This window comes from Salmo salar, chromosome 15, assembly GCF_965601325.2.
Source record: "Salmo salar chromosome 15, fSalSal1, whole genome shotgun sequence".
NCBI classification, from domain to species: domain Eukaryota; kingdom Metazoa; phylum Chordata; class Actinopteri; order Salmoniformes; family Salmonidae; genus Salmo; species Salmo salar.
The window spans coordinates 11892275-12005436 of record NC_138305.1 but is presented as its reverse complement, the minus strand read 5'-3'; the positions used below and the strand labels follow the sequence as shown (position 1 = coordinate 12005436).

General features: G+C 44.3%; 4 protein-coding genes and 1 non-coding gene across 8 annotated transcripts; 1 reads left to right on the top strand and 4 right to left on the bottom strand.

Moving 5' to 3' along the window:
• Positions 1 to 4588: 4588 nt before the first annotated feature.
• psat1 (phosphoserine aminotransferase 1) lies at positions 4589 to 23154 on the bottom strand. Its single transcript, XM_014143568.3, has 9 exons — positions 22945 to 23154; positions 22059 to 22119; positions 21558 to 21627; positions 17524 to 17729; positions 10058 to 10230; positions 9497 to 9666; positions 6937 to 7065; positions 6312 to 6449; positions 4589 to 4971 (listed from the first exon to the last, which is right to left on the bottom strand). Exons 1-9 carry the CDS (start codon positions 22999 to 23001, stop codon positions 4869 to 4871), a joined length of 1107 nt encoding a protein of 368 aa, XP_013999043.1. The 5' UTR covers positions 23002 to 23154; the 3' UTR covers positions 4589 to 4868.
• Positions 23155 to 38614: 15460 nt separating this feature from the next.
• On the bottom strand, positions 38615 to 48230 carry LOC106570961 (uncharacterized). 2 transcript variants are annotated; one of them, XM_082961584.1, is made up of 4 exons: positions 48092 to 48230; positions 47046 to 47477; positions 42364 to 42466; positions 38615 to 38833 (listed from the first exon to the last, which is right to left on the bottom strand). In XM_082961584.1, the coding sequence occupies exons 1-4, from the start codon at positions 48149 to 48151 to the stop codon at positions 38736 to 38738; spliced, it is 693 nt and encodes a 230-aa protein (XP_082817710.1). In that variant the 5' UTR covers positions 48152 to 48230; the 3' UTR covers positions 38615 to 38735. The 2 variants fall into 2 exon arrangements, with proteins under 2 accessions (XP_082817710.1, XP_045551407.2); XM_045695451.2 differs by lacking the exon at positions 38615 to 38833 and having other exon boundaries at positions 41654 to 42466.
• Positions 48231 to 48646: 416 nt separating this feature from the next.
• Positions 48647 to 57665, bottom strand: isca1 (iron-sulfur cluster assembly 1). The gene is made up of 4 exons (XM_014143571.2): positions 57528 to 57665; positions 54133 to 54186; positions 53769 to 53874; positions 48647 to 50741 (listed from the first exon to the last, which is right to left on the bottom strand). Exons 1-4 carry the CDS (start codon positions 57624 to 57626, stop codon positions 50593 to 50595), a joined length of 408 nt encoding a protein of 135 aa, XP_013999046.1. The 5' UTR covers positions 57627 to 57665; the 3' UTR covers positions 48647 to 50592.
• A 3546-nt stretch (positions 57666 to 61211) lies between these two features.
• Positions 61212 to 109152, bottom strand: tut7 (terminal uridylyl transferase 7). 3 transcript variants are annotated; one of them, XM_082961583.1, is made up of 29 exons: positions 108971 to 109152; positions 107585 to 107866; positions 107369 to 107502; positions 106077 to 106234; positions 102058 to 102174; positions 101762 to 101939; positions 99540 to 99628; positions 99244 to 99295; positions 99024 to 99093; positions 98686 to 98812; positions 97957 to 98076; positions 95733 to 95870; positions 95034 to 95211; positions 86726 to 87366; positions 86071 to 86221; positions 85651 to 85737; positions 85390 to 85490; positions 83868 to 83925; positions 81908 to 82011; positions 81708 to 81797; positions 81300 to 81413; positions 79728 to 79805; positions 79409 to 79580; positions 78940 to 78987; positions 78497 to 78588; positions 69667 to 69782; positions 63949 to 64181; positions 62548 to 62609; positions 61212 to 62382 (listed from the first exon to the last, which is right to left on the bottom strand). In XM_082961583.1, exons 2-28 carry the CDS (start codon positions 107848 to 107850, stop codon positions 62560 to 62562), a joined length of 3762 nt encoding a protein of 1253 aa, XP_082817709.1. In that variant the 5' UTR covers positions 107851 to 107866; positions 108971 to 109152; the 3' UTR covers positions 61212 to 62382; positions 62548 to 62559. The 3 variants fall into 3 exon arrangements, with proteins under 3 accessions (XP_082817709.1, XP_082817708.1, XP_082817707.1); XM_082961582.1 differs by lacking the exon at positions 62548 to 62609; XM_082961581.1 differs by lacking the exons at positions 61212 to 62382; positions 62548 to 62609 and adding an exon at positions 63293 to 63828.
• trnaa-ugc (transfer RNA alanine (anticodon UGC)) lies at positions 92405 to 92480 on the top strand. The gene has a single exon. It is a non-coding gene; the product is annotated as a tRNA-Ala (tRNA).
• Positions 109153 to 113162: the final 4010 nt, after the last annotated feature.

The following is a 113162-nucleotide window of genomic DNA, read 5'->3' as shown; positions in this document are numbered from 1 at the left end:
GGAAAGAGATGTAGGACTCTATTGCCCAAATGCAGGAAGGAAAAGGCGAAGAGAGAGATATTTTTACACGGCCCAAGATCTTTCCAATAATTTTTGTATGGAGGTCAATGAGAGATTGAGTTGCTAATTTGCTACATGAGGTTTATTTGATAGAATATAATTTTCGTAATGGCTAGGTTGATAAGAATGCACTGGTATAGAGCCCCACAGTGGAGGTGTCATAATATCCATAAAACCTAGCAGTCAAACAGGGAAATGGTTCCAATAGTTTTTCCACCATACATTTTCCCCATAGAGGATTTTAAAAAACACTTAAAATTAGGTCTGTGTTTCGTGTATACATACCCTGGCGTGACATTTTGATAAGCAATGCTCCTTATAAGACACGTCGCTGCACTCTATACTCCTCTGTAAACTGGTCAGATAGATACGTTAGCTTACTAGGTACATTAATACTGTAGCTAGCTACCTGACAGAAGTGCTAGCTAGATACATTAGCTTGCTAGGTACATTAATACTGTAGCTAGCTACCTGACAGGAGTGCTAGCTAGATACGTTAGCTTACTAGGTACATTCATAGCTTTAGGTTGGTAGTTTTTAAGCTCAACTTCCAGATTTCCCACCAAGGACGTTGCCTCTCTGATCATCACTCTCCCTCGCTTGGGCAAGGGACATTTAATGTACACTCGGATGTGACGATATAAAATGTCATTCAAGGACAGTGTTTAGGGCCGAGGTTTGAAACGCAGCCCCTCTCTCCTCAGCAGCAGGCGCACGTGAGGGGAACAGCCGGAACCAGTTTCCGCTGGACAGAAGCTATAAGTTTTATTGAGTTGTAATTGGCTGAAAAAAATTAACAAGCTTGTGCAGTTCTCATCACCTCACACATATTAAAATAACAGAGGACGGGTCCAATCGGGTCCAGTTGTTAAATACATTTTAATTATACATACCCGAGACCCGTGGCAATTATATCAGACCCGACCCAGATCCGAGACAAAAGCCAAAATTTAGGACCCGGACCCGCTCGGAACTCGGTTCTTTAGGACACATGAAGACTCAGAACAGAGTTGTGTAAATATACTGTATTATGTTAGTCCTCAGAACAGAGTTGACTTCATGTGACCCCTACCACCACATTAACGTAGCGCTACCTAGTGACCTCTTCAGCAACGTGGATTCATCCCTGTGTCAGTGTCTCCACCTAGTAGTGACCTCTTCAGTAACGTGGATTCATCCCTGTGTCTCTACCTAGTGAACTCTTCAGTAACGTGGATTCATCCCTGTGTCTCTACCTAGTGACCTCTTCAGTAACGTGGATTCATCCCTGTGTCTCTACCTAGTGACCTCTTCAGTAACGTGGATTCATCCCTGTGTCTCTACCTAGTGACCTCTTCAGTAACGTGGATTCATCCCTGTGTCTCTACCTAGTGACCTCTTCAGTAACGTGGATTCATCCCTGTGTCTCTACCTAGTGACCTCTTCAGTAACGTGGATTCATCCCTGTGTCAGTGTCTCCACCTAGTGACCTCTTCAGCAACATGGATTCATCCCTGTGTCTCTACCTAGTGACCTCTTCAGTAACATGGATTCATCCCTGTGTCTCTACCTAGTGACCTCTTCAGTAACGTGGATTCATCCCTGTGTCTCTACCTAGTGACCTCTTCAGTAACGTGGATTCATCCCTGTGTCTCCACCTAGTGACCTCTTCAGCAACATGGATTCATCGCTGTGTCTCCACCTAGTGACCTCTTCAGTAACGTGGATTCATCCCTGTGTCTCCACCTAGTGACCTCTTCAGCAACATGGATTCATCCCTGTGTCTCTACCTAGTGACCTCTTCAGTAACGTGGATTCATCCCTGTGTCTCTACCTAGTGACCTCTTCAGTGTCGTGAGGTTGTATTAGTTAATGTGACGACTGTTGCTCATCGAATGATTAACGGTTTATAATTGCGTGATTAAATGAATTAAGCGATGAATCAAGCAATTATTAACTCATCAACCTGGGGCACCATGGGAACAGTATTTTGATTGAGTTTCTATTTCCCAAATTAACTCAAAGGATATCAGAATATCGATTTTACAACAGTCGCTAAATTAATCAATTTCCTCTACAGTCTCATTCTGAACGTCGCATAATCCGGGAATCTGCACGGACCCGGGCTTCACCAATGAGTTTACCACACCAATCTTAGTTGATTATTTATTTACTAGCAAGCTAAAATGATGATAAAATACACATACACAAAACACAGTCTAGATATTGATTAGGACTTAGTATAACGGGCCAACACACTATGGCGCGTGTTACCCAAAATGGGGATTTAAAAGAGAGAGAAATCAAGAAAGTACACGAGAGAAATATACATTTGGGTTCATTTGTCAGCCATGCTTATTTAAACCGAGCCTTGCCCCGAACTGCCGCTCTTATGGGTCAGAATATAATGATGTAATTACGTGTTGGAGGTCTCAGGTGGGAAGCTCCGCGTGTGTCGTTTAGGCTTCTCAATGACGCACTTCTCCGGCGCAACTCTCTGGTTGTCCTCACGATGTCAGTGTCCTTCTTGGCTAAGTGGTCTGATCCCTCGCCCTTGATCTGAAAGGGGTCTTCTGAGGACAGACAGCTCTGTAGCTCAGAGCTCACAGCTTTGGACTCGAATGGTGTATATACCACGATTCAATGGAGAGTGTGGTTCGGCTTGAATTCACCCGCTTAGACACAGCTACTCGTCCGTAGCTCGTGTAGAAAAAGATTTCTTTGTCCTCAACCTTGTGTTTCGTTTTGGGGTTCGTTGACTTTGTTGGACCTTAGCTGCAGCTTGGGGTCACTTAGTCTCCTATGTTAATTCTTCACTCTCCTGTCTTATAGTCTCGGGTCAGATGTGGGCGTAACCGCCTTTAGGGCAATTCTCTGGGCGGACCAAGTAAAGGGGCAAGGCCTAGATTTTGACTAAAATCCTATTTTAGACACTACCTTCACATCTCATCTTTACCAAAACATTCTCTTTGATTTGGATATTTTCCACACAACGTACAATGTATAAACATCAGGCATATACTGGGAAAACTCTTAAAGGTACAATGTTTTCATAATAACGTAATCTCTTAACCTTTAATAACAATTCAAAAGTTACATACATTTTCATATTCCACCTCTCGTCATGACCACCATTGTGGCTGACGGAAACCATTGTTCCAAAGTCCCTTTATTGCATGTTTAAGGTTCTGAGGCCAGAATTCCATTGTGAGGACAAAGGAATTTCTCTGTGGCCTAAGGTTTATTATGGCGTGAGGGGTCATAAAACCCCCACATCTTCAGACCCCTAGATCTCTCCTCCTCTGTTGGGGTTTTGGGAGATAATCTGTAGGGTGGTGGTCTCCTGTACCCTGACCTGATCAGGACAGTCATGACATCAGTAACGTGGATTCATCCCTGTGTCTCTACCTAGTGACCTCTTCAGCAACGTGGATTCATCCCTGTGTCTCCACCTAGTGACCTCTTCAGCAACATGGATTCATCCCTGTGTCTCTACCTAGTGACCTCTTCAGCAACGTGGATTCATCCCTGTGTCTCTACCTAGTGACCTCTTCAGCAACGTGGATTCATCCCTGTGTCTCTACCTAGTGACCTCTTCAGTAACGTGGATTCATCCGTGTCTCTACCTAGTGACCTCTTCAGTAACGTGGATTCATCCCTGTGTCTCTACCTAGTGACCTCTTCAGTAACGTGGATTCATCCCTGTGTCAGCGTCTCTACCTAGTGACCTCTTCAGTAACGTGGATTCATCCCTGTGTCAGTGACTATTTACTGTGCATACAGTACAACATTTAAAGACAGGAATAACGTACAAGTTACAGAGTTAGTTTTTAATGGAATGTCAACACTTTAGACAGAAAAACAGATATAACATTTATCCATGTAAATAAATGCCCTTGGATCGTCTACAGTAAATCCACTAACTTGATACAGCTAGAGTTAACAAGCGACAGGAGAGACAATATCAAAAAGGTTAAGGCGTTGTAACATTACCTTTCTAACACTCTGGTAAAAAGTGCACCTCACCACAGCTATATCCACTATGGTGTCTGACCCAAATGGCACCCTGAACCCATGGACTCTACTACTAGTAACACCACAGTCTGGGGTCAGTGTGTTGAACTGGTCTGGGGTCAGTGTGCGGAACTGGTCTGGGGTCAGTGTGCGGAACTGGTCTGGGGTCAGTGTGCGGAACTGGTCTGGGGTCAGTGTGTTGAACTGGTCTGGGGTCAGTGTGTTGAACTGGTCTGGGGTCAGTGTGTTGAGCTGGTCTGGGGTCAGTGTGTTGAGCTGGTCTGGGGTCAGTGTGTTGAGCTGGTCTGGGGTCAGTGTGTTGAGCTGGTCTGGGGTCAGTGTGTTGAACTGGTCTGGGGTCAGTGAGCTGAACTGGTCTGGGGTCAGTGAGCTGAACTGGTCTGGGGTCAGTGAGCTGAACAGGTCTGGGGTCAGTTTGGGGTCATGTTCAGGAAAGTTCCATGTTACAAAACAGTCAGACAGAAATGTATCCCATACATCATATACACTGCTGCCCTTAAATTACTTGTTAGTATTATTTCTTATTATTACCCATATTTTTTTTTAACTGCATTGTTGGTTAAGGGCTTGTAAGTAAGCATTTCACAATAAGGTCTACACCTGTTGTATTCGGCACATGTAACTAATATAATTTGATTTGATTGGCTGTCATGTAATAATATGATTGGCTGTCAGGTCTATTCAGTGCATCTCCATCTGTAACGTTGTGAACGTTTCACCTTACTGAACCCTGGTCCCACAGATCCAACAGCATAGCCTGCTCTGATTGGTCCAGCATGCTTTATGGCCTTCTCCTATTGATGCTCCTTAAGGAACTCCTTCATGTAATTGGCCAGAGCCTGAACGTCTTCCACTGACACAGCGTTGTAGAGAGACGCGCGTATTCCTCCCACTGACCTGTAGGGGGAGACACAAACACCATAAGCAAAGACAGACAGACAGACGGACAGACGGACAGACGGACAGACGGACAGACGGACAGACAGGACAGACGGACAGACAGACAGACAGACAGACAGACAGGACAGACAGACTGATACAGACGAGACAGACCGAGACAGACCGAGACAGACCGAGACAGACAGTTCGAGACAGACAGGCATGTTCAGGGTCTAAAAGGGGAGGTCACCATTCTGTTAGTACTTGTTGACATGGATCTGCTTCTTAATAAAACTATTTGAAACCAGCCATCACATTTCATTATTATTATTAAATATGAATCAACAAATGGAGAAATGCCAGGTTGGAGAGGATCTGTTACACGTTCGTATTGACACAACATTAACAGAGTCAACATAAAGATCTGTCTTCCTTGTCTGTTGGCTTTTATGCATACAAAACCCTTATTACAGATCCTATTTCTCAACGCCGCTGGGTTTTCTAACACGTTTCCCGAAATAGTCACATAACATGCGACAAACCCTGCTGCGGTCATTCGACCATTCTTTAAAAAAGAGACGACGCCGTAATGAGATAAGTAAAGCAGCCGAAGCTCGTGAAAACAGGTCCTTTACAAGATGACATCATGTCAAGAGCATTGGATTATTACTAAAGAGAGTCCAGACAGTCTACTTTAGGAAACTTTGTGAACGGACAGTTAGAGAGAGAATTTTATTTATTTTTTTAAATCAGAGAACTCCCCTTTAAAAAGGACCCTCCAATCAAAGCCAACAGCAGCCTCCCGTGTGGCGCAGCGGTCTAAGGCACTGCATCGCAGTGTTGAGGCGTCACTACAGGCCCGGGTTCGATCCCAGGCTGTGTCACAACCAGCCGTGACCGGGAGTTCCATAGGGCGGCACGCAACCGTTGTTGGAGCGTGCCCCTGGCTATCCGTCCTTTTTTTTAATGGTGCCGTCTGGTTCTCTTCATATAAGGAATTTGAAATGGTTTACACTTTTACTTTTGAGTATATGTTAACAATTACATTTACTTTTGATACTTAAGTATATTTAAAAACCCAAATACTTCTAGACTTTTACACAAGTAGTATTTTACCGGGTGACTTTCACTTGAGTCATTTTCTATTAAAAGGTATCTTTACTTTTACTCAAGTATGAGAATTGGGTACTTTTTTCCACCATTAGTTACATGGTTATTAAATTACACAAACACACCTTGAGCAGAGACACTCAGATGGAAGACCCCTCTTACCCACCAGTGACACATATACACCGTGTGTGTGTGTGTGTGTGTGTGTGTGTGTGTGTGTGTGTGTGTGTGTGTGTGTGTGTGTGTACCTGTGTCCTTTCAGCGAGATCATCCCCAGTTTGGAGGCTCCATCCAGGAACTCCTTCTCCAGAGTTTCGTCACCCTGTTTCTTCCCCACGCGGAACGGAACGTTCATACGACTACGACACGCCACGTCCACCGGACACCTGACCGCGTAACACACACACACACACACACACACACACACACGCCAGTTACCATGGAGACAGGCATGCTCACAACATGTTACACAGGTATACACTTTACAAACTCCATCTTGTAAACCGAACACCTTGTAACATTTCCCAATACACGGCAGTTACCATGGAGACAGGTTTGAGCCAATTCCTACTGAATGTTATTTTCTGTTCAGAATTCCTCCCTCCCTCTCCCCCCCCAATCTTCCCCCCTCCCGTTCTCATCTTCTCCCCCTCCATCTTTCCCCCCCTCCCCATCTCTCTCTCTCCCCTTCATCTCTCCACCCTCCCTCCCTTCATCTCTCCACCCTCCCTCCCTTCATCTCTCCACCCTCCCTCCCTTCATCTCTCCACCCTCCCTCCCTTCATCTCTCCACCCTCCCTCCCTTCATCTCTCCACCCTCCCTCCCTTCATCTCTCCACCCTCCACCCTCCCTCCCTCTGAAAGGATACTAACGTGTAGAAGTGGTTGGAGGAGTTGATGATGTCATAGATCATACTGGATTTCTTCTTGTTAAGCGTTTCCATGCCGTCAACACCTCCGTTGTTCTTGATCCACTCCAGAACCAGACTCATGATGTAGATACTAGAGAGAGAGATATATCTATATACATTCTCTGAGTGTACAAAACATTAGGAACACCTTCCTAATATTGCGTTGCACCCCCACCTCCCTTTTCCCCCCCAGAACAGCCTCAATTCGTCGGGGACATGGACTGTACAAGGTGTTCGAAAACGTTTCACAGGGATGCTGGCCCATGTTGACTCCAATGCTTCCCACAGTTGTGTGAAGTTGGCTGGATGTCCTCTGGGTGGTGGACCATTCTTGATTCACACAGGAAACTGTTGAGTGTGAAAAACCCAGCAGCGTTGCAGTTCTTGACACAAACCGGTGCGCCTGGCTCCTACTACCATACCCCGTTCAAAGGCACTTAAATATGTTGTTGCCCATTCACCCTCAATGGCACACATACACAATCCATGTCTCAATGCTTAAAAATCCTTCTTTAACCTGTCTCCTCCCCTTCATCTACACTGATTGAAGTGGATTTAACAAGTGACATCAATAAGAGATCATAGCTTTCACCTGGATTCACCTGGTCAGTCTATCATGGAAAGAGCAGGTGTTCCTAATATTTTGTATTATAAGGCCTATACTCTTTGTATTTTGGTTCTAAAACAACAAATCCAGAATTTGTTAAAAACATCAAGGGACAGGACATCATAATCCTACTGGAAACATGGTGTCGTGGAGACATAGATACTCAGTGTCCCTCAGGCTATAGAGAAAGTTTACTACCATCAATCAAACATAAAAAATGTTAAAACGGGGCCGAGACTCAGGTGGAATCATCATTTAGCATAAGAAGCCAAGGTAAGTTGCTAGCTAGCATTAAACTTATCTTATAAAAAACAATCAATCAATCATAATCACTAGTTAACTACACATGGTTGATGATATTACTAGTTTAACTAGCCTGTCCTGCGTTGCATATAATCGCTTAGGTACACGTTGCTCCAACCATAAACATCAATGCCTTTCTTAAAATCAATACACAAGTATATATTTTTAAACCTGCATATTTAGTTAATATTGCCTGCTAACATGAATAACTAGGAAAATTGTGTCACTTCTCTTGCAACAGAGTCAGGGTATATGCAGCAGTTTGGGTCGCCTGGCTCGTTGCGAATTAATTTGCCAGAATTTTACGTAATTATGACATAACATTGAAGGTTGTGCAATGTAACAGGAATATTTAGACTTAGGGATGCCACCCGTTAGATAAAATACGGAACGGTTCCGTATTTCACTGAAAGAATAAACGTGATAGTTTCCGGATTCGACCATATTAATGACCAAAGGCTCGTGTTTGTGTGTTATTATATTATAATTAAGTCTATGATTTGATACAGCAGTCTGACTAGCGGTGGAAGGCACCAGCAGGCTCGTAAGCATTCATTCAAACAGCACTTTCGTGCGTTTTGCCAGCAGCTCTTCGCAATGCTTCAAGCATTGCGCTGTTTATGACCTCAAGCCTATCAACTCCCGAAATTAGGCTGGTGTAAATTATGTGAAATGGCTAGCTAGTTAGCGGGGTGCACGCTAATAGCGTTTCAAACGTCACTTGCTCTGCATGGGTAACGCTGCTTCGAGGGTGGCTGTTGTCGATGTGTTCCTGGTTCGAGCCCAGGTAGGAGCGAGGAGAGGGACGGAAGCTATACTGTTACACTGGCAATACTAAAGTGCCTATAAGAACATCCAATAGTCAAAGGTATATGAAATACAAATCGTATAGAGAGAAATAGTCCTATAATTCCTATAATAACTACAACCTAAAACTTCTTACCTGGGAATATTGAAGACTCATGTTAAAAGGAACCACCAGCTTTCATATGTTCTCATGTTCTGAGCAAGGAACTTAAACGTTAGCTTTTTTACATGGCACATATTGCACTTTTACTTTCTTCTCCAACAATGTGTTTTTGCATTATTTAAACCAAATTGAACATGTTTCATTATTTATTTGAGGCTAAATTGATTTTATTGATGTATTATATTAAGTTAAAATAAGTGTTAATTCAGTATTGTTGTAATTGTCATTATTACAATTATTTTTTTTTAAATTAAATAAAAAACAAATAGGCCGATTAATCGGTATCGGCTTTTTTTTTGGGTCGCCCAATAATCGGTATCGGCGTTGAAAAATCAGAATCGGTCAACCTCTAGTAACCACCACATATTTGGACACCCCTCCTTGTACAGTAGCTCTATTATAAATAATAGAAACAGTCCTGACCAAATACTGAACAAAAACAGGAAGGAGTTAGTGCTTCACTTCTGGTGTGCAAAAGAGCAGCAAAGTAAATAAAAACAATATGGGGATGAGGTAGGTAGATTGGGTGGGCTTGTAATGCTTGGTTGGAACAAAAGCCTGCACACCCATACCTGCTGTAATCCTGCAGTAATTGAAGCAAGGCACTGTGTGTGTGTGTGTGTGTGTGTGTGTGTGTTTTACCTGAAGCAGGCTGGTGTGTTGTACAGGGAGTTGTTCTGAGCCTGCACTTGGTAGTTAAGGACAATGGGACACTCCGTCAGGGCGTGGCCAATGAGATCCTCTCTCACGATCACCACAGCAACACCAGCACAGCCCACGTTCTTCTGAGCCCCAGCGAAGATCAGCCCAAACTATTAATAACACATTGAATAAACACCAACACACAGGAAGTTATTACTGGGTTATTAACCTTTAATGTTTTTGGTCATTTCTGGGTAAAATAAAATGAAAAAAATTATAATAAATAAATAAAATACACACCATACATTATGCTGCATAACCATAACCTCAAATCAGCACCTCAAATCTCATTTCCATGCTCATGTATTTTAATGAAGTAAATCTGTCGTTCTGCCCCTGAACAAGGCAGTTAACCCACTGTTCCTAAGCCGTCATTGTAAATAAGAATTTGTTCTTAACGGACTTGCCTATTTAAATAAAGGTTAAATAAATCAAACATTTAATGATGTAGCCGATTTTGACTTTGCAGCGTGGGAACAAAAGTGAAATGTTCAACCTTACCTTGGAAACGTCGACGGGTCGGGACAGGAAGTTAGATGACATGTCAGAGACCAGGACGGCTCCGTGGGTTTCGGGGGTGAAGTTGTACTCCACGCCGTGCACTGTCTCGTTGCAGCAGTAATACACGTAGGACGATCCAGGGGTCAACGACCAACTGCTAGGGTCAGGGATCTCTGGAGGACCACACGGTCAGAATCATTAGACCACACGGTCAGAATAATTAGACCACACGGTCAGAATCATTAGACCACACGGTCAGAATCATTAGACCACACGGTCAGAATCATTTGTCAATGACTGACCACGAGAATCTAAATAGGTCAGATTTGCAATGAATAACTTCAATCAGACCCCCGCAGGGTGGGGGGGGGGACGACTAGTGGTGATTAACAACTCACGTCCTGTCGTAAATCAAGCGGGGGGGGGGGGGGGGGGGGGTTCAGGTCTCCCTCTCCAATATTCACCTAAGGAATGTACTTTGTTTCCAAGATACTTTTTCCCGCCGAAACTCTAACACGTTCAAAAGCAACTACTGGAATCAATATTTTTAACATAGACCGTGGGGAATGGTCCGAGGTGATCTATAGAACACTAATGTCATTCTGTTTGTTATTTTGTGATGTCATTAAAAATGTAAGAAAGGAAATACTGTAACTTGGAAAGTATACATGTACCAAGTTTCCATACTCTCCATTGTGCATGTAATATGAAAAATGATTAAAGTGTTTTGTTAAGAGAGGGATGTGATTTGAGAAACAATAAGAGATATTTGTTTTACAAGTGACAAGTCAAGCCTCCAAGTGAGGTCAGAGAGCGTGTCAGCTTGACGGAACAGCTCCTTTCAAACAAACTGTATAAATGATTAATTAAGAAATGAACATAGCAGACCAGAAAAGCATGAAGCTGCAGCTGCACGTTTAAAGTGGATTTGAACTTTGAATCTCAACACGAGGTAGAGAGGATAAACTCACCTCCCGGACAATCACTGGTACGGCTGATTAGCTGTCCTAAGTATCTAGAAAGCGAATTTAAGTGGGACCATTATGTTACTCTGCTCAAACCATCGTATCACACTACTCTCATCACCCCCCACTGGGGAACCATCAACACGGCTAGCTAGCTTATCTTCAAACCATCGTATTACACTACTCTCATCACCCCACTGGGGACCCATCAACACAGCTGGCTAGCCTATCTTCAAATAAGCATCTTCCAGAGCAAATGGTAGGAAAAAGCAACTCTGTAGTTCTGTTCAGGACTACACGACAAGTCATCTGATACCGGACAACTACAGAGAAAAACAGTAGAAAACTTGTTGGAACCCTTTTGGACAATCAGAGTCTTACAAGCGTGCCACAAAAAGGCCTAAACTGTCATGAACAAATACTATATTACAAGCATCAGACACCGAAAGCTCCCTGTTAATCACATTATCCCACCCCTGGTTATTTACCACCGGCTTAACAAGACATGAGCAGCAGCAGTACAATTGCTAGGCCGGCACATATATTCTGATGTGATTTTAAACATTGACATGGACTCAGAACATCCAATTTTTATATATGAACAATTGTAATTGAGTACAAAACTAAGTACAAAACTGACAATTTGGTAAAATATAAATATAGCTTTCGACATGTTACATTTTTCATGCTAGAAAAGGTTGGAGAGACCCCTGCTATATGCCTATAGGTTTTTGTTATATTTTTAGTATATTTACAATGTCACTTATTTGATTCCTTTACTATGTTACTTTGATGGCCAAAAGTAGTGAATTTGGCTAATTCAGCCACACCCGTTGCTGACAGGTGTATAAAATTGAGCAGAGGGATGCAATCTCCATAGACAAACATTGGCAGTAGAATGGCCTTACTGAAGAGCTCAGTGACTTTCAATGTGGCACCGTCATAGGATGCCACCTTTCCAACAAGTCTGTTAGTCAAATTTCTGCCCTGCTAGAGCTGCCCCGGTCAACTGTAAGTGATGTTATTGTGAAGTGTCTTGGAGCAACAACGGTTCAGCCGCGAAGTGGTAGGCCACACAAACTAACAGAACGGGAGCGCCGAGAGCTGAAGCACGTAAGAAATGTCTGTCCTCGGTTGCAACACTCACTACAGAGTTCTAAACTTCCTCTGGAAGCAACGTCAGCACAAGAACTGTTCGTTGGGAGCTTCAGTAAATGGGTTTCTATGGCCGAACAGCCGCACACAAGCCTAAGATCACCATGCGCAATGCCAAGTGTCGGCTGGAGTGGTGTAGAGCTCGCCGCCATTGAACTCTGGAGCAGTGGAAACTCGTTCTCTGGAGTGATGAATCACGCTTCACCATCTGACAGTCCAACGGACGAATCTGGGTTTGGTGGATGCCAGGAGAACACTATCTGCCCCAATGCATAGTGCCAACTGTAAAGTTTGGTGGAGTATGAATAATGGTCTGGGGCTGTTTTTCATGGTTCGGGTTAGGCGTCTTAGTTCCAGTGAAGGGAAATCTTAACGCTACAGCATACAATTAAATTCTAGACGATTCTGTGCTTTCAATTTGGTGGCAAAAGTTTGGAGAAGGCCCTTTCCTGTTTCAGCATGAGAATGCCCCCGTGCACAAAGTGAGGTCCATACAGAAATGGTTTGTCAAAATCGGTGTGGAAAAATTTGAAATGGGCAGGCGCTTGACCACTGGAGGGATGGCGGCCTCCTGTGTTATGATTGCTAACTGGGCTAGACTGAGACTGATCAGAATCAAGTTTTGTATGAGGACACAGGGTCTACCTAGTCTGAGACTGACCGGGATAAAGTCCAGTTATAGATGAGGACATTGTCAAAACCTGCTCAATCTACACTGATGAGTGTGACGATAACAAATGCAGACAACTATGCAGTCCAAAACACAGAGCCTGCCCTGAACTGATGCCCAACCACGTGGAAGCATAGCCTGTCCTGAACTGATGCCCAACCACGTGGAAACATAGCCTGCCCTGAACTGATGCCCAACCACGTGGAAGCATAGCCTGCATGCCAGACGGTCTCTCAGAGAATGACGAGCTCTATTGTATTTGGTGTAACGCTTTAGAACGGCCAGGTGAGTATTGGCTCAGATTGAGTTTTATAGCTGATTTGAACACCATTCATTGTGTTAGTGTAATTATCCACTGCACGAGAGAACTTTCTAAAATACTGTAACTGTTGTTACAGTTACTCTTGAACACTAATGCTGCTTGTCGACTAATACCCATGTTCCACTAGTGTATACACCCTTATGTGGCGCAGCCCATCTTGGCCAGGACGCTCTTGAAAGAGATTTTAAATCTCAATGAGCCTTTCCTGGTTAAATAAAGGTTAAATAATAAATAAATAAAATAATGTTATATGTATAAAATGTCTATAAGTCTTTGCTAGGTAAAGCTCCGCCTTATCTCAGCTCACTGGTCACGATAACAACACCCCACCTGTAGCACACGCTCCAGCAGGTATATCCCACTGGTCATCCCCAAAGCCAACACCTCTTTTGGCCGCCTTCCCAGTTCTCTGCTGCCAAAGACTGGAACGAATTGCAAAAAAAATAAATAATAAAAAACAAACAAAAAAATACAAATAAATAAATTTTTAAAAAAAATAATAAAAAAAAAATAAAAAATAAAAAATATTAAAAAAAATAACAAAAAAATAAAAAATAAAATATAAAAAAAAAATCGCTGAAGTAGGAGAATTATATTTCCCTCTAACTTTAAGCATCAGCTATCTGAGCAGCTTACCGATCGCTGCTGCTATACACAGCCCATCTGTAAATAGCCCATCCAACTACCTCATCCCCATATTGTTTTTATTTGCTTTTTTTCTCTTTTGCACACTGGTATTTCTACTTGCACATCATCATCTGCACATTTATCACTCCAGTGTTAACTTACATCTAGACGTTCCGCTAGCGGAACACCTGCTCCAATATCCAATGATGGGCGTGGCGCGAAATACAAAGTCCTCAAAAATCCCAAAACTTCCATTTTTCAAACATATGACTATTTTACACCATTTTAAAGACAAGACTCTCCTTTATCTAACCACACTGTCCGATTTCAAAAAGGCTTTACAGCGAAAGCAAAACATTAGATTATGTCAGCATCTGATCACACTACTAGGACATTATGTTATACAATACATGCATGTTTTGTTCAATCAAGTTCATATTTATATCAAAAAACTGCTTTTTACATTAGCATGTGACGTTCAGAACTAGCATACCCACCGAAACTTCCGGTGAATTTACTAAATTACTCACGATAAACGTTCACAAAAAACAAAATTATTTTAAGAATTATAGATACAGAACTCCTTTATCCAATCGCGGTGTCTGATTTTTTCATATAGCTTTTCGGTGAAAGCACATTTTGCAATATTCTGAGTAGATAGCTCGCCATCACGGGCTAGCTATTTTGACACCCACCAAGTTTGGTACTCACCAAACTCAGATTTACTATAAGAAAAATTGGATTACCTTTGCTGTTCTTCGTCAGAATGCACTCCCAGGACTTCTACTTCAATAACAAATGTTGGTTTGGTTCCAAATAATCCATAGTTATATCCAAATAGCGGCGTTTTGTTGTGCGTTCAAGACACTATCCGAAGGGTAAAGAAGGGTGACGCGCCCGGCGCGTTTCGTGACAAAATAATTCAAAATATTCCATTACCGTACTTCGAAGCATGTCAAACGCTGTTTAAAATCAATTTTTATGCTATTTTTCTCGTAAAAAAGCGATAATATTCCGACCGGGAGTCGTTGTTTTCATTCAAAGACGAAAGAATAAAAACATGGGGTCGCCTCGTGCACGCGCCCCCAGACTCATTGTTCTCAGATCGACCACTATCCAAATGCGCTACTGTTTTTCAGCCATGGCCTGCAAAGTCACCATTCAACGTTCTGGCGCCTTCTGAGAGCGTTAGAAAATGTCACGTTACAGCAGAGATCCCCTGTTTTGGATAGAGATGATCAAGAAGGCCAAGAAATGGTCAGACAGGGTACTTCCTGTACAGAATCTTCTCAGGTTTTGGCCTGCCAAATGAGTTCTGTTATACTCACAGACACCATTCAAACAGTTTTAGAAACTTTGGAGTGTTTTCTATCCAAAGCTAATAATTATATGCATATTCTAGTTTCTGGGCAGGAGTAATAATCAGATTAAAATCGGGTACGTTTTTTATCCAGCCGTGTCAATACTGCCCCCTAGCCCTAACAGGTATTAAGACAAGAAAATAAAAGTTATTTTCCTGACTGGCTTTTCAAAGATGTCTAGAAATGTACACGTTTTGTGCTGTTGTAGGAAGCAATCACTCCCCAGTTGCTGACTACATATTATCTATAACTGGGCTGATAACTCACTAACTAGCAAAGGATATGAACAAATGATCTATAACTGGGATTATAACTCACTAACTACCAAGGGATGTGAACAGTAAACTAGTAAAGGATATGAACAGATGTACACACATCGCTACATGTAACTTTCGCTCTGATCTCAAAACAAGCTCATTTACTCACGACAGCTCATGCTGTAAACACAGTCCAGTTCAAAGTGAATGGGTCAGATCCATATATGGCAATGGTCTATTTGCATATAGGCCTACAGCAGCTATGATTGGTTATGGCGCACCGGTCTGTATAGAGTACGTGCCTGTCAATGCAATAGAATCCTACTCCGATGCATTCTGCCTACAACAACATCTCCTGCATAGTTAGTTAGTTAGTTTTGCATACTAAGTCTCGCATAGGTCGTCATGTTTCGGTATGTTGCATTAAAAAAAAGTGTCTAATATTGCGTTGATTCGATCACAGTTGCCACAGTAAAGGGACACGTTGATAGTGTTAACTAACGGTGGAAAACTCTAGAAAGTTGAGTAAAGTTCATTCTCGTGCTTCTCTGAGTGCGGCAGTCCCTATGGAGCTGCGTGAGGGAACACTGGTCCTCGGCCTGAGTAGATGGTAACAGAAAAGTGTAAGCCTTTCTGGTAAAAAAAACCAAAAAAAAACTGGGATAAATCCTTTATGTGAATGTGCCATAAAACACGTATTAACCTGCAGAGAGAAGAGCTAGTGTTTACAGGGCACTCGCCCCCCCCCCAACAGTCACACCTCTGCTTATGGAACACTCTGTTGCTAGGGGCAACTCTCTCCTAATCGGCATCATGTGACCTGGTCAGCAAATCAGAGGTCTAATCTGGGCTCATAGAACCCTCACACTAGCTCTGAAACTCTTCAGTCATTTCAATTCAAGAGGCTTTATTGGCGCGGGAATCAGCCACGTGTAGTCAGCCAGCGTGGGGGAATCAGCCACGTGTAGTCAGCCAGCGTGGGGGAATCAGCCACGTGTAGTCAGCCAGCGTGGGGGAATCAGCCAGCGTGGGGGAATCAGCCAGCGTGGGGGAATCAGCCAGCGTGGGAATCAGCCAGCGTGGGAATCAGCCAGCGTGGGAATCAGCCAGCGTGGGAATCAGCCAGCGTGGGAATCAGCCAGCGTGGGAATCAGCCAGCGTGGGAATCAGCCAGCGTGGGAATCAGCCAGCGTGGGAATCAGCCAGCGTGTAGTCAGCCAGCGTGTAGTCAGCCAGCGTGTAGTCAGCCAGCGTGTAGTCAGCCAGCGTGTAGTCAGCCAGCGTGTAGTCAGCCAGCGTGGGAATCAGCCACGTGTAGTCAGCCAGCGTGGGAATCAGCCACGTGTAGTCAGCCAGCGTGGGAATCAGCCACGTGTAGTCAGCCAGCCTGGGAATCAGCCACGTGTAGTCAGCCAGCGTGGGAATCAGCCACGTGTAGTCAGCCAGCGTGGGAATCAGCCACGTGTAGTCAGCCAGCGTGGGAATCAGCCACGTGTAGTCAGCCAGCGTGGGAATCAGCCACGTGTAGTCAGCCAGCCTGGGAATCAGCCACGTGTAGTCAGCCAGCCTGGGAATCAGCCACGTGTAGTCAGCCAGCCTGGGAATCAGCCACGTGTAGTCAGCCAGCCTGGGAATCAGCCACGTGTAGTCAGCCAGCCTGGGAATCAGCCACGTGTAGTCAGCCAGCCTGGGAATCAGCCACGTGTAGTCAGCCAGCCTGGGAATCAGCCACGTGTAGTCAGCGTGGGAATCAGCCACGTGTAGTCAGCGTGGGAATCAGCCACGTGTAGTCAGCGTGGGAATCAGCCACGTGTAGTCAGCGTGGGAATCAGCCACGTGTAGTCAGCGTGGGAATCAGCCACGTGTAGTCAGCGTGGGAATCAGCCACGTGTAGTCAGCGTGGGAATCAGCCACGTGTCGTCAGCGTGGGAATAAGCCACGTGTAGTTAGTGTGGGTTAATGGTGTGAGGCGGATAGATAGCGTCAACAGGAGACATGAGGAGTCATTCTGCTACATTAAACTGTTAACACAGAACACTGTGTCTCCTGTTATCACTCGGAGCAACCACTGGCTACACACACACACACACACACACACACCCCCCTTACTGGTGTAGGTGTCCAGTTTGGGGTGAACCACGTTGACCTTGCCGTATTTCTCAGCTTCCTTGGCAGCATTGGACGACCAGGTGCCCGTCACTAGGTAATCAGCACACCTGTCCTCCTTTATACCAATCAGATTGAGGGGGACGGCACTAAACTGGCCCGTCCCGCCCCCCTGGAGGAACAGGACTTTGTAGTTGTCTGGGATACTCCTGGAGAGAGAGAGGGAGGGAGCGAGCGAGGGAACGAGAGAGAGAGGGAGGGAGCGAGCGAACAAGAGAGAGAGGGAGGGAGCGAGGGAATGAGAGAGGGAGGGAGCGAGGGAATGAGAGAGGGAGGGAGCGAGGGAATGAGAGAGGGAGGGAGCGAGGGAACGAGAGAGGGAGGGAGAGAGAGAGAGGGAGGGAGGGGAGAGAGAGGGAGAGAGAGGGAGGGGAGAGAGAGGGAGAGAGAGGGAGGGAGGGGAGAGAGAGGGAGGGAGGGGAGAGAGAGGGAGGGAGGGGAGAGAGAGAGAGGGAGGGGAGAGAGAGAGAGGGAGGGGAGAGAGAGAGAGGGAGGGGAGAGGGAGGGAGAGAGAGAGAGGGAGGGGAGAGAGGGAGTGAGAATCAATTTTTTTTTTAAATCAACTAGACAGCCTAAGAATTCAAATCCCTAAAAAAGGAATTGAGGAATCTGTCCAACAAAAAACACAGAGACCCAGAAAATCTGAGCCTACACCTTCACTATGGTGAATCACTAAACCAATACAAAAATACACTACGGAAAAAGAAGGAACAGCACGTCAGAAATCAGCTCAATGTAATTGAAGAATCCAGAGAATGTAACCACTTTTGAAAAAATTGGAACACACTAACCAAACACAAAGATTTATCTATCCAAAAACAGAGATGTGTGGATAAATCTCCAATCTTTTCGGCCCTAGAATGATACCACTGTTGGCTAGGCAACAGCGTGGAGTGTTCTAGAACAGGTATTCTCAAACTGGGGGACCCCCAGGGGTACGCCAAATCAAAATGTGATTCACTTTTTGTTTTCTTCACATTTTCAAACAGTCCATTTATATTGTCCCAAGGGGCTATACATTTGGGTGAGGTTCCACTGCCAAAAATAAAATTAAACCATTGAGTGTTCAGTGAAATAACAACACAATGTCAAATACAGGTTGCCTAGTCAAACAATTAACATCCAATCACATTAATGGCCCAGGAGTGAAAAGGTGAACGGAAAGGCACTGGAGCAACAAACCGCCCTTGTTGTCTCTGCCTGGCCGGTTCCCCTATCTCCACTGGGATTCTCTGCTTCTACCCCTATTACAGGGGTTGAGTCACTGACGTGGTCTCCCTGTCTGGGTTGGCGCCCCCCCCCCCTTGGGTTGTGCCGTGGCGGAGATCTTTGTGGGCTATACTCGGCATTGTCTCAGGATGGTAAGTTGGTGGTTGAAGATACCACTCTAGTGGTGTGGGGGCTGTGCTTTGGCAAAGTGGGTGGGGTTATATCCTGCCTATTTGGCCCTGTCCGGGGGTATCATCGGATGGGGCCACAGTGTCTCCTGACCCCTCCTGTCTCAGCCTCCAGTATTTATGCTGCAGTAGTTTGTGTCGGGGGGCTAGGGTCAGTCTGTTATATCTGGAGTATTTCTCCTGTCTTATCCGGTGTCCTGTGTGAATTCAAGTATGCTCTCTCTAGGAGGACCTGAGCCCTAGGACCATGCCTCAGGACTACCTGGCATGATGACTCCTTGTTGTCCCCAGTCCACCTGGCCGTGCTGCTGCTCCAGTTTCAACTGTTCTGCCTGCGGCTATGGAACCCTGACCTGTTCACTGTGATTACTATTATTTGACCATGCTGGTCATTTATGAACATTTGAACATTTTGGCCATGTTCTGTTATAATCTCCACCCGGCACAGCCAGGAGAGGACTGGCCACCCCTCATAGCCTGGTTCCTCTCTAGGTTTCTTCCTAGGTTTTGGCCTTTCTAGGGAGTTTTTCCCGAGCCACCGTGCTTCTACACCTGCATTGCTTGCTGTTTGTGGTTTTAGGCTGGGTTTCTGTAAAGCACTTTGATATATCAGCTGATGTAAGAAGGGCTATATAAATAAATTTGATTAACCGTTACTCTCTCGCGGGAATTCTACTAACGGTCCATATGTAGCCAAACGTAGGGAGACAGACATAGCGGAGTGGTAATGCGCGTGCAAGCAGTTGCTCCCGACGCCACTTGGGTACACTGCAGCATCCACCGAGAGGCTCTTGCTGCCAAAGGAATGCCTGACAGCTTGAAAGACGTTTTAGACACTACAGTGAAAATGGGTAACTTTGTTAAAGCAAGGCCCCTAAACTCTGCACTACGCAATGATATGGGCAGCGACCATGTAACGCTTTTACAACATACAGAAGTGCGCTGGTTATCAAGGGGAAAAGTATTGACAGGTTTTTTTAATTGAGAGACGAGCTTCAAGTTTTCTTTACTGACCATAATTTTCACTTCTCTGACCGCTTGCATGATGACGAGTTTCTCACACGACTGGCCTGTCTGGGTGATGTTTTTTCTCGTCTGAATGATCTGAATCTAGGATTACACTCTCTGCAACTATATTCAATGTGCGGGACAAAATTGAGGCTATGATTAAGAAGTTGGAGCTCTTCTCTGTCTGCAATAACAAGGACAACACACAGGTCTTTCCATCGTTGTATGATTTTTTTGTGTGCAAATAAACTCAAGCTTACGGACAATGTCAAATGTGATATAGTGAAGCACCTGAGCGAGTTGGGTGCGCAATTACGCAGGTACTTCCCGAAACGGATGACACAAACAACTGGATTCGTTATCCCTTTCATGCCCTGCCTTCAGTCTACTTACTGATATCTGAACAAGAGAGCCTCATCGAATTTACAACAATCGGTTCTGTGAAAATTGAATTTAATCAGAAGCCACTGCCAGATTTCTGAATAGGGCTGCGCTCGGAGTATCCGGCCTTGGCAAATCACGCTGTTAAGACACAGATGCCCTTTGCAACCACGTACCTATGTGAGTGGATTCTCGGCCCTCACTAGCATGAAAACTAAATACAGGCAGACTGTGTGGAAAATGATTTAAGACTGAGACTCTCTCCAATACAACCCAACATTGCAGAGTTATGTGCATCCTTTCAAGCACACCCTTCTCATTAACCTGTGGTGAGTTATTCACAATTTTAAAATAAGGTTTTATATGTAAGATGGTTAAATAAAGATAAAAATGATTGATTATTATTATTTGTGCCCTGGTCCTATAAGAACACTGTCACTTCCCACGAGCCGGGTTGTGACAAAAACTCACACTCATTCTTATGGTTAATAAATGTATAGTGTGTGTGTGTGTGTGGCAGGCTTACAATGACGTCAAAAAACAACATTTGAGAATGCGCTGACCCTGGTGCTAGAGGGGGTACAGCTGGAGGTTGAATGACTGAAGGGGTACGGGACTATAAAAAGTTTGGAAACCACTGTTCTAGAATGATACACTGTCGCCTAGCCAACGATGTGGGGTTGTTCTAAAATGATACACTGTTGCCTAGCCAACGATGTGGGGTGTTCTAGAATGCACAACTAGTCTGAAAGGCAGTCATGGTAAACTGCCACGAGTTCAAGCAAAATAATGAGGAAACTCGTTCTCCCAGACAGTTAAACACACGCAGACACCAACTCGTTCTCACAGACAGTTAAACACACGCAGACACCAACACGTTCTCCCAGACAGTTAAACACACGCAGACACCAACTCGTTCTCACAGACAGTTAAACACACGCAGACACCAACTCGTTCTCCCAGACAGTTAAACACACGCAGACACCAACTCGTTCTCCCAGACAGTTAAACACACGCAGAAACCAACTCGTTCTCCCAGACAGTTGTTTCTTAAACACTAGATTTAAACAGAAATCAGGAGCAGAGCAAGAAAATAATAGATAGAGGGAGAGAAGCTCATGACCAGTCGGATGGTGTGTGTGTGTGTGTGTGTGTGTGTGTGTGTGAGAGAGAGTGTGTGTTTATACTCACAGTAGCTCCCGTAACAGGTTTTCTGTTGTGTTCATGATCTTGGTGAAGTCTGACGACCGATGGCTCATCTCTACACGGACAGAATAAAATACAATAAAATATTAAAGACACCCTGAGAATGCCAAGTGTGCGAAGCTGTCATCAAGGCAAAGGGCGGCTTCTTTTAAGAATCTCAAATATAAAATATATTTTGATTTGTTTAACAGTTTTTTTTGGTTACTTCCATATGTGTTATTTCATAGTTTTGATGTCTTCTCTATTATTCTACAGTGTAGAAAATAGTAAAAATAAAGAAAAACCCTTGAATGAGTCGGAGTGTCTTAACTTTTGACTGGTACTGTGTGTGTGATATATATATATATAAAATAAATATATATATATATATATATATATATATATATATATATATATATATATATATATATATATATATATAAAAATATATATATATATATATATATTTATTAAATAGGTGGAAACAACGTTGATTCAGACACTCACCCAGGACACTGATTCCGCTGCCATTGTAGTCCAGCAGTTCTTTCTGGGCCTGGAACAGCACCTGAAAAATACAGCTCATTCACTTCAATGTAAACCCTTACAAGTCTTCAATACAGCTCATTCACTTCAATGAAAACCCTTACAAGTCTTCAATACAGCTCATTCACTTCAATGTAAACCCTTACAAGTCTTCAATACAGCTCATTCACTTCAATGTAAACCCTTACAAGTCTTCAATACAATTACTTTAGTTTGAATACAGCTCATTCACTTCAATGTAAACCCTTACAAGTCTTCAATACAATTACTTTAGTTTGAATACAGGTCATTCTAAAAACCAATGTAGAGGAACTGAATGAATATGTCTATAAAATAATAATAATAATAAAAACAGACCGGTGCCACCCGGATAAACCAACAGCCCTACCCGACATGACAGTGGTTTTAGCGCCGTCTAGAGACGTATAGCGCCGCTTGGCACCGGAGCGTTTTTCCACATTAACGTTTACGCGCGGCTGATGCAACTCAACTATCTAGTTTCACCCAAGGCCTACCAGCCTACCTCTTACATGATTAACGAGATTTCCTCGTGTTTTAACACGTTGTTTTCTGTTCACAGTCATCAAATGGTCCGTTTACAAAAGATAAATCTATCGTGGCGTTTCAACGACGAAGAGATACAACAGCGCAATCTCTGGTCTGCTCTCATCAAATACAACGCTTGATTTTTCTATCAAATATCTTTTATTCAACTTTGCATTTTTTTGCAAATTGCATTAGGGAAAAAGGTTGCATCCATACAATTAATTTCGGTTTCTCTTCATGTTACAGGCTACATAAATCATTACTTTTTCGGTTTTCAATGCACAGTAAAAAGTCGACTTACAGACTGTGGTAGTTTTGCAGGTCCAGCACCGAAATTAATGGTCTGTTTTGTGTCCATGTTTAAAGTGATTGTGTTGTTTGTTTCTGTAAAGTGTCTGTTGCTTCCTGCTCGGTGTAAATCAGATAGTCAGTGATGCGGATTGCTCCTCTAGCAGCTCCTGTCTCTGTTCATCATGTAGCAGCACCGTGGACCGCATCCAAAAAAAAAAAAAAAACACAGCCAGCGGTTCCTATTGGACAAGCTCACATGCCAAGGCAGGACTGATCAGGCAGTCATTGGTTGATATCGTTTTATCTATCACGCCACTAAAAACGTGTCCAGGACACACGCACGCAAGTCCCCCAGCCAGCACGTCACAGTACATCACTTAACCTTCTGAGAACCATGTGGCTACAGGCCTGGTAAGAGTGTGGTTGTCCTGTATAAAACCTGCAGGATATAGTTGCTTGGCTTTGGTATATTCTCAGCACATTTAAAGAACTTAACAAATATTTATTTTGTTGCCATTTATGTCATTACTTTAACAGAATTTTCCTAAAAGATCAAACATGGCTACATTTAATTTCATTTTCGGTAACGTTCTAGGAATGTTCTCCCAACTGGTTTGATATTGGGAATGTTCTCCCAACTGGTTTGATATTGGGAATGTTCTCCCAACTGGTTTGATATTGGGAATGTTCTCCCAACTGGTTTGATATTGGGAATGTTCTCCCAACTGGTTTGATATTGGGAGTGTTCTCTCAACTGGTTTGATATTGGGAGTGTTCTCTCAACTGGTTTGATATTGGGAATGTTCTCCCAACTGGTTTGATATTGGGAATGTTCTCCCAACTGGTTTGATATTGGGAGTGTTCTCCCAACTGGTTTGATATTGGGAATGTTCTCAAACAGTTAAGAGAACGTTAAGCCTGTTCATCTGTGAGAATTTCAGTACTTGCACAGAACATTGTGCACAAGTTCCGATGTGGTTGTATTTAATGTAATATTTTACTACATTCTGTTGTCAGAACGTTCATATAATGTATGGTTCTCTTTTATATCAGTTCTTGGCAATATTCTGGGAATGTAAAATATATATATATATCTATTTCTATAAATTAACATAAATTAGCTTTCAATTCTGTTCTGAGAACATGAAAACTTTCCATAAAAATCACAAGAAAACGTAAGTAACATTCAGAAAACCTTCTAAGAATGTTATATAAAAACATTAACAGTATATTCCATTATTCTCAGGGTCAACAAAACTCTGTCGTCTCTTGTTAAGTGTCTTCAGGTGTGTTGGTCGCGCACACTAATTGGTCACAGCTGATCTTAATGTGGTCCTATGTGTCTCAGTCCGTAGAGCTTACCACTTACAACGCCAAGGGGCCACACATGTTAAACGTATACACGCGTCTGCTAAATGGAGAATACTGTTAGTGAGCGATTGTTTTCTTTGAAATGGGGGTCTGTTTGAATAGACTAAAATTAACAGTTTTGTATGTGTAAAATCCATGGCATGGTAACGCCATCCTGGTGGCACAGTGGATTAATTCCAGGGCTAGAGAAATCTCAATGATGCCATCTCACAATAAAACATTTTCGGTGACAAATGTACGCATTTTCCCACCAGAGATGTTTCAATCCAATGGACTGGTGGCAGACAAAACATTTACATTTAAGTCATTTAGCAGACGCTCTTATCCAGAGCGACTTACAAATTGGTGCATTCACCTTATGATATCCAGTGGAACAACCACTTTACAATAGAAAAGACTGTTCCCCGACGACATAACGCACATAAAAATGACATTTTGCGGTTGCATTCCTAGGTACCGACAAAAACAATACAAGTTAAATGGGTTTCAATGCATTTAACTCAACTGATTTTCTTCACACACAAAAAAAGTTGCGTTATATATAGCGAGTGTGCCCACTCTGGTATGCCATCTGCACACGGTTGGCTAGAGCAAATGTATTGCCTACATGAAATTATTTTTATTTTTCAAAAGCAGCCAAGCATCGATCATCAAATTACCGGAATAAAACCCTAGAGATTTATTGGAAAGGAGCATCGAGTTCGTCACCTTGTTCTTTCACCACCCTGTGACGTTCATCATTTATCTGTAGCTGTAACGGCTGTCGTAGAGAGGGGACCAAAGCGCAGCGTGTTGATTGCTCATGATGAATATTTATTTTCACTCAGAACACTAAAGAAAAAAATAACAAAGCGAAAAGGAAAGCGCACAGTTCTGTCAGGTACAGCAACACCACACCGGTGGGGGGAAGAAAAAAAAACATACTGAAGTATGATCTTAAATTAGAAACAACGAGGAACAGCTGCCTCTAATTGGAGATCATCCCCAAAAAACTACAACATAGAAATAGAAAAACTAGAACCTAAACATAGATATACAAAACACCCCCTGTCACGCCCTGACCTACTCTACCATAGAAAATAACATCTTACTATGGTCAGGACGTGACTGTAGCCTAATAAACTGCACGCTTTCCCTACATGTGACTTATTTAGAGATGATGGTTATTAGATCAAACATTTTAACAGACACAAAAAGTTATCCCCTTGTCGAGCATATTTTGTTTTGTCGACATTTGGAAAGTTTACCAAAAATTATTCTGTTTCCATCTGTCATGAAAATGTGTTTTATCTGACATGTACTTTACTCAAATAAAAAGGTTTAACATAAACCTGGTTATTGTATTATACAGTGAAAGTATTCAGACCCCTGGACTTTATCCACATTTTTGTTACATTACAGCCTTATTCTAAAATTGATGAAATTGTTTTTTCCCCCCTCAATCTACACACAATACCCCATAATGACAAGAAAAAACAGGCTTAGAATTTTTTGCCAATTTATTAACAATAAAAAAAAATGAAATATCACATTTACATAAGTATTCAGACCCTTTACTAAGTACTTTGTTGAATCACCTTTAACAGCAATTACAGCCTCAAGTCTTCTTGGGTATGACACTACAAGCTTGGCACACCTGTATTTGGGGAGTTTCTCCCATTCTTCTCTGCAGATCCTCTCAAGCTCTGTCAGGTTGGATGGGGAGCGTCGCTGCACAGCTATTTTCAGGTCTCTCCAGAGATGTTAGATTGGGTTCAAGTCCGGGCTCTGGCTGGGCCACTCAAGGACATCGAGAGACTTGTCCCGAAGCCACTCCTGCGTTGTCTTGGCTGTGTGCCTAGGGTTGTTGTCCTGTTGGAAGGTGAACCTTCGCCCCAGTCTAAGGTCCTGAGCACTCTGGAGCAAGTTTTCATCAAGGATCTCTGTACTTTTCTCCATTCAGCTTTTTCTTGATCCTGACTAGTCTCCCAGTCCCTGCCACTGAAAAGCATCCCCACAGCATGATGCTGCCACCACCATGCTTCACCCTATGGATTGTGCCAGGTTTCCTCCAGATGTGACGCTTGGCATTCAAGCCAAAGAGTTCAATCTTGGTTTCATCAGACCAGAGAATCTTGTTTCTCATCGTCTGAGAGTCCTCCAAGGAGGCTGTCATGTGCCTTTTACTGAGGAGTGGCTTCTGTTTGGCCACTTTACCATAAAGGCCTGATTTGTGCGGTACTGCAGAGATGGTTGTCCTTCTGGAAGGTTCTCCCATCTCCACAGAGGAACTCTGGAGCTCTGTCAGAGTGACCATCGGGTTCTTGGCACCTCCCTGACCAAGGCCCTTCTCCCGATTGCTCAGTTTGGCCGGGCGGCCTGCTCTAGTAAGACTCTTGGTGGTTCCAAACTTCCTTCATTTAAGAATTATGGAGGCCACTGTGTTCTTGGGGACCTTCAATGCTGCAGAATGTTTTGATACTCTTCCCCCAGATTTGTGCCTCAACACAATCCTATTTTGTAGCTCCACGGACAATTCTTTCGACCTCATGGCTTGGTTTTTGCTCTGACATGCACTGTCAACTGTGGGACCTAATAAAGACAGGTGTGTGTCTTTCCAAATCATTTCCAATCAATTGAATTGACCACAGGTGGACTGCAACTAAGTTGTAGAAACATCTGAAGGATGATCAATGGAAACAGGATGCACCTGAGCTCAATTTCGAGTCTCATAGCAAAGGGTCTGAGTACTTATGTAAATAAGGTATTTCTGTTTTAAATTGTTAATAAATGTGCAAAATTGTCTAAAAACGTGTTTTCGGTTTGTCATTATGGGGTATTGTGATGTCATTATCAAATCAAATGTATTTATATAGCCCTTCTTACATCACCTGATATCTCAAAGTGCTGTACAGAAACCCAGCCTAAAACCTCAAACAGCAAGCAATGCAGGTGTAGAAGCATGGTGGCTAGGAAAAACTCCCTAGAAAGGCCAACACCTAGGAAGAAACCTAGAGAGGAACCAGGCTATGAAGGGTGGCCAGTCCTCTTCTGGCTGTGCCGGGTGGAGATTATAACAGAACATGGCCAAGATGTTCAAATGTTCATAAATGACCAGCATGGTCAAATAATAATAATCATAGTGGCTGTAGAGGGTGCAAAAGGTCAGCACCTCAGGAGTAAATGTCAGTTGGCTTTTCATAGTCGATCATTGAGAGTATCTCTACCGCTCCTGCTGTCTCTAGAGAGTTGAAAACAGCAGGTCTGGGACAGGTACCACGTCCGGTGAACAAGTCAGGGTTCCATAGCCGCAGGCAGAACAGTTGAAACTGGAGCAGCAGCACGGCCAGGTGGACTGGGAACAGCAAGGAGTCATCATGCCAGGTAGTCCTGAGGCATGGTCCTAGGGCTCAGGTCCTCCGAGAGAGAGAAAGAGAGAGAGAAAGAGAATTAGAGAGAGCATACTTAAATTCACACAGGACACTGGAGAAATACTCCAGATATAACAGACTGACCCTAGCCCCCTGACACAAACTACTGCAGCATAAATACTGGAGGCTGAGACAGGAGGGGTCAGGAGACACTGTCGCCCCATCCGATGAAACCCCCGGACAGGGCCAAACAGGCAGGATATAACCCCACCCACTTTGCCAAAGCACAGCCCCGACACCACTAGAGGGATATCTTCAACCACCAACTTACCATCTTGAGACAAGGCCGAGTATAGCCCACAAAGATCTCTGCCACGGCACAACCCAAGGGGGGGCGCCAACCCAGACAGGGAGACCACGTCAGTGACTCAACCCACTCAAGTGACGCACCCCTCCTAGGGACGGCATGGAAGAGCACCAGTAAGCCAGTGACTCAGCCCCTGTAATAGGGTTAGAGGCAGAGAATCCCAGTGGAGAGAGGGGAACCGGCCAGGCAGAGACAGCAAGGGTGGTTCGTTGCTCCAGTGCATTTCCGTTCACCTTCACACTCCTCGGCCAGACTACACTCAATCATAGGACCTACTGAAGAGATGAGTCTTCAATAAAGACTTAAAGGTTGAGACAGAGTCTGCGTCTCTCACATGGATAGGCAGACCATTCCATAAAAATGTTGCTCTATAGGAGAAAGCCCTGCCTCCAGCTGTCTGCTTAAAAATTCTAGGGACAATTAGGAGGCCTGCATCTTGTGACCGTAGCGTACGTGCAGGACCAAATCGGAGAGATAGGTAGGAGCAAGGCCATGTAATGCTTTGTAGGTTAGCAGTAAACCTTGAAATCTGCTCAGCTCGCGGATCCACCAGCTTTGGTGGCCGGTCTGGTGCGGGCCGCAGAACCCGCTCATCCCACAGATCCAGCCATGGACCCGGGCTGAACACTGTGCCTGGACTGGACCTCGGTGTCAAGGAAGGCTCCTGCCATGGAGCGGGACTGGACACCAGACCTGGCCTGGACATCGGTGCCGATGAAGGCTCCTGCCTGGACACCGTATCTGGACTGAGCACCGGCGCAGAAGAACACTCCGGCCATGGAGGAGGACTGGACGCCGTGCTTGGACATCGGTGCAGGGGAAGGCTCCGGCCTTGGAGCTGAACTGGGCACCGTGCCTGGACTGGGCACCGGCGCAGAGGGAGGCTCCTGCCCTGGAGCAGGACTGGACGCCTTACCTGGAAGCTCCGGACCGTTGACCCCCGCTGAAGGTTCCGGACCATTGACCGTCGCCGGAAGCTCTGGACTGGAAACCGTCGCCGGAAGCTCTGGACTGGGGAGGCGCACTGGAGGCCTGGTGCGTGGAGCTGGCACAGGACGTACTGGAGACCTAGTGCGTATAGCCGCTAGCCGCTACAGGGTAGCGGGTAAAAGTTACAGGGTAAAGGTTACAGGGTAGCGGGTAAAAGTTACAGGGTAAAGGTTACAGGGTAGTGGGTATCGGATAGAGGGTAGCAGTTAAAGCATAGAGGGTAGCATGTAGCGGGTAAAGGCTAGAGGGTAGTGGGTAAAGGTTAGAGGGTAAAGGGTAGTGGTAAAGAGTAGCAGGTAAAGGGCAGCAGGTATAGGGTAGAAGGTAGAGAGTAGCATGTAAAGGGTAGAGTGAAGCAGGTAAAGGGTAGCGGGTGGAGGGTAGCGTATAGAGGGTAGAGTGTAAAGGGTAGCAGGTAAGGGGTAGCAGGTAAGGGTAAAGTGTAGTGTGTAAAGGGTAGTTGGGTAGAGGGTACAGTGCCTTGCGAAAGTTTTCACCCCCTTGGCATTTTTCCTATTTTGTTGTCTTACAACCTGGAATTAAAATTGATTTTTGGGAGGTTTATATCATTTGATTTACACAACATGCCTACCACTGTGAAGATGCAAAATATTTTTTCTTGTGAAACAAACAACAAATAAGACAAAAAAACTGAAAACTTGAGCATGCTATTCACTTGAGAAAACTATTCACCCCCCCAAAGTCAATACTTTGTAGAGCCACATTTTGCAGCAATTACAGCTGCAAGTCTCTTGGGATATGTCTCTTTAAACTTGGCACATCTAGCCACTGGGATTTATGCCCATTCTTCAAGGCAAAACTGCTCCAGATCCTTCAAGTCGGATGGGTTCCTGCTGGTGTACAGCAATCTTTAAGTCATACCACAGATTCTCAATTGGATTGAGGTCTGGGCTTTGACTAGGCATTCCAAGACATTTAAATGTTTCCCCTTAAACCACTCGAGTGTTGCTTTAGCAGTATGCTTAGGGTCATTGTCCTGCTGGAAGGTGAACCTCCGTCCCAGTCTCAAATCTCTGTAAGACTGAAACAGGTTTCCCTCAAGAATTTCCCTGTATTTAGGGTCATCCATCATTCCTTCAATTCTGAGCAGTTTCCCTGTCCCTGCCGATGAAAAACAGCATGATGCTGCCAACCACCATGCTTCACTGTGGGGATGGTATTCTCAGGGTGATGAGAGGTGGTGGGTTTGCACCAGACATGGCATTTTCCTTGATTGCCAAAAAGCTACATTTTAGTCTCATCTGACCAGAGTACCTTCTTCCATATGTTTGGGGAGTCTCCCACATGCCTTTTGGTGAACACCAAACGTATTTGCTTATTTTTTTCTTTAAGCAATGGCTTTTTTCTGGCAACACTTCTGTAAAGCCCAGCTCTGTGGAGTGTGCGGCTTAAAGTGGTCCTATGGACAGATACTCCAATCTCCGCTGTGGAGCTTTGCAGCTCCATCAGGGTTATCTTTGGTCTCTTTGTTGCCTCTCTGATTAATGCCCTCCTTGCCTGGTCCGTGAGTTTTGGTGGGCGGCCCTCACTTGGCAAGTTTGTTGTGGTGCCATATTCTTTCATTTTTTAATAATGGATTTAATGGTGCTCCGTGGGATGTTCAAAGTTTCAGATATTTTTTTATAACCCAACCCTGATCTGTTCTTCTCCACAACTTTGTCCCTGACCTGTTTGGAGAGCTCCTTGGTCTTCATGGTGCCGTTTGCTTGGCAGTGTTGCAGACTCTGGGGCCTTTCAAAACAGGTGACAGATCATGTGATACTTACATTGCACACAGGTGGACATTATTTAATTAATTATGTGACTTCTGAAGGTAATTGGTTGCACCAGATCTTATTTAGGGGCTTCATAGCAAAGGGGGTGAATACATATGCACACACCACTTTAAAGTTCTTTATTTTTTCGATTTAAAAAAAATAATTTTTATTAATTTCACTTAACCAATTTGGACTATTTTGTGCATGTCCATTACATGAAATCCAAATAAAAATCAATTTAAATTACAGGTTGTAATGCAACAAAATAGGAAAAACACCAAGGGGGATGAATACTTTTGCAAGGCACTGTAAAGAATAGCTGGTAAACGGTTGCGGTAGCAGGTAGATGGTAGTAGTTAAAGGGTAGCGTGTAAAGGGTAAATGGCAGCGGGTATCGGATAGAGGGTAGCAGTTAAAGGGTAGAGGGTAAAGCGCAGTGGGTAAAGGGTCACTGTAGCGGGTAGCAGGTATAGGGTAGAGGGAAGCGGGTAATAGGAGGCAGGTAAACAATAACGGGTAAAGGGAAGAGGGTACAGGGTAAAAGGTAGAGGGTAGCTGGTAATGTGTAGAGGGTAAAGAGTAGCGGGTAGAGTTTAAAGCATAGCGGTAAAGGGTAGGAGTTAGAGGGTAGCGGGTAAAGGGCTAGCGAGTAAAAGGAAGTGGGTAAAGCGTAGCGGGTAGCGGTTAGAGGTAAAGGGCAGAGGGAAGTGGGTAAAGGCTAGATATAGCAGGTAGCGGGTAAATGGTAGAGGGATTGGGGTAAAGGGAGGTGGGTAAATGGTAGCGGGTAAAGGGTATAGGGTAGAGGGTAGCGGATATAAGGTAGACGTAGCGGGTAGAAGGTAAATGGTAGAGGGTAATGTGTAGTGGGTACCGGGTAAAGGGTAGAAGGTAGAGTGTAAAGGGTAGTGGGTAGAGGGTAAAGGTTACTGGGTAAAGGGTAGAGTGTAACGGGTAAAGGTTACCGGGTAAAGGGCAGAGTGTAGCGTGTAATGCGGGTAAAGGGTAGAGTGTAACGGGTAAAGGTTACCGGGTAAAGGGTAGAGTGTAGCGGGTAAAGTGTAAAGGGTAGCGGTTAAAGGGTAGCGGCTAAAGGTTACCGGGTAGAGTGTAAAGGGTAGTGGGTGAAGGTTACAGGGTAGTGGGTAAAGGGTAGCGGGTAAAGGTTACAGGGTAGTGGGTAAAGGGTAGCGAGTAAAGGGTAGCAGGTAAAGGTTACCGGGTAGAGTGTAAAGGTTACTAGGTAAAGGGTAGAGTGTACCGGGTAAAGTGTAAAGTATAAAGGGTAGCGGTTAAAGGGTAGCGGTAAAGGGAAGTGGGTAGAGTGTAAAGGGTAGTGGGTGAAGGTTACAGGGTAGTGGGTAAAGGGTAGCGGGTAAAGGTTACAGGGTAGCGGGTAAAGGGTAGCGGGTAAAGGGTAGAGGGTTGTGGGTAAAGGGAAGTGGGTAAAGGTAATCGGGTAGAGTGTTAAGTTTAAATGGTAGCGGTTAAACGGTAGTGGGTAAAGGGTAGTGGTTTGAGGGCAGCGGGCTGTGGGTAAAGAGAAGCGGGTGAAGGGAAGCTGGTAGTGGGTAAAGGGTAGAGGGTAAAGGGTGAGAGGGTCGAGTGTAGCGAGCAGAGAGTAAATGGTACACTCACTAAACACAAATGCATCTTTTGATACTTAAGTATATATTTAGCAATTACATTTACTTTTGATACTTAAGTACAGTTGAAGTCGGAAATTTACATACACCTTAGCCAAATACAATTAAACTCAGTTTTTAACAATTCCTGAAATTTAATCCTAGTAAAAAATCCCTGTCTTCAGTCATTTAGGATCACCACTTTATTTTAAGAATGTGAAATGCGAGAATAAAAGTAGAGAATTATTTATTTCAGCTTTTATTTCTTTCATCACATTCCCAGTGGGTCAGAAGTTTACATACTCAAATAATATTTGGTAGCATTGCCTTTAAATTGTTTAACTTGGGTCAAATGTTTCGGTTAGCCTTCCACAAGCTTCCCACAATAAGTTGGGTGAATTTTGGCCCATTCCTCCTGACAGAGCTGGTGTAACTGAGTCAGGTTTGTGGCCTCCTTGCTCGCACACGCTTTTTCAGTTCTGCCCACACATGTTCTATAGGATTGAGGTCAGGGCTTTGTAATGGCCATTCCAATACCTTGACTTTGTTGTCCTTAAACCATTTGGAAGTATGCTAGGGGTCATTGTCCATTTGGAAGATCCATTTGCAACCAAGCCTTAACTTCCTGACTGATGTCTTGAGATGATGCTTCAATATATTGTATATGTATTTATTTATTTTATTTATTTTGCTCCTTTGTACCATATTATTTATATTTTAACTTTGAACTTTCTTCAAATAACAAATCTACCATTCCAGTGTTTTACTTGCTATACTTTATTTACTTCGCCACCATGGCCTTTTTTGCCTTTACCTCCCTTATCTCACATCATTTGCTCACATTGTATATAGTCTTAATTTTTTCTACTGTATCACTGATTGTATGTTGTTTTACTCCATGTGTAACTCTGTGTTTTTGTATGTTGTCGAACTGCTTTGCTTTATCTTGGCCAGGTCGCAATTGTAAATGAGAACTTGTTCTCAACTTGCCTACCTGGTTAAATAAAGGTGAAATAAAATAAAATAAAAATAAAATAAAATATCCACATAATTTTCCTTTCCTCATGATGCCATCTATTTTGTGAAGTGCACCAGACCCTCCCGCAGCAAAACACCCCCACAACATGATGCTGCCACCTCCGTGCTTCACGGTTGGGATGGTGTTCTTCGGCTTGCAAGCCTCCCCCTTTTTCCTCCAAACATAACGATGGTCATTAGTTCTATTTTTGTTTCATCAGACCAGAGGACATTTCTCCAAAAAGTACGATCTTTGTCCCCATGTGCAGTTGCAAACCGTAGTCTGGCTTTTTTTAATGGAGGTTTTGGAGCAGTGGCTTCTTCCTTGCTGAGCGGCCTTTCAGGTTATGTTGATATAGGACTCGTTTTACTGTGGATATAGATACTTTTGTACCCGTTTCCTCAGCATCTTCACAAGGTCCTTTGCTGTTGTTCTGGGATTGATTTCCACTTTTCACACCAAAGTACATTGATCTCTAGGAGACAGAACGCGTCTCCTTCCTGAGCGGTATGACGGCTGCGTGGTCCCATGGTGTTTATACTTGCGTACTATTGTTTGTACAGATGAACGTGGTACCTTCAGGCATTTGGAAATTGCTCCCAAGGATGAAACAGACTTACATTTAAGTAATTTAGCAGACGCTCTTATCCAGAGCGACTTACAAATTGGTGCATTCACCTTATGATATCCAGTGGAACAACCACTTTACAATAGTACATCTATATTTTTTTTTTTTTTTGGGGGGGGGGGGGTAGAAGGATTACTTTATCCTATCCCAGGTATTCCTTAAAGAGGTGGGGTTTCAGGTGTCTCCGGAAGGTGGTGATTGACTCCGCTGTCCTGACGTCGTAAGGGAGGTTGTTCCACCATTGGGGTGCCAGAGCAGCGAACAGTTTTGACTGGGCTGAGCGGGAACTGTGCTTCCGCAGAGGTAGGGAGGCGAGCAGGCCAGAGGTGGATGAACGCAGTGCCCTTCTTTGGGTGTAGGGACTGATCAGAGCCTGAAGGTACGGAGGTGCCGTTCCCCTCACAGTTCCGTAGGCAAGCACCATGGTCTTGTAACAGATGCGAGCTTCAACTGGAAGCCAGTGGAGTGTGTGGAGGAGCGGGGTGAAGTGCGAGAACTTGGGGAGGTTGAACACCAGACGGGCTGCGGCGTTCTGGATGAGTTGTAAGGGTTTAATGGCACAGGCAGGGAGCCCCGCCAGCAGCGAGTTGCAGTAATCCAGACAGGAGATGACAAGTGCCTGGATTAGGACCTGCACCGCTTCCTGTGTAAGGCAGGGTCGTACTCTGTGAATGTTGTAGAGCATGAACCTACAGGATCGGGTCACCGCCTTGATGTTAGCGGAGAACGACAGGGTGTTGTCCAGGGTCACGCCAAGGCTCTTAGCACTCTGGGAGGAGGACACAATGGAGTTGTCAACCGTGATGGCGAGATCATGGAACGGGCAGTCCTTCCCCGGGAGGAAGAGCAGCTCCGTCTTGCCGAGGTTCAGCTTGAGGTGGTGATCCGTCATCCACACTGATATGTCTGCCAGACATGCAGAGATGCGATTCGCCACCTGGTTATCAGAAGGGGGAAAGGAGAAGATTAATTGTGTGTCATCTGCGTAGGAATGATAGGAGAGACCATGTGAGGATATGACAGAGCCAAGTGACTTGGTGTATAGCGAGAATAGGAGAGGGCCTAGAACTGAGCCCTGGGGGACACCAGTGGTGAGAGCACGTGCTGCGGAGACGGATTCTCGCCACGCCACCTGGTAGGAGCGACCTGTCAGGTAGGACGCAATCCAAGAGTGAGCCACGCCGGAGATGTGGTCTACGATTCTTTTCTGAGGTCTTGGCTGATTTCTTTGGATTTTCCCATGATGTCAAGCAAAGAGGCACTGAGTTTATAGGTAGGCCTTGAAATACATCCACAGGTACACCTCCAATTGACTCAAATGATGTCAATAAGCCTATCAGAAGCTTCTAAAGCCATGACATCATTTTCTGGAATTTTCCAAGCAGTTTAAAGGCACAGTCAACTTAGTGTATGTAAACATCTGACCCACTGGAATTGTGATACAGTGAATTATAAGTGAAATAATCTGTCTGTAAACAATTGTTGGAAAAATTACTTGTGTCATGCAGAAAGTAGATGTCCTAACCGACTTGCCAAAACTATAGTTTGTTAACAAGAAATTTGTAGTGATTGAAAAAATAAGTTTTAATGACTCCAACCTAAGTGTATGTAAACTTCCGACTTCAACTGTATATTTAAAGTCGAATTCTTTTAGACTTTTACTCAAGTCGTATTTTACTGGGTGACTTTCACTTTTACTTGAATAACTTTTTATTAAGAAATCCATACTTTACTCAAGTATGACAATTGGGTACTTTTTCCACTTACTTTACATCCTTAATCTAAAATGGATTAAATGTATGTTTTTAACATTAAAAATCAAGGGGTCTGAATACTTTCCGATTGCACTGTCTATCCTGGCAGAGACCAGGTGACATGAAACTTGTATTAAAAGAAAGAAAAGCTGTCATTAAGGCAAAAGGGTGGCTACTTTGAAGAATCTCAAATATAAAATATATTTTTATTTGTTTAACACTTTTTTGGTTACTACATGATTCTGTGTGTTATTTCATAGTTTTGATGTCTTCACTATTATCCTACAATGTAGAAAATAGTAAAAATAAAGAAAAACCCTTGAATTAGTAGGTGTTCTAAAACGTTTGACCGGTAGTGTACATCCTGTTTGCAACAAGGCACTAAAGTAATACTGCAACAAATGTGGCTAAGCAACTCACCTTTTGTCCCTAAAGGGCACGTATTGGTATATAGGTAAAAGAAAGAAGCAGACTGAATATCCCTTTGAGCATGGTGAAGTTATTAATTACACTTTGGATGGTGTATCAATACACCCAGTCACTACAAAGATAAAGGCGTCCTTCCTTAGGAAACTGCTCAGCGATTTCACCATTAGGCCAACGGTAACTTTAAAACAGTTACAGAGTTTATTGGCTGTGATAGGAGAAAACTGTGGATGGATCAATGATATTGTAGTTACTCCACAATACTAACCTAAAACGACAGTGAAAATAATACTTATATTTGAGACATGACTCTGCCGTTGTGCTGTAGAAGTTGTGAATTTTGTCTCTTGTAAATATAAATTCTATACATGAGTTTATACTGGATTAAGCATCCATTTTCATTAACTGTAATTTTGTTCGTTATGTTCCAACACTCCCTTAATCATGTTAACCAATACTGATACCTGTTACGTCTGTGTCCTGTCTAATTCTTTCTGCAAGCGGTTCAATTGCCAGTACAAACATTTACATTTAAGTCATTTAGCAGACGCTCTTATCCAGAGCGACTTACAAATTGGTGCATTCACCTTATGATATCCAGTGGAACAACCACTTTACAATAGTGCATCTAAATATTTTAAGGGGGGGGGGGGGGGGGGTTAGAAGGATTACTTGATCCTATCCTAGGTATTCCTTAAAGAGGTGGGGTTTCAGGTGTCTCCGGAAGGTGGTGATTGACTCCGCTGTCCTGGCGTCGTGAGGGAGCTTATTCCACCATTGGGGTGCCAGAGCAGCGAACAGTTTTGACTGGGCTGAGCAGGAACTGTGCTTCCTCAGAGGTAGGGGGGCCAGCAGGCCAGAGGTGGATGAACGCAGTGCCCTTGTTTGGGTGTAGGGCCTGATCAGAGCCTGAAGGTATGGAGGTGCCGTTCCCTTCACAGCTCCGTAGGCAATCACCATGGTCTTGTAGCGGATGCGAGCTTCAACTGGAAGCCAGTGGAGAGAGCGGAGGAGCGGGGTGATGTGAGAGAACTTGGGAAGGTTGAACACCAGACGGGCTGCGGCGTTCTGGATGAGTTGTAGGGGTTTAATGGCTAAGGCAGGGAGCCCAGCCAACAGCGAGTTGCAGTAATCCAGACGGGAGATGACAAGTGCCTGGATTAGGACCTGCGCCGCTTCCTGTGTGAGGCATGGTCGTACTCTGCGAATGTTGTAGAGCATGAACCTACAGGATCGGGTCACCGCCTTGATGTTGGTGGAGAACGACAGGGTGTTGTCCAGGGTCACGCCAAGGCTCTTAGCACTCTGGGAGGAGGACACAAGGGAGTTGTCAACCGTGATGGCGAGATCATGGAACGGGCAGTCCTTCCCCGGGAGGAAGAGCAGCTCCGTCTTGCCGAGGTTCAGCTTGAGGTGGTGATCCATCATCCACACTGATATGTCTGACAGACATGCAGAGATGCGATTCGCCGCCTGGTTATCAGAAGGGGGAAAGGAGAAGATTAATTGTGTGTCGTCTGCATAGCAATGATAGGAGAGACCATGTGAGGATATGACAGAGCCAAGTGACTTGGTATATAGCGAGAATAGGAGAGGGCCTAGAACAGAGCCTGGGGGACACCAGTGGTGAGAGCGCATGGTGCGGAGCCTTGGAAAATAATACATCATCATGCTACTTCCCTAGCAACACGGCAAACAAAATAAATAATACATCATCATGCCACTTCCCTAGCGACACAGCAAAACAAAATAAATAATACATCATCATGCTACTTCCCTAGCAACACGGCAAAACAAAATAAATAATACATCATCATGCCACTTCCCTAGCAACACGGCAAAATAAAATAAATAATACATCATCATGCCACTTCCCTAGCAACACGGCAAAATAAAATAAAGAGTTAAAGACAAACAGAAGAGGGGAGAGAGGACATCCCTGTCTTGTGGCTCTTTCTAAAGCAATGTCATCAGATAATGTTATATTTAATCAGATAATGTTATATTTAAATCAGATAATGTATATTTGCGCTTTAGGATATTTACATAATATTTTTATTATTTCAGGTAGGGTTGTGGGGGGGAGCAGAGGAGGGAGGCGTGGTGGTGGGGGGAGCAGAGGAAGGAGGAGGGAGGCGTGGTGGGGGAGCAGAGGAGGGAGGCGTGGTGGGGGGAGCAGAGGAGGGAGGAGGGAAGCGTGCTGGTGGGGGGAGAAGAGGAGGGAGGCGTGGTGGTGGTGGGGGGGGAGCATAGGAGGGAGGCGTGGTGGTGGTGGGGGGGAGCAGAGGAGGGAGGCGTGGTGGTGGGGGGAGCAGAGGAGGGAGGCGTGGTGGTGGGGGGAGTAGAGGAGGGAGGCGTGGTGGTGGGGGGGGAGAAGAGGAGGGAGGCGGTGGGTGGTGGGGGGGAGCAGAGGAGGGAGGCGTGGTGATGGGGGGAGGTGCGTTTGAGGCCGATGGTGCATGAAGTCTTGGAGAGGTTGTCATGGTCACCCCGCTCAAAGGTCGCGACCCCTGCTGGACGTCCACAGGATCCCCTTGAACAACTTCCTCTGCAGGTCCCTCAGGTCCTCAAAGTAATGCACGCTAGTCACACCTGGAACACAGTACATTGATTGGTTGGTTGGTTGATTGGTTGGTTGGTTGATTGGTTGACATTCATACAGTTGTCTTCAGACAGTATTTCACACCCCTTGACTTATTCCACATTTTGCTGTGTTACAGCCTGATTTTAAAATGGATGAAATAGCTCATTGTATCTTGTTATTGATACCTTGTCTTGTTTTGAGTGGCGCAATGGTCTAGAGCACTGCATCTCAGTGCAAGAGGCATCACGACAGTACATGGTTCGAATCCAGGCTGTATCACATCTGGTCATGATTGGGGGTCCCATAGGGTGGCGCACAATCGGCCCAGCGTCGTCATTGTTAGTTAGAATCTGTTTTTAACTGACTTGCCGAGTTCCTGAGGGGGAATAGGTTTTGTCGTGCCCTCTTCACGACTGTCTTGGTGTGCTTGGACCATGTTAGTTTGTTGGTGATGTGGACGCCAAGGAACTTGAAGCTCTCAACCTGCTCCACTGCAGCCCTGTCGATGAGAATGGGGGAGTGCTTGGTCCTCCTTTTCCTGTAGTCCATGATCATCTCCTTAGTCTTGATCACGTTGAGGGAGAGGTTGTTGTCCTTCCACCACACGGTCAGGTCTCTAACCTCCTCCCTATAGGCTGTCTCACCGGTGATCAGGCCTACCACTGTTGTGTCATCAGCAAACTTGATGGTGTTGGAGTTGTGCCCGGCCGTGCAGTCATGAGTGAACAGGGAGTACAGGAGGGGACTGAGCACACACCCGTGAGGGGCACCGTGTTGAGGATCAGCGTGGTAGATATGTTGTTACCTACCCTCACCACCTGGGGACGGGCCATCAGGAAGTCCAGTTGCAGAGGGAGGTCTTTAGTCCCAGGGTCCTTAGCTTAGGGATGAGCTTTGAGGCCACTATGGTGTTGAACGCTGAGCTGTAGTCAATGAATAGCATTCTCACGTAGGTGTTCCTTTGTCCAGGTGGGGAAGGGCAGTGTGGAGTGCAATAGAGATTGCATCATCTGTGGATCTGTTGGTGCGGTATGTAAATTGGAGTGGGTCTAGGGTTTCTAGGATAATGGTGTTGATGTGAGCCATGACCAGCCTTCCAAAGCACTTCATGGCTACAGACTTGAGTGCTACGGGTCGGTAGTCATTTAGGCAGGTTACCTTAGTGTTCTTGGGCACAGGGACTATGGTAGTCTGCTTGAAACATGTTGGTATTACAGACTCAGTCAGGGAGAGGTTGAAAATGTCAGTGAAGACACTTGCCAGTTGGTCAGCGCATGCTCGCAGTACACGTCCTGGTAATCAGTCTGGCCCTGCGGCCTTATGAATTTTGACCTGCTTAAAGGTCCTACTCACATCGGTTGCGGAGAGCGTGATCACACAGTCATCCGGAACAGCTAAGGCTCTCATGCATGTTTCAGTGTTACTTGTCTCGAAAGTAGCATAGAAGTTGTTTAGCTCGTCCGGTAGGCTTGTGTCGCTGGGCAGCTCGCGGCTGTGTTTCCCTTTGTAGTCTGTAATAGTTTGCAAGCCCTGCCACAACTGACGAGCGTTAGAGCCGGTGTAGTATGATTCGATCTTAGTCCTGTATTGACGATTTGCCTGTTTGATGGTTCATCGGAGGGCATAGCGGGATTTCTTATAATCTTCCGGGTTAGAGTCCCGCTCCTTGAAAGCGGAAGCTCTACCCTTTAGCTCAGTGTGAATGTTGCCTGTAATCCACGGCTTCTGGTTGGGGTATGTACGTACAGTCACTGTGGGGACGACGTCCTCGATGCACTTATTGATAAAGCCAGTGACTGATGTGGTGTACTCTTCAATGCCATCAGAAGAACATATTCCAGTCTGTGCTAGCAAAACAGTCCTGTAGTTTAGCATCTGCTTCATCTGACTACTTCTTTTATAGACCGAGTCACTGGTGCTTCCTGCTTTAATTTTTGCTTATAAGCAGGAATCAGGAGGATAGAATTATGGTTGGATTTACCAAATGGAGGGCGAGGGAGAGCTTTGTAAGCGTCTCTGTGTGTGGAGTAAAGGTGGAACCTTGGCGTGACCCTGGACAACACCCTGTCGTTCTCCACTAACATCAAGGCGGTGACCCGATCCTGTAGGTTCATGCTCTACAACATTCGCAGAGTACGACCCTGCCTCACACAGGAAGCGGCGCAGGTCCTAATCCAGGCACTTGTCATCTCCCGTCTGGATTACTGCAACTCACTTTTGGCTGGGCTCCCTGCCTGTGCCATTAAACCCCTACAACTCATCCAGAACGCCGCAGCTCGTCTGGTGTTCAACCTTCTCAAGTTCTCTCACGTCACCCCGCATCTCCGCTCTCTCCACTGGCTTCCAGTTGAAGCTCGCATCCGCTACAAGACCATGGTGCTTGCCTACGGAGCTGTGAGGGGAACGGCACCTCCGTACCTTCAGGCTCTGATCAGGCCCTACACCCAAACAAGGGCCCTGCGTTCATCCACCTCTGGCCTGCTCGCCTCCCTACCTCTGAGGAAGCACAGTTCCCGCTCAGCCCAGTCAAAACTGTTCGCTGCTCTGGCACCCCAATGGTGGAACAAGCTCCCTCACGACGCCAGGACAGCGGAGTCAATCACCACCTTCCGGAGACACCTGAAACCCCACCTCTTTAAGGAATACCTAGGATAGGATAAAGTAATCCTTCTAACCCCCCCCCCCCCCCCCCCCCTTAAAAGATTTAGATGCACTATTGTAAAGTGGTTGTTCCACTGGATATCATAAGGTGAATGCACCAATTTGTAAGTCGCTCTGGATAAGAGCATCTGCTAAATGACTTAAATGTAAATGTAAATGGTCTAGAATTTTTTTCCCTCTGGTTGCACATGTGACATGCTGATAGAAATGAGGTAAAACTGATTTAAGTTTCCCTGCATTAAAGTCCCCAGCCACTAGGAGCGCCGCCTCTGTATGAGCGTTTCACCGTTTGCTTATGGAATACAGCTCATTTAGTGCGGTTTTAGTGTCAACCTCGCTCTGTGGTGGTATGCAGACAGCTACGAAAAATACAGATGAAAACTTTCTAGGAAGATAGTGTGGTCTACAGCTTATCATGAGATACTCTACCTGTTTACATAAATGCATAGGCCCCCGCCCCATGTCTTAGAGGTATTGAGATGTTGAATGCACCGAGGTGTCTGTTCAAACGACTAGTACACAGCTCAGACACCCATACATACCCCACAAGACATGCCACAGGAGGTCTCTTCACAGTCCCCAAGTCCAGAACAGACTATGGGAGGTGCACAGTACTACATAGAGCCATGACTACATGAAACTCTATTGCACATCAATTAACTCATGCAAGTATTTTAAACAAAATTATTTTAAAAACTAAAACTGCACCTTATGGAACAGTGAGGAGACAACACACGTATGTATGGTGGTATTATACATGTTGTCATTTAGATACAGTATACGGTGGTGTAATGTGTGTACAATTGCAGGAAGTACACTTTCAAAAACAGCAACATTTTCACCCCAGGGAAAACACTGAGTACCATGTTGGGCTTACCAGGTTCTATCGACATGCGTTGTTGTGCTACTGCTGTATCCTTGGTCCAGGCAGCAGGTCTCTGGCTCGACCACTCCTTCACCCCCAGGATGTCTGGACACACCTGAATTGATTGATTGCATTTATTTGAGAATTTAAAAAAAGTATTAGGTCGGTCCTACTGGAGACATCGAGGAAGTTAAGGTTACCAGGTAACCTTAAATTAAGGTTACCAGATTAAGTCAAGGTATAGCCCATGACTTGATCTGGTAAAAGCGGTGAAGGAGGAGCATAGAACAGTAATCTGTGCCTGCTCGGTCATGTTGTCAACAAGGCAACATGGTGCATCGTCCAGAAACATTTTCTATAAAATATGTTAACATTTTCAAAATAGTTTTCATTGGGAAGTCAGATCAAGCCTTTTTTAAATCAACAGCAATCACATCAAATCCTACTCATTACTCCACGTGATTAACCCACATCACTTTTGTATTGAGTCGACTTCGCCGTCAGCCAAAAACGGGGAACCTGGCTCCACCCGGGAAAGTTCTGGGTTTTAATCAACACTAACCAGGGGAAGGCCCGGGGCATTAATTAACACTAACCAGGGGAAGGCCTGGGGCATTAATTAACACTAACTAGGGGAAGGCCTGGGGCATTAATTAACACTAACCAGGGGAAGGCCTGGGGCATTAATTAACACTAACTAGGGGAAGGCCTGGGGCATTAATTAACACTAACTAGGGGAAGGCCCGGGGCATTAATTAACACTAACTAGGGGAAGGCCTGGGGCATTAATTAACACTAACCAGGGGAAGGCCTGGGGCATTAATTAACACTAACTAGGGGAAGGCCCGGGGCATTAATTAACACTAACTAGGGGAAGGCCTGGGGCCTTAATTAACACTAACTAGGGGAAGGCCCGGGGCATTAATTAACACTAACTAGGGGAAGGCCTGGGGCCTTAATTAACACTAACTAGGGGAAGGCCTGGGGCCTTAATTAACACTAACTAGGGGAAGGCCCGGGGCATTAATTAACACTAACTAGGGGAAGGCCCGGGGCATTAATTAACACTAACTAGGGGAAGGCCCGGGGCATTAATTAACACTAACTAGGGGAAGGCCCGGGGCATTAATTAACACTAACTAGGGGAAGGCCCGGGGCCTTAATTAACACTAACTAGGGGAAGGCCCGGGGCATTAATTAACACTAACTAGGGGAAGGCCCGGGGCATTAATTAACACTAACTAGGGGAAGGCCCGGGGCATTAATTAACACTAACTAGGGGAAGGCCCGGGGCATTAATTAACACTAACTAGGGGAAGGCCTGGGGCATTAATTAACACTAACTAGGGGAAGGCCCGGGGCATTAATTAACACTAACTAGGGGAAGGCCCGGGGCATTAATTAACACTAACTAGGGGAAGGCCCGGGGCATTAATTAACACTAACCAGGGGAAGGCCTGGGGCATTAATTAACACTAACTAGGGGAAGGCCCGGGGCATTAATTAACACTAACTAGGGGAAGGCCTGGGGCATTAATTAACACTAACTAGGGGAAGGCCCGGGGCATTAATTAACACTAACTAGGGGAAGGCCCGGGGCATTAATTAACACTAACTAGGGGAAGGCCCGGGGCATTAATTAACACTAACTAGGGGAAGGCCTGGGGCATTAATTAACACTAACTAGGGGAAGGCCTGGGGCCTTAATTAACACTAACTAGGGGAAGGCCCGGGGCCTTAATTAACACTAACTAGGGGAAGGCCCGGGGCATTAATTAACACTAACTAGGGGAAGGCCTGGGGCATTAATTAACACTAACTAGGGGAAGGCCCGGGGCATTAATTAACACTAACTAGGGGAAGGCCCGGGGCATTAATTAACACTAACTAGGGGAAGGCCTGGGGCCTTAATTAACACTAACTAGGGGAAGGCCCGGGGCATTAATTAACACTAACTAGGGGAAGGCCTGGGGCCTTAATTAACACTAACTAGGGGAAGGCCCGGGGCATTAATTAACACTAACCAGGGGAAGGCCTGGGGCCTTAATCAACGCTAAAGCCTGTCGCATGCTCACTGGCGACCCGTCATTCAGTTCTGAGCCCCACATTGTTTGCTAAATAAAAATAAAATACATTTTTTTGTTGGGGGGGGGGGGTAGCCTATTTTGCATGTCATTTTGGCACTTGTCACATCAGTTTGCAAACAAAGGAAAACATGTATTTAGTTAATAAAGCCTCCATACAAACATGGTCTCTTTTTTGTTTTCTTGAGTAAAGCAGCTCCAAAATGCAGCTGTTTCAGCCCAGCTCAGTGCTTTCTGTGGTGGTGGGGCAGGCAGCGGGAAATACGGAGCGTAGGGGTTGGTAATGTTCTCTAGTTGCGCAGTGATTGGCTCAGTGTTCTGTCACTCATGGGGACACTACGTCACTGCCAAGTCTAAGGGTAGCGCTTCTAAAATTCAAGCCCCTTGGGTGCTGCCATAGACTTACATTTAGAAGTGCCCATCCAAGAAAGCTCAAGGTCATTGGCCACAGATAAAACTACATCTAATCACGTTATATCTACAGTAGCTTTGATTGGACTGATCATGTCAACATCATACTTTCAAAATCTTAGCTAACAGTCATCATCATGAATCAAGTCGACAATCTACTGCCAAATCCTTGTCATATGAAGAGAAATAATAAAGAGAACTTATAGATAAAACGTATTGGTGCTCATCGGCCATTGAACATTACACAAGTTGGTTTGGAAGGAAACAGTGGCTAACTGCAAACATTGCAAAGCAATCACTAGCCTGCTATTCAGTAGAGTGGGTGTGTGGTCCCAATTCTGGGTTTAAGGGTCTCTTTTCCAAGATTAAAATCATAAACATTCAACATTGGCCATGCTGTCAATCCAGCATGATTTCTGCTGCGCTCAAAACAACTGGAAACTCGATTTCTAGTGAGTTCAAGACAACTGGGAACTCTGGGAAAAAAACGAGCTCAGACTGGCAAAATAAGTTTTGAACGGTCATCCAACTCGGAATTGTAAGTTGGGATCTGTGGCCTTTTTCTAGAGCTACGACCTGAAATTCACTGACATCATGATTCGACCTTGTTCCCCCCCCCAGAAATCCAGGAGAATGCCAAACTCTGATGACAAACATTGACCACGAAGGAATGCCACACCACCTTCCTGTTCAAGTGAGCACAGCACAACAAGGTGAGTCCAAAAATGTCTTGCTGCATAAATTATGTAATATGCCAGGGAGATATGTATACTGTACCTAAGAAAGTAATACTAAGTCTATGTTGTGTAGTAAGCTGTTAGTAGCCCATTTGCCTCACCCTAATAATTTGGTCAATTTACCCCTCTTAAATTTCACCTACTGTTCTGACTTGGTGGTGCACATGTAGCCTATAGCCTATTTTAGAAAAATTTAATTATCGAATATTGTATGAGCTTTCATGGTTTGCTTATATGCTCCCTTTATTTATCCTACGGTTCTGACTTGGTGTACAGGGAGAACACTAAGAATTCTGTCGTTGTACATGAACAAATAGTTATATTGACTACGTCCGTCCTAGCTCATCAATGAATGTCTTAATCGAAATTACGGATTGCTTCTTATCCGCTTGTCGTCCCCTTATGCCATAGTTTGTACATCTCAACTGTCAGTAGAAACCACATTTGTTTAAGCAAGTCAGCCAAATCAGCCATGTTTTTTTTTTAAGGTAGTAAATGAGGCTGAATGAACTGTTTGGCTGTCAGACAAGGCTCTGCTGATAACCAGGTGTAGCAGTGGTAAGGTGTTGGAACAGGTGTTGGTACTCTGCTGTGGGGACAGCTATATGTAGGCCCTAACAGTTTGTGGGCACTGTTTGTCACCGATATCGTGCAATTAATGTATTGCTTAGTGTTGTGTTGTGGCTTTGCTGGCATGCACCCCCCCCACCAAGATGTACATGCTCAAACTACCACTGCCTCCCAGTCAAACTACCACTGCCTCCCAGTCAAACTGCCACTATGCCTGCCTCCCAGTCAACAGTTTGCGCATACATGATGATTCCCTGTGGCTCAGTTGGTAGAGCATGGTGTTTGCAACGCCAGCATGGTGTGTGCAACGCCAGGGTTGTGGGTTCGATTCCCACAGGGGGGCCAGTACAAAAAAAATTAAAGAAATTCAAAACTAAAAAAATGCATGAAATGAAATGTATGCATTCACTACTGTAAGTCGCTCTGGATGAGAGCGTCTGCTAAATGACAAAAATGTAAATGTAATGATGAAGTTTGGCAGTTTTTTTTTTTTTCACCTGTTGTCATTCAACAACTAGTTTTTGTGCAAATTTTTTAATTTGAGAAATACTGCACCAAACATCTTAGATGTAAAATTGCGCTACGAAGACCTCCTTGGCAAATGCAAACATTTATTAAAAATGTATCGATTTACCTTAGACTCATCCAAACTATTTTGAGGAAGTGCATACCGGATACGTTGTTACTACGACGTCTCAAGAGGGACAAACATTAATATGGCTGCTGAGGTATTTTCAGTGATGCGAGGCACAGACATTCCCTTCGTCTAGCCGAGTTCTGCTAGGAGCAAACCCAAATTTGCGTCACCTTAACCTGGGGCAGGCTCGGGGCATAAATCAACGCTAACCCGGGTCACCAGGAGCAATAATAGAATCCCCTCAACGTTACATACCTCACCCCTCTGGAACAGATCCCTCACCAATGACAGCGAATCACAGCCCTTCGCAGTCTCCCTTGCCACAAGATAGGGCAGGAAAAACAAATCAGAGGAAACCAGGCTGGGTCTCTCTCTCCCTGGTTGGCTGCTATTGGCGGAGGCGGGAGCAGTGGTGTGTCCCGGGGTGTTGGGGGCAGGCCTAGGGTTAAGGGCTGGGGTGGGGTTAGAGGCGGAGAAGGGCGTGGCTTGTCTCTGGTGGTACCACTTCCGACACTGGGTGTCTGAGAGTCTCGTGATGCATTCTGGGAGCTGGGCCTTGGAGCGGGTGGTGGCGGTCGTTTCTCGGACCGAGGGGAGGGTGAAGGAGGGGAGGAGGCTGACGTTACGGGGGAGGGCCCCATTAGGGGGTGTGGTTCTCACAGCCAGTTGGGTCAGCAGCTCAGAGATCTGAAACATGGGGTGTATTCATTAGATTCCTCTGCAAAACTGTTTTGTAATAGACTGTATACGGTTTACTCCAGGAACCAAACGACGTGAAAACGGAGAGGGACCTACGCGGATGTTTTCATTGAAAAATGTTTTCCATTTGGAGTTAACAGTTTATATTGGAAAAGTTTTGCACCAGACCAAACGTTTTGCAATGAAATGTACTAATGAATACACCCCAGGGGTGTATACATTAGTGGAAACCTCAGTGAAACGTTTTTTTTTTTGCAACAGAAAAACAATGTTTGGTCCCGTTTGGTTGCTGCTGACTACACCCCAGGAGGAGCCATGATGATGGAAACCCTGGACTGTTTTACCGTCTCAATTAATGATCTGCCAACTCCTGTGTAGGTTAACATCGGCTAACCACACGATACGATACAGCAAGCGGATGCCCGACTGCAGTCGATGACGCGGCACACAAATATTGTTTGACGCAACACAAAAGCCTGCTCATCTAGTCAAGCAGGAACTTTTGACTATTGTTTCATGCCGCGTCATGATTTGACCTCGTTTCTTCCTTCCCGAGTTTCCAGTTGAATAAATGACAGACGTAATTCCACGGTTAAACCTACCTTAATAAACCCATAAGAATCTCTGTGTTCGCGCCCTCTCTTCCTCCGTCGGTTTCCCATGATTCATCTCAGTACTGACTCGGCGGGAACATTTTAAAAAATCCCATAATGTATCTCCCTGACTCTGCTAACGGTACTGGAGGTGATGTCATAATAAACAAAAGAACAGGAAGCGTCACTTCTGATGTAACAGTGACCTGAAGTGATGACGTCCTTCGGGGGATAAGGAAAAAAAAAAAAAAAGGGTCAGTTGATTGATTCTAGTTAGTCTGTTCATCTACCTAGACTAGTGGATACGTTACACTGACAGATACTTGGAAAAATTGGCTATAAATCCTTGTTTCATAACATTTCCAGAGGACAAAAAAAAACGAGCTAACTATCACTCACTTCACAACCCTGAAATCATTTCACTGTACGACAGAAATCATCTAACCAAAACTTCAAAATAAGTCACTCACCCACCTCATAACAGAATTTTGTCGCGTCTCAACCCTTAATAATCCATTCAATGTTTTACTGAGACAGAAACAGTAGAAATGACAAGGAGACTAATCACAGATTTAAAATCTATTTATTCTAGTCGACGCATCACCAACTGTACACTAGTTACAAATCTGTAGTATTCACAGCACACAGCCTATATAGCTATACACAGAGTGTACAAAATATTAGGAACACCTGCTCTTTCCATGACAGATTTGACCAGGTGAATCCAAGTGAAAGCTATGATTCTTTATTGATGTCACTTGTTAAACCCACTTCAAATCAGTGTAGATGAAGGGGAGGAGACAGGTTGAAGAAGGATTTTTAAGCATTCAGAGGGTGAATGGGAAAGACAAAATATTTAAGTGTCTTTGAACGGGGTATGGTAGTAGGTGCCAGGCGCACTGGTTTGTGTCAAGAACTGCAATGCTGCTGGGCTTTTTCACACTCAACAGTTTCCTGTGTGTATCAAGAACGGTCCACTACCCAATGGACATCCAGCCAACTTGACACAACTGTGGGAAGCATTGGAGTCAACATGAGCCAGCATCCCTGTGGAACGCTTTCAACACCTTGCAGAGTCCTTGTCCAGACAAATTGAGCCTGTTCTGGGGTGTAGCTCAATATTAGGAAGGTGTTCCTAATGTTTTGTATGCTCAGTTCTTTCTTTATAAGCCTATACACACACATATATACACCACCGGTCAAAAGTATTAGAACACCTACTCATTCCAGGGTTTTTCTTTATTTTTACTAGTTTCCACCTTGTAGAATAATAGTGAAGACATCAAAACTATGAAATAACACATATGGAATCATGTAGTAACCAAAAAAAAAAAAGTGTTAACAAATCAAAATATATTTGAGATTCTTCAAAATAGCCACCCTTTGCCTTGATGACAGCTTTGCACACTCTTGGCACCGCTGCGCCACTTGGGAGGCCCAAGCCAATGAAGAAAATGGACTACTTTAAAATTGAGTTAGCATGGGCAGCACTATTGAGTCGGTCACAGACCTCCATTTTTCTCCATGTCATGCTGCTTCCTCGACTTGTCTACTACAGTCGTTGACTTTAGCATCACCCATCAAACACGCCCAACATGTCCTTGGCTTTACGCGACTATTCAGCCTACAGGTAACTACCAAACATCATGGAAACACTGGAGTAAATTAGGGATACAAAGTATATTGAAAAGCAGGTGCTTCCACACAGTGGTGTGATTTCTGAGTTAATTCAGTAATTTACATCCCATCATGCTTAGGGTCATGTATACAAATTTTGGGTGGACCATTTGTTTTCATGCCTTGTGGATGGCAGTGGTCACTGAACGGTTTGATGAGCATGAAAACAAATGTAAATCATGGCCGTCTCAGTCACCAGATCTCAACCCCAATTGATCACTTACGGGGTGATTCTGGAGTGGCGCCTGAGACGGCGTTTCCCACCACCATCAACAAAACACCAAATTATGGAATTTCTCGTGGAAGAATGGGTGTCTCATCCCTCCAATAGAAATTTGTAGAATTTATGCCAAGATGTACTAAAGTTGTTCTGATTGGTGGAGGCCCAACGCCCTATTAAGATATTTTACGTTGGCGTTCCCTTTACTTTGGCAGCTCTCCAAGTCCCTCAGGTACTGTGTCTATGGTTACTGCCAGAACCACATGCATGTTTATGGAACAAGGTTTCAGGGGGCTCAGCATGTCACAGCCCAGTGTTTAGATAGATATTAGCCCTACAGTACACCGTCACAAGACCCACAGCAACACAACTCATTCTGTAACAGCACAGAAACATCCCATGTCTGTCTCAGAGAACTCCACACCACAATCCTTCTCTCACGTTGTGTCCATCAGGCCTTTATTCACTTCACTCACAGGCCTCCAGGTAGGGAAGGGAAGGGCGGTGTGAGATGTGTGTGAGATGTGTGTGTGTGGGGTTTGTGGGTGGTGAGTATGGGTATGAGGATGACGTTTGGCTGTGTCGTGAGGCCAGGTCCCAGCGGGAAGCCCTCTCACATGTTAAAGCTCTCTCCACAGCCACAGGTGCCCTTGATGTTGGGGTTGTTGAAGACGAACTCACTGGACAGCTTGGACTCCACGAAGTCCATCTCGGTCCCCAGCAGAGTGAGCTGGGCCTTCTTCTCTATAAATACACGGACACCTGTAGGAGACGACTAATTATTATTATTAAGGCTGTCAAAGTTAATGCGTGACATTAAATGCTGTAAATTATTTTAGCACCGTTAAACATATTTCCATTTCTTCACTGGATGGACCCTTTTAAGCGCACGCGTTTCCTCAAAGACCTTTTATAAATGCAACACATTCTGCTGTTCCAAGGTTTCCGTTAGCGAAAATGTGGCGCAGGACATTTTCCCAGCAGCATTTTTAAAATTTTACCCATATGCTTTGGGTGAGTAAACGGATTAGGGCGTCCACCAACGGTGCTCAGAATGACAGATCACCTTTCGAATATGGTAATTTATATTAAAACAGAACATCCAAGTCAAGGAAACAACAAGATCCTTCTTAAACCAATTATGAAGTGCACTTTGAACATGTTAGAATAACTGTCCACATTTACTTTTCTTCAGCCAACAAGATGAGTAACAAACAGCAAAAATCACTAGCCAATGTAAATATACTATCCTCTACAGTAGAAAAGTTAACCTATTGTATTGGTCAGCTTGTTGAGAAAGAAATGGCCTACTCTAAAAAAAAAAAACAGACTCTGGGACAGTGGTGGGACGACAGATCCCAGATTCATACAACCAGCAGGCTACATTTTGTAAAAAGTTTTTTTTTTTTTTTAAAGCAGCGTCTGATGCAACAGATCAGAGCGTTCAGCTTAAAACGTTACTGAACAACTTATTCACATTATAAGCGCTACAAAACGGAAAGTACTCAGAGCCTTGACTTTTTCCACACCTCATTACGTTCTAAAATGGATTAAATTGTACCCCCCCCCCCCCCAAAAAAAAAAAAATATCAATCTACGCACTAAACCCCATAATGACAAAGCAAAAAAACATTCTCTGCAGATCCTCTCAAGCTCTATCAGGTTGGATGCACAGCTATTTTCAGGTCTCTCCAGGGATGTTTGATCAGGCTCTGGCTGGGCCGCTCAAGGACATTCAGAGACTTGTCCCATAGCCACTCCTGCGTTGTCTTGGCTGTGAGCTTAGGGTCGTTGTCCTGTTGGAAGGTGAACCTTCGCCCCAGTCTGACATCCTGAGCGCTCTGGGGCAGGTTTTCATCAAAGATCTCTCTGTACTTTGCGCCGTTCATCTTTCCCTCGATCCTGACTAGTCTCCCAGTCTCTGCCGCTGAAAAACATCCCCACTGAGGAGTGGCTTCCGTCTGGTCACTACCATAAAGGCCTGATTGGTGGAGTCCTGCAGAGATGGTTGTCCTACTGGAAGTTTCTCCCATCTCCACAGAGGAACTCTGGAGCTCTGTCAGGACCAAGGACCTTCTCCCCTATTTGCTCAGTTTGGCCAGGTGTCCAGCTCTAGGAAGAGTCTTGGTGGTTCCAAACTTCTTCCATTTAAGAATGATGGAGGCCACTGTTCTGGGAATCTTCAATGATGCAGGCTTTTTTTGGTACCCTTCCCCAGATTTGTGCCTCAACACAATCCTGTCTTGGAGCTCTACGGACAATTCCTTCCACCTCATGGTTTGGTTTTTGCTCTGACGTGCACTGTCAACTGTGGGACCTTATATAGACAGGTGTGTGTCTTTCCAAATCATGTCCAATCAATTGAATTTACCACAGGTGGACTCCAATCAAGTTGTAGAAACATCTCAAGGATGATCAATGGCAACAGGAAGCACCTGAGCTCAATCTCCAGTCTCATACCAAAGGGTCTGGATGTAAATGTTGTTTCTGTTTTTTATTTAATACATTTGAACTTTTCTAGAAACTTGTTTTCAGTTTGTCATTATGGGGTATTGTGTGTAGATTGATGTAAGATTTTTTTTTATTTAATCCATTTTAGAATAAGGCTGTAATGTAACAAAATGTGGATCAAGTCAAGGTGTCTGAATACTTTCCGAATGCATGGTACAAAATGTTTCAAACGCCAATGAGTCTGATGCAACAGATCAGAATGGTTACCTTAAAATGTTTCTGAACTTATTTCTTCACATTTTAAGCGCAGCATTGTACCATCTAGATCGCTGTGGAATATTTTCAATAGCATTTAAAAAAAAAATTGATGTTAGAAGCTGGTGGAAAAAAATAACCCAGCTTCAAACTGTTTTTTTTTGTTGCTATTTAGAGACGGTGAAATTATTCCCGACATGATTCAGGGCTTGAACAAACAATATAGAATTTTTGCAACCAGGAAATGATTCGAGTGATTTCCACTAGATAACACAGCCAAAGCCAGAACAGCTTTCCCATTTTGACAGATTCCATTCCGGTGGGAGACGTCAATAGGTTACTATCCCAGACGTCAATAGGTTACTATCCCAGACGTCAATAGGTTACTATCCCAGACGTCAATAGGTTACTATCCCAGACGTCAATAGGTTACTATCCCAGACGTCAATAGGTTACTATCCCAGACATCAATAGGTTACTATCCCAGACAATGACAACACTGGCGGCTACGTTAAACTATAATTCCACAATTACTGCAGATATATTACAGATTCTGAAATTACAACGCAAAAACTCTTAACAATCCTATCTGTAGCACCTTAACGTCAAAGAACATTGACCTGAGGCAGTAGGCCTACGGCAACATTGACCCGAGGCAGTAGGCCTACGGCAACATTGACCCATGAACAGCAGGATGTTAGTGACTTGTGTTGTTTATGGTGAAAATGTATTAAAAAAGAGATGATTTTGTTTCCATCCCTTACAATCAAAGCCTAGTTTGCCTGTAACTCAATAAACTGCTTTTTAAAATGGAAAAATATTTTACAGCAACATTAGGAGCGCACGGAGACATTGTAACATTACAGTAAACCACAACTTTGTATTTTACAGCAATAATAATACATCAGTTATGTTAATAAGAACATTTCAACATAATGTTGGGGATTTCATTTAGATTGTAGGTGAAATAACACATCATGACAAGATGAGGATAACTCAACAACATTCATGTTTTCCAAAGTGGTCCAATGAGGATGTAACTCTAAACGTTGGGATAACGTTGGGATAATGTCATTTGCTCACCGTCCTGCAGCACCTCCTCATCAGCCTGATCCTTCTGTTTGGTGAAGTCCAGAGTGTAGGTCATACCGTTACAGCCCCGTGTCCTCACACCCACCTTCAGACCAATCTACAACACAACAACCACCATTATACCACTACCCATAATCCCTCACACCCACCTTCAGACCAATCTAGAACACAACCACCGTTATAACGTTACCCCTCACACCCACCTTCAGACCAATCTGGAACACAACAACCACCATTATACCACTACCCATAACCCCTCACACCCACCTTCAGACCAATCTGGACACAGTACTAGGCCGGAACAAAAGCGTGCTATGAAAGAGTTCTCCAGGAGCAGAGTTGGAGGGATACTCACGTATTCTGGTTTACCCTCCAGTAAAGTCCTGATCCTCTTCACAGCAGAGGGAGTCTGGAAGAGAGACCAGAAGGGTTGACTACACAGACCATTACAGTATCATACGCCCCAATCTTCCTACGGCAACTCTAGGAATCTCTGATACCAGATAGATATGACTAATCTGAGACTTTAACTCCTTGCATCCCATTGTAGTATAGCCACAAGACTGTCACAAACACTGAACAAAAATATTAAAATGTAACATGCAACAATTTCATTGATTTTTACTGAGTTACAGTTCATAAGGAAATCAGTCAATTTAAATTAATTAGGCCCTAATCTATGGATGTCACATGACTGAGAATACAGATATGCAGCTGATGGTCACAGATACTATTAAAAAAAAGGTAGGGGTGTGGATCAGAAAACCAGTCAGTATCTGGTGTGACCACCATTTGTCTCATGCAGCGCGACACATCTCCTTCACACAGAGAGCCTTGCGTTATCATTCCGAAACATAAGGCGATGGCGGTGGATGAATGGCACGTCAATGGGCCTCAGGATCTCATCACGGTATCTCCGTGCATTCAAATTACCATCTATAAAAAGCAGTTGTGTTGGTTGTCTGTAGCTTATGCCTGCCCATACCATAACCCCACCGCGGGGCATTTTGTTCACAACGTTGACATCAGCAAACCACTCGCCCACATGACGCCATACACGTGGTCTGTGGTTGTGAGGCCGGTTGGACATGCTGCCTTCTTCCCAGTACAGTTGAAAACAGGATTAATCTGTGAAGTGCACACTTCTCCAGCGTGCCAGTGGCCATCGAAGGTGAGCATTCGCCCACTGAAGTCGGTTACAACGCCGAACTACAGTCAGGTCAAGACCCTGGTGAGGACGACGAGCACGCAGATGAGTTTCCCTGAGACTGTTTCTGATAGTTTTTGTAGAAATTCTTTGGCTGTTTCATCAGCTGTCCGGGTGGCTGGTCTCAGATGATCCCGCAGGTGAAGAAGCCGGATGTGGAGCTCCTGGGCTGGTGTGGTTAGATGTAGTCTGCGGTTGTGAAGCCAGTTGGACATACTGCCACATTCTCAAAAACGACATTGGAGGTGGCTTATGGTAGAGAAATGAACATGTTCTGGCAACAATTCTGGTGGACATTCCAGCAGGCCAATTGCACACTCCCTCAAAAAACTTGTGACATATGTGGCATTGTGATTGTGAAAATAAAAAGTCCCCAGCACAAGGTGCACCTGTGTAATGATCATGCCGTTCAATCAGCTTCTTGATATGCCACACCTGTGAGGTGGATGGATTATCTTGGCAAAGGGGAAATGCTCACTAACAGGGATGTAGACACACTTGTGCACAAAATTTGAGAGAAATAAGCTTTTTGTTCTTATGGAACATTTCTGGGATCTTCTATTTCAGCTCCATGAAACCAAAACTTTACAAGATTAGTTTATTTTTTTTGTTTACTATAATAGCATAGTAGACCTATAACGTTACTGTTACACCAAACACACCTCATTTCTAATGAGATTTTAAGATGGTTAGCTGAAGCAGAATATCTGCGTTGATTGAAACAAAATACAAAAAAGACTAATAGTTTAACACCATCTACAAAATGTAAGTTATTTAAGAAGACCTAAATGCATATTCACATTAAATGGATTGAGATCAGATGATTGACATGGAGATTCAGTTGGGACGTTGTTAAAAGAATTTTATATCTAGATGATAATAATCAATAATCAATTCGCCTTGACTAATGCCCAAGGTTTGTAAGACAATGGGTTATAATAATTAGGCAAGGACTCAGCTTTCTGCAAAAGGTTCCTGTAGCTTTATTCAGAGAACGTTCTGAGGTCAGGATAACAAAACAGTCATTATATAGTTCTTGCTTACTTACGCACATGCATTTACACACAATCCGTTGGTGACCTGCATCCCCCATAAACTTCTCACGCTGTTTATCACTATCCAGAGCTCAGCCAGTTCTTTTCCCTCAAGGTTCAAGAACTCTTTGAAGCTTTTACTCCCTTGACCATCTGCCCCTCTATCTCTCTATACTAATTGCATACACACATTTCTTTCCCTCTCCAATGGTTCCTGGACTTTCCGGAACTAATCAGACTAATCGATCCCTACATTAATCCTTACATTGATTATTCATTAAACCTGCTGTATGACTAATAATTCATCATGGTTTATTGATTCATTTACATTTATTAGATACGTCTCTTATCAGACGTTTTACCAGTAAAACGTAAAGAATTACTATTCATGATGAGCGATGGCCTATTTTAGAAATTAGGTAGCCTGTGTCTAACTTAGTGTTTGATGGTATTAAAAATATAAAATGTTATTGAGACAATATGTGTAGCATAGGCAGACGTTGCAATTTGAATATGCATTTAATGCATATTCTATAATGATAGTGTATTTAATTGGCTACATCTTTCGGTACAAACTCAGATAATTGTGACATCTACATTACTTGGACACCTAACAGCTCTCTACACCAAGTAGGTAACAAAGATTTGCAGGCCTATGATCTCATATAATTACAAGTCCATTCTAAGTTGTTAATGTAAGAGGTATTTTGTCTCATAACCATGTAATTTATTGTTATGTCAACTCCCCAGTGGGACTGAGTTATCCAGCAGCAGCTACAATGAGCTGAGCTACTTAATCACAAGGTCACAGAGGCCTTTATCTCCAAACCGTGTCTGCAGACAGTTAACAAGCTGGCTAACATTATGTAAGAAAGTGTTTCTGCTGCGGAACCAGCTGGCTGTGTCTTTGGACATGAGACACAAATGTCTTTACGTAGCTACTATAACTAGATTAAAAACTAGTGTATTCCTAATCATTTGCTCGGTAGTTAGCGATATTAGCACACTAGTTATGTTACCTAGTTAATTAAAAAACACACAGTTCTCAAATCACCACCACAAATCATTTTTTGAAAAACCTCAATCCGAAATTTAGTTTGGATTTATCGGATTAAAGAGCAGGTAGTGTGGCGCTCCGAAACTATCAAAAACCACATTTCAACACCAAATAAATAACGGGGCTGAAATCACTAGTTTGTATTTATGTGCATATATATATATAATACAAACTAGTGATATAAAACCGTAATTTTGTGGCGTCGGAGCTCCAGTCGGTCATCAACTCCATTATAAAAACGTTGAGTTTAATCGGCTAACTAGGATTATGAGAATTTAATTTAAACACATGATTAGTGACACCAAAAACAAAAAAAAGCCCAGGACATAGCGATCTACCTTACATGACAGCTCGCTTTCTGTAATTTAGGAGCAAACAATCTTAACAGTATTCACCGACACTTAAGTGTTTGGAGAGGAAAATAATATAATGTAGCAATATTACACACTTACCAGAGTTAAAGCAGCTCTAGTGGCTAATATCTTTCTTTTAGTGACTGCTCGGACGGTCGCCCGGGCCACCATGGAGGCAGACATGTTGGGGAATGACATGTCAAAGATGGAACAATGACACAGATGTTCAACCGGATGTATAAATGTGGAAGTATCCGGTGGGCGTTTCCAACCCACTACCAAATATGGTAGTGAGAGGAAGCCCACTGGCACACAGTTGAAGAAGATGAAACGACATGGATTTTGGTCCGACTTTCTCTCGTCAATTAAACATTTAAATTCAATAAAGTTCTGTTAAAAATAAAAAATGAATAAATATTTTTTTTTTAATCTGTTATTAATAGAGTCGACACATTTTTGTAGACGTCGCCCTTTGTAAAAGTTGTACAAAATCTCGCTGATTTTGGAGTTAAAAGGTAAATTGAGTCACAGAGTAGTCGTTCCCTAACGGAAACATGTAGACATTTACAATAATGTACCAAAAGCCGTGCTTGGCTCTGCCCACTATGACTCATTTGTTCACGTTGGAAATGATAAACTGTGGTCTATCTTGGTTTACTTATAACAAATCTTTATTTAAGCTTCAGCTACAGAACATATTTATGTAACATGAAAACACCGGTGTGCGCATGACCGGGAAACAGCCAACCCAGCGGTTTATGCAAACAATTCCACAATATGGTGACTTAATGATTGACAGGCGCTTGAGCCAATAGAAATCCAGTTGAGGTTACGACACTGTATGACACCTTTAAAAATGTGTGCAACGCAAACAAATAAGTTCATTAGGCAGGCTAGATCACTGAGGTATATCATAAGAACTTGATACTGAGTCCAAGATTACATTGAAAACAACGGAACGGGCAGTTGATCTACTCACGCCTGTCCTATTACCGTCTATATATCCGATTTGGCAGAGTTTCTAAACACAGAGGCGCAACATAGAGAGACTTCCGGGAAAGGTTGCGAAACAGACAGTCAGACCAGCCCAGGGTTTGAGAAGTCAATGAGGGAAGTGGACAATTCTTCATTAGTTTTCTCGAAAATCTAAAGGAACAACTTAGATTTGAGACAATGTTTTAGGTCAGTGTTTTACGTTACTCCGCAACATCGTGAGAATGACAAACTGACAGCCTGCAAAATGTTAGTTTGTCATTTTCACGAGGTTTGAGTAAAATTACTTGTTCAACTATTTAAGACATTGGCTCAAATCTAGGTTGTACATTTTTAGATTTCAAGAAAAGGTAAAACTATGGATTTTTATTTTTTACTTCTCTCATTGACATCTCAAAACCCCGGCCTGGTCTGTTTCGCATCTCAGATATGTTTCTGCTCTGGGTTTAGAAACTCTGTGCTAACCAGGGTTGCCAGGTCAAGCAAATATTTCTAGCACAATGACCACTCAAACCCTTCCCCAAAAGGCCTGAAAACCAGTTCAAAGAGAGGTGCCACATCTATACAATAAACTCCTTTTCCATAACGTTATCGAGCCAATTAAGGACGATCACCTGTACATAGCCCATCTATAATTTAGCCCAAACAACTACCTTTTCCCCTACTTTATTTTGCTCCTTTGCACCCCATTATTTCTACTTTGCACTATCTTCCACTACAAATCTACCATTCCAGTGTTTTACTTGCTATATTGTATATACTTTGCCACCATGGCTTTTTTTGCCTTTACCTCCCTTATCTCACCTCATTTTCTCACTTTGTATATAGACTTATTTTTCTACTATATTATTGACTGTATGTTTGTTTTACTCCATGTCTAACTCTGTGTTGTTGTATGTGTCAAACTGCTTTGCTTTATCTTGGCCAGGTCGCAATTGTAAATGAGAACTTGTTCTCAACTTGCCTACCTGGTTAAATAAAGGTGAAATAAAAATAAATAAATAAAAATCATGGTAACTTGTAACGTCGTTAGAAGCAAAATTCGGGTTTCCTCAAAATAAGAATTGCAAGCTATGACATATGTAGGCCGTCATTGTAAATAAGAATTCGTTTTTAACTGACTTGCCTAGTTAAAAAAAGGTTAAAGGTTAAATAAAAACACAAATTACGTAAAGGAATTTAAATATGTGACAAGATAATCGTCCCTTATTAACAAGCCAGATCCTTTTCCATCAATGGACGTTGATTTAACTCGCTTGACTGCTATGATTAAGCAATAAGGCACAAGGGGGTTTGGTATGTGGCCAATATACCACGGCTAAGGGCGTCGGTATTAAGAACAGCATCGCGGAGTGCCTGGATACAGCCGTTAGCCGTAGTATGTTGGCAATATACCGAAAGCCCCGAGGTGCCTTATTGCTTATTTCTAAACTGGTTACCAGCGTAATTAGTACAGTAAAAACTAACGTTTCGTCATACCTTTCAGCCAATCAGCATTCAGGGCTCGAACCAGGTTTGTAATTGTAAATAAATCCCCTTTGCGCATGTGCATAACGATAGATAAATATGACAAGACTTTGACTGATGAAAATTGGACAGAGGATCTCAAAATCAGAGCAATAAAAACTTGGATGAACATTAAAAAAAAAAAAATGTTAGGCTATTTTCTGGCCATTGTGCTGTTACGACAACCCCTTATAAAAATGGCACATTTGCGAGATTGACTTCACTTTTCAATAGGCATAGGCTACAGACTCAAATCTGGGTTTATTAGAAGTGCTTGTTTCCCCCAATAGCCTGCTGGGATAGACTACTGAGGAATGAAATGTTAATAATATGTATATGGACTGAATGTTTGTCAACCACAGCCAGTGTTTATTTAGTAGAATTTGTTTTACCTGTAGCCTAATCTGACTGTTACATCAATCTAATGCGTTCATAATAATACAAGGCTACCCAACTTCCATTTCAGATTCCCCCGGCGCCCCAAGAACTGAACATGCATAAAGCACTTCCCTTGATACCGTTTTTCTTTAAGCAGTCAACATCAGAATGCAGTTTAAACCACCAACTGAGAGGATTTATGTAATGCTCTGTAGTGGGACCAAAATAGTTTTCCAGTGTTTGGTCTCTCTCTCCCTCTCTCCCTCACTCTCTCTCTCACTCTCTCGCTCTCTCTCTCTCTCACTCACACACGTCACAGTGAAATAATATATATTTTAAGAGAAATGTCATGGCGACCGCGGCGTAACTTAGAAATAGCCAACAACAAGCGACCAATACATTTTAACCCGCGACATCATTTTCAAAGTAGCCCAATATGGCATGAAAACTGCAAACATGGCAACACTGGTAGGAGCACAGGAAGCAGCGATGACATCACCGTGTCGTCCAAAAACATAGCAGGCATTGGATAAATATTTTTAAAGAAACTTCATATCTTTGGATGAGTGAAAAATAAATAAAAAATGTTTAGCTTGTCAGTAAATCAAGTTTAAGATATGTAACTTTCAAAATACAAAAATCATCCCTGTATAATGCGTTTTGCATCTTATGATGTAGCCAAATGGTAAGAAAAATGCATCATACAGGGATGATTTCTGGATTTTGAAAGTTATACATCTTAAAAACTTGATTGTTGAATGGACTAATGAAGCAAATACCAAAATATGTTTTTTTAGGTGGAATTTTCCTTTAACCTCTGATCATTGTGTAATGTTATCTTCTTCTAAACTTCAACGGTAGAAAAATACACTTAACATCTTCAGGACATTAAATGAAAATGGCATGTTTCTTTTTTTGTAAAGAAAGTTTATTTATAAAGCAGGTCTCAGAACACGAGCATCCCAGACCAGAGCGGACAGAATCTGACATTACAGCTACCAGGCCCACCAATCAGAGGCACCGTGGCCACAAAAAGGCAACGTAAAAACAAAAAACATGTTCCCGGTTTTTCCCTGCACCCCAAAATCAACCCAAACCCCTGGTGTAGATCATAAAGGACAAGTGGTTCGGTATATAGGCAATATGGTGTCACACCCTCCCCTCTGATAGACTTAGGTTGTCATTTAATGTTTTACCATATTGCTTATATCTATCCAGTCCTCTCAGATCTACACACATGGGGGTTGGATTCTAGTAACCCAATACAGAGCCATATATTCTGCACCTGTTCAGAGGGAGCAGGCAGAAGCAGAATGGAATTCATCTTTAGCTAGCTACCATGTTTGGAGACTCTGGCATGGAGGAGACAATGTAATATAAAACTGTCCATTATAATCTAAAGAACCCATCTGTTGTTTCAGGGCCGTTCCTCCACCTCTGAATACAGATTCACCCTTTATTTCCACACACGTACAGAGATGAGCAGACAAACGCACAGCCTGGCTCAAACTGGATTTGACTAGACAAAGTGGAAGAGAGAGGGGTGTTTGGGAGGACGTCATTGTCCGAGACAAATCTAACAAATAATCACTTTTAAAATAAGATTTAAAAAATAAAAATCAACTTAGAGCATGCAAAATGGCTTTTCAGTTAAAACACAATACAACACTTTAAAAAGTTCCTCTGAGGCAGGAGGGGTAGTTAAAACATAAAATACCCTCTATGTCCCAAATGGCACCCTATTTCCTATGTAGTGCACTACTTATGACGAGGGCTCTGGTCAAACGTAAAGCCCTGGTGATAAGTAGTCTAATATATAGGGATTAGGGTGCCATTTGGGCTCTCAGGCTCTGCCACCATCCACTGGGGTTCCACGTCAGGGTTCCAACGGGTGGGGTTCTGAGTTCCGGGTGTTCTAGGTTCAGGCTGGTGGACTGGAGGTCAGACCTCAAAGGGAGTGGAGTAGAGTAGAACCCAGAGGTTTGGGGCTAGAGCTGCCTCTCTCGCTCGCCCTCTCCTCAGTTCACTGGGCTCCTTCTGGGACGAGACAGACCCATATGTCTGCTGGCTAGACTGCCTGGAACACATGTGGATGCAATATAGCATTATGGAAGATAGCAGGGATGAGATGGACTAACGCTTAAGGAAGGTAACACAATGCTGTAATGTAAAGCTACTGAAAACATTGACATTGATTTTGAAAAGTTTCTGTGAAATTACAGTAAAATATTTGGACAATGACCTGCTTGTGGACTCAATCATATTTTGTTGTTGCTTCTTTTTTTCCTCCTGTTGAGGGGAGTCCTGGACAAATAAACACACTAGCATTAGACCAGGTTGAGGAGAGTCCTGGACAAATAAACACACTAGCATTAGACCAGGTTGAGGAGAGTCCTGGACAAATAAACACACTAGCATTAGACCAGTTTGAGGAGAGTCCTGGACAAATAAACACACTAGGATTAGACCAGGTTGAGGAGAGTCCTGGACAAATAAACACACTAGCATTAGACCAGTTTGAGGAGAGTCCTGGACAAATAAACACACTAGGATTAGACCAGGTTGAGGAGAGTCCTGGACAAATAAACACACTAGGATTAGACCAGGTTGAGGAGAGTCCTGGACAAATAAACACACTAGGATTAGACCAGGTTGAGGAGAGTCCTGGACAAATAAACACACTAGGATTAGACCAGGTTGAGGAGAGTCCTGGACAAATAAACACACTAGGATTAGACCAGGTTGAGGAGAGTCCTGGACAAATAAACACACTAGCATTAGACCAGGTTGAGGAGAGTCCTGGACAAATAAACACACTAGGGTTAGACCAGGTTGAGGGGAGTCCTGGACAAATAAACACACTAGCATTAGACCAGGTTGAGGAGAGTCCTGGACAAATAAACACACTAGGATTAGACCAGGTTGAGTAGAGTCCTGGACAAATAAACACACTAGGATTAGACCAGGTTGAGGGGAGTCCTGGACAAATAAACACACTAGGATTAGAACAGGTTGAGGGGAGGGAGTCCTGGACAAATAAACACACTAGGGTTAGACCAGGTTGAGGGGAGTCCTGGACAAATAAACACACTAGGGTTAGACCAGGTTGAGGAGAGTCCTGGACAAATAAACACACTAGGATTAGACCAGGTTGAGGAGAGTCCTGGACAAATAAACACACTAGGGTTAGACCAGGTTGAGGGGAGTCCTGGACAAATAAACACACTAGGGTTAGACCAGGTTGAGGAGAGTCCTGGACAAATAAACACACTAGGGTTAGACCAGGTTGAGGGGAGTCCTGGACAAATAAACACACTAGGGTTAGACCAGGTTGAGGAGAGTCCTGGACAAATAAACACACTAGGGTTAGACCAGGTTGAGGAGAGTCCTGGACAAATAAACACACTAGGGTTAGACCAGGTTGAGGAGAGTCCTGGACAAATAAACACACTAGGGTTAGACCAGGTTGAGGAGAGTCCTGGACAAATAAACACACTAGGGTTAGACCAGGTTGAGGGGAGTCCTGGACAAATAAACACACTAGGGTTAGACCAGGTTGAGGAGAGTCCTGGACAAATAAACACACTAGGGTTAGACCAGGCGTGTGAGTGAACGTCAATGTTTCTGCGAGTATTCATCATACCTGTTTTTCTCTCTCTCAAATTCCTCATGTGGCTAGTAGAGGGAGGTGAAGAAAAGGCAGGTCCTCTGTACTGGGGGCAGTCTTTCTTAATGTGGGCATGGCTTCCACACAGGAAGCAGCACCGTTTCTCGTCCTGTCTTCTCCAGTATTCACCCTGACGATGTTCCCTGCCCCCTTCCGCCCAGTCCCTCCTTCCCTCTGCTCGGTCCTCCTGCTCACGACGCTGCCTAGACCTGGAGAGGAGGAGATGATTATGCACACAGACGCTAACAGTTTTGACTTAACTCCTGAGTTTAGTTAGGGGGCGCCAGGAAGATCATGCCTACCAGAGAAATGTTGGATTTCTCCGTAACTGTCATGTCTAGACCCAATACAAAGGACTCGTGGAAAAAAAGTCATTCGTGGAATAGAAACTTTTCATAAACCTTTAACATTGAAATAAATAACTCCAAAACAATGGTGTTCTTTTTGCATTTTTTTTGTATTAAAATAACAAAATATATGATCATACAAACAATATCAGTCACAAAAATAATCATTATTCAAGTGAACATATTTGACCTTATGAGCACGCAACGTTCATCAATAAGCGATGTGAAAAACCAGTCCCACGCAAACCATAAACGTTTGTTCCACACATCAATACAAATGATTAGCATCTGTCAGTCAAGTCCGTGAGTAAATCTGATCCAACAATAGAACTCCAGAGAACGGAGATTTGCCTGTTATTGTAATCTATTTATTATTGTAATCTGTTTACAATAATAAATAATCACTAATAAATAATCTGTTTATTTATTAATTATTGTAATCTGTTTACAATAATAAATTATCTGTTTGTTTATTGTAATCTGTTTATTTATTATTGTAATCTGTTTATTTATTATTGTAATATATTTATTTATTATTGTAATCGTTTATTTATTTATTATTGTAATCTGTTTATTTATTATTGTAATCTGTTTATTTATTATTGTAATCTGTTTATTTATTATTGTAATCTGTTTATTTATTTATTATTGTAATCTGTTTAGGAATGTTGGCGCCATTATCGCTTTCTTGAGGTATGGCTACAGGGCACTTTTAAGAACCAAACAAAAAAAGGGTAAAACAAGAAGCTTCAGAGCTGAGGGTTTGAAAACTTCCTCTCGCGCACCACCGTCACCATTTTTATGCAGTTGATTCTGGCTATTTAATTGGGAATTAAAGGTGAAGCACAGTGAAGAGTGGAGACGCACCGAGGCAGTCAGGACAAATCTGAGGCCGTCGCACACCCCTCCCCTGGAAAAAGCCAACCATTGCCATAAAAGGCAGATCTTGGTCTGGGAAACCGAGAAAAATTCTCCTCACTTGTCTCTCCAAAGATATCCAGGACCTTGCAGCGCTCATCTCCTCCAATTCCTCAGCCGAGGGGAAACACACCATAAGGCTTGAGACATGGACAAGATCAGGCATTATCCAGCGAGTCAGGATCTCTTTCGTGAGGATGTTAGAAACTGTCCTTGCTGTGGCCTGTCAAAGCGCAAAGAGCTCCACCCGCTTGGAAGAGTAATCGACAAAAACAAGCATGTACACATTCCGATTCGAGCTTCTAGGAAATGAACCCATTAAATCCACTCCTAACATTTTCCAGTGATGTGTAATCACGGTTTGCTGCAACTTGCCAGCAGTCTTCCGGCCTTCTGGTTTGTACATTTGACAAACCTGACAGTTTCAGACGTGACTTTACAAACTCAGCAAAAAAAAGAAACGTCCCTTTTTCTGGACCCTGTCTTTTAAAGATAATTCGTAAAAATCCAAATAACTTCACAGATCTTCATTGTAAAGGGTTTAAACACTGTTTACCATGCTCGTTCAATGAAACAAACAATTAAAGAACATGCACCTGTGGAACGGTCATTAAGACACTAACAGCTTACAGACGGTAGGCAATTAAGGTCACAGTTATGAAAACTTAGGACACTAAAGAGGCCTTTCTACTGACTCTGAAAAACACAAAAAGAAAGATGCCCAGGGTCCCTGCTCATCTGCGTGAACGTGCCTTAGGCATGCTGCAATGAGGCATGCATATGTGGCCAGGGCAATAAATTGCAATGTCCGTACTGCGAGACGCCTAAGACAGCGCTACAGGGAGACAGGACGGACAGCTGATCGTCCTCGCAGTGGCAGACCACGTGTAACACCTGCACAGGATCGGTACATACGAACATCACACCTGCGGGACAGGTACAGGATGGCAACAACAACTGCCTGAGTTACACCAGGAACGCACAATCCCTCCATCAGTGCTCAGACTGTCCGCAATAGGCTGAGAGAGGCTGGACTGAGGGCTGTTGTAAGGCAGGTCCTCACCAGACATCACTGGCAACAACGTCACCTATGGGCACAAACCCACCATCGCTGGACCAGAAAGGACTGGCAAAAAGTGCTTTTCACTGACGAGTTGCGGTTTTGTCTCACCAGGGGTGAGACAGTTGGTAGAGCATGGTGTTTGCAACGCCAGGGTTGTGGGTTCGATCCCCACGGGGGACCAGTACGGGAACAAAAAATTTATGAAATGTATGCATTCACTACTGTAAGTCGCTCTGGATAAGAGCGTCTGCTAAATGACTAAAATGTAAATGTAAAAATGGTCAGATTCGCGTTTATCATCGAAGGAATGAGCTTTACACCGAGGCCTGTACTCTGGAGCGGGATCGATTTGGAGGTGGAGGGTCCGTCATGGTCTGGGGAGGTGTGTCACAGCATCATCGGACTGAGCTTGGCGTCATTGCAGGCAATCTCAATGCTGTGCGTTACAGGGAAGACATCCTCCTCCCTCATGTGGTACCCTTCCTGCAGGCTCATCCTGACATGACCCTCCAGCATGACAATGCCACCAGCCATACTGCTCGTTCTGTGCGTGATTTCCTGTAAGACAGGAATGTCAATGTCATGCCATGGCCATCGAAGAGCCCGGATCTCAATCCCATTGAGCACGTCTGGGACCTGTTGGATCGGAGGGTGAGGGCCTGGGCCATTCCCCCCCAGAAATGTCCGGGAACTTGCAGGTGCCTTGGTGGAAGAGTGGGGTAAAATCTCACAGCAAGAACTGGCAAATCTGGTGCAGTCCATGAGGAGGAGATTAATGCAGTACTTAATGCAGCTGGTGGCCACACCAGATACTGACTGTTACTTTTGATTTTGACCCCCCCTTTGTTCAGGGACACATTATTCAATTTCTGTTAGTCACATGTCTGTGGAACTTGTTGAGTTTGTCGCAGTTGCTTTATCTTATTTTCATACAAATATTTACACATGTTAAGTTTGCTGGAAAATAAATGCAGTTGGACAGTTAGAGGACGTTTCTTTTTTTGCCGAGTTTATCTAGGCTGAGATTTGGCCAGTTCAGTAGAGCTTCATCAGCAGGATCTCTGGCACTATGCTGGTCATCAGAACTTCGCTCTTTTCCGCTTCAACGCGTTGAGTGGTTCTGCCACCAGGGAGAAGTTTGACACAAACCCATCCTGCCATCCCAAGGAACAATTGAAGGGCTTTGAGGGTGGTTGGCACAGGGAAGTCTTGTACAGCCTTGGTCTTTTCAGGATCCACATGGATTATATCAACATATCATTAAATTAGTCCCTTTTGGATGATGTGCTTTTCTGGGGACAAATGATATGACTTCTGCTTGATAGGCATTTCCTGTTTAAGGAATATCTTGTGCTTTAGCAGCCCGCTGCATCCCAGCTTCCATGTTCATTAGTGCTGAGCGATTAACCAAAATATCGCTTATTTTAACAACTGATTGACTGATGTCGGCTCAATTATTTGAATTCCATTTCATTCATATTTTTTTTTCTTCTTCCCTTCGGTGAGCTCGATGTGCACATTGCACAGTTTCTCTACAGATAAATCAGATCCAGCCTGAACTGTGTGATGTAGTTTCTCTAGAGAGAAATCAGATCCAGACTGAACTGTGCGATGTAGTAGGGAGTTGTAGTTTCTCTAGAGAGAAATCAGATCCAGCCTGAACTGTGTGATGTAGTAGGGAGTTGTAGTTTCTCTAGAGAGAAATCAGATCCAGCCTGAACTGTGTGATGTTGTAGGGAGTTGTAGTTTCTCTAGAGATAAATCAGATCCAGACAGAACTGTGTGATGTAGTAGGGAGTTGTAGTTTCCAACAGGCCAATATTCTACATAGTTTAGCGCATAAAACATGGTCATTAACTACAATGACCATAATCCATTGCGTGTCTACTTGTCCAGTCTGTGTTTCCTTTATGCCTGCTACAGAAGAGGAAGCTGGGACATAGAGAACAGCTGTACCTTAACCAGGTATCTCTACCTGAAAATACATTATGTAAGTGATTGATAGTTGGTATTCAGCAGTCATAAAAGTATGCTTTTTACTTTGAAGAAATGCTAAAATAGTGATTTTGTCAGACAGCATATACAGCAGCTTGATAGAGATGAGATGGAATGAAAGTCATAAAGTAAATGTAATATACACAACTGAAATATTAAAGTAATGTGAATAACTGCTGGTTAATGAGTGATCAGCAGTAATGGTCAGTCACAACCATCATGGGACTTTTATTCATGGTTTTATTCTGTGTTACAGCATTCAATGCAAATAATCTAAACCGAAATGACTTCAAAAAGCAGGCTTCGTGTTGTATTGTGGACCTTTCACCTCGTTCCACAGCTTCTCATTGAGCAGCGGATTACCCCGGTGTCCAGGATGGAACTTCCTGTCCCAGGGCCAATAGACAACAGTAACACCAGCTGGTGTGGTTTTGAAGGGGATGTTGACGGGTGGGGCTTGGCAGTGAGACTGTTGGGATTTCAGCTCTGGACAGAGCAGCCAGAGCAGGATGGTGGTTCTTATTATGTGTGTTGGCCTGTTGTGGCATGATGGGGTAGGATGGTTCGAGCAGGATGGTCCCAGGGCAGGATGGTCCCAGGATAGGAAGGTCCCAGGGCAGGATGGTCCCAGGGCAGGATGGTCCCAGGGCAGGATGGTCCCAGGGCAGGATGGTCCCAGGGCAGGATGGTCCCAGGGCAGGATGGTCCCAGGGCAGGATGGTCCCAGGGCAGGATGGTCCCAGGGCAGGATGGTGGTTCTTGTGATGGGAGTTAGCCGTGTTGGCCTGTTGTGGTTTACTTGATACTGATTTGGACATGCGACTGGAGAAAGTCCCTCTTTGCTACATCTCAACAGAACACGTGAGGGGTCGAGACTGTGGCTGATGGTCTGGCTGGGTGACTGGCTGTGGTTGATCGTCTGGCTGCTGTCCCATTCTAACCAGTCCATCGCCAGTGGTGACTCTTTCTCTGAGTTGACTGGCTAGTAGAGGGTTGACGTTTCTCAAGATCAACTTAATGACTTCTTCCCTTCTCAATGCAAGGTTTCCACCGTCTGCACGAAGGAGTGGTAACTGTATGCCAAGTCTTAGATACACTCTCCTTGCACTGGATTCCTGACTGTCTGCCAGCTCAAGGTACTAACAACCTTCAGAGCGGAGGGTTTGAAAACTTCCTTTCTCGCACGCCACCATTTTTGATGCAGCTGATACGGACTATTTAACATGGAAATTAAATGGGAATCGCAGTGCTGGGAGGAGACGCACAGAGATGGTTTAGCCATAGAGTTCATGGCTGTCACAACATAAACACATGGGTATACACCCATACATGCTTACGCAACACACACACACACACACACACACTCCTTACTTCCTGCGCATGGGGCAGTCTTTCATGAAGTGTCCGATCTTGCCACATATCCTGCAGCAGCGGTCGTTAGGAGCCAGTTGTCCCTCTGTCAACACCTCAGGGTCAAAGAAGAACTCCTGAGAGGAACAACCACAAATTACTGTTATATATTATTATAATACATCACCATTATATACTACTACTACTACTACTCCTGAGGAACATACATACTACCGTTCAACAGTTTGGGGTCACTTAGAAATGTCCTTGTTTTTTTTAGTTTTTTTTAAAGAAAAGCACATTTTTGTCCATTAAAATTACATCAAATTGATCAGAAATACAGTGTAGACATTGTTAATGTTGTAAATGATTTTTGAAGCTGGAAACTGCAGATTCTTTTATGGAATATCTACAGTTGAAGTCAGAAGTTAACATACATTTAGGTTGGGTTTTTCAACCACTTCACAAATTTCTTGTTAACAAACGATAGTTTTGGCAAGTCGGTTAGGACATCTACTTTGTGCACGACACAAGACATTTTTACAACAACTGTTTACAGACAGATTATTTCACTTATAACTCACTGTATCACAATTCCACAATTCCAGTGGGTCAAAAGTTTACATCCACTAAGTTGACTGCCTTTAAACAGCTTGGAAAATTCCATAAAATTATGTCATGGCTTTAGAAGCTTCTGATAGGCTAATTGACATCATTTGAGTCAATTGGAGGTGTACCTGTGGATGTATTTCAAGGCCTACCTTAAAACTCAGTGTCTCTTTGCTTGACATCATGGGACAATCAAAAGAAATCAGCCAAGACCTCAAAACAAATTGTAGACCTCCACAAGTCTGTTTTATCCTTGGGAGCAATTTCCAAACACCTGAAGGTACCACGTTCATCTGCACAAATACTTCAAAGTTGTGGCAAAATGGCCTTAGGACAACATAGTCAAGGTATTGGAGTGGCCATCACAAAGCCCTGACCTCAATCCTATAGAAAAGTTGTGGGCAGAACTGGAAAAGTGTGTGCGAGCAAGGAGGCCTACAAACCTGACTCAGTTACACCAGCTCTGTCAGGAGGAATGGGCCAAAATTCACCCAACTGATTGTGGGAAGCTTGTGGAAGGCTATCCGAAACGTTTGACCGAAGTTAAACAGTTTAAAGGCAATGCTACCAAATACTAATTGAGTGTATGTAAACTTCTGACCCACTGGGAATGTGATGAAATTAATAAAAGCTGAAATAAATCATTCTCTACTATTATTCTGACATTTCACATTCTTAAAATAAAGTGGTGATCCTAACTGACCTAAGACAGGGAATTTTTACTAGAATTAAATGTCACGAATTGTGAAAAACGGAGTTTAAACGTATTTGGCTAAGGTGTATGTAAACTTCCGACTTCAACTGTACAGAGGCCCATTATCAGCAACCATCACTCCTGTGTTCCAATGGCACGTTGTGTTAGTTAATCCAAGTTTATCATTTTAAAAGGCTAATTGATCATTAGAAAACCCTTTTGCAATTATGTCGGCACAGCTGAAAACTGTTGTTATGATTAAAGAAGGAATAAAACCGGCCTTCTTTAGACTAGTTGAGTATCTGGAGCATCAGCATTTGTAGGTTCGATTACAGGCTCAAAATGGCCAGGAACAAAGAACTTACTTCTGAAACTCGTCAGTCTATTCTTGTTTTGAGAAATGAAGGTTATTCCATGTGCGAAATTGCCAAGAAACTGAAGATCTCGCACAACGCTGTGTACTACTCCCTTCACAGAACAGCGCAAACTGGCTCTAACCAGAATAGAAAGAGGAGTGGGAGGCCCCGGAGCACAACTGAGCAAGAGGACCCTCAAAACACCAGTCTCAACGTCAACAGTGAAGAGGCGACTCCGGGATGCTTGGCCTTCTAGGCAGAGTTGCAAAGAAAAAGCCATATCTCAGACTGGCCAATAAAAAAAGATTAAGATGGGCAAAATAACACACACTGGACAGAGGGACTCTGCCTAGAAGGCCAGCATCCCGGAGTCGCCTCTTCACGGTTGACGTTGAGACTGGTGTTTTACCGGTACTATTTAATAAAGCTGCCAGCTACAATAGTCAGGATATGCATATAATTGGTACCATTGGAAAGAAAACACTTTGAAGTTTGTAGAAATGTTAAAATAATGTAGGAGAATATAACACAATAGATATGGTAGGAGAAAATCCAAAGAAAAACCAACCAGAATTTTTATTTTTTGGAGAGACCATCCTTTTAGAAATTCTAGAGAAATGTCATATTGAAAATTAGCTCCATGGATGCAATCCCTATAGCCTCCACAGGGTGTCAGCAGTCTATGTTCAAGGTTTCAGGCTTGTAACTTCAAAAACTAATTACAACAATCAGTTTTAGCAGGACACAGTCTTGGAAATTCGTGTTTGCGCGCGCTAAGAAGACATTACACACCTGCTAAAATCGGTTACCTACTGAACATACTTCTTTCCGTAAGAAATATTATAGTTCGATTACATTTTAGGGTATCTGAGGAGTAAATAGAAATATATTCTGACTTGTTGAAACAAAGTTGAGGTAGATTTTCGGATTCCTTTCTCTGCATGTTGAACGAGTGGATTATTCAATTCGATGGCGCCAACGAAACTGACTTTTTGGGATATGAAGAAGGATTTTATCTAACAAAACGACACCACATGTTATAGCTGGGACCCTTTGGATGACAAATCAGAGGAAGATTTTCAAAAAGTAAATTAATATTTAATCGTTATTTGTGAATGTGTGAAACTTGTTCCGGTGGAAAAATATTTTGATGTGGGTCGCCGTCCTCAAACAATCACATGGCATGTTTTCTCTGTAATAGCTCCTGTAGATCGGACAGTGCAGTTAGATTAACAAGAATCTAAGCTTTCAGCCGTTATAAGACACATATGTACATACATGTTTAAAATCCACAATATTTAAAATTATTTATTTGAATTGCGCGCCCTCCAGTTTCGCCCTAAGAAGTTAACAATGTCTACACTGTATTTCTGATCAATGTTATTTTAATGGACAAAAAAATATATATAATAAAATAATAACCTTTCTTTCAAAAACAAGGACATTTCTAAGTGACCCCAAACTTTTGAACGGTAGTATAGTCTGTCTGTCTGCCTGTATATGCCGCATCACACTGTGATTGGTTGTGTTTGTTCCTGTGGAATATACTATATACTCATAGTAGTATATAACGATGATATACATATATACAGACAGACATACATAATCGTTATATACTACTATGAGTATAACCGAATGGAAGCCTATAGCCGACAAAAAAAAAAAACCCTATACATTTAAACTCAAAACTGTTTAGATAATCAAATTGATTATTTTATTTAACTTAAAACAACAGAATCAAAAACAGGCTACTCAAACTTTTACCATCTGCGTTTATACTTTATATGGTCTGCACTAGTGATGCGTGGGTTGACTCATAACCCGCGGTTATATCCGCCCAGTCGGACTGGTTTAGGGTAATTAAACGTTGTGCAGCTGAATGGCGAATAAAGAGAAAAGGGCTTAAAAATAAATCCATGAATGGATCATTCTTGTGCAGTTTATATCTTTAGGCTACGTTGAGTTTTTTTTCCCCCTTTCATTATATATGTGAGGCGATCTGGTGTTAACGCGGGCAGAAAAAGTTACTGTCAATCCACACAGGCAAAAAAAAAAAAGCACAACGTCAAAGTTAAATTCAATAAGAGAAAAGCTGCAAAAGGAGAGTTGACAATAAAGAGAAGGGAGGGCCAGAACAGTAATGTTTGGGAAAGATTAGGTGAAGTGGTTAAAGACGACGATAACAGTTCCAGGTATGTTATGTGGGATGACTGAGGAGCTACACAAATTAGACAGTCACAAGACAGGACTTCAAATAGGCCTAAGGCATGTCAATGGAACTGTAGCCTACTAGTTAGACGGGTTAAATGGAAACATTGACTAACCGGAATGAACCTACAGATAATACTAGTCTCGTGCGAATCGACATCCTTGTGTTTTGAGAGAAATGTCTGGAGTTTGACAGGTGTTGCTCACGGTTTTGAGCAAGAAACCAATAAACTGATTGGATAAATTGAACAAAGTGCTCCTCATAGCCTCTATATGAAGGTCCTACATGTATGAACTTTCACAGTGAATGCTTTTGTTTATACGTTTTGTTTCCCGAATGAATTGAACATCGCCAAATACATCCTTAAAATATAAATATTGCGCCTATTTAATGCAACCCATACTGTTAATTGATGGCAAAGCAGCAGCATACAAACTTAGCTAAACGTTTGGTTACCTTTCTCATCCACAGCCAAAAAAAAAAAAACGCATAACAAGTGAAAGGTAGCGGTTTAGCTGACATTGAAGGCTGGGGGGCTTTTAGGACATCTACTGCGGATCCCTAAAATACCCTAACGATTATGATCGCACTTCCTCAATTCAAATATTATGACAACACTATACCAAAGATGGTTTGGTATGGTTTAGAAGAAAAAAAAAATGGTGCACCTCCTGTCAAAAAAAGACAATTTCTGCAGTCTTTGTAGCCTATAGTGTATTTTCTATATTTGCGGGTTAGGATCTAGTGTGGGCCTCGAGTTTGCACTTTATCACATCTAGTCAGGATGAACAAAACAGCTGACCCGCGCACCACTAGCCTGCGTATTGTCTAAATCAGGACTTCGCCTCAATCTAGTGGTCTGTCGGGAGTCTCAAACAAATATGGCTTAGGGCCCTCAAAAAACGCTAGAGGCGTTCTTGCACATACTCAAGTTACTTCGTTGAAGTTTCTATGCTACAACAGTCAAATTAATACTGGTCATCAGAATGTTGTTAGGCGTCACGTTACACGGCTTCCATTTGATTCATGTTTGAAGTGTAATTTTGAAGGACAACAACAGGGGAAATTCACTTTCATTTTTTTGTTGTTGCTGAAAGATGATGCACAGTGTGTTGAAGTTTCACTTAACCTTTACACTCGTGGGAATTGGCCTATATGGATTGGGCTAAATTTAAATGTTTCTTACAGAACAAATATTAAATGCATAACCATGGTAGCAATTGAAAGGGAACCTTTTGCTGATAATGGGTGGGAAATTATTAGACCAAAAAGGTGAGGACACAACAGTTCACCTGACAAGACTGAATCCAGACTGACTTGTATTCACATTTTCTGTACTTTTCACCACATTTGTTAATAATGAAATCTGAAAATACTTGCTTATATAAAGTGGATACATATTCAACTAAAGTGTAAAGTCTAGAGGAGACAACTAATGCGACAGAAGTACCTGGAATGGATAAGCAAACATGAAAGAGAAAACGGAATCACTTAAAATCATTCCCATGAATTCAATGTGCGGGTCACAGAACTTGAACCTGGTGTGGAAGCGGGCAACCCAACTTCCTTCATGAGCAATATATTCTATCAACTGTTCAGGCGAGAGAAGCTGGGTCCCCATGCCGCTGATTAACACAGGTCAGCTCCGTAAAGGGCTCCCGCTGCGTGATTGAACGGATCCACAGCGTCGGAGGGCAAGCTGAAAATTGTTCACCTTTCAACGGACCCCGGGGGGGATCCCTGACCGACGCAGGGACCCCGGGGGGATCCCTGACCGACGCAGGGACCCCGGGGGGTCCCTGACCGACGCAGGGACCCCGGGGGGGGGGACGCAGGGACCCCGGGGGCTCTGACCAACGCAGGGACCCCGGGGGCTCTGACCAACGCAGGGACCCCGGGGGCTCTGACCAACACAAGGAAGAGGATCAGCATCGACTCAGACGTGAGTGTTGAACTGATAAAACAGAGAGAGACCTACAACCAGGTGGAGATCCCAGCGACGCAAGATAAACCTGAGATGAGACTTCATCCACCCGGCAAAACCCATCAAGACCTTCCAGAACACAACACACATTTTCCCCACTACTCAGGAGGCTCTAAACGGCTTGGAGAAGCACATCAAACCCGACACACACGGGGACGAGCCGACCGATAGAACCCCCATGACTGGTTTATTATTATTCAGGTATGCTGTCCATGCACAATCACACAGCCGAGGCAACGGCTATGATACTGCCCTCAGCATAAGACAAATGAGAACACCCCTCACGTTTGGGTACAAGGAACCAATATTACTACTATTGCTGAGCATTGAACTTGTTATAATTATATTGCCTATGGTCCAGAACATTTACACAGTGATGACATCACGCCAATTCATAAACAAAATGGACAATATATGGATCCTACAGCTATCTTATGTTTGACTGTTTAGGCATGTCATATTATTATTATTTATTCCCTTAATGAGTCAGCATGCTTCAGTTCGGCTGGCGGCTAGGCAAACCGAACAAGTGTGAGCATACTCCCTTAAAAAAAAAAAACCTTAGCTTGAAAAATGAGAAAAAAAAGCGACAATAGTACTGTTTGTCCTATTTGAGACACCGTAGCCAGTATACACTTCCTCAAAAGTCAGAATGAATCTAAGATAGTAAAAAAAACTAAAAAAAATATTCTGACATTTTTGCAGAGATTTTAGTTGCGCAATTTTACAGCTAAGATTTTTTGGTTTCTCAATGAAAAAATGTGCATGAAAACGAGTCGTCTCTCCTTGAATGACTTAAGATTTTATTGAAGAATCCCTACAGTTGACCCATCACAGAGGAGAGGAGCCGTCGGCTACCGAACTGCTGAAAGTCCAAAACGTCCCAAAATGTCATAATATATGCACAAATTCTTGCGAACTGTTTTGGATGCCTTTACTCGTCAAGTCTACTAACTTAATTGTAAAGTTCTGAATTGGTTACTTATTTAAATTTTATTTTATACCTTAAGACCAAAAATATGCTGCCGTAAGGCTGCCACTCGCCGTTATGCAACAACCCTGTATTTATAGTGGAGGGCTGGGGACTAGGGAGGAGGGAGGGCTGGGGACTAGGGGGGGCTGGGGACTAGGGGGGGCTGGGGACTAGGGGGGAGGGGGGGCTGGGGCCTAGGGAGGAGGGGGGGCTGGGGCCTAGGGAGGAGGGGGGGCTGGGGCCTAGGGAGGAGGGAGGGCTGGGGCCTAGGGAGGAGGGAGGGCTGGGGCCTAGGGAGGAGGGAGGCCTGGGGCATAGGGAGGAGGGAGGCCTGGGGCCTAGGGAGGAGGGAGGCCTGGGTCTAGGGAGGAGGGAGGCCTGGGGCCTAGGGAGGAGGGAGGGCTGGGGACTAGGGAGGAGGGAGGGCTGGGGAAAGGGTTTATATAGAGGCTCTTATGGGTGGGGAGCGACCAGTGGGTGGGTTTCCCTGTGGGTCCTGCTGTTTATTTTACATTCATGGGCTTATCAACACACTAAAGATAATAATTACATTTTAGAAAAACAATAGCAACACTAGCTATTCTCTCGTGGAATTCAAAAGGCCTTAATATTCCTATCAAACATTCCAGCTGTCTTGATATTTTAGCAAGAAACTATGTTGATATACAGTACCCTCAGAAAGTATTCTGAAAGTACCGAATTTAAAATGTAATACATTTAAATTGGTGTCACACAATACCCCATAATGTCAAAGTGAAATTTTGTTTCTGGAACATTTTAATAAAAAAATGAAAAGCTGAAATGTCTTGATAATGTCAATCGGCATCCAAAAATGCCGATTAATCGGTCGACCTCTTTTACTAACCATCTGACTAGTGTACTCAGGAGGGTAGGTAGTGAATACTAACCATCTGACTAGCGTACTCAGGAGGGTAGGCAGTGAATACTAACCATCTGACTAGCGTACTCAGGAGGGCAGGTAGTGAACACTAACCATCTGACTAGTGTACTCAGGAGGGTAGGTAGTGAATACTAACCATCTGACTAGCGTACTCAGGAGGGTAGGTAGTGAATACTAACCATCTGACTAGCGTACTCAGGAGGGTAGGTAGTGAATACTAACCATCTGACTAGCGTACTCAGGAGGGTAGGTAGTGAACACTAACCATCTGACTAGTGTACTCAGGAGGGTAGGTAGTGAACACTAACCATCTGACTAGTGTACTGAGGAGGGTAGGTAGTGAACACTAACCATCTGACTAGTGTACTGAGGAGGGTAGGTAGTGAACACTAACCATCTGACTAGCGTACTCAGGAGGGCAGGTAGTGAACACTAACCATCTGACTAGCGTACTCAGGAGGGTAGGTAGTGAATACTAACCATCTGACTAGCGTACTCAGGAGGGTAGGTAGTGAATACTAACCATCTGACTAGCGTACTCAGGAGGGTAGGTAGTGAATACTAACCATCTGACTAGCGTACTCAGGAGGGTAGGTAGTGAACACTAACCATCTGACTAGTGTACTCAGGAGGGTAGGTAGTGAACACTAACCATCTGACTAGTGTACTGAGGAGGGTAGGTAGTGAACACTAACCATCTGACTAGTGTACTGAGGAGGGTAGGTAGTGAACACTAACCATCTGACTAGCGTACTCAGGAGGGTAGGTAGTGAACACTAACCATCTGACTAGCGTACTCAGGAGGGTAGGTAGTGAATACTAACCATCTGACTAGCGTACTCAGGAGGGTAGGTAGTGAATACTAACCATCTGACTAGCGTACTCAGGAGGGTAGGTAGTGAATACTAACCATCTGACTAGCGTACTCAGGAGGGTAGGTAGTGAATACTAACCATATGACTAGCGTACTCAGGAGGGTAGGTAGTGAATACTAACCATATGACTAGTGTACTCAGGAGGGTAGGTAGTGAACACTAACCATATGACTAGCGTACTCAGGAGGGTAGGTAGTGAATACTAACCATATGACTAGTGTACTCAGGAGGGTAGGTAGTGAATACTAACCATATGACTAGTGTACTCAGGAGGGTAGGCTTTGACTGCTGTTCCAAACACACTTCTGCCATTGATGAACGCCTTCATGATGAAGTTGGTCACTGTGTGAGAGAGAAAGGGAGAGAGAGAGGAGAGAAAGCGAGGGAGAGAAAGGGAGAGAGAGAGGAGAGAAAGGGAGAGAGAGAGGAGAGAAAGGGAGAGAGAGAGGAGAGAAAGCGAGGGAGAGAAAGGGAGGGAGAGAAAGGGAGAGAGAGAGGAGAGAAAGGGAGAGAGAGAGGAGAGAAAGGGAGAGAGAGAGGAGAGAAAGGGAGAGAGAGGAGAGAAAGGGAGAGAGAGAGGAGAGAAAGGGAGAGAGAGGAGAGAAAGGGAGAGAGAGAGGAGAGAAAGGGAGAGAAGTGAATGAAAAAGAGGATGACGCTATGAGAGAAAGACAGTAAGATAGAGATACCTACTTCTCCTGGACAGGCCAGCTCCCAGGTTATGGTTCAGGTCAAAAGGATCTGGAGAGAAAAAAACATTAGATCAGATCACTGGTTCACAACCCTCCCTGGAGATCTGCAGGGTGTGCAGGCTTTTACTACAACCTAGCAGTAAACCCTCAAACCGTTTATGATAAATGGAAACAACCGCCGGCACCAAAGCTCCCCTCAACGTTTACAACCCTCGACCAATAGCTCTCCTCAAACACCCTCAACGTTTACAACCCTCGACCAATACCTCTCCTCAAACCCCCTCAACGTTTACAACCCTCGACCAATACCTCTCCTCAAACCCCCTCAAAGTTCACGATCCTCAAGGAGAAATTAAAGTCAGGAATCACTTTAAATGAAGTCAAGAGAAGTATCCAGAACAGGGTTTGCAGAAGAGACGGAGACGCTGTTTACGACCCTTTGGTAGGAGTAAATCAGGTCTAGTACTGACCCTCGATGACGATGTACTTGGAGGTCCACTGCTTGTTGAAGGTGGTGAGAGCTGCGCTCTGTCTGATGGAGATCACATGTTCTCTGAAGTCAAAGGTCTCAGTGTAGAACTGCAGTAGGCCCAGCCACAGAGCACCTACAGACTCCATGTTCCTCTGCTGCCAGCGCTCAGGCTAGAGATAGAGAGGGGTAGAAAGATCTCAGTGTAGAACTGCAGTAGGCCCAGCCACAGAGCACCTACACACCATGTTACCCTGGTACCGGGGCCACCGCTCAGGCGAGACACACACACCACAGCTGATGTTCTGAGAGGGACTCACCAGTTTATCCAGATCATCGTAGAAGTAGACATTCCATCCATCTACCAAAACCTCAGGCTTCTCCTCCTGGTCATAAATCTATCGAGACACACACACACACACACACACACACACACACACACACACACACACACACACACACACACACACACACACACACACACACACACACACACACACACACACACACACACACACACACACACACACACACACACACACACACACGTCAATACGTCTGCCAAAATATACAAATACATTGCAGGTCTTAGCGATGAGAGATCCAGATTCAGCCAGCAAATCTCCCAACATATCATCGGACTCACGGCCAGACTGTTCAGAACTGTACTCAGACAGATTTAGTTGAGTTACCTCCTGTAGTACAGGTATAACAGGTGGGTTTCTCTCTGTCTTACCTCCTGTAGTACAGGTATAACAGGTGGATTCCTCTCTGTCTTACCTCCTGTAGTACAGGTATAACAGGTGGATTCCTCTGTCTTACCTCCTGTAGTACAGGTATAACAGGTGGGTTCCTCTCTGTCTTACCTCCTGTAGTACAGGTATAACAGGTGGGTTCCTCTCTGTCTTACCTCCTGTAGTACAGGTATAACAGGTGGGTTCCTCTGTCTTACCTCCTGTAGTACAGGTATAACAGGTGGGTTCCTCTCTGTCTTACCTCCTGTAGTACAGGTATAACAGGTGGGTTCCTCTCTGTCTTACCTCCTGTAGTACAGGTATAACAGGTGGGCTCCTCTCTGTCTTACCTCCTGTAGTACAGGTATAACAGGTGGATTCCTCTGTCTTACCTCCTGTCGTACAGGTATAACAGGTGGGTTCCTCTCTGTCTTACCTCCTGTAGTACAGGTATAACAGGTGGGTTCCTCTCTGTCTTACCTCCTGTAGTACAGGTATAACAGGTGGATTCCTCTCTGTCTTACCTCCTGTAGTACAGGTATAACAGGTGGGTTCCTGTCTTACCTCCTGTAGTACAGGTATAACAGGTGGGTTCCTCTCTGTCTTACCTCCTGTAGTACAGGTATAACAGGTGGGTTCCTCTGTCTTACCTCCTGTAGTACAGGTATAACAGGTGGGTTCCTCTCTGTCTTACCTCCTGTAGTACAGGTATAACAGGTGGGTTCCTCTCTGTCTTACCTCCTGTAGTACAGGTATAACAGGTGGGCTCCTCTCTGTCTTACCTCCTGTAGTACAGGTATAACAGGTGGGTTCCTGTCTTACCTCCTGTAGTACAGGTATAACAGGTGGGTTCCTCTCTGTCTTACCTCCTGTAGTACAGGTATAACAGGTGGGCTCCTCTCTGTCTTACCTCCTGTAGTACAGGTATAACAGGTGGATTCCTCTGTCTTACCTCCTGTAGTACAGGTATAACAGGTGGGTTCCTCTGTCTTACCTCCTGTAGTACAGGTATAACAGGTGGGTTCCTCCGTCTTACCTCCTGTAGTACAGGTATAACAGGTGGGTTCCTGTCTTACCTCCTGTAGTACAGGTATAACAGGTGGATTCCTCCGTCTTACCTCCTGTAGTACAGGTATAATAGATGGGTTCCTGTCTTACCTCCTGTAGTACAGGTATAACAGGTGGGTTCCTCTGTTGCAGGTAGAACAGCACCATCAGGGTGAAGCCATAGGATGACAGACTGCCTCGAGACGCATCACCGATATCACACAACTAGACCAGGGGACAACATAGATATTAAAACATCCCCTTTAACTAGACCAGGGGACAACATAGATATTAAAACATCCCCTTTAACTAGACCAGGGGACAACATAGATATTAAAACATCCCCTTTAACTAGACCAGGGGACAACATAGATATTAAAACATCCCCTTTAACTAGACCAGGGGACAACATAGATATTAAAACATCCCCTTTAACTAGACCAGGGGACAACATAGATATTAAAACACTTTCTCATTTCTGTGACTTTCTCATCTCAGCTGTAAACTAGTGGGACATACCTTGGCAAACACCTTGGTGACATAACACAGCATTTTGACTCGGGGGTCGATGGCAGCATACGACGCCAACAGACGCGTGTTGTGCAAAGCCTGATAGCCAAGAGAGGAAAACAACAACAACAACAACAAAGGGTTCAGTCACTGCTTCCTGCTCCCACGTGACTGCTTCCTGATCAGTCACTGCTTCCTGATCCTCTCACCAGCGTGTTGTAGAGACTGATGTCTCCCTCCAAGCCGGTCCTGGCGTGGTAGAACTTAACGATGGGGACCTTAGCCGTAGTGATGGGAAGGATGTTCCTCAGACCTGGAGACACAGGGACATTTCAGATACAGCCTCTCACATTGACACGGGTTTACAGATACACACCTGGTGCACAGTACAAGGAGAATCCATACTCTACATTATCACAGCGTCCAGACACTGACCCATATTCTACATTATCACAGGGTCGCGTCCAGACACTGACCCATATTCTACATTATCACAGGGTCGCGTCCAGACACTGACCCATATTCTACATTATCACAGGGTCGCGTCCAGACACTGACCGATATTCTACATTATCACAGGGTCGCGTCCAGACACTGACCCATATTCTACATTATCACAGGGTCGCGTCCAGACACTGACCCATATTCTACATTATCACAGGGTCGCGTCCAGACACTGACCCATATTCTACATTATCACAGGGTCGCGTCCAGACACTGACCCATATTCTACATTATCACAGGGTCGCGTCCAGACACTGACCCATATTCTACATTATCACAGGGTCGCGTCCAGACACTGACCCATATTCTACATTATCACAGGGTAGTGTCCAGACACTGACCCATCTTCTACATTATCAGTGTCCAGACACTGACCCGTATTCTACATTATCACAGGGTCGTGTCCAGACACCATATGCTACATTATTACAGGGTCCAGACACTGACCCATATTCTACATTATCACAGGGTCATGTACAGACACTGACCCATATACTACATTATCACAGGGTCCAGACACTGACCCATATTCTACATTATCAGTGTCCAGACACTGACCCGTATTCTACATTATCACAGGGTCGTATCCAGATACCATATGCTACATTATTACAGGGTCCAGACACTGACCCATATTCTACATTATCACAGGGTCGCGTCCAGACACTGACCCATATTCTACATTATCACAGGGTCGTGTCCAGACACTGACCCATCTTCTACATTATCAGTGTCCAGACACTGACCCGTATTCTACATTATCACATGGTCGTGGCCAGACACCATATGCTACATTATTACAGGGTCCAGACACTGACCCATATTCTACATTATCACAGGGTCATGTACAGACACTGACCCATATACTACATTATCACAGGGTCCAGACACTGACCCATATTCTACATTATCAGTGTCCAGACACTGACCCGTATTCTACATTATCACAGGGTCGTATCCAGATACCATATGCTACATTATTACAGGGTCCAGACACTGACCCATATTCTACATTATCACAGGGTCGCGTCCAGACACTGACCCATATTCTACATTATCACAGGGTCGCGTCCAGACACTGACCCATATTCTACATTATCACAGGGTCGCGTCCAGACACTGACCCATATTCTACATTATCACAGGGTCACGTCCAGACACTGACCCATATTCTACATTATCACAGGGTCGTGTCCAGACACTGACCCATATTCTACATTATCACAGGGTCGTGTCCAGACACTGACCCATATTCTACATTAGTGTCCAGACACTGACCCATATTCTACATTAGTGTCCAGACACTGACCCATATTCTACATTATCAGTGTCCAGACACTGACCCATATTCTACATTATCAGTGTCCAGACACTGACCCATATTCTACATTATCACAGGGTCGTGTCCAGACACCATATGCTACATTATTACAGGGTCCAGACACTGACCCATATACTACATTATCACAGGGTCCAGACACTGACCCATATTCTACATGATCACAGGGTCCAGACACCGACCCATATTCTACATGATCACAGGGTCCAGACACCGACCCATATTCTACATGATCACAGGGTCCAGACACCGACCCGTATTCTACATGATCACAGGGTCCAGACACCGACCCGTATTCTACATGATCACAGGGTCCAGACACTGACCTGGGTGTTTCCTCAGCAGTCTGGCCAGAGACTCTATGATGCTGATACAGTCCAGACCCTGCAGGAGAGAAGAAAGGATTTGGTTCAAAACAGGGTTTCAGAAGAGGTGTCTTTACAACACGTGTCAAACTCATCCCACAGAGGTCCACGTGTCTACAGGTTCTCACTCCTCCCTTCTACTTGACTGATGGTCACAGGGGCGGCAGGTAGCCTAGTGGTTAGAGGGTTGGACTAGTAACCAGCAGGTAGCCTAGTGGTTAGAGGGTTGGACTAGTAACCAGCAGGTAGCCTAGTGGTTAGAGGGTTGGACTAGTAACCAGCAGGTAGCCTAGTGGTTAGAGGGTTGGACTAGTAACCAGCAGGTAGCCTAGTGGTTAGAGCGTTGGACTAGTAACCAGCAGGTAGCCTAGTGGTTAGAGGGTTGGACTAGTAACCAGCAGGTAGCCTAGTGGTTAGAGGGTTGGACTAGTAACCAGCAGGTAGCCTAGTGGTTAGAGTGTCGGACTAGTAACCAGCAGGTAGCCTAGTGGTTAGAGGGTTGGACTAGTAACCAGCAGGTAGCCTAGTGGTTAGAGCGTTGGACTAGTAACCAGCAGGTAGCCTAGTGGTTAAAGCGTTGGACTAGTAACCAGCAGGTAGCCTAGTGGTTAGAGCGTTGGACTAGTAACCAGCAGGTAGCCTAGTGGTTAGAGCGTTGGACTAGCAATCGAAAGGTTGCAAGATCGAATCCCCCGAGCTGACAAGGTAAAAATCAGTCGTTCTGCTCCTGAACAAGGCAGTTAACCCACTGTTCCTAGGCCGTCATTGTAAAATAAGAATTTGTTCTTAACTGACTTGTGTAGTTAAATAAAGGAAAAAAAATAAATAAAAAAATGAGTAAGGAACTCCCCAGATATGGTTGTCTAGGTATTAATTGAAAGAAGAAAAAACCTGCAGACACTAGGCCCTCCGTGTGGACACTAGGCCCTCCGTGTGGACACTAGGCCCTCCGTGTGGACACTAGGCCCTCCGTGTGGACACTAGGCCCTCCGTGGAATGAGTTTGACTCCCCTGGTTTATAGAAGTTACAGCGGTTTATCAATAGATGAGAGTGAGTGAGAGAAAAGCAATAATTGGCTTTGGATAAAAGTGTCTGCTAATAAACTATATTATAGAGAGAGGGGAGACAAAAGAGAGAGGGGCAGAAGAGAAGAGAGAGAGGCAGAGAGAAGAGAGAGAAGAGAGAGAGGCAGAGAGAAGAGAGAGAGGCAGAGAAGAGAGAGGCAGAGAGAGAAGAGAGAGAGGCAGAAAGAGAAGAGAGAGAGGCAGAAGAGAGAGAGAGAGAGAGGCAGAAGAGAGAGAGAGAGAGAGGCAGAAGAGAGAGAGAGAGAGGCAGAGAGAAGAGAGAGGGGCAGAGAGAAGAGAGAGGGGCAGAGAGAAGAGAGAGGGGCAGAGAGAAGAGAGAGGGGCAGAGAGAAGAGAGAGGGGCAGAGAGAAGAGAGAGGGGCAGAGAGCGAGAGAGAGAGAAGATACAATAGATTACTTCAGCGGTCTCCTGTCCGTCCAGCACCATACAAATGTCCAGGTCACTCTGCTTGAAGCCAAAGCCGTTCTTAGACGAACCAAACAACCTCAGTCTGGCACCTGCCAACCAATCAATCACCAGTCAGTGTAAGTCTGGAACAAACAGCTATAAAACAGATCTCCTGAACATCGGCTACCACTGAGTGGAAATTTCTTCACTTCTTCTGTGGACAAACCTTTCTGTTAGACGCCTTTTAGAGGGAACAGTGTGGTGTCTCACCTGTGAACTGTCGTTTGACAAAGCTCTCGAGGTCCAGCAGGATGTGTTCTCTCACTCCCAGCTCCACCTCATCTGGAGCAAAGTCTCCTGGGAAATTCAGGAAATTATAACTGGAACGGTACATACGAGACAGAACAAATCATTTGAAGAGAATGTCACACACACACACACACACACACCCCCGTACACACAGTGACTTACGGTAGCACTGCTGACAGACAGCGTGACTTACGGTGGCACTGCTGACAGACGGAGTTGAGTGTTTTGAGGAAGACTTACGGTAGCACTGCTGACAGACGGAGTTGAGTGTTTTGAGGAAGACTTACGGTAGCACTGCTGACAGACGGTGTTGAGTGTTTTGAGGAAGACTTACGGTAGCACTGCTGACAGACGGTGTTGAGTGTTTTGAGGAAGACTTACGGTAGCACTGCTGACAGACGGTGTTGAGTGTTTTGAGGAAGGCAGGTGTCATGGGAGGGAGAGGGGCTAGCTGAACCCTCTGGAAGTCTTCAGGACAGTCCTTCTTTAGATGGCCGTCACGCTTACACACACTACACACCACTGTGTGGGACTGACACACACACACACACACACACACACACACACACAGGGTTAGAGACTGACACTGTGTGGGAAAGACTATAAAAGTCATGGACTGGAGAACACAGATTTTGGGCCCAGTTCTCTCTCACTTCAATTCTCCCTCTCTGATGTAATATTGTATCTAAAAAGGTCAAACTGATCCTAAATCAGTCCTTCAACTGAGACACTTGATACATACGGTACCTGGCGTACACGCCATCTACGGTACCTGGCGTACACGCCATCTACGGCCACCTATAGTACCAGTCAAAAGTTTTCAAACACCGACTCATTCAAGGGTTTTCTTTATTTTTAGTATTTTCTACATTGTAGAATAATAGTGACGACATCAAAACTATGAAATAACACATATGGAATCATATATACTACTACTGTACTGTACTTCAAGCATGTTTGTTGTGTCCTGTGTATTTCATTGGTTATACCTCATTTAGTTCGAGTTTTGATCACATGCTCTCTTATATCTACCTACCTTTCCACGGGTGAAGGCCTGTCTGGTGAAGCCATAGCAGAGACCACTGGCCCCCTCGATCTTGTTGTCAAGCACTTCCTGTTTGGGCAAGGCTACCTCCTCCTCGTCCAATGAACTGGGAGTGTCTAGGTCTGGCCCCTCCTCGTCTGAGAGAAGCTCCTCCGAGACCTCGTCCAATGGGAACAGCTCTTCGTCCTCCGTGTTCACACTGTCTAGGTGATGTCTGGGATATACTTCCTCGTCTAGCTCTTCATCCTCCTCTTCCTCCTCAGACAGGCTATTCTTCCCCAAATCCTCCTCTTCTTCTTTATCAGAGTCTGAAGGGCTCTCCTCCTCTTCCTCCACCATACAGTCAGAGTCCTGCTTAAAGCCCGCCTCTCCTTTCTGCCCATTGGCTGCCTGAGACTCCAGTTTGAGACTGCTCAACCCTGATTGGACACGGCTCACGTCACTCAGAGCCTTCTGACTAGGCCCTTGCTTGTAATTAGCTCCTCGAGGCCCTGCCATCTTGTGGTTGGCTGAGGGAAGGCTGAGGGGCAGGGCGAAGTACTTATAGGTCGATTTGAGGCAGTGGAGGATGTACTCGTACATCTGTTGGCTGTTCAATGAACGAGCCACGTTCCTCTTCACAGCAAACGGATCTAAAACACACAATTAAATCTCGTCTCAAAATCAGAACTTGTGTATTATGGATTTGCAGTGCTAAACAACAGTGTTTCCCTTTACAAAGTCTAACTGGCAACCGCTGACACAGGTTGAACATTAAAGGGCTTTTCAGACAGACAGCTGAATATCACAAGTTCCCTGCTGAGTACGCCGCCGGTCCCCCCGGTCCGAGGGGCCACGCCGCCGGTCCCCCCGGTCAGAGAGGCTAGTCCCTTCACGCACATGAGGAGGACGACAGCCACCAGTGACCATAGCAATGAAATAAACAATGTATTTCCATGCAACACAAATGATTAATCCAAAAAACCCGATTAGAAAACAATGATTTATATTGTTAAATAGCCACTCTGTGAAATGAGAGTATTAGCCAGCTAGCTAGAGTGGGAAAGTTAGCTGGTCCTGTTGTACGTGCTGGAGAGGATTTCCGTGAGGAATATTTGTCACCGGGACACCGTGACCTGAAAGAATTTAAATGTAACGGACATTTGAGAAATTTACCGGACATCTATATTAGGACTTCCACCCACGATGCTCAAAACCACAGTTACATTATTGGAATTCATTTCAACAGAGTAGAAATGAGCGTTGAATTGAAAAGCAAAACATTGCATCTTTACCAGTCTTATAAATCATAAATGAATATCATTTAAAAAAACAGACAAAATAGTTAAGTCTAGATGAACAAGTCGCCTACCCAGTAATAAAACTTAAAAATACAATATTTGTATAATACAATTTGCGAACGACCTGTCCTATAGGCTACTTTAATTAACATTTTAATTATTGAATAACACAGCTGTTTTCAAATGCAATCTACGCCTATCCAAATTAAATTTATCCTAGGCATGAACATTTTAATTAGGCCTAATACACATGGCTGTCTACGAACACCAGGGCCAGCCAGTCATGGCAAGAAGGGACGCACCTTTTGTCAAAATAACATCATATTTGACTTTTTGTAGCAGGTTAGGAGAATTGGGTTAAGGTTAGCTAAAATGCAAAAAAAATAAAATAAAAAAAAACTGTAAGTCAAATTCAAGGACCTAAGTACTTTTTCAAGTGCCAATATTTATTTTGAAGGACCATCAATTTGTAATAGTTCATATTATGCTGTTTTTCTAGTCACCACCAGATGGCAGTATATCGCCACAACCGCATGAAAAAAAAACTATTCATCACTACATGACAAATTCTACTCAGTAACAATAGTTATTTACCACACACACCACATGACCAAATGTTTATGCACACCTGCTCGCTCAACATCTCATTCCAAAACCACGAACATGGAGTTGGTCCACCCCCCCCCTTTTTCCTGAAGCGTGACCATCACTCCAGAGAACACGTTTCCACTGCTCCAGAGTCCAACGGCAGCGAACTTTACACCCCTCCAGCCGACGCTTGGCATTGCACGTGGTGATCTTAGGCTTGTGCCTCGGCTGCTCGGCCATGGAAACAAATTTCATGAAGCTCCAGATGAACAGTTGTTGTGCTGACGTTGCTTCCAGAGGCGGTATGGAACTCGGTAGTGAGTGTTGCAACGAAGAATATATATTTTTTTACTCGCTACGCGGTTCAGCACTCGGCGGTCCCGTTCTGTAAGCTTGTGTGGCCCTACCACTTCACGGCTGAGCAGTTGTTGCTCACAGACGTTTCCACTACACAATAACAGCACTTAAAAAGTTGAACAGGGCCGAAATTTGACGAACTGACTTGTTGGAAAGGAAAGTCACTGAGCTCTTCAGTAAGGCTATTGTACTGCCAATGTTTGTCTATGGAGATTGCATGGCGGTGTGCTCAATTCTATACAGCTGTCAGCAAAGGGTGAGGCTGAAATAGCTGAACCCGCTAATTTGTAGTGGTGTGGACTGGTTTCCTTATATGAACTGTAATGCAGTCAAATCTTTGAAATTGTTGCATGTTGCGTTTATATTATTGTTCAGCGTACATAATAGAAAACATTTCTTTATATTCACAAAATGTTAAGTCCCACAAGGCAGTCCCAACACAGGACATACTGACATGAAAGGGATTTCTGACAGTGTAAAAGGCCTTTAGTTTAACTCTAAAATGTTGTATTCTATTCCCATTTGAAGAGAAACAAGATTAAAGATTCTCTCAGAGGACCCTACATGGGTCCTGGACCCCAAGTTTGGGAACCAGTGTACTTACTACTAATCTCTCTCCCTACTTGCTTCAATGCTTCGTCTTTCTGTGTAGAACCTCTCTCCCTGCTTGCTTCGTCTCTCTGTGTAGAACCTCTCTCCCTGCTTGCTTCGTCTCTGTGTAGAACCTCTCTCCCTGCTTGCTTCGTCTCTCTGTGTAGAACCTCTCTCCCTGCTTGCTTCGTCTCTCTCTGTGTAGAACCTCTCTCCCTGCTTGCTTCAATGCTTCGTCTCTCTCTGTGTAGAAACTCTCTCCCTGCTTGCTTCGTCTCTCTCTGTGTAGAACCTCTCTCCCTGCTTGCTTCAATGCTTCGTCTCTCTCTGTGTAGAACCTCTCTCCCTGCTTGCTTCAATGCTTCGTCTCTCTGTGTAGAACCTCTCTCCCTGCTTGCTTCAATGCTTCGTCTCTCTGTGTAGAACCTCTCTCCCTGCTTGCTTCAATGCTTCCTCTCTCTGTGTAGAACCTCTCTCCCAGCTTGCTTCGTCTCTCTGTGTAGAACCTCTCTCCCTGCTTGCTTCAATGCTTCCTCTCTCTGTGTAGAACCTCTCTCCCTGCTTGCTTCAATGCTTCGTCTCTCTCTGTGTATCTCCTTTGCCTCCTTCATTGCAGCCTGACTCACCACTGTCTGTCTCACTACTCTCTGTAAAGCAAAGGCATTTTGTTATGAGAACTTCAAGTAGCCCATCTTTTGATTATAATTAGCTTAATTAGCTTAAACTGCTCCTGCTGAGGTCAGGCTTTGTGTAATGTTAGCTTCTAACTTCATCCTTCTAGCCAGCTAGTTATAGCTAGCTACCTGGCTAACAGCTGGAGTTGGTCCCCTTCCAGACGGAAGCCATTCCTCAGTAAAAGGCACATGACAGCCCGCTTGTACCCAAGCAGACTGACTCGGTACCAGTACTCCTGGTACAGTGCCTTGCAAAAGTATTCATCCCCCGTTGGCGTTTTTCCTATTTTGTTGCATTACAACCTGTAAATGTAAATTCATTTGGATTTCATGTAATGGACATACACAAAATAGTCCAAATTGGTGAAGTGAAAAAAAATTACTTGTTTTAAAAAATTCAACAAAATTTAAAAAACGGAAAAGTGATGCATGCATATGTATTCACCCCCTTTGCTATGAAGCCCCAAAATAAGATCTGGTGCAACCAATTACCTTCAGAAGTCACATAAATAGTTAAATAAAGTACACCTGTGTGCAATCTAAGTGTCACATGATGTCAGTATATATATATATATATATATATATACACACACACACACACACGTTTGGAAAGGCCCCAGAGTCTGCAACACCACCAAGCCCAAGGGGCACCACGCACGAAGACCAAGGGGCACCACCCACGAAGACCAAGGGGCACCACCCACGAAGACCAAGGGGCACCACCCACGAAGACCAAGGGGCACCACCCACGAAGACCAAGGGGCACCACGAAGACCAAGGGGCACCACGAAGACCAAGGGGCACCACGAAGACCAAGGGGCACCACGAAGTTGTGGAGAAGTACAGATCAGGGTTGGGTTATAAAAAAATATCAGAAATGTTGAACATCCCTCGGAGCACCAGTAAATCCATTATTAAAAAATGAAAGAATATGGCACCACAACAAACCTGCCAAGAGAGGGCTGCCCACCAAAACTCACAGACCAGGCAAGGAGGGCATTAATCAGAGAGGCAACAAAGAGACCAAAGATAACCCTGAAGGAGCTGCAAAGCTCTACAGCGGAGATTGGAGTATCTGTCCATAGGAAGTCGTACACTTAAGTCGTACGCTCCACAGAGCTGGTCTTTAGGGAAGAGTGGCCAGAAAAAAGCCATTGCTTAAAGAAACAATAAGCAAACACATTTGGTGTTCTCCAAAAGGCATGTGGGAGACTCCCCAAACATATGGAAGAAGGTACTCTGGTCAGATAAGATGAAAATTTAGCTTTTTGGCCATCAAGGAAAAGGCCATGTCTAGCGCAAACCCAACACCCCACATGACCTCGAGAACACCAGCCCCACAGTGAAGCATGGTGGTGGCAGCATCATGCTGTGGGGATGTTTTTCATCGGCAGGGACTGGGAAACTGGTCAGAATTGAAGGATGACGCTAAATACAGGGAAATTCTTGCGGGAAACCTGTTTTCTGTCTTCCAGAAATTTGAGACTGGGACGGAGGTCCACCTTCCAGCAGGACAATGACCCTACGCATACTGCTAAAAAGCAACGAGTGGTTTAAGGGGAAACATTTAAATGTCTTGGAATGACCTAGTCAACGCCCAGACCTCAATCCAATTGAGAATCTGTGGTATGACTTAAAGATTCCTGTACACCAGCGGAACCCATCCAACTTGAAGGAGCTGGAGCAGTTTATCCTTGAAGAATGGGCAAAAATCCCAGTGGCTAGATGTGCCAAGCTTATAGACATATATCCCAAGAGACAATAACTTTCTTACTTTTTAACTACATTGTCGGGAAAGGTCTCGTAAGCATTTCACAGTAAAGTCTACACTTGTTGTATTCAGCGAATATGACGAATAAATTATCAAATTTGATTGAGCGAAAGGTTATTTTCCAATGCTCCTATGAAATGAGGTCCGTGCCAATGCATTTATGAAAGCACTTGCTTCCAAAACTCAATTTACAGCTCCCTCTTCTACAGTTCCACTAGATGATTTAATGTAATTCGAACTATCGTGGGGTCATCTCTGTTTCCTACTACTAAAAACTCTCCAATGTGAATTATTGGCAACGATGTTTCGTTTTCCAAGTGCTACTGAATAAGCTCAACTGAAATGAACCAATTGCGGATGATACACATCAGTACTCTATCAAACCATTCCAAATCTTTATGGAAAGATTGGTCCCGTGTGGCTCAGTTGGTAGAGCATGGTGTTTGCAACGCCAGGGTTGTGGGTTCGATTCCCACGGGGGACCAGTACGGGGGGGAAAAAATGTATGAAATGAATGCATTCACTACTGTAAGTCGCTCTGGATAAGAGCGTCTGCTAAATGACTAAAATGTCAAATGTAAATGTACTATAAATGACACAGTGGCGGTATAGGTTGATACTGCCTAAGGCGGGAGCAGAACTGCTAGGACTGGGCCTGACAAACACAATAATTTGCCTGTAATTTACTGGCGTTTGCAGCGGACCTTTGCCTGCTCAAAGTGAGCCGCTGCTGTTGGGAAGTCAAAACCGTCCAGCTTGATGCACACCAGCCTCATTACTTTGTCCTCAAAAAGGACCGATCTGGAGGCCTTCTTTACTCTGTTCTGGAGAAAGAATCAACACAATCTTCGCCAAGTCCCTTATGAGGACCTTGCGTCTTCTGTGTGATTAGAATAGAAACACACCAGACATTAGCCCGTGAAGGACATTAGCCCGTGAAGGATATTAGCCCGTGAAGGATATTAGCCCGTGAAGGATATTAGCCCGTGAAGGATATTAGCCCGTGAAGGATATTAGCCTATGAACGATATTAGCCAATGAAGTCGAAGCACATCCACTGGTTGTTTCCATCAATTACTTTGATTTCTGGACAATTTGGCTGGCAACAATTGTATTTAAATCGGCAAAAAAAAATATATTTTTTAAATGTAACAGGCATTTTCCGGCTAACGGAAACCTTGGTGCCGATGTAGCACCACGCAGGCTACGTTTTCTACTGTGATTGGTCAACAACAACGGCACAGCTTGCAGAATCCTATTTTCTCCGTCTCGGCAGAGCGGCGTCCATGGGCACAGCCCGACCACTCCTCCTGGATAATTTCACCGTCCTCGTCCCACCCCCACCGCCTAGCCTTCATTGAAAATGAAATGGGCCACACCGTCCGCCTCAGGCTCTCTGCCAGAGCCTTAACCTGTTGGGTCTAGGGGGCAGCATTTGCACGTCTGGATAAAAGAAATGTACCCGATTTAATCTGGTTACTAATCCTACCCAGTAACTAGAATATGCATATACTTATTATATATGGATAGAAAACACTCTAAAGTTTCCAAAACTGTTTGAATGGTGTCTGTGAGTATAACAGAACTCATTTGGCAGGCAAAACCCTGAGACATTTTCTGACAGGAAGTGGATACCTGATGTGTTGTATTGACTTTAAACCTATCCCATTGAAAAACACAGGGGTTTAGGAATATTTTGGCACTTCCTATTGCTTCCACTAGATGTCACCAGCCTTTACAAAGTGTTTTGAGTCTTCTGGAGGGAGATCTGACCGAACAAGAGCCATGGAACGGTGATGTCCCATTAGACACCTGGCGCGCTAGTTCATGTTGGGTACCCTCGTTCCAATACGTTATAAAAGAGTATGCATTCGTCCACCTTGAATATTATTCATGTTCTGGTTAAAAAAGGCCCTAATGATTTATGCTATACAACGTTTGACATGTTTGAACGAACGGAAATATATTTTTTCCCCTCGTTCATGACGAGAAGTCCGGCTGGCTTACATCATGTGCTAACGAGACGGAGATTTTTGGACATAAATGATGAGCTTTTTTGAACAAAACTACATTCGTTATGGACCTGTGATACCTGGAAGTGACATCTGATGAAGAGAATCAAAGGTAATGGATTATTTACATAGTATTTTCGATTTTAGATCTCCCCAACATGACGTCTAGTCTGTATCGCAACGCGTATTTTTCTGGGCGCAGTGCTCAGATTATTGCAAAGTGTGATTTCCCAGTAAGGTTATTTTTAAATCTGGCAAGTTGATTGCGTTCAAGAGATGTAAATCTATAATTCTTTAAATGACAATATAATATTTTACCAATGTTTTCTAATTTTAATTATTTAATTTCTGACGCTGACTTGACTGCCGGTTATTGGAGGGAAACGATTTCCTCAACATCAATGCCATAGTAAAACGCTGTTTTTGGATATAAATATGAACTTGATAGAACTAAAAATGCATGCATTGTCTAACATAATGTCCTAGGAGTGTCATCTGATGGAGATTGTAAAAGGTTAGTGCATCATTTTAGCTGGTTTTATGGTTTTGGTGACCCTGTCTTTGACTTGACAAAACATTACACACAACTCTTGTAAATGTACTGTCCTAACATACTCTAAATTTATGCTTTCGCCGTAAAACCTTTTTGAAATCGTAAAACGTGGTTAGATTAAGGAGATGTTTATCTTTCAAATGGTGTAACATAGTTGTATTTTTGAAAAATTTGAATTTTGACATTTATTTGGATTCAAATTTGCCGCTCTTGAAATGCACCTGCTGTTGATGGAGTGCACCACGGGTGGCACGCTAGCGTCCCACCTAGCCCCAAGAGGTTAAGAGTGAAAAATATGGGACCTTAATCTGGCCTCCCTGGAGAATCTGACAGATGTAACTAGACTCGGCTGCTGGTTGGTCAGGCTGAACCCTACAGGTTATCCTGTTCTGAGATACCATGAAAAATAGATACCATTTCTAGAACATGTTTGGTAGTGGAGTTTGATTGTAAAAAAAGGTCAAAGTTCGTACCCTCCACGGCAATGCGTTTCTTAGGCCAGTCCTTGGCGTCCCGTGATAGGACGAGGCTGGTACGCACGCTGATGACACACTCCGCCATGTTGAACTCCAGCGAATAAAAACGAAGCATCTCCACCCACAGAAGACCCACCGCCGGAGGAGAGACAGAGCTCTGGAACACCAGAGGAGCCTGGAGAGAGACAAGCGCACGCACACACACACCCATTACACACAAACACACACCCATTACACACACATTTTTACTTTTTAGTAATTTAGCAGACGCTCTTATCCAGAGCGACTTACAGTAGTGAATGCATACATTTCATACATTTTCTTTCTGTACTGGCCCCCCGTGGGAATCGAACTCACAACCCTGGCATTGCAAACACCATGCTCTACCAACACCATGCTCCCACACGGGACCTCACACACAGTGTGTACACTGACAATATTATGTTATTTTCAACAACGTCTATATGTGAGCACCAGGCTACCCTCCCCCCCACAGGGTGAAGTTACCCCCCCCCCCCACAGGGTGAAGTTACCCTCCCCCCCCCCCCACAGGGTGCAGTTACCCTCCCCCCCCCCCCCCCACAGGGTGCAGTTACCCTCCCCCCCACAGGGTGCAGTTACCCTCCCCCCCACAGGGTGCAGTTACCCTCCCCCCCACAGGGTGCAGTTACCCTCCCCCCCACAGGGTGCAGTTACCTTGCCCTCCCTGTAGATGGTTTCTGGGGGTGAGGATGAGGAGTCCTTAGAGACGGGATGGTAACCCCAGTGGACCCAGCCATCCTCCATGTAGGTCAGACTGAAGTCATGTAGCCTGCTGATAGAAAACTCTTTTATCTGAGGAAAAAAAAGGGGAGAGGTGCGAACCAGAATGAAAACGTTAAACTATTTATTAAATACAAACACCAGACCTATAGACTATGCCTAAAATACAGTGTTAAAACACTAATATGTGAAAACAATATTTATTTTTTTGTGAACAAATGTTTCATTTTGTAGTTATAACAGGGTTGGTAGAAACATGTGAAAATTTTTGGAAATCTGATGCAGGTCATGTCTTCTATAAAACCCACAATGCAATGTTCTCCATCTCCCTGGGCTGGCTGGCTGGCTGGCTGGCTAGAAAACATAGCTACACACAATAATACGAAAGTCCGTATCAGCATGTGAAGTAGCCAGCTAGCAGTAAAAATCACCTAAGCAAACTGCACTATCAATTTAGGAGTCTCTCACAGGGTTCAACCAGCTGTTTCTCTGCCACTGAGCTATAAAACAGCAGCGTTCCGTTCCCACAGTATACCGGGGCAAGACGACATTACCCCCCCGGTATACCGGGGCAAGACGACATCACTCTCCCGGTATACCGGGGCAAGACGACATTACCCCCCCCGTATACCGGGGCAAGACGACATTACCCCCCCCGTATACCGGGGCAAGACGACATTAGCCCCCCCGTATACCGGGGCAAGACGACATTAGCCCCCCGTATACCGGGGCAAGACGACATTACCCCCCCGTATACCGGGGCAAGACAGAAGCAAAAATAAACAGTCTCCCCTCTGCATTCAAGCAGCGGATTCTGACCAGGCCAAAGAAATTATAAACAGCGATAGGTAGGATGTTTAAAATGTTTTGTCTTGGTTTATAGCGGCGGATATGCGCTCATTCCCACTGGTTGAGAATAGCATGTGGTTTCAGCAACTCGTCAAAGTCCTCAAACCACGTTAAAACTTCCCTCTTACACCCATTTCAGCAAACAGGTAGTACCCACTCGACATAAGCAAACAGGTAGTACCCACTCGACATAAGCAAACAGGTAGTACCCACTCGACATAAGCAAACCAAAGCCACAATTTTCAACGAATTGGCCAATCCACCATGTTAGCGCTTACTTAACAATGACCGCCCATCACATTACCCCGGAGTGGGAGATGTACCGTCCCACAGCTATTATTTACAAAACCCTTTTAAACCTCTCTCCCACCTATCTGAGATATATACTGCAGCCCTCATCCTCCACATACAACACCCGTTGTCTGCCAGTCACATTCTGTTAAAGGTCCCCAAAGCACACACATCCCTGGGTCGCTCCTCTTTTCAGTTCGCTGCAGCTAGCGACTGGAACGAGCTGCAACAAACACTCAAACTGGACAGTTTTATCTCAATCTCTTCATTCAGAGACTCAATCATGGACTCTCTTACTGACAGTCGTGGCTGCTTTGTGTGATGTATTGTTGTCTCTACCTTCTTGCCCTTTGTGCTGTTGTCAGTGCCCAATAATGTTTGTACCATGTTGTGTTGCTACCATGTTGTGTTGCTACCATGTTGTGTTGCTACCAGGTTGTGTTGCTACCAGGTTGTGTTGCTACCAGGTTGTTATGTTGTGTTGCCATATGTTGCTGCCATGCTATGTTGTTTTCTTTGGTCTCTTTATGTAGTGTTGTCTCTCTTGTTGTGATGAGGTCTTTTGGTAGGCCGTCATTGTAAATAAGAATTTGTTCTTAACCGACTTGCCTAGTTAATTTAAGGTTAAATAAAAAATGGAGGAGAGCGTAGGAGGGCAGTGTCATGGTGCGTTCGCAACCAAGTGGGAATTCACCAGATACGACTGGAAAACCCACCGTAGAACGATCGTACCCTACAGGGACCACCGTAGAACGATCGTACCCTACAGGGACCACCGTAGAACGATCGTACCCTACAGGGACCACCGTAGAACGATCGTACCCTACAGGGACCACCGTAGAACGATCGTACCCTACAGGGACCACCGTAGAACGATCATACCCTACAGGGACCACTGTAGAACGATCGTACGCTACAGGGACCACCGTAGAACGATCACACCTGTGTGTTGGTATGTGTGAAAAGGTTAAAACAAGACTGTGTGTGTGTGTGTGTGTGTGTGTGTGTGTGTGTGTACCTCGTGTCCCAGGTAGGCAGGCAGGACGGGCCGTTTCCTCTGCTGGAGGAAGTAGACGACCATGAGAGCCAGGACGTACGACGGCAGACCTCCCTCCTCCGCTCGGTCCACGTGACAGATCTAACAGACATACGGGAGCACACAATGTCAAAACACTGAAAAGTGGACCTTGGGGAAACAAAGGACAATTCTATATATGGGGTCAATTCTAACTGCCGCAAATCCAATGTGAAGTTAGTGTACCATTGATATCAATGGTAGATTTTGTGAAAAAATTTGACTTAATTCACCACTCAGTGATGAGGTGTTTACAGGCCAATATGTCTGAGGAACCTCAGCGGCTCACCTAGAGAAACAGCGAGGGATGGGCAACTGGTGGCAAGAACCCCCTTTTTTTGTAGGCCCGCGGATCAACTCAAAGTCTTCTCTACGCCCCATAGCAAAATGTGTAGAATTGCAGGGAAAATTAATTCAAAAAAAAACTTCACATTTTTCTCTCCGCTGTCAAGAGCCGAGAAAACAAGACTTAGGGCCAAACAAACTCAGGGCCGGCTTCGACTGCATGTGTGGGGAATCGCAGACCCACGAGCCACTGCGGACCTTCATGATAAGTTAAGATTCTTCGTGGCCCCCACCCACATCAAAGTTCCCCATGATCTAGAGGAAACACTGCTAGGCTAACTGGTGAGCTGGTAGTAACCAGGTGTGAGGGCCAATGAATAAACTCACGCGGGCCCAGTGTCTGAAGCCCAGGACCAGTGGCAGCAGGAGAGGCTCCCGATTGGACAGCTCAAACAGGAAGGAGGTGGTCAGGCAGGCGTTGTCATTTCCTGCGCTCACCTTACACACCAGACCACTTGGGAGACGACAACAACAACAACAACAAGGTTCTTCCTGATAAACTACAGTTCCCATCAGCCACACTTTCACATCAATCAAAGTGAGATGTGGTTATATTCAGGAAGATTAGTGCTAAAAAAAACAATACAACTGTCAGATAGTAGCACATATGAAAGAACATGATGATCCAGAACTGGAACAATGGATGTGATTAACGAAGGACTGACCTGTTCTTGTCTTTACAGATGACCACCGGTACCCTGGCATGAAAGTCTGCCTCCAGGTTACCGTAGAGAACTGGAAACAACCACCACCAACTCTATCATCAACATTATTTCAGAGGAGGGAGAATCACTCCACTAAACGACGATGCTAACAGTATCATTGGTTATTATGTTGGTTTCTACAGTAGCATGTCTTGAGGGGGAAAAAGTCCTTCATACTCACGGCTGACTGACAGACTCTTCTGTACCAGCAACAGAACGTCTGGCTGATGCATCTGTGAACATTTAAAATACAATAAAAAACGTAATATATATATATAACACAAAAATGAATATCTGTGAACACAGGCCCATTTCAAAACCCTGATAAAAAAAATCATAGATTACAATATTACAGAGCTTCAGGAAGAAAAAAAACATGACCGTCACAGCAAAAAAACTGAAAATATAACTAAACATTCACTATTAGTCTAGGAAGAGGAACACACACACACGTCATCAGCAAGCAGGGCTACTCACATGAGGGGGAAATTGAATGTCAATGTTGACGTCGGAATCCTTGAAACCGAACTTGGTGCAGGAAGACCCATAGAGCCTGAGTTTCACCTCTGGGGGGGGGGGGGGGATGGCCAAATAGAGAACACAAACAAACTAAACAAACTTTATCCTTAATGATATTCTCATCTTTCAACTGTAAAACATGCCTAGCCCTTCCTGGAAAGAAACATCTAAACTACATGTTCTGGAAACTTACTCCCTGGCTGAGGTGGAGTTACTACAGGACTCCCCATGTTCCCATCATTCCCAGCCAGGAAACGTACTCCCTGGCTGAGGTGGAGTTACTACAGGACTCCCCATGTTCCCATCATTCCCACCCAGGAAACGTACTCCCTGGTTGAGGTAGAGTTACTACAGGACTCCCCATGTTCCCATCATTCCCACCCAGGAAACTTACTCCCTGGCTGAGGTGGAGTTACTACAGGACTCCCGATATTCCCATCATTCCCACCCAGGAAACGTACTCCCTGGCTGAGGTAGAGTTTCTACAGGACTCCCCATGTTCCCATCATTCCCAGCCAGGAAACGTACTCCCTGGCTGAGGTGGAGTTTCTACAGGACTCCCCATGTTCCCATCATTCCCAGCCAGGAAACGTACTCCCTGGCTGAGGTGGAGTTACTACAGGACTCCCCATGTTCCCATCATTCCCAGCCAGGAAACGTACTCCCTGGCTGAGGTGGAGTTACTACAGGACTCCCCATGTTCCCATCATTCCCAGCCAGGAAACGTACTCCCTGGCTGAGGTGGAGTTACTACAGGACTCCCCATGTTCCCATCATTCCCACCCAGGAAACGTACTCCCTGGCTGAGGTAGAGTTACTACAGGACTCCCCATGTTCCCATCATTCCCACCCAGCATGCTTTGTCTAGTTTTCCCCCACAAAAAAACAATTCTCCAATTCACACATGCGTATTAAAACACACTTGTACATGTGTTAAATAGGACAAATATAAAAATCACCCACCAAATGATTATTCTAATTTTTAAACTAGAGGCTATGAGTAAGTTATTGAATGGCACGGGTTGGCCTATAGAGGGTGCTGTTTTAAGCAGTATCACATAAACCTTTATTTTGGACACCATGTTTGACAGAGTTAAACTTTGTACACCGTGTGTACAAAACATTAGGAACACCTGCTCTTTCCATGACATAGACTGACCAGGTGAATCCAGGTGAAAGATATGATCCCTTATTGATGTCACTTGTTAAATCCACTTCAATCAGTGTAGGTGAAGGGAAGAAAATGAGTTTTTTCACACTCAACAGTTTCCTGTGTGTATCAAGACTGGTCCACCACCCAAAGGACATCCAGACAACTTGATACAACTGTGGGAAGCATTGGAGTCAACATGGGCCAGCATCCCTGTGGAACGCTTTCAACACCTTGTAAAGTCCATGACCCGACAAATTCAGGCTGTTCTGAGGGCAAAACAGGGTGGCAACTCAATATTATGAAGGTGTTCCTAATGTTTTGTACACTCAGTGTATGTAGGCGTCATTCCTCATGCTTAACAAATTTGTCTCAAGGACCCATAAGGTCCGTCAGGATATATTTTCCTCCATCTTGGATATTTTGGAAAACCCTAGAAAAACGTGTTTTGAACCATAAATCCAAATAACACAACATTCTGTGTTTGAGGAAAGCTAAGAGATTGGTTAAAAGGTGCTTACCTATAGAACAGCAAGAGGAACTGTCCCGTCGCCTACCTTCAAACCCTACACCCCAACCCAAGCACTCCATTCTGTCTCTCGGCCCTCTCACCCGTTAAGGAGGGCAGCTCCCGCTCAGCCTAGCTCAAGCTCTTCTCTGTCCAGGAACCCTAATGGTGACTAGGCTTAGAGGTACCATTAGCAGGGAAGTCTAGTCTACCGTCCATTCTCTCACCAGGGCAGGAACCACTGGTCTAGTCTACCGTCCATTCTCTCACCAGGCAGGAAACACTGGTCTAGTCTACCGTCCATTCTCTCACCAGGCAGGAAACACTGGTCTAGTCTACCGTCCATTCTCTCACCAGGCAGGAAACACTGGTCTAGTCTACCGTCCATTCTCTCACCAGGCAGGAAACACTGGTCTAGTCTACCGTCCATTCTCTCACCAGGCAGGAAACACTGGTCTAGTCTACCGTCCATTCTCTCACCAGGCAGGAACCACTGGTCTAGTCTACAGCCCATTCTCTCACCAGGCAGGACGGCTGTTAGGACTTCCTGCATGTTGGAGACGATCTGTTGTCTGTTCTCTACATCCTGGTCACTCATCCCTCTCTCTCTGACCACGCCCTCCAGGGCCACGCCCACCGCCGCCACCTGCTCTGCCCTGGGGGGCACAATCTCTGTCAGCATCTCCTCCTCGCAACGCTCCTACAGAGGAGCAGTCACAGAGCACACACACACACAGTACAGAGACACGTTACTCACACAGGTCATCATAAAACATGTACTGTATCTTATGGCTTTGAATGATGGAGGTGTTCTCAACCTTGGCTCTCCTCTTGTGCCACTTGTCTTTGATGTGTCTGTGAGCGTCAGAGACCGAGTCCAGCAAAACCTCACACAGAGAGCAGGTGTAGACAGCACTGGGGTTACTGTGAGACCTCTGTGTGAGAGAGAGAGAGAGAGAGAGAGAGACAACAGCACTGGGGTTACTGTGGGACCGCTGTGTGAGAGAGCGAGAGACAACAGCACTGGGGTTACTGTGGGACCTCTGTGTGAGAGAGCGAGAGACAACAGCACTGGGGTTACTGTGGGACCTCAGTGAGAGAGAGAGAGAGAGAGACAACAGCACTGGGGTTACTGTGGGACCTCAGTGAGAGAGAAAGAGAGAGAGAGAGAGAGAGAGACAACAGCACTGGGGTTACTGTGGGACCTCAGTGAGAGAGAGAGACAACAGCACTGGGGTTACTGTGGGACCTCAGTGAGAGAGAGAGAGAGACAACAGCACTGGGGTTACTGTGGGACCTCAGTGAGAGAGAGAGAGAGAGAGACAACAGCACTGGGGTTACTGTGGGACCTCAGTGAGAGAGAGAGAGAGAGACAACAGCACTGGGGTTACTGTGGGACCTCAGTGAGAGAGAGAGAGAGAGACAACAGCACTGGGGTTACTGTGGGACCTCAGTGAGAGAGAGAGAGAGAGAGACAACAGCACTGGGGTTACTGTGGGACCTCAGTGAGAGAGAGAGAGAGAGACAACAGCACTGGGGTTACTGTGGGACCTCAGTGAGAGAGAGAGAGAGAGACAACAGCACTGGGGTTACTGTGGGACCTCAGTGAGAGAGAGAGAGACAACAGCACTGGGGTTACTGTGGGACCTCAGTGAGAGAGAGAGAGACAACAGCACTGGGGTTACTGTGGGACCTCAGTGAGAGAGAGAGAGAGAGAGAGGAGAGAGAGAGAGAGAGAGAGAACAGCACTGGGGTTACTGTGGGACCTGAGAGAGAGCGAGAGCGAGAGAGAGAGAGAGAGAGAACAGCACTGGGGTTACAGTGGGACCTCAGAGAGAGAACAGTCAGTGGCAGAGTGGCCATAGAGTACACGGTAAGTCAATCCCCTGATTAGTTGAAATCAGTTGTGTGAGTGTGAAGCCAGAAGAAAAATGTACAATGTTGGGGGACAGTGAAGCACTGTTCTCTCTAAGTACATAGAGTAGCCAGCCAGTGTTTCCGGGCTGTCTAGCAGGGAGCAATTTCTAAAAACAGAATTCCACTTTGACATTATGGGGTATTGTGTGTAGGCCAGTGACAAAACTCAATTTCATCAAATTTAAAATTCAGGCTGTAAAAACAAAATGAGGAACAATTCAAGAGGTGTGAATACGCCATCACTTACCCTGGATATGCTAGCGACTGTGCTATCACAGCTAACTCGTTAGCTAAATATTATGCCGTTTGCGTTCACATTTTGTTGGCTTTTATAAATCGTGACAGAAATTGAACTGAATAGCAGCTAGCTAAATTATACCTAGGTAGCTTAAAAAGGTTAGCAAAAAAGTTTAGCAAAAGGTCAAAACAAACCTCATTGTTGGGAGCCACTTCATGTCTCTCATGCTAGCCTACACAGCCAAATATCACTTCAGAAAGGTAAAGATATTGATATGGGCAGCATAGACCATCACAGACCATTTCCCCCTTTCTGCAGCTTTAGCTCATCTCTAAATAACAGAGATGATGTGAAAATCAGCAAACGTTTAAAATTCACCAGTGGTTGTTTTTGTTGGCATGTTTAGTCCTATAAACCACTGTCGCCCCTACGCCACTAACCTCTTAATCTGCCTCTGGCGCTCCTCCCAAGTAAGGAATTTGATTGGTTTGACGTGTTTATTTATTTATTTAACCTTTATTTAACCAGGTAGGCTAGTTGAGAACAAGTTCTCATTTGCAACTGTGACCTGGCCAAGAAAAAGCAAAGCAATTCGACACATACAACAACAGAGTTAAACATACACATACACAAAACAGTCAAAAATACAGTAGAACAAAATAAAACAATAAGTCTATATACAGTGACTGCAAACGTTAGGTTGCATTACGGATTTATACCAGGTTCTGACCCATTTCTTTATCCGATTTCTCCATGGAACTTCCCCAGGCTTCACGTTTTAGGGAAGGCTACCCCATTGGACCCAACATCCTGCTTGTAAGTATTATTCAATAATAAATAAATAAAACGTGTCGGGTTGTTTCTATTACAAAGTATGTCACTGCCCCTTTAAGAGCGCCGAAATCAAGCTTGAAACTCCAGTTGTTATTGCACACATATATACATATATACATATATACATACATACATACATATATACATATATAGTTAGGCTTTATCTGACATTTTGCTGTTGCATAAGGCTTAGAGCTCATGGAACCAGTAGGTTATTAAACACTCAAACAGGAAACAGAAGCAGAAGCTGTTTCCTGTTTGAGTGTTTAATAACCTACTGATTCCATGAGCTCTAAGCCTTATGCAACAGCAAAATGTCAGATAAAACCATTTCCCAGATTCGGTTGTTTTTTAATCTTTACTATGCCGTAATAAAGACTTTATCCTTTTTTCCCCTGTTAGAACAGACTGGTATTTACTTATAATTTATTTCGTTTTGTTTACACTGTTCCAAACAGGAAGTAAAATCATATTGTAAATCGAACTGCACCTGTTGGTCACACATAATGCACACAGCTCTCACTCCTATACCCTCATTTATCTTGATCTCTTTACTGTTACTTTTTACAATAATAATAATAATTATCATCATCATAATAAGTGATGTCGTTATCATTAGTGGTCTTAGTATAGCAGTCTTGTATAACCACCGTCGAGCTGTAGGCCTCAGAGCACATCCTGTTTAGTCATTAATACTGTAACTCACTTAGAACTATATTCAATATATAGGCTACTGTATCAATCAATCAATCATTCATTCATTCATCCCATCACACGAGACTATCGCACTCTGAAATGCAATCAAGCATTTTAGTTTAGAAATTACATAAAGGGAGCTTTGAATAATTAGCCTAAACAATGAAGAAACTGCAATTCACAAAATCATGCAACTGTTTTTAGTCTGCTGTAATAAAGGCATATATATAATTTTTTTCTCTCCATCTGAACCGACTCTCCGGTGCACTTTAGTGTTGTTTACACTATTCCAAAATGGTCAGAAAAAAATATATTGTAACCCTAACCCTCTGAATCAGAGAGGTGTGGGGGGCTGCCATAATCGACATCCACGTCTTCGGCGCCCGAGGAACAGTGGGTTAACTGCCTTGCTCAGGGGCAGAACGACAGATATTTTTACCTTGTTAGCTCGGATGCTAACATGTTTCACGTAAAGAGAGCATGGGTTTGAGGGAATAGGGAATGTTTTTCCTAAACAAATTAGGGATTTCAGTAACAGAACTTTTCAGTCAAACAAGAAACTAAATGGCTGAAATGACGTTGCAGCTTTAGCACAGACAGCTCAATAAAACACTCGCTGTGCTGTGGTGCCTATTTCATCAGGCTCTTTGTTGAGTCATTTTTGTGTCTTAATTATTTAATTAAACTGTGTGCTTAAAGCATCAGACAAGCTCAGTGCATATGTAGTTGATTTGATTCAAACACATGGGGTGCGTCTATGGGGAAAATAAGTTTAAACATTGACAAATCGACACTCGGTCAACCAGATAAAAAAAAGTTTTGTCGGGGACAGCCCTAATACACTTAAATATGAATCACTTAGGCGAGACAAATTTTCAGCTGCCCTTTTAAGGGCGTGTGGTTAGTGTGGTAACAGGGTGTGGTTGTCTGTTGAAGCAAAAACAAACTAACATGGACCAACAACCAAGCGTTGAAAAAACAACCTAGCGGGAGAAAGGCTATACAGACTTTTCTGTGTAGCGAATTAAAAGGAGAAGTGGAAAAAGTAGCTGCCGAAAAGAAGCCTGTTAATGTTACAGCAGACGTTTAGGGAAAACACTGCTGAAAGATAGGAGTTGAGTAACGCTCCTCCTCTCTGGATGAATGGCTCACCTTCTTCAGACGGAAGATCTTCTCTCTGCCAATCTTGTCCTCCGCCTGTTTCAGTCCCAGCAGCTCTTTGGCTGACAGAGCTGACTCATCCACAACCGGCCCATGGTCCTCCTCACCTAGACCCCGCCTCCAGTTATGGTTCCTACGATTCCTGCCCCCTGGAGACACACAAACTACGTTACCCATAGTCCTCTTTCCCCGTGGAGACACACAAACTACGTTACCCATAGTCCTCTTTCCCCGTGGAGACACAAACTACGTTACCCATAGTCCTCTTTCCCCGTGGAGACAAAAACTACGTTACCCATAGTCCTCTTTCCCCGTGGAGACAAAAACTACGTTACCCATAATCCTCTTTCCCCGTGGAGACAAAAACTACGTTACCCATAGTCCTCTTTCCCCGTGGAGACAAAAACTACGTTACCCATAGTCCTCTTTCCCCGTGGAGACAAAAACTACGTTACCCATAGTCCTCTTTCCCCGTGGAGACAAAAACTACGTTACCCATAGTCCTCTTTCCCAGTGGAGACAAAAACTACGTTACCCATAGTCCTCTTTCCCCGTGGAGACAAAAACTACGTTACCCATAGTCCTCTTTCCCCGTGGAGACAAAAACTACGTTACCCATAGTCCTCTTTCCCCGTGGAGACAAAAACTACGTTACCCATAGTCCTCTTTCCCCGTGGAGACAAAAACTACGTTACCCATAGTCCTCTTTCCCCGTGGAGACAAAAACTACGTTACCCATAGTCCTCTTTCCCCGTGGAGACAAAAACTACGTTACCCATAGTCCTCTTTCCCCGTGGAGACAAAAACTACGTTACCCATAGTCCTCTTTCCCCGTGGAGACAAAAACTGTTACCCATAGTCCTCTTTCCCCGTGGAGACAAAAACTATGTTACCCATAGTCCTCTTTCCACGTGGAGACAAAAACTACGTTACCTAGAGTCCTTCACACACTTTCCTGACTCCCCCGCTGTGTTCGAGACCATTACATCTGTGATGTATCATGGGTAAATTGTGACTGACTGATCTATAAATAATATTGAGTAGTTAATTATGATGCAAGGTGACGCGTCTCAACTCACCTTTGAAGTGGAATGCGCCCCATGGCTACTGAAGATAAGACAGGAGGACTTTGTTTGGGTGTTGGTTGGCTGAGCTGTGAGGTGTGTTGTCTGCGGTCTCTCCTGCCATAATGCTCCCTGTCCTATCTTCCTGACTACATTATCTTCCTGACTACATTATCCAGATTCGTCGACACCCCTACCTGCCAGGAGGTGTTGGTTTACCTGAGTGAAGTGTGTTGTCAACGTTGTCTCTCCTCTGCTCCCTGTCCTCTCCCTGAGAAGTTCTCCTAAAGCGTTGTGAAGGGCGCTCTCTCCAGTTCTCCTCCCGGCCCTCGGCCTGCTGGTTCTCTGGGTACCTGCAAATAGTGTTAGCATGGCAACTTAGCGTGACATGTTTTCCTATGAGAAATGATAACTATTCGATCTTAGCGTTGGTACCTAGCTCTCTGAAAGTCCTCCCTCTGTGAGGGGCTGTGGCCCTCCTTGAATCCCCCTGCAGGGTAGCTGCTCAGAGGCTCCATCGCTCCCTTCTTGGAGCTGGCGTGGTGAAGCCCTCCCCTCTTCCCCTGGCCACGCCTCTCCGACTTGGGGCTGTATCCTCTCGCTGCATCTTGGTTCCTCCAGGTCTCAGCCTCGTCTGCCACCGGGCCCCTCTCCCGGCCTTCCTGCTTGGGGTAGCGTGGCCTGCCTCCTGACTCTTCCATGGTGTTTCTACTAGGCCTGTGATGTGACAACGAGAGAGAGATGTCATCCATTACTAGCCCTGGGGAATGTAGTGGCCACTAGCTCTGTCCCAGGGTGTTAAAGAAGCCCTGGACAAGACATACATGGCTAAGAGCTCATAAATACATCACATGTAAAGGACAGTTCATTAATTTGGCTTACTTCTATATCTGTTAGCTAACTAGCTACTTCCTCAAAACCTAAGCGAGTTAATTAGCTATCATGCCAAACTGCTAGTCAACTAGGTAGCTATGAAAGACTCACTCAGGAATGGGAACGGATAAATAGTTTTAAGATGCAACGAGAGGTTTACTGAAAAGTTGTGTGTCTTCCATTTCTCCAGGAAGTCCTCTGTAAACAACCCACTTCAATACCAATGATATTTAGCAGTATAGTCTACCAAACCCTGACTGATCTACAAACAACCTGGCATCATAAATAACTAGTCATTATTATGTATAGATCAGTCACAATTTTACCCATGAAACATTACAGTTTTGATCCACTCGAACACGGCCAAAAACGTAGTCCCGGTACATAACACTCGAGTTAATTAGCTATCATGCCAAACTGCTAGCTAGCTATCAAGGCCCAACTGTTTAGTAACAATTGTCAGCAAGTGTGGTTGACTATTTTATGTTACTGATCACATATTAACTAAGCCATGTGTTACATTTTAAAACAACTTGACTGGCAGGTGGGTTTTTGTCTTCTTCCTGAGTGTTAGCTATCTAACGTTAGCTGTTAGCATGTTGTCACAAGGTTATAGGCTAACTATGCTAGCCACCATGACGTGACATTTAGCTACCTTGCAACTGGCTTGTCGCTTAACTAAGGTTCTAAATGTGCTGTCAAGTGTTGGACCTATTCTGTACAACTGGCTAATTTGACTACAAAACCTCTAACTACCGGTCTGATTTCACCATCTGACCTTTCTGTTGTCGAATGAAACCGCTAACACCAGCTACTGTGTTTGCTAGCTAGCTAGCTACACTAGCCTGATAGCTATCTGGTTACTCAGGTTACCTGTCTATTAGAGTGCACTGCTAACTAATACACACACATAAATGATGACCATAACAGGCAGATATTTAGAAATACCTTGAGTGTTTGTATGGGCAGCATACTCCTGTGTTTATTCGTTATGGTAACTAGCTAGCTGGCTGGCTGGCCACAAAACACCTTCCTGCACCAGTACAATGTTCTGCGCACAAGAGTTTTCATGGGAAGAGCGAAAACATGTTGCCTGATGACGTTGAAATACACGTTTCACGTATTTATCTTTTGTGTGTGTGTGTGTGTGTGTGTGTGTGTGTGTTGGGGGTTACTGCACTCTACTGGGGAAAATAGTGAAGGACATGGCTTTAAATTCAGAGGTGACGCTGCCAAGTCATACAATATAGAAAAGGAGGCCTTTGGGAATACGGAGAGAGTTGGTTACAAATTAAGATTTTCATTATTTGTGGAATTAGGAGCTCTAATAAAGAATAATCAGCCTGGATGTTAAACCATGTTATCCAGTTAGGGCTGGTTTCCCGGACACAGATTAAGCAGGGGGAGGTAGGTGGACTGGTGGTTAGGGGCATTGGGCCAGTAAGCGCAAAGTTGCTGGATCGAATCTCAGAGCTGACAAGGTAAAAATCAGTCGTTCTCCCCCTGAGCAAGGCAATTAACCCTAATTGCTCCACGGTTGCTGTCAAGAATTGCTGACCCTGGCCGTAATCCCACTGTCTGAGGGTCTCAGGGGGAGTGGGATATGCAAAAATCACATTTCCATTTCACACCTGTACAGGTTACCCACTTAGACCTCATGTTAGCTCATTCAGCACGAACATAGGTCAGTATGATCACAGTTAACATGAGCGTTGTCCTAAATAGTACCGTCTTTCCTATTCAGTGCACTACTTTCAACCTGGGCCCTGGTCACATGTAGTGCACTATATAGGGAATAGGGCTCTGGTCTAAAGTAGTACCACTATATAGGGAATAGGGCTCTGGTCTAAAGTAGTACCACTATATAGGGAATAGGGCCCTGGTCTAAAGTAGTACCACTATATAGGGAATAGGGCCCTGGTCTAAAGTAGTACCACTATATAGGGAATAGGGCTCTGGTCACATGTAGTGCACTATATAGGGAATAGGGCTCTGGTCTAAAGTAGTGCACTTTATAGGGAATAGGGCTCTGGTCTAAAGTAGTGCACTATATAGGGAATAGGGCTCTGGTCTAAAGTAGTGCACTATATAGGGAATAAGGCTCTGGTCTATAGTAGTGCACTATATAGGGAATAGGGCTCTGGTCTAAAGTATTGTACTGAATAGGGCTCTGGTCTAAAGTATTGTACTATATAGGGGATAGGGGTCTGGTCTAAAGTAGTGCACTATATAGGGGATAGGGGTGGCAGGGTAGCCTAGTGTTTAGAGTGTCGGACTAGTAACCAGCAGGTAGCCTAGTGGTTAGAGCGTTGGACTAGTAACCAGCAGGTAGCCTAGTGGTTGGAGCGTTGGACTAGTAACCAGCAGGTAGCCTAGTGGTTAGACCGTTGGACTAGTAACCAGCAGGTAGCCTAGTGGTTAGAGCGTTGGGCCAGTAACCAGCAGGTAGCCTAGTGGTTAGAGCGTTGGACTAGTAACCAGCAGGTAGCCTAGTGGTTAGAGGCAGGTAGCCTAGTGGTTAGAGTGGGGTGGCAGGCAGCCTAGTGGTTAGAGCGTTGGACTAGTAATCGAAAGGTTGCAAGATTGAATCCCCGAGCCAATAAGGTAAAAATCTGTTTTTCTGCCCCTGAACAAGGCAGTTAACCTGCTGTTCCTAGGCCGTCATTGAAAATAAGAATTGGTTCTTAACTGACTAGTTAAAAATTAAATAAAATAGGGCCCTGGTCTATAGTAGTCACTATATAGGGAATAGGGCTCTGGTCTATAGTAGTGTACTATATAGGGAATAGGGCCCTGGTCTAAAGTAGTGCACTATATAGGGAATAGGGCCCTGGTCTAAAGTAGTGCACTATATAGGGAATAGGGCTCTGGTCTAAAGTGTGCGCCATATATGGAATAGGGCTCTGGTCTAAAGCAGTGCACTATATATAGGGTTAGGCAAGTCATTTAAGAACAAATTCTTACCCTGGCCAAACCCGGAAGACGCTGGGCCAATTGTACGCCACCCTATGGGACTCCCAATCACAGCCGGATGTGATACAGCGTGGATTCGAACCAGGGACTGTAGTGATACCTCTTGCACTGAGATGCAGTGCCTTAGACCACTGCGCCACTCGGGAGAAGTTACACCAAGAAGTTAATGTCCTTGATCTGAGACGACTCTACAAACACATGTCAAATACGTTTAATATCCAGTTTTCTACTTGCTTGATGTGTAACTCAAAGTTAGGTTTTCAGTGAGTTCAGTTTTTACCATTCTGTTGGACCTGGATGCCAAAACATTTCTGTTTTTAGTAGTAAAATTAACAGTATGGATTCTATTGAACTGCCATTATGCTCCTGTTTATAGTGGAAAAAAATCCAATAATCTACCTTCATTCAGTTTCCCTGGGAATATGAGGGAAAATTGATCAACTTAATTGAATTCGATGTTCACAAATAAAAGCATTTTGTCATGTTTGTCAGAATTGAACCATTACAGGAAATGCAGTGTATGTAATTTTCAGTTCATTGTGTAGCAACAAATAATTTGAGGACACCTGACCACCCTCCATACCACCCTCCACACATGTTCTCTGTTTAGTGAGTCCTCCAGATCAGAGACAGTAGGGATGACCAGGGATGTTCTCTGTTTAGTGAGTCCTCCAGATCAGAGGCAGTAGGGATGACCAGGGGTGTTCTCTGTTTAGTGAGTCCTCCAGATCAGAGACAGTAGGGATGACCAGGGATGTTCTCTGTTTAGTGAGTCCTCCAGATCAGAGGCAGTAGGGATGACCAGGGATGTTATCTGTTTAGTGAGTCCTCCAGATCAGAGACAGTAGGGATGACCAGGGGTGTTCTCTGTTTAGTGAGTCCTCCAGATCAGAGGCAGTAGGGATGACCAGGGATGTTCTCTGTTTAGTGAGTCCTCCAGATCAGAGGCAGTAGGGATGACCAGGGATGTTCTCTGTTTAGTGAGTCCTCCAGATCAGAGACAGTAAGGATGACCAGGGGTGTTCTCTGTTTAGTGAGTCCTCCAGATCAGAGGCAGTAGGGATGACCAGGGATGTTCTCTGTTTAGTGAGTCCTCCAGATCAGAGGCAGTAGGGATGACCAGGGATGTTCTCTGTTTAGTGAGTCCTCCAGATCAGAGGCAGTAGGGATGACCAGGGGTGTTCTCTGTTTAGTGAGTCCTCCAGATCAGAGACAGTAGGGATGACCAGGGGTGTTCTCTGTTTAGTGAGTCCTCCAGATCAGAGGCAGTAGGGATGACCAGGGATGTTATCTGTTTAGTGAGTCCTCCAGATCAGAGACAGTAGGGATGACCAGGGGTGTTCTCTGTTTAGTGAGTCCTCCAGATCAGAGGCAGTAGGGATGACCAGGGGTGTTCTCTGTTTAGTGAGTCCTCCAGATCAGAGACAGTAGGGATGACCAGGGATGTTCTCTGTTTAGTGAGTCCTCCAGATCAGAGGCAGTAGGGATGACCAGGGATGTTCTCTGTTTAGTGAGTCCTCCAGATCAGAGACAGTAGGGATGACCAGGGGTGTTCTCTGTTTAGTGAGTCCTCCAGATCAGAGGCAGTAGGGATGACCAGGGATGTTCTGTTGATCAGTGTGTGAATTGGACCATTTTCCTGTCCTGCTAATCATTCAAAATGTAACAAGTACTTTTGGGTGTCAGTGACAATGTATGGAATAAAAAGTACATTATTTTCTTTAAGAATGTAGTGAAGTAAAAGTAGTCAAAAATATAAATTGTAAAAGAAAAGTACAGATACGCCAAAAAACAACTTAAGTAGTACTTTAAAGCATTTTTACTTAAGTACTTTTCACCACTGATTTGTTACTGTAATTTTCACCACTGATTTGTTACTATAATTTTCACCACTGATTTGTTACTGTAGACTTCCAGTCATTGCGCTAATGATAGTTAGCAACTTCTTTTTATCTGTTCAAAGAGACAAAATAATGTCATCCATGAGTTCATCTATCACACTATCCCTTTAATGCTTCAGTAAGGCTTCAGTAATGTTTCAGTAATGTGTCTGTAATGCTTCAGTAATGTTTCTGTAAGGCTTCAGTAATGCTTCAGTAATGCTTCTGTAATGTTTCTGTAATGCTTCAGTCATGCTTCAGTAATGTTTCTGTCATGCTTCAGTAAT

Bases quoted from the DNA above. Each gene is read 5' to 3' on its own strand.
- psat1 (XM_014143568.3), bottom strand. From the start codon at position 23,001: ATGGACACAAAACAGACCATTAATTTCGGTGCTGGACCTGCAAAACTA. The intron at 7,066-9,496 runs GTAAAACACACA...CTCTCTCTCTAG, and splicing joins AACACACCAGCCTGCTTCAG to TATCTACATCATGAGTCTGG. The intron at 6,450-6,936 runs GTTAGTATCCTT...TTACGCGGTCAG, and splicing joins TCCTCCAACCACTTCTACAC to GTGTCCGGTGGACGTGGCGT.
- tut7 (XM_082961581.1), bottom strand. From the start codon at position 107,850: ATGGAAGAGTCAGGAGGCAGGCCACGCTACCCCAAGCAGGAAGGCCGG. The intron at 99,629-101,761 runs GTGAGAGAATGG...CCCCCCCCCCAG, and splicing joins CCTAACAGCCGTCCTGCCTG to AGGTGAAACTCAGGCTCTAT. The intron at 64,182-69,666 runs GTAAGGAGTGTG...CCTCCTCTCCAG, and splicing joins GACTGCCCCATGCGCAGGAA to GTCTAGGCAGCGTCGTGAGC.
- LOC106570961 (XM_045695451.2), bottom strand. From the start codon at position 48,151: ATGGGAAACCGACGGAGGAAGAGAGGGCGCGAACACAGAGATTCTTAT. The intron at 47,478-48,091 runs GTAGGTTTAACC...CCCATGTTTCAG, and splicing joins ATTCTTATGGGTTTATTAAG to ATCTCTGAGCTGCTGACCCA. The intron at 42,467-47,045 runs GTATGTAACGTT...CAATCAATTCAG, and splicing joins ATCTGTTCCAGAGGGGTGAG to GTGTGTCCAGACATCCTGGG.
- isca1 (XM_014143571.2), bottom strand. From the start codon at position 57,626: ATGTCATTCCCCAACATGTCTGCCTCCATGGTGGCCCGGGCGACCGTC. The intron at 53,875-54,132 runs GTGAGTATCCCT...GTTGTGTTGTAG, and splicing joins TGGAGGGTAAACCAGAATAC to ATTGGTCTGAAGGTGGGTGT. The intron at 50,742-53,768 runs GTGAGCAAATGA...CGTCTCCTACAG, and splicing joins TGAGGAGGTGCTGCAGGACG to GTGTCCGTGTATTTATAGAG.